The 116953-nt window shown below is 45.9% G+C and overlaps 4 protein-coding genes across 6 annotated transcripts; 1 reads left to right on the top strand and 3 right to left on the bottom strand.

The window, feature by feature from the left end:
* The first annotated feature begins 1785 nt into the window (after positions 1–1785).
* IL17RA (interleukin 17 receptor A) lies at positions 1786–37954 on the top strand. Of its 2 annotated transcripts, XM_075005759.1 has the most exons (13): positions 1786–1937; positions 16579–16603; positions 20753–20899; positions 23171–23295; positions 24656–24782; positions 27271–27318; positions 27430–27590; positions 28883–28960; positions 29370–29448; positions 29544–29558; positions 32938–33039; positions 34010–34042; positions 34624–37954. In XM_075005759.1, the coding sequence occupies exons 1-13, from the start codon at positions 1821–1823 to the stop codon at positions 36147–36149; spliced, it is 2583 nt and encodes an 860-aa protein (XP_074861860.1). In that variant the 5' UTR covers positions 1786–1820; the 3' UTR covers positions 36150–37954. The 2 variants fall into 2 exon arrangements, with proteins under 2 accessions (XP_074861860.1, XP_074861870.1); XM_075005769.1 differs by lacking the exons at positions 16579–16603; positions 20753–20899 and having other exon boundaries at positions 1827–1937.
* Positions 37955–43530: 5576 nt separating this feature from the next.
* On the bottom strand, positions 43531–44985 carry TMEM121B (transmembrane protein 121B). Its single transcript, XM_074983769.1, has one exon. The coding sequence runs from the start codon at positions 44983–44985 to the stop codon at positions 43531–43533; it is 1455 nt and encodes a 484-aa protein (XP_074839870.1).
* A 12549-nt stretch (positions 44986–57534) lies between these two features.
* On the bottom strand, positions 57535–72742 carry HDHD5 (haloacid dehalogenase like hydrolase domain containing 5). Its single transcript, XM_074983768.1, has 8 exons — positions 72625–72742; positions 69984–70187; positions 65010–65122; positions 63276–63369; positions 62684–62717; positions 62275–62449; positions 61133–61321; positions 57535–60590 (listed from the first exon to the last, which is right to left on the bottom strand). The coding sequence occupies exons 1-8, from the start codon at positions 72733–72735 to the stop codon at positions 60221–60223; spliced, it is 1290 nt and encodes a 429-aa protein (XP_074839869.1). The 5' UTR covers positions 72736–72742; the 3' UTR covers positions 57535–60220.
* A 6507-nt stretch (positions 72743–79249) lies between these two features.
* On the bottom strand, positions 79250–108613 carry ADA2 (adenosine deaminase 2). 2 transcript variants are annotated; one of them, XM_074983765.1, is made up of 11 exons: positions 108511–108613; positions 105158–105465; positions 101149–101374; positions 93247–93457; positions 87664–87791; positions 86711–86801; positions 84525–84633; positions 83541–83698; positions 81118–81320; positions 80560–80704; positions 79250–80188 (listed from the first exon to the last, which is right to left on the bottom strand). In XM_074983765.1, the coding sequence occupies exons 1-11, from the start codon at positions 108537–108539 to the stop codon at positions 80150–80152; spliced, it is 1647 nt and encodes a 548-aa protein (XP_074839866.1). In that variant the 5' UTR covers positions 108540–108613; the 3' UTR covers positions 79250–80149. The 2 variants fall into 2 exon arrangements, with proteins under 2 accessions (XP_074839866.1, XP_074839868.1); XM_074983767.1 differs by lacking the exon at positions 80560–80704.
* Positions 108614–116953: the final 8340 nt, after the last annotated feature.

Here is a 116953-nt window from a genome sequence, read left to right as displayed (position 1 = left end):
TTCTCTTCACGGAACACCATTTGGGAAGCACCAGCTGGCCTGCACAACAGATACCCTGTGTCTACATAGTAACATCACTGGACCTAACCAGCTTACTCACAGAATCACGGGCACTTTCTCATGCTCCTCTACTAACATCATATATGCCATCATGTGCCAACAATGCCCAGATGCTTTGAATATTGGACAGACTTCTAACTCCCTTAGACAAAGGGTCAATGGGCACAAAACAGACATCAAAACACTCCAGATCCACAAACCAGTTAGTCAACATTTTAATGGAATGGGGCATTCTGTCAATGACCTAAAGGTATGTGTGTTACTGAAGAAGAATTATCGCACCATTCTGGAAAGGGAAGCAGCCAAGCTGGCTTTTATATTCAAATTCAGCACATTAACATATGGTTTAAATCGTGATGGGAACTTTCTGAGTCACTATAGGGGCTTGTCTGCATACTTGGCTCAATCTAATTCTTGACCTTCCCCCCCACTCTCTGATTTGCTCACCTTGATTATCTTTTTCTGATTTGTCCTCCTTGCTTACTGTTTTTGGTTCTCTGTGCCTTAAATATTGAGTCTGTTCTGGTCTGGCTATGATCTGAAGAAGTGGGTCTGTCCCACAAAAGCTCACCTAATAAACCATTTTGCTAGTCTTTAAAGTGCTACTTGACTGCTTCCTGTGTCTACATGTGCCCCGTCCTTTCCAAAGGGACATGTTAATGAGTGGGTTTGAAAGATGCTAATGAGGCACTGCAGTGAATATGCTGTGCCTCATTAGCATAATGGCAGCTGTGGTGATTCAAAAGTGCGGCTTTCAAATCATATTAGAAAACTGGGGGTGGGGGGTCCTTTCAGAAGGTCCCATCTCCATGGTTGGCATGTGATTCGAAAAGCCGCACTTTCAAATTGCTGTGGCCGCCATTATGCTAATGAGCCACTGCATATTCATTGCAGCTCATTAACATCTTTCAAACCCGCTCATTAACATGCCCCTTACAAAAGGAAGGGACACGTGTAGACCCAGCCATAGACGAGAGACCCACAGCCCGGTGCAACCTTCCCACAGCTCGACTGGCACCTGGAAGCTTAGTGCTAGAGCCTCTACAGTTTAAGCTACAAGCCAACTGGCTCCCAGCTGCGGCTACAGAGGAGAGTCATTCTTTCTCTCTGGGAGTGGTCTAGGTGTAGGGTTGTATTAATGTACTATACTGTAATTAGAGAGAGAAGGAGAAAGAGGCCTCTTTTTTGAAAGTTCAAATATGGTAGCCCTGTCTAGGTGCCCCTGCAAGGGCCAGTGGATTATATCCGAGGCGGCCCTCGGAAGATGTGGAAGGGAACATCGTCATCCGGCAAGCGCCTCCGTAAGACCCACGCTCTGTGGCGCCGCTGTGGATCTAAGGCACACCACCTCGGTGAGAGGGTCACAGAGACACGCACCCCAGCACACAGGCAGAACAGGGCTGCACTCCCAGCGAGACTGCCGCAGACAGACCGAGAGCCGGACACAGAATCCTCGTCGCGGAGCCCCGCCCCCTCCCCCGGCGCTGCACGGTCCCGGAGACCCAAACGGGCCGACTTCTGCCCTGCCTCCACGAGCCCGGCCCGGCCCAACCCGAACGTCTGTCACCTGGCCCCGCCCCTGCCTTCGCTCCCCAGTTCTGGCCCCGCCCTTCGCCCCGAGGCCACGCCTCCCTCATTGCCCCACGCCTCCGCCCGCTTGTCTCCGGCTCGGGGCGGCGCCCGCGACCCGGCCCCCGCGCCCGCCCCTTGTCCGGAAGCCGGAGCTGCTCAGGTCGGCGGTTGTTGTGCAGGCTGGTGCCATGGGGCCGGCGGCCGCGGCGGCGCTTCCCCTGCTGCTGCTGCTGCTGCTGCCGCCCGGCGCCCCTGGGCTGCGGCTGCTGCTCAGCGCTCCGCCGCCCTTCGACTGCTCGCAGCCGGTAAGCGCCGCCGCGCGGGGGGAGCCCCGCACCCCTCACGTGCCCTGGGCGCGGCCGCCCGGGCTTCCCGCTCGGCCGGGGTGTGGCACCGGCCCCGGGGCTCGCCCCCGCCTGGTGAAGGCCCCTGTCAGCGGCCCCACCAGCCCGCCGGGCGGGGCCCCGGCCTTGCGCCCCGCGGCACCCGCCCGCTCCGGGCCCGACCTGTGGCGGGGTGTGGTTGTTGGCTCTCCCCTCCCGGGAGTCCGGGCGTTAAAATTGAGCGCTCAGAAGCGGCTACAGATGTTGGGGCGGCCTCTTGTGGGGCCGGGGTGAGCCCCCCTCGCTTGTGGGAGCTGATGTGTTCTGTGTGGGGCACCCAAAAATCCCGGGCTGCTCCGTAAAGTTTTGGTCTGAAACTCTGCCTCGAGTTTCCCTCTGCAAAACGGGAATCGCGCTTGACGTGTTTGTCGAGACGTGTGACCGCTACTGATTGAAAAGTCCTATTTAAGTGCAAGTGATAGAGTTAGCTGTGGATCTGGAAACCACAGGGGAATGTTTTGTATCATCTTCTAAAGAGCCAAGAAAAATCATTTGCTTGTGACAGTGTTTTGGATGATTTTCAAACGTCTGTACTGTAGACTGCTTCTTGAGGGCTTCTCAGACACACTTGCCATCCCAGATGTCTCATCTCCCATTCATTCCTTCTAGCAATTGTGTAAGGTTTCTTTACGTGAAGAAGTCACGAAAAGGCACTTACGTAATCAACATAAGCTTGTTTTAATTCAGTGAGTGAGGATTCTCGGTTTCCTCTTATCTGCTGTTTAACTTTGAAATGTTGTCAGCCTGTACAATTGTGAGGAGTATAATAAATATAAATGTGAGGCAGCTGCTGCTCATATCTTTCTCAAGCAACAGCAGAATGAAACTTGGAAGATTCTGGCTAGTTTCACTGATCCGGTACAGCATGGTTTCACAACCTGGGGGGATGTGTGAAGAAATTCTAGGGGGGGGGGAACATGAGGCATCCCAGCCCCCCCATCATTCCCCCTGCCCTTTTCTTCTGGCTCTCACCCCATGCTATTTTATGTGGCTGATCTGGTGCTGATGCTATAAAAAGCAGGCAGCCAGTAAAGACCCATGTGCAAAGGTGAGTGAGTGTGGGTTGGGGTGGAGAAGGATGGCGTTAGATGGAGGGGCTGGGAGTGCATGGGTCAGGAAAGGGGGATGGGTTAAGAGCGGGGTCTGGTGGTGCCTGGCTTTGTGGGAAGGGAGGGGCTCGGACGGATGGCTCACAGGGCTTAGGTGGCCGGCTGGCTTTCAGGACTCAAGTGGCTTGGGTGGCTGGCCCTGGCATCACAGGGCTCAGGTGGCTTGGGCAGGTGGGCAGCTGGCCCCAGCAACATGCAGCTTGGGCTGGCAGGCAGGCAGCTGGCCCCAGTGGTACAGGGCTTGGATTGATAGCTCTGACAGTGCAGGTCTGAGGCGGGCAGGTGGCTGGTGTAGGCAGCTCTGGTGGCTGGCATGTGGCTCAGGCAGCTGACCAACTGAGGCTGCACCAGGCACCTGCAAGGGGCCAAGAAAAACTATTTGTGCTTATTTATTTTTAATTTTAAATAAAATTTTTATATCACGCTTTTGTGTTTACTTTAAATTGCAAATTGAATTTTTTATTAAAAAGGGGACTGGATGGTAAAGAAGAGGTGAGGGGGCGTGAGGGTTTCTGAAAAATCAAAAGGTGGGGACGTGATGCTGAAAAGTTTGGGAACCACTGCAGTACAGAACTCTGCGGGTAGTAGTGGAAAATTAGCTGAGCAGGAAAGCTATGAGAAGCCCGAGCTATGTATGGTACCAAATCTTTCCCAAAAAATCACTTTAGTCTCTCCATGTTATTTTGTGGTCTTAAATCATATTTTTGTGTGTTGAAAAAGACGAACTTTTATTTGAAAATTGCCATGGTGATCCCCTGTCTAAGAAAAAAATGCTCCTAAGAGCCTCTAGTAAACAATAGCTATGGGGGGTGGGGAATCACTTAGCTCTGGTCTACACAAAGGCAGAAAGTTGATCCCAGAAATGCAATTCTAGCTATGCAATTTGTGTAGCTAGTATTGATGTATCAGATTCAACTTCCTGCCCTGGTGTAGATCAAGGCTTTTTGAGCTTGCACCAGTGTCCCTTATTCCATACAATATCGTGGAGTACCAGGGTCAATGGCTGAGTCTGGAGATCGATTTTTGCCGTGGGCTTCAGATAAGGCAATATTGAACTACAAAGATTAAATGTGGCATGTCCATCTCTCCCCCATAAGTATAGACAGTTGCTAATCTGCTAGGAAGGAAATAGGACGTCAGTGATTGTGAGATTAGTCTAGACGCAGCCCCATATAAACGAGTTAAAGTTAAAATCAATATTTATGAAATGTTTGTTTAAATGTGTTCATAATTTCTATTCAAGTGTCTACAAACGTTCTAGAAAATCAATCCACTGTGTCTCCATGTAGAGTTTCTGCGTCCTTATTTCCTTATCCAATTTTGATTTCATGAGCAATGCATTCTGGGTACCTATCCCACAGTGCTTTAGCCCCAGTTGCTTGTGGGTGTTTGTCTGAATCCTACAGCTTAGCTGCCACATGGTTTGGGAGTGGGGTGCCTCTCAGGGACGGAAGGGTGGGGAAGTGGGGGTGCAGGACAACATGAAAAGAGAGAGAAGTTTCTATTATTATTATGCAAGATCGACCTTTGCACTGTCTAGCTGCAATGTGGTGCAGGGGGGTGGGGAGAACTTAATGTCCTGATGAGTCCATGGAGCAATTTATTGTGAAACAACTAAAGCAAAAAACATAACAGTCTTAAGAGTATGCAGATAGATATTGATGCAATTGATATCCCTGGGGTGAAATGCAATAGACAAAGAAATGGTTATGTTTTGCATGTCCTCTATAGTTGCAGCACTGGTGAGTGCAGAAATCAAATTGTGACCCTCTTCCTCTGCACTGGGATGGAAGCAGACATACAAAGATGGTCACCGTGTAGCTTTGTGGGATTCATATGGGACACCTCTGGAGGCTGATGAATTAGAATTACAGACATGACACTTCCAGAATAGCCTGCATCTGAGATTCAAAAATCAAGATTGGTGCTATACCCATCCCTTTTTCAATATTTTGTTATCGATATTAGGGCAGATTAGATCAAGCTAATGACTGTGCCGTCTTACAGTCAAGATAAGATCGAATTTAAACACTTCAACTCATAGTCTAGTGCAGCCTGGATCAACAACACTAGGGTGACCAGACAGCAACTGTGAAAATTGGAGCACTTTTTGGAGGTAATATTGCATATGTAAGACCAATCCCATAATATCAAGATGGTCCCAGTAATATCGGGCAATCTTGCCTCTTTGCCCACCTTCCCTATTTTGTAAGTCTCCTGTCTCCAGGTTCGTGGACTTGTGGAGTGAACACAAATGCAAATGCGACTACTCAAAACTCAGAGTGAGGAAGCGTTATAAGAGCAGCAAGTGAAACCAGCTGGCACTGCATCCTAGGTATTCTGGTATTTGCATGCCATAGGCTGTGTCTACACAGGCACATATCTTCGAAATATGGCTATTTCGAAGGTTACTAATGAGGCGCTGAATTGAATATTCAGCGGCTCATTAGTGTTAGGATGCTTCCGGCCGCTGCGCTTCGAAAGCGCGCAGCTACACGGGGGTCCTTTTCGAAAGGATCAGTGATCTGGATAAGGGGATTTCGAAAGGTGCAGGGTCCTTTTGAAAAGGACCCCCGTGTAGCCGTGCCAAGCCGCGCACTTTTGAAGTGCCGTGACCGGAAGTGTCCTAATGCTAATGAGGCGCTGAATATTCAATTCAGCTCCTCCTTAGTAATCTTTGAAATGGCTATTTCAAAGATTTGTGCCCATGTAGACACACCCATAGTGTTTTTATTTAAAGTGTGGAACTGCATGGTGAATCATTTTGAAGAACCACATTTGCCGTGGCAAGCAACTGAATTTCTTGCGTTTACCTGGAAACCTTAAGGGATGCCTTGTTTGGGACTGAATTAGTGGGAAGTGATTCTGCTTAAAATTCTAATTAGTTCATTGAGACAAAAGCAGCTGCATCTATCAGTGGTGAGCACCACTCTTGGTGAATATTTCATAGGTATACTTTGAAACAAATTCAGTATTGTAAATTGTCTTCTGTACCATTGTCTGTTTCCATATGTAACATATATATGTTTCCGTGGTGGTTGAAGTCCTATTGCTGTCTCATTGCCCTGGATATAACAGGACACACCCCCTGGAAATGCGCTGCTTTTCACATAATATTGTTTGTATCTGTGTTTTTATTCAGTTTTGTAAACTGGGATTTAAGTGATTTAATACTTCACAAAGCTAGTCTCATCTTAATGCTAAGCTAAAATATAAATATAAATATTGCATAACTTGCCTGGTCAGGTGACAAGGGTTGGGAATTAGACTTGTCATTGGCATCTGTTTGCAACAAGTAAGGGGCGCTGGCATGGGGCTAGTATTTTCCAACTTGCCTGGAGTTCCTGGACAGGGTATGAAGTTGTGCTGACGTCTCTGGGTCGGTGACTTGTCTGAAAGTTGTCTCTTTTACCCTGTTGCTTTCACAGTACACTTGGATAGTTTTCAAGGCACACTGGTTGAAAACCACTGGTCTAGGGCAAAGCTCCCAAACTGAGGTGTCTGAGGTTGATGTTCACTAATCATAATTAAGCAGGCCAAAAAGAATTTGAAGACACAAACAAAAGACATAGAAATTAACAGCAAGTGTATTTTAAGCATTTTGCATCTCTAGTTGGGAAGACGTACAGTATGCAGTTTTAACTGGGAGAGAGGCCAGGGGCCCACAAAAGACTGCATCGGAAGAACACTTTTACAGGAACTGTTCCAGTTTATGAAAATGATGCTGATGAACAGACAAAGGAGCCTCAGAAGAGAGGAGTTAAAGAAAATATACGTGCTACTGTACATGTTCCCTTTTTTCCTTTCTCTCACTTTATTTGTGTAGACCATTGCTGTTAGCCAGTAGCACAACTAAAGTTAGTTGAAATGTTCTGAGGACATTTTTTTGGCAAAATTGTTTTTGATCAAAAAGGAACAAAATTTTACCTCTTCTGACAAACAACCAAACTAAACAGTGCAAATTTGGTAACATTTTTTGGTTTTCAAAAGTAGAACAGTTACTGAATAGCTTCAGAAATCAAAATTTTCAAATTTGTTCAGGAATTATTTGTATAGTGTACATAAGAACCTAACTAATCTCTTCTTTAAAGATAAGTGATCAGAAAAAGGAAGTGGCAGTAGATCATAAGTAAGTCAGGCTGCAGCAACCAGACGTGAGAGGTAGTTCACCAAAAACTTTACATCTGCCCTGCTCAGATGAGAGAAATCCTACAACCTTAGAACTCTTCCTATCCTTCTGCAGCCATTGTTTAGGGGACAGCAGGGTGCCCTTCCCAGTTTTTCAGGAATCTTTTGGTTCCCACAGAGTCCTCCTGGGAAGTGTTGGCCTGCTATTAATTGGACATCAGAAGTGCTCAATGCTGATGGACCAGTATCCACTTTTTCCGATGTGTAGTGTTTCCAACTGTATGTAGCACCGTTATATTTTTTTAAAAAAGGCATAATCTAGAATTTAAAAAAAAATAGAAAGGAAATATGATTATTTATTAATCATGTATAAACATTAATTTGTCATGCCACCAACTAGGGATGTTAATGTTTAACTGGTAAGACTAATCCTAAATGGGACAGCTAGACAGAGGTTGCTCTAGCTGGGCTGGCGTACCCTGGCCTGCTGTATGCTGGGGGGCTCTGGTTGCTCCACTAGGCTGGAGTATCTGGGTACACTGTGAATGGGGGCTGCTCTGGCACTGTTGGCCTCTCGTGGTTCAGAAAATTCTCTCATTCGTCAGCAGTCAGGTCCTGAGGGTGCTGAACTAGAGAGGTTCAACCTGTAGTGGAAGTTTGTGGGAGTAGAATGTGCAACGTGGTAAAAATATTTGCACAAATAAGGGGTGACATAATTCGAGTGACTCATCACTGTTTATCATGTATGTGGTTGTGACTTACTCAACATGGTTGCACTTTTGATATCTTTAGGTTTTTAGCTGGCTTTTTTATGCAAATTATGAGAGTGCCATTTAGAGGAGAAATTGTGTAACTTAACAGTAGTATTTTTGTATGTTCATTCAGTAATAGTTAAAGAAATGCTTGCTTTTTTAAAAGAAGATAGTATAACCTCCAAAACTTTATCTCTGCATATAAAATAAAGAATAGCAATTTGATTCCCCTTTGCTTAGGGCTTGTCTTCACTATACAATGGATTGATGGTTCAGCATCCGTCCACTGGTGGCTGATTTATCTTGTCCACTTAGAAGCAATAAAAGGACTCTTGAGCAGTCTCCCTTCAGCTCTGGTACTCCACAGAATGATACAAGTCGGTGGAATTGAAGGAAGAGTAGCCCCCATCAACCTTACTGAATGAAAGACACAGTTGTATGTCAACTTCATCTATGCTATTTGCATAGCTGAAATTACATATCTTAGATCAACAGGGGGCGTTACTGTAGACTGGGCCTTGGATGAGAAATTCTAGGAGATTTAAGTCTGGTGTAGCTGTCAATTTTGCTTTAATTATTGCCTTCCCCAGTCTGGTTTTAATCTTCTGATAGCATTGTATTTTCTGTTGTGGCTGAAGGGTGACATAGCTTAGCCTAGCTACACTGGAAATAAGGATCCAGAGAGTATATCAGAGCAAAAGGCAGGAGTCTTGCACAGTGAAATAGTGTATATTCCATGAACAGCCTCAAACTCCAGAGTGTAACAGTAGCCACTGGAGTGATGTGGGCTGACCATTGTCATGCAAGAGGGGCATTTAGCTTTGTAAACCTGTCCCATGTTTTGGTTCAGGGCAGGTCTACACTATAGCAGAAGGTAAAGTTAAGGTACTCAATTCTAGCAGAAAATTTCCGCAAGGATGGGGGTAAGGGTCCAAATACAGGACAGTTAATCCCTTTTAAAAAATAAGTCGGGAAGCCTTTTTGCTGTCCCAAATACAGGACCGTCCCACCCAATACAGGACAGATGGCCACCTTAAACATGGCTACCCCTCTGAAATAAATGCTACAATTGTCTGCATGCATACCACCGAGAGTTCTGTGAACCTAGGTTAACACCTGGTTCAGCAGATGTAATTTCTACTCTCTCTCTTTCACCTCAAAGTGGCAAGCAACCTCGGGTAAAAGCTCTGCCTATTTTACACATGACAGGGAGCTTTTAACATCCTCCCTCTATTTTCTAGATTCTAAAATGCAGTATTAGAGGAGTGGAGGTAGTTGCAACAATGTGTACAATGTATTTGTATTGGAGCTCTACTGCGAGGCCCTTGCTGGCAGCTAGCATTGTGTGCACACAGCAAAATGATTCTTTCCTTAGATTTCATTATTCAGAGAACTTGGAAGTTAAAATACAACACCTTTCGTTAGATTTCAAATCTGAGGTTGTACTTGGAATTGAAATTAGCTGCTCTGTCTCCTTTGGAGATCTGAGGCAGTGCCTTCTTTATATATCCTGGGGTGGGAGAGTGAAGGAAGTAAGTACTTGTATAACTACAGTATGTTAATGTAATGTTCTGTTCAAGGTTCTCCAAAATTAGTAATGAGCCATGCCATACAAAAAAGTCATCTTAGTTCTGTGATGTATACCTATTTAAATGACCGAGCAATGGCGCCAGAGTATTCCTGTTAGCTAAAATTTTAACCCATTTTTTGGCCAAGAATTATGCTTTCTTCTCTCCAGTGTTTGGAAGGGCTGTATGTAGTTGAGCAAGGCAGGGAGCCTATAGTAGCTAGTTGATACCAAGAGACTGATGCTGTCACCTTTTTTGTCATACAGGTCTGTGGCAATTTTTGGGGTCTCACAAGGGGTAATTTAAATGTTTAGATGTCAAAGATGGTCAAATCTAGTATACAGAGCAGTAAAGGAAGAAAATCATTGGTATTTTCATGGAGGTCTGGTAAACATATGCTTTTGTTTCCTTAGTATTATAGTGGGGAACCAGTGTTCCAGAACTCTTTCTTCTCTACTTATTTCCCTTCCTGGCTTTATGGTTTAGTTCTGTGTTATGGTTGTTCTCTCTTGTCTTGTAGTTAGCAAGTCATTCTCAAAAGCATGCCAGTTGCTCCTTTTGGGAGGCAGATGACCTAGCAGTATATGTATTTATACTGATTTAGGATGCTTTGGTGCTGAAAGCATCTCAGACTGTCTAGTAAATAATCTGGATTTTTGCCTAGACTAGACACAACTTTTAATTTTTAATTGAGCCCAGGTATACGTGAACAAAGACCTTTTGCCCAAGAGTTGAACTCAATGCAGGATAGGGAAAAGGGAACTCTGCACTGGGAAGCAAATCAGCTACCATTCTGGAGGAGGGTGGAATTGAGGACCTACATTAAATAGTCCATTGCATCCTCTTCTTATAGGGCTTCATTCTAGGCCATGATCTAGTGAGTTCATCTTGGCATTAGCAGTTATTGCAGGGATTATCCCCTTTAGGGACCACAGAGGCTTTTGAGTTCCTGTAGGTGATCATTTAACTTACAGGTGTGGTTGCTATAATAATAGTTCCAGAAGTCATGAAGTAGAAGTTAGTGATTGCAGTCAAAAAGCCTAGTAGAAATCTTTCTGACTCTTCAAGGCTGGAATTAATCTAAATATCTTAATTTCAGTGGGAATAGACTTTTTTTTTAAATCCCCAATAATCAGTTGGTGTTTCTAGATGAATCTGGCATAATGTTGCCAGTTCTTTGTGGATGTGAAAAATAATGGTGTATGGAGATTTCAGTGGATCATATCTGCAAATGGATTTGCCTAGGACAGTGGCTCTCAACCTTTCCAGACTACTGTACCTCTTTCAGAAATCTGATTTTTGTCTTCTGAACCACAAGTTTCACCTCACTTGAAAAATACTTGCTTATAAAATCAGCCACAAAAATAGAAGTATCATAGCACACTATTACTGAAAAATAACTTGCTTTCCATTTTTACCATATAATTAATAAAATAATGTGAATTTATATATTGAATGAAAATTTCAATATACAGTATGTAGAGCAGTAAGGCAAGTCAGAGTATGACATTTTAGTTTGTACTGCTTTTGCTAGCGTTTTTATGTCACCTTTTGTAACACTTGGCCAAATATCTCAGTGAGTTGCTGTACCCTCAGGTTACATGCACCATTGATTGAGAACCACTGGCCTAGAGCATTTGGTTTTGAGAGGAGAGACTCTGATTATGGTAAATATGCATTATGTTCAGTTTTTAGAGTGGGTAGTATTGACTGAGAAACCGAGTTGCAACACTTCCTCCTCCTGCATCAACTGGCAACTCATTGTCCTGGTGAGTCAGCTTTGAGTAGTATGCAGATCCACTCTAGGCGTGCTTGCACCCCTTGTGCCTTTGTTTGGAGAATTCTCATAGCAACGTCCATTCATCCCAAGCACGTGTGTCTCAGCCTCATGCCACTGCTATGTGGCACAGCACAAGTTAACCATCCTCAATTCCTTTTCAAATGCCCCAGGCTGAGACAGTGCCTGAGCTTTTATAATTGGTCTATTTTGGTAGTTAATATCTAATAATAATTATTAGGTTTTTTTTAAACAAAAAAAACCCACCATATATCTGAGTTTCCCTCCACTTTGGGGAAGTTTTTCTCTTTTCAAAGGTATGCCTGATTACCTGTTGTGCCAGGACACAATTTCAGTGAGCAACAGACACTCCCACTGCACTCTGATTTCCCAACAGTGCAACTTCTGCCATTAAAATCTAGAGCCAGAAAGAATAAGGAGGTAAAATTTCAACTCTGTGGCCGTGTCTACACTAGCCAAAAACTTTGAAATGGCCATGCAAATGGCCATTTCGAAGTTTACTAATGAAGCACTGAAGTACATATTGAGCGCTTCATTAGCATGCAGGCGGCCGCGGCACTTCGAAATTGACGTGGCTCGTCCAGACGGGGCTCCGTTTTGAAAGGACCCCGGCTACTTTGAAGTCCCCTTATTCCTATGAGCAGATGGGAATAAGGGGACTTCGAAGTAGGCGGGGTCCTTTCGAAAAGGAGCCCCGTCTGGACGAGCCGCGTCAATTTCGAAGTGCCGCAGCCGCCTGCATGCTAATGAAGCGCTCAATATGTACTTCAGCGCTTCATTAGTAAACTTCGAAATGGCCATTTGCATGGCCATTTCAAAGTTTTTTGGCTAGTGTAGACACAGCCTGTGTGATGGAGAGCTTGCTACATCCAGCCTCTGATCTAGCCCGAGACCAGTGTTCCCCATAAGTGAACACTTGGCTGGCTGCCCAGGAGAGATTCAGGTGTCATCAAGCTAATTAGCAAAACACCCCTACAACTGGCAGCATATGTGTCTACTGGTGGTGCACATAACAAAATTTGTTTAGCCCATGAATGGAAAAAATTAGAAGCCATGAGCCACTCTTCCTTCCCTACACCATATACCAGTATCCAAGGTGAGTTGGTTGACTCTCTTGTCTCTGAGCTATACTCCTTAAAAGCATAAGAGGAAGACCCACGATTCCTTTCATAAGTTTTCCAAAGACCGTATCCTGATTTCTCCAGGTAGAATATCTGTATTGAAGTTGTCACCTCTCCTAGCTTGTATTGGTCTCTGATGTGGTAACCTCAAGGCTGCTTGTTCGTCAGATACTGAAGCACTGCTGAGCAAAGAGCCCCTAAAATATAAGGCTCCAGGACACCACTGAAATCTACAGGAGGCCATGGTGGCTAGAAGAGCTGTACTGCAGTACCACGACAGACCCTTCAGGCTCTGTCTGTGCTGGGACCCTTGGGCACCTTATTGCCATCAGTTCTTTAGGGCCTCAGTCACAGCCCTTGGTAGAAATAGACAACGCACCTCGACTTCCTTTTCTAGGAGACTGGAGCTTCAGGAAGACTCCTCTGAGGAACAAGGATGCCAGTGCTGATGAGGATGAAGCTGCCATTCCATCAGTTCCGTCGCTGGCTGAGGATTTTAAGCAGTTTCAGAATCTCATCAAGGCGATAATGGCTTGTTTATATGTCCTCCTTGGATAATAGAGAAGGAACTGAGGGCAAGTAGCCTGTGCTGGGCAATATAACAATCTATGAGGCTGAGTAACATACATGCTGGGTCCTTTTCTCCTGTGCTATGAGAAATCTCCAATTGAAGTCATAGGAGGTACAAGCTCACATGGAGCGAATATGCATGGGTGCACGCATCTCAAATAACCGGGGTGAGTAACCATTGCTTCTCTGTGAAGGCAGAATGCCTGGCTGCTGCTTCCAAATTCTCCACCCAAGAACCTGTTTCTTGTGACTATGCTCCCTTTGGGACTCCAGGTGTAAAAGTTTCCTAGTGAGCAGCAAACCAAGAAATGTTGGAACAGCAGCTGTGCTTCCAGGCACCCATGACTTATCTGGTGATAAGAAAAAAATTAATACTTTAAAGAACACCAGATGGTTTTGCCTTTTATATAGGTAACTTATCACTGTTTATACAAGGACCTTATTATGAAGTACAGTTTACAATATTTACTGGTAATCTAAAATTGCCCGAGGACAGAATGGTTTCATTTAGGAGATTGGTGTTAAGTAAAGAAAACTAATTGTTTGTCAGACTTATCTTTTTGTATCTTGAATGTTTTTTGTGAATCGAATTTCCATGCTCAGAGGCCTATTACTTTCCTTACATTTATTGATTTAAAAGGACATTTTCTGACAAAATAACACACCCATATTTGTCCTGTAATTTTGTTACTAATACTTATATTTGTGATAATTTAATATGTTTCAACATTTATTATGATCTTTTAATTGTATTTCTTTCCATTTGAATAGTGAAAATAGATTTCCTGGCTTCTTGTGAGTTTACTCAACATCTAATCACTTTCTACCTCTCATTCACTGACAAAATACAACAGTTAGGGTTGCAGATGCTACACAGGAACATTTCAATCCAAGCAAACAGTTCTCAGTTGAAGATATAAAAGTGGTGAAAAAGTGTCCCTAGTTGTGCTTAAAACACTTAATTAACAGTGATAGAATGTAAAAATTCAATTTAGGAATTGTCTAAATGTAGAAGTAGCACCAATTTAACTTAATTGATGCAAGGGCGATCTTTAATTTGAATGCCATTGTTCAATTATTCAACTTTGGTTAACGGACTGTGATTTTAGTGTATTAAGAACTTTAAATGTAGGGGCCTACCAAATATTTTTCCCATTATTATACTTGAATCTAAATGTGATTATGGTAGTCCTTTACCTGCTGGAGGGCACAATTAATCAGACTCTCTAGTGGTGCTGGTATTTAAAGCTGAAGATGAACACTGATTTCAGTGGGACTTTGGCACATGCTTATGTGCTTGCACAATTGGGGGGCTTAGTGCTGTAATCTAATAAGGCTGGAAGTTAGATTTTCCACTCAGTAAGTTGGCTGGGGACTAGAAGTAAGGGGTCTAGGTTTGATGGGAACAATGGTTATTCCCACTGATGAGCTGGTAGGGCGGGTAGCGGAGGGATTTAGGAGAGTTATTTTGTTGTTTTTTTTTTCTCCCCCCCCCCCCCGCCCCAAACCTCTCCTCCTATAGAGTATTAGCTGGAAACTCTGAATCTTTCCAAATCTGAGATGGTGTTTCCTACCTAAACCCCATACTATGTCAGGAAGATGGTAGTTGAGGATAGGCACAGCCAATTTTAGTGACTTTGTTTTTTAGAAGCTAAATGTTGAACATAAACTGCTTCACAATGTCTCTTGTCAATGAAAACATTCTTCACCAAGTTTTAGTACCTCGTAAATTTAGAATGGCCAGATTAGTCAGATCCTGCTCATCCTTTGCTTGGTACAACTTGAACAGCCTGTTGCCTACCGTTGGAACAAATTTTTCAGATTTGTAATAACTCAGACATGATCTATGAGTTGACATGAATTTCGTAGTAACATGAATATTTTGTTCTTCAAGTACCTCTATGGTATTACAGGAACACAGGTATGTTTGTGTGCAAAGTACTATTGTTACAAGTACATTTTTACATATTGTGTATTTAACAAACAGGTGAAAGAAGCTTTGGTTTTTTTCTATTATCTGAACACCTGTAATATCAAATCTTTTTTTTTCCCATTTGCTGAAGGATATTTTTGAGGTTTGGGTATTTAAGTTTTATCATATTTAATTGACGAGAGAGTAGCTTTTGAAATTTCAGCAAAAATTAGAATTTCACAGCAAGTTTTTTCTGTGAAAATGCTTTTTTTTTTAAAGGTTTGAAAGCAGAGACTATGTGGGGAAACCCATAAGTCATATGGAAACTGCAAATTGCTTTGTCTTCACTGGGATTTTTATTTCATGTTAGCCAGCTCAAGTGAAGAATGCACCAGTTTCCTTGTGAAGACAAGAAAATAGTTTTCCAAGGTAGACCGGACACGGCAGGGGAATGGGGGAAGCAGAATCACTTATCCGCTGCTTGTTTACTTTTTTCAGGGAATTTTTGTTTTTAAAGTACAAAAAGGAAGTAACTCATGTTTTCCCCTTTCTAGTTCCGCTTTAGAAGTTATCCTCGGGGGGGGGGGGGGGGGGGGGGAAGGAAGGAGTGGGGGGTGGTATCTCCTTTTAAAAGACTGGTACTTATTGAAGATGCTAAAATATCTTCCTTACCTTGTTTCTGAATGGCATAATGGACATTACATTTGGAAAAGAACTAAAAGTTGAACCTCTCTACTCTGGTACTCTCATCTGGCCACATTCGTAATCCATCGTGATTTTAGTCAGCCAGATGACTATCATGGATGTGGTCCCATGAAGTTGGTTTACTGCCATCAGTCCTGAGTCTATGTTCTGTGCTGTTGTTTAGCTGTAATTTATCCCTAAACGTCTGTCTTCTAAGAGCCCAATAAGCAGTGGTAGTGTCGGTAATGTTGCTAGACAATATTGACCTCCCATCGTCCAGCAAATTCTCTCACCTGGCACCAGTCAGGTCCCAAAGGTGCCAGACGAGAGGAATTCAACCTGTTTTAGCTCATCTAATCCATCTCTCTTGAGGCAATGCTGGATTGTTCTCTACATTTTCTCTCCAGTGATTTGTCTAGTCTAGGTTTTAAAGTAACTGTATTTTCTAGTCTAATACTTATGGACCTCAAATACAGAAGTGGGCTTCTCTGTACTTCCACAGTACAAACAAATATCACTGTGACAAGCTGTGCCCTAGAGCTCAGAGTGCAGGTCAAAATGACCTCAGGAGTCACAGGAGGTTGCCACCATGACCAGCGCTAGACAGTAGTAATTTGTAGTCGTCATGGCAAAGGCAAACCTATTTGATTCAAGCTGTGCAGCTTTTTAATTTCTTTTTAATTTCATCTGCTAACTCCTAGCAATGCCATTGTAAATGCTCTGTTCAAGTGCTTGTAGGTAATTGTTTTACCTACCCTGGAGCTGTAATTTAGCCAACCTATATGCTGTTTCCTGGTAAGTTTCCCCCCCGCCCCCCCATACCCTTGCCAGGTGGTATATATTGCTCTTCTCTGTGCCTGTTACAAGATCAAAGTGAATAAATGAGAACTTCTCTCAGTAACTTTCTTGTTTTCTCCACAGGATCTAAAATGCCTTGTGAGAAATAGTAAGTCAGTTTTTCATCTTTCTGGTATATTCCCTCTTTTCGATGTTTTTAAACTAAAGTCAGATGGTACGTGCCTCTGTTTAAGCAACTGAGAGGTGCATTGTCCCAATAACCAGCACTGTGAGCTTCCTGACTAATCCAAAATCAGATCTTTCCAAAAGGGAAACAGGAGTTCAGGTCTCTTTTCAGGCAGAGTTCCTGAAAAGAGCAAACACACAATTTTTTTAGCTTCTTTTCAAAACCAAGTCAATTTTAAAAAAAATTGTGATGAGATTTTAGTGTAAGTTTGCTGTGTGTAATACAGTAAATGCTTTCATATCCAGCAGCCCCAGGACTGGGAGGTTGCCAGATATTCAAATATTCTGGTTAATAGAGAAGTGTGCCTGGCCATGCGTAACACTAAAGAAAAACAAGATTAGATATGAAGAAACAAACAAAAATGTATGCAGAGTACTTATTTATCAATAACAGTAGTATTGTACACTGTAAAATACAGCAAATACAGTGTAAATTATTTTTATTTACTTACATTTTCCTCAAGTACTGTATAGCAAAACTAAAATTTACTTATGGTTAAAATACCACTTGTTTTGGGAGTTCTGGATAATAGTGCTGGATATCAAAGTGCTTGGTGTGTATATTCATACCACATGGTGCTCACAATGTCTGCAGGTAAAACTGGATGTAAATTTAGTGCTGCTGAAGAAAAATAAAACAGTGAAAAAGTTGATAACAATTACTGTACATTAGTAGGTATGATTGTTAGCAAAGTGATACCAAAACAAATTAAAATAAAGCTAACCATTGTTATGGGCCCATTAGTAGATAGGTATGTTAAAATTATTTATAACAATGTAGAAAAGTCAGAAATATTCTGTAGCTATATTTTTTACTTGAGAAGAAATTGGGTGCTGTATTTATGTCCTGTAGTGGAAAATTAAATACTTGCTGATCCAACAGTAACTAGGAAGGGTATTGAAAAACAGTGTCCAAAGCGAAACATTTTTAATCTGCTGGACTGCATAATATGTACCAAGAATTTTAAAAGAATTGGCTAAGGAGCTTTCTCAGCAGTTATGTGAACTGAATATTTAATTGATTGGGTGTTTAAGGAATCTTGATGTATTAGGAGAGTACCAGAAGTAAAAGCTAATGTGCCTCTGTTTAAAAAAGAATGCTTTGGACAGACTAGCTTGTTTTACATCTGTCCTGGGCAAAGTCATGGCTGGTAGCACAACTAATTCCAGTTTGTGTGGTTTAATGGAAAATAAGTCCTGTCAAACTTGATACTGTCTTTAACATTACAAGTTTGGTTGACAAAGTTATGTGATGTAATAGACTTAACACTTACTGACATTTAAAAATTAGCATTCTATTAAATTGATATGATATATAGCTAGGTTTTTAAATCAATTTACTATTAGATATGAAAAAGTAATTGTAAATGGAGAACAATCATACCTAGAGTGTGCTACTGGTATGCTCTCATCAGGATCATTCATGACCCATTACTATTCAGAACTCTTGTTTATGATCTGGAAGATGTAAAATCATTGCCGGTAAAATTTGCAAATGACTTACTGATGGAAGTCACCAATTAGCGAGAGCGCCTGGTGCAATGTGGCAACTAAGAGAGCAAATGAAATCCTTGTATGTATAAGATAACCCTAAATCCTTTTTACTGTCTGTTTTCTGGAAGACAGTGCCCAATTCTGTCAGTGTTTTTTTTTAAATACTCTATTTGGATGTATGATCTTATATTTGACTGTATTAAAATGTATTTTGGTGCGTTGAGTCCAGTTTACAAAATTATTCAGGTTTCTCTATGAATATCCTGGTTGCTTCATTATTTATCTCTCTGTCAGTCTTTGGTCATCCCCAGGGTGGACAAAAATCCATGATTTTTTTAAAAAATGGATTTTTTAGTTATTTTATTGAAATTTAAAAACCTCAGTTTCTTGTTCCTAAATAGGATGCAATTAAATCTAATCCCAAACTTGCTACACATACATTTAGCCTCATAAAAATGAATTAATAGCTCTAGTCTGTCCAGCCTACCTACTAGCTTTTGCTTCTTGAAAGTTCTGGGCTTTCAGTTTCTGTTTCTCAGCAGACTAAAAAGTAATATGCAAAGAAAGACACAACAAGCTGCATAGGATTGTTTTTGTTCTGTGCTTACGTGGTAGTGGACTTTGGTCAAGCACAGCAGGAGAATTAGGTAAGACATTGTCTTAAAGGCAGGGACAATAGATAGGACAGGATGGAGGTAGCCTAGAAAGGAAGAGTGGGATGGACCAGAAGGGAAAAAAGGAAGACGTTATTCAGTGGACACACCGCTTCCAATATTCTCCCATACTTTTGCCACAGAAAAATTGTCATGGCTTCCAGTCATAAAAGAAACCCTATTTGGGAATATTTTGAAGAAATTTGTTCCCTGGGTAGAAATGAAAAATGTGTCAAGTGTAAGCAGTGCAAGATGATGATGATATAGGGTTTAACTGCATGGATGAAACATCCTAAGAAAAACTGCTTATTAAAAGTAAAGTATGTGGATGAAGTTGCAGATATGGCTGAGTGGGTCAACTGGTTAGTAACTTAATAATTCACTTTGGAATGCATCATTCTTCAAGACTCTCTGTGCCTTTTAGTATAAGTGTGATTTGACAAGTAAATTCCCAAGCTGTTTCCTGTGTTATATATTGCTAGGAAAAAAAATTTAGCTTAGCTAGTCCTTATGGCTTGTTTAACTGGTTAATTAGATTTAGAATCTATCACTCAAATATACAATACAGAAAGCTGCAATAAGAGAAATTGGGAATTGCCTGGTGCCACTGAATGTCATTTTCTTATTTTATATTGCATAATACATGCCCCTTACTTTGGAACATCATGGCCACATACCATAATGGTGATGCCATACGTTTATTCCCTATTTTACTTCTGCATAATTTAGCTTTTCCAGGGGAACCCCATTCTATAATTGTTTTCTCAAAAAGCTGAAGTACCAATGAGTTCAATGGCTACAGTTGGTCTTAGGGAGTTTTTTGGTAACTTGATTTAAATCGATGAATTTTTTGGTGATTTAAATCAATCCATCCCACACAGATTTTATCAGCAACATTTATATATTTATTTCCAGACCATTGATTAAAAACACCAAGCAGCATTAGGCCTAGAATGGACACCACTAGAAACACCTTGTTTCAAGGATGACTCCCCATTGACAGATCTCAAAAAGAAACACCAAAGTTGGCAGTTGGCCACTACTTAATTCACTCAGTGTATTGTTTATTAATACCAGAGCTATTTTTAATCACTATGTTGTATACTAATAAATTAGGTATTGGACAGCTATGCGGTTACCTTTATTAATCAAGCTTGTAATCTTAAAATTAGGTTTGTTTGACACAACTCTTTGAACATGAAGCCATGTTGATTTAATGAGCCCTCTGGATGGGAATATATTTAGCAAAACATAGGAACCAGTGGCTGAAAGCTAAAGCTGTCGTCGTCAAACTAGAAATAGTTGAAGTAAATTAACCATTGGAACAAATTACCATAGGTCTCTGGTTAAGTCTCCTTCACATTCTTAAATCAAGATTAGACTTTTAAAAAGATATGAGGTAATTCAATAGAATTTGTGGATTTGATGCAGGAATTACTGAGCAAAATAGTATGGTCTGTTTTGAGCAGATCAGACTTGATTGTAGTGTTCCCTTTCTTGCCTTTTAAAAAAAAAAAAAACAAAAAAAACTATGAAAATATTTTCCCCAGAAGACACACATGTTATGACACTCACAGTTCCCGTAGCATGGCTGGTTGCACCTTCTCTCAGAAAATGGTTTTCCACTACAAGAACTATGAAGAAAATAACAGTGAGCATGCCAGAAGGGCTTAATGGTTTTCAATCTGTGGGCCATGAATCGCTAGGATTCCACAAGCAGAGGTTTCCAAAGGGGTCTGTATCTCCACTTCCACTTTTTAGGGTCCACATATGAAGAACATTGAAAGCTATTGCACTAGGGGAAGGCATATTTGCATTCACTTGAGCAGGTCTTAGGTCATCCAGCAGTGGGGCACGGTTGACATAAACACCAGCGACAGTTGGGATGGAAATATGCTTAAGAGACAACTTTGACTGACTGACAGGTACCTGCATGGACCAGAGCTGGTTACAAGTTTCCACATGGACTCCGTCTGCTCCAAGTGTTCTTGATGTCCACCCAGGTGTTTTCCATGACAAGGAGGGAAGTATGCTCCCTGTGCTGCGAATAGAGTGGAAGGTAGCTACTGATGGTGAGTGATCACTTAGACGTGGAAGGGTAGGTGCTTAGAGAAATTATAGAATCTCTGAAAAACAGTGATAGGACTGCAGTGTTTGCTGTCATTCACTAGTCCAGCTGTGGAAGTAGAGCTTTGAGATGGGGTTTGGACAGCTTACCTTCTGGGTCAAAGGTCACGAAGTGAGTAAATGTTAGTGCAGTTCTCCCTCCCTCGTTTGAACACTACTGTTAAAATGGAAGGGCAGCTCTTAATGTGAGGAAAAATATCACAATAGTGGTTTTTAACTTTGCCAAGTTGAGGGAGGACTCCCAGTGCAGCTCGTGTCTGACAGGGACCTGCAGTTCACAGGCCTAAACTGGAACGTTTAAAATGATTAATCACAGTCCCATTGCCGGGGGTGGCAAAGGGGACAAATGCCCTGGGGCCTAGTGACTCAAAAGGGCCTGGGGTTTCTGGCCAGTACCACGAGCAGTGGCCAGAAACTCAGGCCCTTTAAATTTCTGTCAGAGCTCTGTGTGTTGTGCCCCAAGCAGTTGTGATGACTACCAGGGTGGCCCCACCCCTTCTACCCAAGGCTCTGCCCCTTTCACGAGTGCAGAACTGTGACCCCTGGCCGCGCCCCCCCCCCCCCCCCGCCTTACCCAGAGGCTTGGCAAGTCTGTCTGTCTTGCCTCTGTAATCAGATTCATATTTCATAGAAGGTACTTTGAAAAACTCAACTACAATATTGAGCGAGGCTTACTCCAAACTGATCTGAAAATGTGCAGATGGGTGTTGCATGAACCTAGGGTTACAAATGTGCATACACTGATGGCAAGAGGAACTAGTCAGAAAACATTCCATTTACTATAAGCCAAGGGTTGAAGGACTCATAATAGCAAAAAGATAGGTCTGAAACACCATAAGTTGGGGAAGGCCTAATGGAACAGACAAGTGAGGAATGAGTGGGTCGCCCTGTGAGAAGTGTGTGAGAAGGATATAAAGCTATGAACAGTTCAAGTAGGGACTCTGTCCAGGCAGAGTAAATAAAAGTCATTTGTTTACAGCTGCCTTGAATGCCAGGCTTGTTACTTCCATTTGGGATAATCAAATCTGCGTCAAGCAACCCAGACATCCTATGTGCATGCGTGTTTCGGTTCTTAACAGATGCTCTGTTGCGGGGAACCTAGTAAAATTCATACCAATGATGATAGGGGTTGGTGTGTAGGAACATTGCAGGTTTTGATCTTCAGCTTTTTCCCTTCTCTGTTCAGACATACTTGATTTTCACAAACTCAGGAAGTCCTTTTACCACATGCGTGGCAGCCCCAATCCTAGACCATTGCTGGAGTCAGAATGAACAATACCAAGTGTCTGAGTCAGGCGGTGCACTCCAGAGTTGTCTGAGAGCTGGTCTAAACACAGTTTTTGTACCAGTGTAACTACCTCAGTTTAGAAACATAGAAGCTGTGTCCACACGAGCCCCTTCCTTTTGGAAGGGGCATGTTAATGACCGAGTTCAAAAGATGCTAATGAGGTGCTGCCATGAATATGCAGCACCTCATTAACATAATGGCAGCCATGGCCATTCGAAAGTGCGGCTTTCGAATTGCATGCCGCCTGTGGAGATGGGGACTTTTTGAAAGGACCTTCCAGTCTTCAAAAGCCCCTTCTTCCTATCTGGTGTTAGTTAGTTTACAAGAACAAGCTATTTGAATACAAGCACCTTGGATAACCATTTCCCCCTGGAGGATGGTACTGATTTAACGATGCTTGTTTCTAAAATGAGAGCTATAATGGTACAGAACTGTATAGACCAGCCCTGAGATGCCAGCCTGGAGGACAGAAGGAGCAGCTTGTAGCACTGACACATTCTGGGAGTGAGTTTGGACAGTTGGATTTATCTACAATACACACTTTCTGCTGCCTGTTAACTCAGCACAAGTATGTTTTGCATTATGAATAAAATGGAACTTCTCAGCTTCTGATACTATGACCCCCCAAATTCACCTTCTCGCAGCCAGTCTTAAGATCCTTCGCCAGAATCTTTGTGCTAGTTCCCTTGTCAGTTTAAGTGCCCCATGAGCTGATGCAGCAGCTTATGGGCTACTCCAGTCACGTAAAGGTAGCTTGACAGTAAGGGACTTGGTAAATTTGCGTTGTCAGATGGGACAAAAAGAACAGGAGTGAACCTGTGACATATCCTAATTATGCTGGCAATTGCTGCAGATGGAGTGGCATAAAATCTTTAGGTTTGAAATTGCTATAAAAAATGTTAACCTCTCCCCTTCACTATCCTCCCAGCAAGCATCCAGTATCTTCGGGGAGCAGAGATAGCTGTACTACAAGTGAACAATAATCAACAAATGTGTGCCCAGTTTGACTTTCAGAACAACCTGCTGCTTCAGGTCCGTCCCGATGGAGGCCGGGTGAGTAAAGAGAGCTCTGAGAGATGGATTTCTAACCCTCAGCTTTGTTTCCTCTTCACTCAAATAGCAAAACTGTCAGTGAATAGCACAGACAGCCTTGTAATTCGGGCAGTGAACTTGGGCCTCAGGAAGCGTGGATTCAGTTTCCAGCTCTGCCTTCAACTTCTTCTGTGACCGTGGGCAAATCAGATACTCTGTGCCTCAGTTCCCTATCTGTAAAATGGGGACAATGTCATGATAAGGTTTCCCAACTCCTCTGTCCTGTGGATTGTAACTGCCTTCCTGGGCTACAGGGACTCCCTGTGTGTGTGCGTGTGTGCGCTGTGTCCAGCAGAGAGGATTTTCTGAATACTCTTAGGAATCATTTCGTCATTTATGGTAGTCGTGGCATTTACAGCATAATTTTAATCCACTCTTATGATGCAAATCTTTTTTAATTTTTTAACCACACCTTGCAAAAAAGCATTGGATAATAGTGCTCAAAGTCTTTCCACGCCCTTCATTGTTCATTTAGGACTTTATCTAGAGAGATGCTAAGTACCCACAGTTTCTACTGAGGACAATAGCGTGTGCACATGCACAGTACCTCTTAGGATCAAGACTAAAGATACTTTGGAGAGAAACTCTGGTGTACCGGAACATAGTGATCTTCACTGTAAAGTGCATTCTGGGTACTGATGCAGAATCGAGAAACATCAGTGTAAAAGAATTGGCTATCCATATGAATATGTACACTTACAGAGCACTGCAGAATTTATTCTGGCTTGCGCAATTTCATTCATGTAAATTGTAATGGATAAAATTGACTCCATTCCCCTCAACTTCCCCATTATTATTTAACTTCTCTTCAACTTGGAACATAACTGAAATCTGTCTAGACAATTAAATGATTTCTTGGTTGTGTCTTCCCATTTCAGCTCAGAGTTTCCATTTGTGACTAACAAGAAATAGTCCTGTGGCACCTTATAGACTAACACATATTTTGGAGCATGAGCTTTCGTGGCAAAGACCCACTTCATCAGATGCATGTTTTGCCCACGAAAGCTTATGCTCATGCTCTAAAATATCTGTTAGTCTATGAGGTGCCACAGGACTTCTTGTTGTTCTCGAAGATACAGACTACCTGTCTGATATTTGTGACTAAGAATGCCTCAAAAGTAACCTTAGCTTTCCCATTCTGAACAGGTGCACGGAGATAGGACCATGGGAATTCTAGGCAGGTTTAATGAGCTTGGAGTTCATTTCTCACTCTAGCTGCCAAAAAAGATGAAATGTGGGGGTCAGACCAGGATCAGCTATTAATTTCAGTGTCTTGACAGATCAGTTGTCTGAAATATCGTATCCTCATCCTCTGTTTCAGTGGAACTTCACTTTCAACCGCTTTGAGGTAGAGCCTGGGCAAATGTACCAAGTGACTGTCCATCACCTGCCCAAACTGGGCACCAGTGGAGACCACAACTGCAAATCCACATCTTACACAGTGCCTGGTAGGTGATCCTCTGACGCCTTTTATTAAGCCTTCAGATGGGAACATTGCTTTGCCGGTACTAAGAATAAGCTTTTTTCCCAGCTAGACCAGATCAAACAAACTGGAATATGATTTTGTTAGCAAACATGACTGGGGAGTCGTGTTGTTCATAGAATTGTAAGACCTGCTCTCCTCTCTTCAAAACATAAACATTCTGTCCAGGCTTTGATGGTGCTACTGTTGTTCCTCAACAGAGTTTGTGCTCCAGGTTCAGTGCTGCAGCATTCTTTACCCTTCCCATCCAAGCTTTCAGAGTGTGTGTATTTATTGTCCCATACCCCAAAATCATAAAGCTCTACTTGGAGAGAAGGTTGCGGAGAATAAACTTTCCTTCTAGGTAACAATGGCTTCTATGGAGGGAGGCAGTGTGCCCAAGTCATTTTGTGTTCCATGTGAAAATCTGGACTGAGATTCTGTGGCCTGGTTCCTGAGTTCTGAAGGACTCCAGTGTAGTAAACTGGAAAATCTAGAGCAGCTTCAAATCCTTTTTTTGGAAAATTGGGTTTTGGAATTAAATGAGAAACCATAGCTGGTTCAGTAGCCAGTCTGGGAGATTGGATCTGGAGTCAGGACATTTGTTGAGTGTTTCTGCTAAAATGCACAGCACTGAAATACATGGATGTGACCCCTGTTGAGGTGAATGAGGCAATTCACACTGAGCGCTAATCTTGCAGGCTCTTTACAGATTCAAACAGCATGGTGTGTTTCTTTCTGTCAGTTTTCTTCACAAACATGAAGGCTAGAAATAAGCCACATTTTTCAAACCAGAGTGCCTAAAATTAGACTCTTCAAGTCGTAGTTAAGGAAAGATTTTTAAAGGCAAAATTGGAGCTAGGCACTCAATTGCTGGTGACTTAGTAGGATTATTTAACAGCTTTTCGTGCCTTTGAAAATTTGCCCATAAAAAGATTTATACAGTAAACTCTTTATCTGGTATTAGTTAAATTGGAACTCTCAAATAACCAGTACCCGTCCTGTTGGCTCCTCCCCGGGTACTCCCAGCTGGAGCTGCTTGCGGGGCTGCATCCCCTGCCAGCTCCCAGGGTTCTCCCAGTCCCAGCTGCTGAGGTTAACCCTTCCAGTTCCAGGGCTGGAGCTGTCAGCTCTCAGCCCTGGGGCTGCTGGGGTTCTCTGGCTTAGGTGGTGCTCCACTCCCTGGCCCCATGCCCACCAGCATTCTCCCAGCCCCGGGGCTGCCTCCGTTGCCCAGGACTGGTGCCCTGTCAGGCCCCCGGGGCTAGAGCTGCCAATTGGACTCTGCTGGCAGGGTCCCCTGCCAGAGATCCCCAGCCACCTCTTCATTAAGCAGCACTTTTTTAAATATCTGGCAACCTCCTGGTCCCACGGTTGCCAGGTATGACAGCATCTATTGTAACAGGAAATCCAGCTGACTGCACTGGCCGCTGTTTTTTTAGGCTCCTAAAATTGACTTAGGAGCCTCTCTTAGGCATTTAGGCTTGAAAATTTTATTATAATAAGAGTTTAAAATCTGAACAAAGTTCTGTTGCCAAGGATGAATTTGGTAGCAAATCTGCAGTTGTGAAATTGCGAAACTCACAGGGTGCTGAGTGAGCAGTTGGGGAAAAAGGGTGGGCTGTTGGTTTTCAGAGTTACACTTGCCTCCTGCCTGTTGCAAATAGTGCCTCCTACTTCTGCTCCGTTCTCCATCAAAATAGATGGCTTATGGGAACACAAGAGTTCCCTGTTGATCAGGACTTGGTTTATGATTTGTATAACCCCAAACAGGAAAAGGAAGTCAGAGGTTCAGGTTATGAGGCATCTTTTCCCTCTAGAAGATGGAAAGGGCAGTGAATTGTTTCCCCCTTCTCCCGAAGATCACAGTGGATCGAGAGCTGTAGAGCCCAAGTAGTCAATTTGCTTACGGTTGTTTGAGGTTGAGCCAGCCTGCTGTTGATCTTCCACAGACTCAACAGTCCAATCTGCCAACGCAAGCTTGGAGAAACAAGGTAACGGCAGAAGAGTGTTACTCACCAAGGATTTTCCAGCTAATGGAAACCCAGGGTGAGCTCACTGAAAATGGTGGCAGGACACCTTCGGTGGAGGGGTCTGCAGCTGTGAACCTCTGTACTTCCAGAGATCAGCATGAAATCATAACTCACCTCTTTAGAGCTTAGACGCATCTTTGCACAAACCCACCCTCAGCCAAGGCTGCAGAATAGTCTTTCCAACTAGAAAGTTGTGTCCTGGAATGATCCATGAAAACATGACCTGAGTAGACAAGATGTTCCACGCTTGGACAGCAGTGATATACTGCTTTTAATTATTGTGTTGAGAGAGTAATTAGTTTGGTGATGGCTACCCTGAAACAAAGGGCTTCACCCTTCTAAAGTGAACTAAGCTATCTGAATTCTAATGAGAAAAGGGGTGTCCAACATTCTGTGCAACATGTCTGTGCAAAAAAACTAACAGACATTTTTTTGTTGCAGACTGTAGGGATCCTGTGATGAAAAGAACCATACCATGCATGCGGACAGGTGAAGTGGGTTTGTTGGTGTCTGTTAAAGGCAGTGGGAGTGAAGGGGGTGGTAGGTTTTAAGTGCTGCTGAAAGCTTTTGCAATTCTGGGGTATTTTATACTTCTTGCAGGCAGCCTGTGGGAGCCCAGTATTAATGGGAAAAGTCTAGATGACAGTTCAGTGTTGGTGAGTTTTAACCCAGGGGTGGAGTCAGCCCGATACCGGATCCATGTGACCAGTTTCCCAGATGATGAAAAGCAATGTAAGGAGACCACTCATGATATTTCTGAGGTAACATCTTCCCTCACAAATCTGTGCTAACTCAAACCGAAACGGAAATGCCAGTTATTTAAATCAAAGTTATATGTTTTGTTTTGTTTTGTTTTTCCTTAAAAGAAATGCTTCATTTCAAATAGGAATTAATTCAGAGAAGTTCTGTTGCCTGTTATGCAAGTCAGACTAAATGATCCATGTGCCCTTCTGGCCTTATAATCTGTGAAGTCTGACTCTCTAAAGAAGAACTTGAAATACCAGTGTTGAAGTCTGCCCATCCTAGGGAATTTGCAGGAAAAAATACCTCCTGAAAAGTGACACTGTTTCCCATCCCTGCAGCAAGGGTGTAGCTGGCCGCTGTGTATATGTAGAGAAGCTGGTCTATCCCATTTCTTCCATACTGAGCATCCTTCTTACTGATGCATATCAGGATCATTAATGTGGGACATATAGCTAAAGATACCTAGCAGATGTATACGGTTCAATTTAGAAGGAAAAAGGCACTCCCAGTTGGCATTGTCCCCAAGGATTTCATTGTAGTCCATAAAGATCAGTCACTTGCCTGTTCTAATGAGCCAAATAAGAATGCAAAAACATCTGTATGTTGTTTGAAACTAAACAAAATCTTGTACGTTAGATGTTTAAACATATTAAATAACCTAAGTAAACACATTAAGGTTGTTTAGTAACATTTTATCTTTGGGGTCTCTGATTTGGGTGCTTAATCATACAACTGTAATACTAGACCAGGGCAAAGCTTTGTGACTAAATGTTTTTGGTTGAAAAATGCAGACTTGGTATTACCAAAAATGTCTTGCAAATTCATGTCAGTTGTGAATGTTTTAAGGTTTAAAAGAAGAAAATCCAAAAAATGAAAGCATTGTTTTGACACTTTCTAAACAAAATGTTTTGGGGCTTTTTGTTCAAAATGAGTTTATTTTGAAACAACCTTTAATTTTAGAAATAAACATCAAAATAAAATGTTTAGTTTTACCTGAAAACATGTTTTTGTTTTCTTCAGAATTGCCGGTGAACCAGAAAGTCAGTTTGCCTAACTCTCTATTTAAGCCACGTATTCAATGAAGGGAGTATTCCACATGTATCTCCCACTGCTAGTTGCTGAAAGACCTATTTTATTCTTCTGTGGGACTTCTCTGTGGCAGTTGTCAGCTTCTACTGAAGTCTTTTATAAACCTTCTGTGCTTAGTACCGTAACATCTTGTTATCCAATCTTATCCTCCCTTCTTCAGATCTTCATGCCATTTTCGTCTGCCTTCCTTCATAATCCTTTTTTCTGTTTGTCTCTGCAGAATGGACTGCAGCACCGTGTGAATGTCACTGTCAAAATTGAGAAAAATTTAAAAGCCTGTTGCAGATACAAAATACAGGTAGGATCTCAATCTTTTTCATTCAAGGAAGGAGAGGTGGGTAATGAGCGTTCTCTGAATGTTACATTGTTTGCACAACGGAGTCCATGATCAATCCCCACTTGCCTGTCTATCAGGAAAAATTACGTATGCTACCAGGCATATAGATGAACACTCTACATATCGTGGCTCATCCTTGCATCATGTGTCCCATACTTTCCCTGAGAGAACTGGGACTGACAGAGCTATAGGCATCCCTAATAGCCACTTTCTTTCTGTGTTATCAGGAGGTAGTCACTGAATCCCTAATCCTTTATTTCTGAGGAAAACTGGGATTATAATCTTTGTCTCAAAATTTACAGCAGGGACATAAGCAAGGCACAAAGTTACTTCCAGAAATGTTTTCTGATTTTTTTAATCATATCTCCAGATTCAACCATTCTTTGCTAGTTGTGGTACTGACTGTCTGAGACATTCAGCTGTCATCCCATGTCCCTCAGCTGCTCCAAGTAAGGATTCCTTTTTTCTACATTAGATTTGCATTATTGTACTGCTGACGGCTGAGCCTTGATTTAACTTTCTGTTCTGTTTCATTCCTTTACAGTTATATCTCCTGTGGGTAAGACAACTCATTCCTAGTGCTACTGAAATCTTCCTTTTTGTGCTTCTTTTCCTCTGTGTAGTATAGATAATCAACTAATTTTGCTTGCACGAGACAATACACGCAAGGTGTGGGATTATTATTGCAAGTAGTCATCCTGCCACAGGCTTTAGATGTGTGCAGTCCAGAAAGCCAAATGTAATAGAGCTGCCATGTTTGGTGTTAAAAGAGGGACATATGCTAGTGTATGTACCCAGTGTTGCTTGGGTCTTTAACTGGGGTAATTGTTGTGCTTTTTTTTAAATAAATTAAAAACGTACATACATTATTTCAGTGATTAGTATTTTTCGAACATTAAGGCTGGAGTGAGGGTTTGGCAGAAAGAAGGAGCAGGGGCCTGAGGGCAAGGTGGACAAGGTAACTGTGGAGCAGCAACACAACACCAGGCTTCATGGTGTTTCAAAGAGGCCCAGAACTCCAACTACAGCAGCAGCTGGAGCTGCAGGCCCAGGGGATTGCCCAGGCTCACTGACAGGAGTGGGAGGCTCAAGGCAGGGTACAGGGGTGCAGAAGTCAAGACAGGTGGTGAGGTGCAGGACTCAGGGCAAGGGGCTCAGCACTGGGGGTCTGAGTTGGTGGTGGCAGCAAGGGTGGCTCTGCTCTTGCCAATAGCTCTTCCTAAGGGGGGCCAGAGCAGAGCTCCCTGGGAGGGAGGGATCTGAGGCTGCATTCTTGTCCTGTGGGAGCTAGGGCTCTGTGGGCTGGCCCAGCTTCCAGCTGCTCCCTGCAGCCTGTTGTGGAGGGCCAGGTTCTGGGGATTGCCCTCTCCTCCAGTGGTTTCCCCCCTCTGCAGCCTGCAGGCTCTCCACTGGGACAAGGGGAGGGCAGGCTCCAGATTTGGGGCAGAGGGGCTACTTATGCATTTTGGTGGCATGCAAGATGGCAGAGCCCCAACCCTGTTGGCTCTTCTTGGTGCTGCCGCTGCTGCCCCGAGTAGCCACTGAGAGTACCACATCCCTCCTGTGTGTGCCCCTCCCTTTCACATTCCTCCTCTCTGCTCCCTCCCTTTCCATCTTATGGAAAACAGTCCCTTCCTGGCACTTCCCATTTTCTGGGCACAACCAAACTTGCTTTAAGTCAAGGTAAGAGAAAACTGCATGTCAGATTTGGTGGCCCTCGCTCTTAACATGCAGGAGGACTTCCTGAACAAACAGATTCACAGATGCAGACACACATGCAGATAGGTGCACTCTTTTATATATAATGGGAGTGGAAGGGAGAAAAGATCCACATTTGTATCTTTCTTAAAGGAACTACTTGTTTAGTAGTATGCTGCTTAAAAGCAGTGGGTGGGCAGGGGGAACATGACTGACTGACTTTGTTTTGCCCAGTTGTTCAAATGTACACAGTAAAAAGGTGCTTGTGGCTTACAAAGATACACTCAAGATTAATTAAAAGCTGCCACCCTGTCCAGTGACATTGGGTGCCTTACAAGCTGTGATGTAGTAGCTCTCAAGCAGTCTTTCAGCACATAAGCCACAACCTGAATATCTGTATGTAACTGTAGTCTGCCAGCCACGCTAGGGTTACCCTCTGCCTCTCACGAGTCTTGGTTGTTCTGCAGGGTGACCCCACACGGCCCCAGTCTTAGTATTCCCCCCACAAAAGTTTGTTTTGTACAGCCCAGCCCTAACCTGGACAATATAAGCTATAGTAAGTCCATTATCTTTTTAAAAGAAACAGGTCCTCGACTTGCCACCCCAAACAGTTTCCCAGACACTTCAGTTGAAACACACTGGGTTAGGTAAAGCAAGTGTAACGACAGAGATTTTAAAGTACAGTAAACTCTCAATTTTATAGACCTCGATTTAGCCAACATCAGGAACAACAGACAACCCCGTTCTCGAAGTCCGTTGGGATCTGTAAAATCCTACCTCCTCCATCCCTCGAGGTTTTTAAGTCCTGGCTTGACAAGGTCCTGGCTGGGATGACTTATTTGGGGTTGATCCTGCTTGAAGCAGGGGTCTGAGCTAGATGACCTCCTGAGGTCCCTTCCAGCCATAGGATTCTATGATACACAGCCTCCTCCCGCCCCCCCGCCCCCCCCAAAAAAAAAAAAAATTTAGGGACTTAACGCTACCATGGCCTGGAGGAGCCACCATGTTCTCCTCTCAGCAGGGGTGGGGCACATACGCGGGCATATGACACTCGTGTACACATCCCACCACTGCTGAGAGGAACACGTGGCATCTCCAGCACCGGTGCCTCCAGCTGTGCGCAGCGGGTCATCCCCAGCCACAGTCCAGCAGATCCAGCTGTGCAGTGGGCTCCAGCAGTTGCTGCTCCAGTGGTGATGACTGGTGAATTGCTGGCCCTTTTTTGGAGTGGGACAGGAGGGCTGCTGGCTGGGGGAGTCTGGCGAGGGCGGGTTGGCAATAAACCCTCATTTAACAGACTTTCGGGAATAACTGGCATGTGGTGCCCAATTTAACTATGTTAGAGTCAAAGCAAAGTTGTCTCACCACATGCTTTCAGTGATCTTACTGACTGAATTTCTTAGATCAGAACCTCTTCCAGAATTTAGCAAATGCTTCAGTTATTGCCTCAGGTGCTGGGAACTGGCAGGAGGGCATGTTTGTCCATCCTTTTGATAGTTCAGACCCTCTCTTGTAAACATTTCCCATGGGATACCAAGAGACAAAAGATGCTTAGAGACGGATGTTCCCTGCTGTTCCCCCCCACCAACCAGTTGGAGATTCTTTTGTTTCTCATCCTGCTTGCTGTCTGTTTACTGCTTATGCGCAAAGTAAGCAAAATGCACGTTTCCAGTCCTAGTATTCTATGATTCTGCTGGGAGCATGTGGTATGAGATTCCACTATGTGGTATTAATAATATTCACTGTTACCACGCACATTTTATCAGAGCAGTACTGATCAGAAAATCAGGAATTTTCAAATGATACCTAATGAGATATGCCTTGAACAAAAATTTACAGTAATGTGTTGGATATGGCCACAGGTATGTTCTGTCACAATTTATCATATTTAAATATGTATGTGTACAGTTAAGGTTGTCTCTTCTGATGTTTAAAACTGTTATACTGTAATAGTGCAAGCAAATAAATGAACTTTCCCAAATTTCCAAAACAGTTTTAGGCTGAACACTACATTCCGAAGAAGGTCCTTTTTTTTTTTTAATTTAAAAAAGGGGCGGGGCACGCCAAGCACCCAAAAACAGGAGTCTAAGCGTTCTCAGCCATAACTGGCATTGCCAGTTGGGTGCTATATGAAGGAATTACTGCTGCTTCCTAGTACTTTTGGTGTTCTGCATAGCATTGTGTTGGTAGATGAAACTCCATGTACAGCTGTGTCTTACACTGCTCTTCTTGTGCTATAGATGATCCACTTATGTGGCTATACTGGTGTATCACCGGCATCTGCATTTTACTGGTGGGATCTGTCATTGCTGGTGCTATTTACATGACCCGAAAACAAGTAGGTAAGGACAATGTCCGCTGGGGAGTTAGACTGAAGGTCATGCTTGGGACATTTCCATCATTTCTCTTCATTTATTGGCCTGAATTTGCTGTATGATGCTCTTCTATCAGGAAACTTCTTCAGCCTGTGACGCAGGGGATGTGTAGTACCCCAATACAAAGCAATCCTTTTGTTTTTCCAAACACCCTTTGAGCTAAAAGTCTGTTATGCCGCCCCGGGTTCCACTTTGGGGAAATCTGACTCCCTAGAAGTGGGTCTTTGCTTCCATCCTGTGTGTTTTTGGTGTTCCCGTAAGACTGAAGCTAAGCTTCTGCAGATCTGCTTCTCCCATCCTACTACTGTGAAACATGAGGCCTGCAGAACTGAAACTTCCTATTTATCCAACCTACTGATATTCGCTCTTAAGATCTCTGTAGAAATGAGTTCTGCTGCAACATTTTGCATTTATGTAGCACTTTCCAAACAGAGTGAGGCACAAAGATTGTCATTTGTCCGAAGTGATACAGTGAGCAAGTGGCAGAACAGGGACTAGTAACCAGGAGACATTATGCCAACCTGTAGAGACTTGTGCTAATCCGTACAACACAGCTCTCTGTGGTAACCACTTTTGTATGAGAGAAGGGATGGCAAATATTCTGCAAATGAGATTTAACCCTCCCTCAAATGTACCCTGATGATGGAGGTGGGGGATTAGTTGGGCAACTACAGCCTTCTGTTTGAGGGACTAAGAGCCGGTTTGACAAGTGTGTTCTCTGTCTCCAGGGGAGAGGTGCAGTAATGCAAATTCGTAGCTGGCTATGGAAGAGACTTTGAGTGGACTACTTAATCATCACTCATTGCTTTTCCTTAGGTTTGATATTGGAAATCCCCACTATAAGATGTTTGCTCTGTGGTCTTTGAAGGACAAGATCATTTTTAAAAGCATAACTTACATTTCTTCAGATTTGACAGTGTATTTTTTTCTTTTTCAGGCTTCCAAAATGGGAGCAACAGCATTGGCCAAGGTAAGCGATTCTTTCTGTGCTGTTGGAGAGTCCATTCTAGGAACCTGCTTTAACTGCTGTACAGGGACTGTAGAGGGATTAATTTGCTATTGATGTTTCTTGATACCAAAATATTGCTGTAACTTTAAAGCTGTCCTCTTTAACTTGTGGGCCACCAGCAGCCTTAAACAGAGAACAACCTGGTGTGAAGCTTTTCTATTCCCATACAGGGCTGCTGCTTTGTCAGTTGAGATCCTTTAGAAGCTACAGGTCTGTATCTCAGATGAGGATGGACTTGTGACTGCATGTGCCCATCTGTGCATCCTAGAGCTAAGCTTGATTATCTGGGGACCTGTCAGGGCAATGAGCTTATCTTTTACTTGAGGAGTGCCTTTAGAATTGTGTCTGAAGGGGAGCTTTTTGTGCTTGTGGTATAACATCAGGAGTAGGAGCCATGTCACAAGGCTTTGTTGGGGTTGGAACATGCCATGTTATACTTACCTATCCAGTGGGTCCTTGGTCAGTTAATTGTTTCTGGGTACCCATGTATTATGCAATTAGAATGAATAGTTTTTGGGTTTTCTTTTTCCCATCTTTTTCAGAGTTGTTACCTCCACAGCTGTCTGCACCACCCCTGAGATCCCGGAAGGTTTGGATTGTTTACTCTGCTGATCACCCACTTTATGTAGATGTGGTGCTGAAGTTTGCTGAGTTTTTGATCACAGTTTGTGGTACAGAGGTAGTCCTGGACCTGCTGGAAAAGCATCAGATTTCAGAAATCGGAGTCTTACCCTGGCTTACTCGACAAAAAAAGGAAATGGAAGAACTCTCTTCAAAGATCATCCTTTTATGTTCTCGGGGCACCCGGGCCAAATGGCAGGCTATGTTGGGGAAGGAGGGAACAGCTGTGTCTCTCAAGCAAGATCGATGGCAGCCTATTGGAGATATGTTCACTCCAGCCTTAAATTTGATCCTGCCAGACTTCAAAAAGCCAGCTAGTTTTGGCATGTATATAGTCTGTTATTTTGAAGGTATATGTGAATATAAAGATATTCCTGACCCATTCAATGTCACATCCAAGTACCAGCTGATGGACAAATTTGAGGATATTTACTTTTTGATCCAGGATCTGGAGAAGTTTGAACCTGGGCGGATCCATCAAATCCAGGAGATCACCGCTGAGAACTACGCTGAAAACTCCAGTGGCTGGAAATTAAAGGAGGCAATACAGACATTCCAGGAATGGCAGACAAAGCACCCTGATTGGTTTGAGAAAGAAAACACGTACTCAGAAGATGAGGAAGATCTGCAGTCTCTGGACATGGAAATACCAGAGGAAATAATGCTGATTGATAGAGTAATTATGAAACAGCAGCTGCATGTTCAAGAGCCTGAGCCCAAAAGCTGTTGTGCAGTTATCCTCCACGTGAACGAAGATGAGGGTGGAAGTTTTACACTGCAGCCTCAGCTTAATCCACAGCAGGATCCAACTTTTCAGACCCTGATGATTCCTGTGGATGACGCACCTCCAGTTCAGATGGTGGAGCCAGTCTCTCTTACAGATGGTAAAAATGCAGCTAGTCATCAGGTACTGACCAACACAGATTGGATGGAAGGAATCCCTCTGCTAGCAACTAGTGTCCCAATGAAGAATAGCATCATCCTACATGATGAGTTTGATGTTCCATCATCAAATAACCAGAGATCTGCAAACCACTTCCCAAATGAAGTGAGGCAGCAACTGGAGGGATTAATGTACTCTCTTTACCAGCAAAGTGCCGTTCCTTCTGAGCCTTCTCTCTGTCAAGAAGATGCTCAAGAACAGCAGCAGCAGCAGCAGGTGGTGGTTTTCAATAACCCATGCAAAGATCAGAGACAGTCAGTGCAATCAGACCAGGGCTATATCTCCAGGTGTTCCCCTTTGCCTCCTGATGATCCGGTGGAGGAGGAAGAGGAGGAGGACCATGAACAGGAAAATGAGATGCCTCCTCAGTATCTCTGTCCAGAGGTCTTGGACAGTCTAAAGAGCTTGCAACAGAAGCTGCTTTTCCAGGAAATGCAGCAAAAATCTGTCTGGGAGCACATGGGTGGGATGATGGACACAGGTCATTCTACAGAGAACTCTTAAACTGTTTGTCCAGGACCATCCCATTTGACAAATAGGGTTGGAGGAAGGCAGCATGTATAAGTTCAGCACTCTTGTTCAAGCAGTCTCCTCTTCCTACCTTCATAAGTGCTCTGTTCTAATAAGCAGGAAATATCTCACTGATGCCTGTCACCCAAAGGCAGACTTGCCAAGTGGGTATGGTATGGTCCACCTTCATATATGTCTGAGAGCACAACTGTTACCTCCTAAGCAATCTCTGAATTGAAGAAGACGACAGGAATGTTAGTCTGCTGCATGTTCTGTGGAGGATTTGATACTAGACCTGCTACTCAGTAAGAATTCTACTGTGTATAGAATTCACTTGGAACTAATTACAGGCAAATTACGGTGATCCATCATGCTGCATCTCTCAGGATGCATGTCACACCATCTGTACAGCTTGGTGAAGAGGCCTAAAGTCAGAGGTATGGAAAAGACAGGGTAAAGACTCATTCTGATATCAGAGTTCATTAGCTAAGTTTTATTATAAATGCTGTAATAATGTATGCCTCGTATCACAACCAGAAATGACAGATCCCAGTAAACCCACTTGTGGTAGTGCCTGGGCACTGAGATTTTCTGATGCATTACTCACATTGGCATCACTGGACTTGTCTGGCCATAAAGTAGAGTAGCAGGCTGCTGAGCAATAATTGGGATGAACATTTTAAAGGGGTAGTTTTGTCCCCTGGTACATCCACCTCAAGTGTGGTGTGGAAGATACTTGAAAAGCAGCAATACCAAAAGAAACATAGGCTTGATGGACAGAAAATAGGCTTGAAGCCTGCAGTGCAGTTACATGAGAAAAATGAATGTGCTTTAACGCTGCATATAGTCTTCACATCATAGATTGGGAGGAAATATATTTTCTCTGTTGCACTGATTGGCCCATCCAGGATATTGTGTTCTAATATTGCTTAATGGTGCAATTAAAAGTGAAATTAATTGCAAATTTTAATTGCTTGACACACCACTCCCCAGACTAGTAAGCATAGCTTGAACAGATATTGTCTAAAGGTGCAGAATATACTCCACAAGTGAGGAATGCTGTAATGAAACCAGTGTAAGATGGGCCCTGGGGATGTAATTAGTATTAGCATAAAATTGAACAAAGGAGGTTCAGGCTAAACGTTGAAAAACATTTCCTCCTAGTGGACTGCAAAGTCGTCTTCCACAAGAAGTGATGGAAACTCATCAGTGGAGACATTTCAAAACTGTTTTTTACAATCAGAACATTATCTGTAATGAACAATCCAGCATTGCCCCTCCTGGAATGGGCTAGATTGAAAAGTAAACCTATTTAAGGTGCAAATTACCTCATGGACTGCAGCAGTCTATTCAACTCAGCTAACTAGAGAATGACTTTTTGTGGAGTAAAAGCCTCAACACCAGACTGCCTTTTTTTCCTCTTCCCTTTGGGGATCATACAAGATTCTGCCTTTCCAACTTGCCAGTTGCACGTGTGTTGGACAACAAGATGTATGTCTTGCCATTTACATGAAACACTTTTCCATTCCTGGGATAGCTAATTGATTTTCTTCACCTGGTGCTGATTACATCTGAACAACTTCAAGTATTTCTTTTTTTATATGATTTGTATATTGGCCTCTCAACTGAAAGATTTGAGTAGCTATTTGTCCATGTTGCCACTTTTGACTATGCACCTAATGCTGATATATTTTTATAAGTTTGTATCTAGTTCTTTTCTCATTTCTTTTTAATAAAAGAACAATATATTTCCAGAAGATGCACACACTTAAATAAAGGATCTAGAATGTCATTCTTCATTTGATTTTTACCAATGCTGGACGCGTCCCCTTAAGCACTGAAATATGCACTGAACCAAACACGCAATGCCAAGATGATCAGGAAAAGGGGTACTACTGGGGAAAAGTGAGAGAGGGAGGGGAAACCGCTCACTGAAAGTTGCCTTCCCCACAAAACTTACTTGCCTGCAGCTGTCAACATTTTATCTGTAGGACTGAGTTGTCCAAGTGTAGGACTACCTGTTCAGCTGTGGCTGAAAAGCCACAGAGCAGCACCCAGAGAACTTCCTGCAACTAGCTCCTGGTTCTGCGCATTATCATCTTCACTTTGTCAAACTCTACACAGGGGTGGGGGTTACATGTATAAATAGCACAGAGCTGGACATGCTCCATGAGCATTCATCTCTGACTACTGAAGATGGAGAAAGTGTTATTCCTCTTAGAGATGAGGAAAGGAAAATGCCAGAAGTACTTTCCTTAATGCTTTCATCTTGCTGTAAACCCATGAAGATTTCACAATTATCTGCATGTTTGTGTTTGTTTTTGGTAAATCCTTTTCAAGTAATATCTTCAAATGTACTGAGCTCAGCCTAGAAGTGCTGCCTGAGCTGTTCTTGACTCATTTTTACTCTTTTCAAGTAGCTGCCCTTTTGCATTAAAATTTCTCCTTTGGTTCTGCATGTGGAAGTAAATGTTGAAGAAGATCCATTGTTACTTTAAAGTAATCAAAGTGGGAGGGCAGCTGCATCTGAATGACCATTTTTATGTAAACTGTTGTCATTTGGTTTGTCAACATGCCCTGCAATAGTCAAACAATACACTGGTAAGAAACGCAAAGGGAAAGACACAAGTGATCATAAATGTTGAATTTTATTTTAAGAGCAGTCTCATTTATTAAAAATACAAACTCAGATTGATGCTAGTGGGGATGCCAAGGCTCCTTGGGCCACAGACTGACTCCTTTTTTCTCTAATTTCATTTTCCCCTTCCTGGCCTATCCACCTCTTTGGGTTTATTAGCCTTGTAAATGAGAGGCCTGGACCCACCAATTCCTCCCCTAACTAGTTGAATTCTGGTGCAGAAGTAATCTGAACACTGATGTGACATGGTGAATGCTGAGAGGTCTTTATCTTCATAGGGCAGATTATGGTTTAGCAAAAATATTGACTAGGAGAGAATGTGGCTTGATAGGGGTGGAGAAGGGGGACTGGATATAATACAGGCTGGGGTGGGGGTGTAATTTTTCATTTGTGAATGTATCTGTTCAATGGAACAAGGGAGGGGCTGCAGAAAAGCAAGGGCTAGTTTGTAAACTAAAGAGATTTAAGTTCTAGTGTTAGCCAAGCTGCTGCTAATGTGGTTGGTGGATGGCAGGGATACTGAAGAGACTACAACTAGAGGGAACAACTCGATATAAACAGAATCAGGTGTCTACAGGGCCATCTCTAGCAACATATATAAAATTTTCTGGGCTGCCTTTTGTATGCTCCATTGAGAGTCAGAGAACAATTGTAGCCTTTAAGGATAAAGCACGTATTATACAATCTTGTCACATTGATATTAGGTTTAAAAAACAACAACAAAAAAAAAACCCTGCCATCTAAGTAGATAAATGGCCAGTGTGTCTTTTTCTCATAGGTGTCTCTTAGATGGGAGAAGACACTTCCTGTTGCAACAGTTCCATTGCAATTGATACAATCTACTGTGATGTAGTATCAAAATAAAAGTTTATAGTTCTATTGTGGCTTCTATTCTCTGAACTACAGGTTGAACCTCTCCAGTCCAGTCCTGTCAGGACCTGACCAGTTCCAGATAAGAGAGTTTACCAAATGATGGGAGGTCAATATTTTACAGCACATTACCAACGCTTCCACTGCTTACTGGGCTCTTAGAAGACATTTAGGGATAAAGTTGCAGCTAAATAATAGCACAGAGCACTGAGAGCCAGGACGGGTGGCTGTAAACAAACTTTATGGGACCATGGGAAACTTGGCCACACCCAAGATAAATGGTTGTCCAACTAGCTAAAATCATGTTGGATTATGGGTGTTGCTAGATCATGTGTGCTTACTGGCCTGTTAGGTGATACTGAGGGATAAATTACAGCTAAATAAAAGCACAGAACAGGGAGAGCCAGCCCTGCTGGCTATAAACAAACTTTATGGGACCATGGGAAACTTGACCACACCGAGAAGTTGTCAAGCTAACTAAAATCATGCTGGATTGTGGATGTTGCTAGATGAGTGCTGAACTAGAGAACTTCAACCTGTGTATGAATGTCAGTATCTTGGATCACATTCTTCATGTTTTGTAAGTGAGCTTAGCAGAAGTAGAAGTGACAGCAAGGTTTATTTTGGGCTAAAGGAGCTTTTCCCTCCATCTCTTTTGAAGTAAGTTCTACTCTATAAATTGGCTGTTTGACAACAGGGTGTAGAGTACACCTAATTTAGGGTATGGCTTTGTTACTGTTTGAATATTTTGTTCTCTTGAGTATGTTTTCTGATCAATATTAGACTTTATGTTGGGGGAATCTGTACATGCAGCCAGGCCCACCTGCCCATTCTCCCTTTTGGCCAGGAAACTAGCATCCCCTTGGCATATCTCAGGTTACGCAGGAAAAGTCCACAGTACTTAGTTTTACAGTCACAGTCACTCACAGCACCAGGTTGTCCAGATAAATAAAAGTCACCAAAGAGAAGGCCACGGGCCAGAATTGACACAACTGCCCTTACCAAGCACTGTGTTCAGGGCTCAGATAAAAATAAAGCACTGGTGGGAAAGTTAAGTCTAGGTTTTTGCAGCTGCATCGCATATTTTTTTCCAAGCCAATCCCCTTCCTGTCAACTGCACCTCAGCCTCTGACTGATGGGCGCTTTACATATGCTGTTCCTGAGCCACAGCTGTAGGCTGCTGTAGTGCTCAGGTAGTGAAGAGTCTAATGGCAATTTAGACAGTTCCACCCCTGGGAAGGAGAGGGGGAAATCCTCAGCTTGTAAACATTGCATGACAGAGCTCAAGGAAAGTAGGACACCCACCTAGTGTGGGGGTGGGGGGGAGGCTGCACAGTAGCTTCAGTTCTAAAGCCATGACTTTCATTGCAGCCCAAGGGTTGAAGGAGGAATGTATGGGGAAAGTCCCATGTGGTGTACATGTCTGCCACTGACTTTAGCTAGTGGTTGATTGCACTTTGTTCCCTCTTTTAACTCAACAGGACACTGGAATATAGCTTTCCTCCATGAATGCAGTCCTATCAAAAAGCAGCTGTGAGGAGCAAAAGTTATTCCTCAAACCATGGCTGGCCCTACTTGAGTTCCACACGTTCCAGAGGGAGCTACAGCTGAGTAAAATGGTCACATCTTCTACTGGGCTAGACTGATACATGGTGCTTTTCTCCTGGTTCCTCTACACCTCAACTTCTCCCCCAGGCACGTGAAGGACAGAGTGTTTGGATAGGGTCATTCACACCACCATGTGTGAAGTACTGCTTGGGACCCTTTCACAGGGGAGAGTGGCTCATTATAGCACTTCATGTTCCACATCTGGACAAAAAATTGTTTGGCACCTTGCTCATGCCAAGCAGCACCAAGAATGCCCTGCTGGGGCAGAGAACAGTTCACAGGCTGCATCCTCAGCTTTAGGGGTGGAGTGTCCAAACACTTACTGCCAAATTTCCTAATCTATCTAATCCCAGTGGCGGGTGCCCTTACTGTCCACATAGAAAATAAACACTGAGCCGTAAAAACATGCATATCCACAGAAAAACAAGACCCCTAATACACAGATACTGCTTCTTAAACAAGCAGGTGACCCTGTTCTCACCGGAAATAAACGTCTCAATCCTTGCAGGGCATTAGCCCTTGAACCATGTCGGTTCAGTTTCAGAATCATTTGTTTCTTTAGCACTTAAAGTCAGCACAAGATGCAACAAGATTTGAGCACAGAGGTAGACATTTTTCAGCAAGGGGAAGGGTGGAACCAGCTCCCAGGTTGGCCCTTTGAAATTTGCTGGTTGCCCCTCCCCTCCATTCCCAGAAGCTCCCCTAACTGGGGGGTTCCCAGTCTTCTCATTTCACCTCCATGGGCAGAAAAACAGCTGGTACCTTTGCAGCAAACCTCTTTATGGTCAAATATGTGCACGAGACTAGACATGCAAGAAAGCCTCATCACCACTTCGTCTCTGTTAAAGTCTTGCCCATCGTAATCATCAGGAGCTGCCAGGACAGTTCATTCATCAGTGCTTAGGTGCTGAGGAATAATGAAGAAACAATGAAACCTGCCTTGCCACTGCAGGATGTGATCCAAATGTGGTATGCCACACAAAGGAGGAAACAGACACCATAAAAGGTGCAAAAGTTAGAGAAAACCTGTTGCAAGGACAGGCGTACTTTACTGGGAAGAGCTGCTCCGTTGTGTCCTACAGACAGTATGATCTCCAGGTAGGCTTCCTGTGGCTAGATTTGTTCATGGTAAAAAGAAATGAGTTTTAAACTTAAAAAAAAAAAATGTGCCCCTCCGTTACTCTTAGTTGCAATGTCTGATGCGGATCCCTGAGCAACAGGCAGAGCAGTTCTGCCAGGGAGGAAGGGCTGGCCAGCCCAGCACAGCTAGAGAATAACATTCCCCTTCCCCCTTAGTTCTGGGAGATGAAAAATTCCTCTAGGCATTGTGGCAGTATGCTCAGTGACTCAGCTGCATGGGGCGCAGCTTTGTCAGGCGCAAAGGACAGGTACAGAGAATCTGACTGGTAGGTAGACAGGGCAGCTGGGCAGGGTATGGCTGGAGAATCTCTGCCCTGTGAGCAAGGGTAAAGTGAACCTGACCAGCTCCCAATCCTGGGGAGGAGGCAAAGGCATGTGATGGCCCCTGTCTGTGCAAGGAGGTGGGCCTCAGGGGCAGGCTCAGCTGGGTGATTTCCCTCTTCCCTCAGTTCTGGAAAGTGGAGCTCACGTGCTTAGGAAAGGGGTCGAGTTTGTGGGGCAGGGGCAGGTATGGGGGTAACCTCCCTTCCCCTCAGTATTATGTGGCCAGAGCACAACCCTGCTTCAGAAGCAAGGTGTTGGTACCAGGTACAGAGGGACGTGCTGGTTATGCAGGGGGCAGGACTTTGAGTATGGGTATGAAGGGCAAGGGATGGAGTTACAGTCAGTAAGATTAAGTGTTGGGGATGGACAGGGGCCTTAAGGGAAGGTGTTCCTAGGTGGTAAAATGGGTTTGGGGAGGGACAAGGTTAATGACTAGGGATGGGAGGGGTGGAAGGGGGCAGGTTCCTGGGTGGAGATGCATAAGGGCAGGGGATGGCGGAGAGGTGGGAGGGGCAGGTCCCTGGTTGGCTGTGGGAGGGAACAGGGGCTGGCAGAGGGGGCAGGTACCTGGGGACCACAGAAGGGTGGGAACGTGTGGGGGAGGGGGAGGTGCCTGGCTACGCGGGGGAGGGGGAAGGGGGTGGTGGAGGGGTGGGCGGGGGCAGGCTCCCGGCCAGGGATAGGAGGGTGTCGGGGGTGGGCGGGGACAGGCTCCTAGCCAGGGATAGAAGGGGGCGTGGGGGGGTGGGAGAGAGGCGGAGGGGCGGGCGGCGGCGGCGGCCCGGCCCGCCCCGCTCAGTTCTGGGCGCTGACCGCCAGGGTGTTGACGTAGCCGTGGGGCCCCACGTCGTTGTCGGAGATGCAGTGGCTGAGCGGGGCGGTGCCGGGCCCCGGGCCGGGCGCCGCAGTGTACTTGGCGCCCCCGGCGGCGGGGCGGAGCAGGCAGCAGCTCTCCATGGCCTCGAGGCCGCGGCAGGCCAGGAAGAAGAGATTCTTGAGCATGAAGAGGGAGAGCGGCTGCTGGTAGCGCAGCAGCAGGAGGCAGCGCAGGGCGAGCAGCGGCGCATCCAGCAGCCCGGCGGGGAGCAGCAGGTGCAGCGCCAGGCGGGCGGCGCCGGGCGGCCGGGCGGCGCTGAGCTCGTACAGCCAGAGCACGGGCGAGGCCAGGCAGAGGAAGTAGACGGCGATGAGCAGGTAGCGCAGCGGGCCGGGCAGCGGGGCCGGGCTGCCGGGCTGCAGCACCAGCTCCAGCAGGGTGAAGCTGTCCAGCAGGTCGAGGCAGGTGGCCAGGAAGGCGGCGGCGGCGCGGTGCTGGGGCGGCGGCTGGGGCGGCAGCAGCAGCTGGCCGGCGCCGTCGGGCCCGATGGCCCGCAGCAGGCAGTAGAGCAGCGGGGCGGAGAGCGCCAGGGTGACGCGGAAGCCGGTGGTGCCCAGCGGCAGGCGCAGTTCGATCAGCTCCAGGATGGAGGTGCCCAGGATCAGCGCCGCCTTGGGGGTGAAGGCGATGGAGTAGATGAGCCAGGCCAGGTGCGCGTAGGCGAAGTCCCCTCCCCGCAGGGGGCCCCCGGCCCGGCCCGCGCCCCGGCCGCCGTGCGGGGGGTGCAGCAGCAGCGGGTGCAGCGGGGGCGGCGGAGGCGGAGGGTGGCCGGGCGGGGGACGCTCCCGGCGCCGGGCCCGGCTGTTGCGGCAGAAGAAGATGCCCCATCCGGCCGCCAGCACCAGGTCGGTGGCGATCCAGCTGCACCAGTAGAGGTCAGTGACGGCGATCAGGTAGAGATCCAGCAGCGCGCCCTGCCCCAGCAGCAGCACCAGGGACAGCGCCTTGTAGCCCCAGCGGGACCCGCCGCCGCCGCCGCCGCTGCCGCCCCCGCCCGCCCACAACAGCCCCCCGGCGGCCGCCGCCGCCGCCCCCCCGGCCGGGCCCGAGCCCCCGTACAGCTCCGCCGCCGTCATGCTGCCGCCCGCGCTGGTGCTGCTGGAGGCCGGGGAGGCGGCGGCGGGGGCCGGCGCGGCCGGGGCTGGCACCAGGGGTTTGCTGATGCTCTCCTCCTCCTCCTCCCCGCCGCTGCTGCTGCTGCTGCTGCGGGCCCGGGCCGAGCCCGAGCTGGAGCCCGACACGCGCCGGCTGCGGCCGCCCAGGAAGAGGGGCTGCAGGTCGGCGGCGGGGTGAGCGGGCGGCGGCGGCGGCTGCTGGAAGGAGCCGGAGGAGGAGGAGGAGCCCGGGCGCTGGCTGGAGACAGCTCGGTGCATTGTCCTCCCCGGCCCCAGAGCGAGGGGCCCGGGCCCCGGCTGCGCCCAGCCCCGGCCGGCGGCGGCACCGAGGGATGGGGACAGCGGCGGGGGCCGGCGAGAGCGGAGACTCGGCCTGGATTCGCCGCAATCCCGGAGCGGAGCCGCGGGCGAGCAGCGGGCTCCGGAGCGGGCGGCGGCGGCAGCTCCACGCGCGGGAGAGGCGGGCCCGGCAGCCCCCACCCCCGCGCGAGGGCGGCTGGCGGGGAGCGCGGAGAGGCTGTGGAGCCGGGGGGGCAGGGCGTGCGCGCCGGGCGGGGAGTGCGAGCGCTCCCCTTGGCGGCAGGCCTCGGTTAGCGAGTTCCAGCCCACGGGGGCCAGGAGCCCACGGCCACGCTACAGGTCGGAGGGCCCCAGCGGAGCCCCAAAGAGCTGCACACAGCTGGGGGGCGGGGCTCTGGTGCAGCCAAGGCGCCTACATGCCCACTGCCAGGCCATGGCCCGCCTGCCCCCACTGACCGCACTCCCCTCTCCAGAGCCCCACCTGGTTTCCAGGGCGGGCAGTTGGTCACACAGGGCCCGCTGGTGGTGGCTAAGCATGACTGCGGCCTGCCTGGGGCCAGGGCTCACGGCTACAGCCTTACTTGCTAGAGACAAACCAGCTTATAACCGGGCTCCTGCTTTGTAGAGCATTTCACCTTCTTTTGGTGCCTCACCCTCTGCAGGCCTCACCTGGCTGAGGCAGCTAAACCTACTCTCCTTCAGCTAGAGCTGTGCATCTGAAGCCGGCTTACTGCAGCTGGCTAAAGCGATCTCCTACGTCCACAGTTTGCCTGGGAGCCGCACAGATGTCGGCTATTACAATTTTTGTGCTGACACGCTGCATTTTTGTTTTTGCCCAAGACCCCCTCAGCCCAAAAACAGCTGACTCATGCTAGAAGCTTTCTAGCGCCTGGCATTCGTTTGTGACCTGCCCAAAACTGGTAACGCACCATCAGCCAAGTTAGTGAATGAGCTCAACCCAGTCAGTTGAGGTACTGGTATTTGCTTTAGGTGTAAGGCATGAGCTGAGTTGAATCAGCGCTTTGATCTGTCCCACTCCCCACCCTATTCTGCTGCACAGAGGATTGCGAACTTGAACGTATCGGTGCAAATAGTGGCCTGTTATGGTAATCACATGAAAAGCTTGGTTCAAATTGCTTGCTTGCTTCTTTTCCTGCCCCCCCACCCCCAGGGGGCTCACGTAGTCAGAAACCAGCCTGGAGCAATCACCCTCCCGACCTCCACCCCATCGGCATCTGTTGCAGTTTTTCTTGGGTGATGGGGAAGAAAGGGGACCTTAGAGCTGCCAGGCAGTGATGGAATGCTCACAGAATGGCCTGACTGAAGAACACACCATATGTCTGAAGTGAGAAGTGGCTTCAGCTCTGCTATGTCTGCTGCAACATTGCATTTGAAGCCCAGTATACAAGATGAAGGATGTCATCCAGCTCAAGCCTCTTTAATGGAAGGCCAACCTCACTTGTTTGGCCCAGAAAGTCAGCAGCGCATATACATTGCATTGTGCCCTCCCACCTTGCTTTGGTTCAAGAGGCTAAGAGATAAATGTGGTCTTTGAGTAGCCACAGTAGTCATACTTACAGGGCTTGGTGCCTCCTGCTGTTAAGCTGTGGTATCTTCTGACCACTTGTGAACATTGGGCCCCCCCCCTCACCTGCCACTTTGTGGATACCTAAGGTAGTAAACAGCGTGTGTCCCTAACCAGCCCTCGGTTGCTTTGTAACTAAAGATGCCATGAGCTAGCAACACACTTCTCTATCTTTTGTTTTCTTTTTCTTCTGCCCTTTCAGGGCTATGTTTGGGCTAGTCAGTGAGCTTGGTCTATACTGCAGCTGTCTTTGGCTAGCCAAACAAAAGAAGAAATGATACCCAGCCAGCATTAGTATCGTTGGGACCCATAGATGCAAGTGGCCCATGCCACACACCCCACTGGTTGAGGGCAACACAACAGGTCCATTCAACTAATTCTGGCACTGTGTAAGTCCAACAGGAGGGAATTTGCCAGCCCTGAGGTGGTTGCCTGCTGCCAGCCCCTTAGCAGTTCCAGCCTGACTGGCACCCTACCGCTGGGCCTTGCCAGGCTGCCCTCGTCTGCCTCCTAGGCCTGCCACAGCCCCCTATGGTAGCGCTAGCATCACTGTGCCCACCCCCCCCACACCGCAGCTCCCTGGGAACCAGGCTACCGCTCCCTGGCTGCCATGCATCATCTCAGCTTCCATCCACAGGCCACATGTCTCCCCATCATCCCAGCTGCATGGCACCCCCATCACCCCAGCCACACAAGGCCCTGCTGCTCCCTGCCCCTGTGGCAGCGTCCTGGCCAATGCCACGCACAACCCCCCCCGCCCCCGGCTGCCAGTCCATTGCTCGTGGCTATATCTCCCTGGGCCCCACTCTGGCTGCCGGGTTCTGTGGCCCAGCAACATTCGTGGGCTGGCCGGACCAGAGAGTAGTGGATTTCAGAGGTACAACCTGAAAGTTTAAATAATGGCTTTGTCTTGATGACGGCACATAAGGACTCTGGCTGCTCTTAGTACTACACCACGCTGTTCATTGGATACATTAATTTAGCTGCTCTGACTATATCAGCTGCAGGCCATGACCTTGTTTGCCTTTGGATGGAATCTTGTTTCACAAACCTTTTGGACTTGTGTGCTGCTATTGGTCAGAGCATCAGCTCAGCCCAGACACCTGGGGACTATGAAGAACTCATCAATTACCATATCTTTTGTGTGTGTGTGTGTGAGGGAGCGAGAGAGGGAGACACTGAAAAAGCTGATATGAATAAACGACAAAATGAAAAACTTTGTGCAGTGGGGTGAGGGAAGGGCTGTTGGCCCCTTACTGCAACTTAGAGAGCATGTTTTGATTAGTAACACCCCCACCCCCCAATACCAGCAGAAAAGGGTTGACAGAACAGGCAAGCCGGTGAGGTGGGATTGTGAGCTGGGATTGCCAAACCAGGGCAATGCAGACCTAGGGTGGGAGCAGCAACATGGAGCTAGGGAGTCTGCATCCACCCCAGTAGCTGGGGCCAGAGCAGCATTGGCATGATAGCAAGGGTGTGAATCCCCAGCATTTGCAGAGGGTTATGTGAACTGCTATAGGTGGAGAGAGAGCCGGCAATGGGCCCCTTTGACACCATCTCAGGAAGCAATACATGTGGCGCCAGAGTTGGGCATGGACTGATAGAAGACCAGAACTGAATGTGGGTAACAGGGTCTGTTACACAGGGTCCAAACTCATGCTGGGGCAGAGCTGCTCGCAGCAGCACATTCAGGTCCAGGAGAAGACCGTGGACACTGGTGTTGCAGTTTATAGCACTTTAGAGTCTGTTGCACTGCCCCTTACCCAGGCCATTTGTTCACACTGCTAATACCACAAATTGTTCTTTACACACATACCCCACCCCTACCTTGAATAATGTGTGCTGATGTGGTTGCCTCAGCTCGAAAAGATCTCTTGGCAGTGGAAAAGGTTTAGAAAAGGGCAATGGAAATAATTGGGGGTGGGGTACGGAAAGACTGCCTTCTGAGGGGTGCTTAAGAAGCTTAGGAATTTGCAGCTTAGGAAAGAGCAGAGTAAGGGAGTGGGGAAATGTAACAGAGGTCTATAAAATCACATGTTATTAAAAATGTGAATAAAGAGTCATTTACTCCTTTCCATTACACACGTACTAGGTGTCGCCAAATGAAATTAATAGCAAATTTAAAACCAATTAAAAAAGTATAAGTTGACTCTCTCTCATCCAACAGTCTCCAGAGCTGACCGGTCCCAAATGAGAGAATTTGCTAGATAATGGGCAGTCAATATTTTCTAGCACATTTCTAACACTTCCACTCCTAACTGGGCTCTTAGAAGACATTTAGGGGTAACTTTCAGCTAAGTGCCAGCACAGAACACTGAGTCAGGGCTGGTGACTGTAAACAAACTTTATGTGACTGGGGGGAACTTGGCCACATGTACGAGATGTTTGTCCAGTTAACTCAGGCCAGATTACAGAGTTTACTGGCTGAGAATGTTCTGTACTACAGAGGTTCAACGTGTATTTCATCACACAGTGCAAAGGCAACCTGTGGAACTCCTTGCCAGAGGATGCTGTGAAGGCCTGGGTTCAAAAAAGTGAGAAAAGTCATGGGAGTGTAGGGCCATCAGTGGCTTCCAGCCAGGATGGGCAGGAATGGTGGCTCCAGCCTCTGTTTGTCAGAAGCTGGGAATGGGCAACAGAGCATGGATCACTTGATGAATACTTGTTCTGTTCAGTCGCACAGAATTCTGAGGCACCTGGCACTGGCCACTGTCAGTAGCCAGAATATTAGGGCACCTAAATTTTTGGTCTGACCAGTATGATTGGTCTTATGTTAAAAGAAATTTTGGTGTAACAGTAAATCTACTGTATGTCTGTTTACATGAATTACGATTGCAGCTTAAAGCTAAATAAGGGAGCAGTAGTTCCTGTCAACTGAGCAGTTGGATGGCCACCCAGGAGAGAGTCAAATGCTGCCAGCAGCGTGCCCACAGCTAGCAGCATGTGTTTCTACTGGTGGTACCTAGCCACGTAGGACTCAGTATACATAACAAAATTTATTCTACACATAGATGGAAAAAAATAGCTGGAACATCTGCAAGGGAATTAGCAGTAGCCTAAATTAGGGGCATTCTCATCCTTGCCCATAGTTGCCCATGGAGGGACTGAGGTAAATGGCCAGGAATCCTTGGGCTCAGTGCTCTCTGTGTGGTCACAGTCCTGCTCACATGGGGCCAGGATGGAAAGCCAGGGTGGGCAGATGCCAAAGTGAAGTGAATTGGGTCAAGGACTCCAATCCTTTTTGTCACTGACTTCAGCCAGGTACTGGCTACATAGCAAAATTCCCCTAGTACAGTGGGACAAATCCCCTGCTTACACTTGGGAAACACAGAAGTGCCATTCTCATGTTGAAAAGGCAAAGTCTCTCTTATCAGGCCCCTGAGCACTGCAGAGTGAAAAGCAACGAGCTGTTTCCCTGGTGATCCGATATATTGCAAAATCCCTGGTGCAGCACAGAGGTGTTATAGGTCTTTAGCAGCAAGCACTGGTAGCAGTGAAGCATATAGATTAAATTTTAAATAACTTCCATGCCTATCTCTTCCATTTTCAGCAACTTCCAAATTATGACTAGGGTTTCCGACTAAAACCAATACCAAACCCAGCTGATGGCACCAGCTATACCTAGGTTTTAATAAAATATATATTGCAACTGCCTGAAAATTACCATGTTCAGTCTTCATAATTACCTGTGATGTAGACAGAAGAGGGCCCCAAACTCCCCCACAAATACTTTCTCTCCCTGGGGGAGGGCCAGGCCTTAGCAAGGGGAAACTGTTATTGGCAAAACTGAAGAGGAAACAATCCAGCTGTATTACTTCTGGGAACTGAGACAAAATATGCTCAAAATAAAGAGCAGGCAGTAAAATCCTAATTAAGTCTCTCAAGCACTGTCAGAAAGTGGGAGTGGGAAGAGGGACAAATGGAAGAGGTTACACTGAATTCAGTGCGTTTGAATTAGAGGAATCACATTAAGCCACATTTAAAATGCAGCAAGCGTGGGATGGGAAGACTTAGTGATTCTGTGCTGCACATTTAACACTGCATTATCTGATCAATTCAGATATGCTGGGTGGAAGCCTGTAGCCTTGAGTAGAACAGCTTCCCTAGCCAGAAATAAAATACAAAGACATTTCAATTTATCTGTTTCAAACACTGAAAATACTTGTCACTAACGTTTTGATTCTGTCCTGTAACTTCAAGGGTACAGTCACTGTGCCATAGAGTGTACATACATGTAGCAAGTTATTACACAATTAAACTGGCATAATTACAACCTGGTTAAAAGGAGTACCTCTAGAATCACACTGGTTTTAGTATTAAAGCTAAAATTCACATCTAAATAGGTAAAGGTGTATATCGACAGACTGTACTGCAGATTGAAAAAGCTGTCACTAGACTAGGGAAGGATAAACTCCAGTGTTTGGGTTTGAAAGAGGGTCTCCCTGACTCTCTGCTCACCACTGGTGGGCTCATGTCCCGCTCCAGAGATTTCACTCGTTCTCCCTCAGCCTCCCAGGTCAAGTGGATGAAAGTCAAGATCCTCCTCATGTACAAGGTCCTCAGTAGTTTTGGCCCTTTTCCTGTTCTACTTTGCTCTTTCAGACCTCTTGCCTTTTTTGCTCCCTTTGAGCCTCATCCAAAGTCCAATGGCCTCAATGGAAGATGCAGCAGCTCAGCAGCTGTCAGGATGAGCCCCTTCGACTACTAGCTGTTCAGGGCAGGAAGCACGTAGTGAGCACCATGCTTGGACGGCACTCTAAAAAGCACGACTGGGTCAGTTATTGAAGTTCTATTATCGATGGCTGATTAACCAATCCATAAAGAGGCAAATTCACTCCAAAACAGGAGGAGATGAAGTGTAACAAGACTGGGGGGGTTGAGTGTATGCACAGTTACACAGCTGGACGTCACCATATGCAGAGTACAATGAGTACTGGCAACGATACCGAGGCGAGCAGCCCATGGGCTACCAGCATTCCTTGTTACTCACTCCCAACCGTTGCATCATTAAGCTTATACCTCCACATTGCAGCAATTCCTACAGACCAGTATTTCTCAATTTTTTTGAGATCAGAGACCAGCTTGATGCCTTTCTAGCCTGTGTCAGGGAGACTGCAGGTATGGATACCATTGAGAAACAACGTTCTAAACAAAACTCAAGGGGACTTCACTTCATGACAACATTGAGGTACAGTCAATAAAGGATGTGTCTTCTGCTCCCCTCCCCAACCAACTACACACAAGCATGCTGCAAAACAGACCAGCCTACCCAAAAAGTTACGTCCTTAATATTCTTAGGCAATGTCTAGACGGTAAGCATCTGTCAAAAGAAGTTTTTATCAGAAGACATCTTCTCACAAAACTTCTGTTGACAGAGCATGTCCAAACATGAAAGAGAGATCTGCTCTCCTGACAGAGAGTGGCCGGACAGATGGGATGTGCTCTCAGCAAAATGGCTTTCCAGAAGCACGTCAGCCACGGTTGCAGGTCACCAGGTCCCTCCGAATGCTGGTGCAAGAGCCCGCAGAGATGGGTAATTAAAGGGATCCCCCTCTGGACAGCTGTTCCCTGTCCCTGCTGTGAGCTTGCTACTCCTGCAAGGGACAGCAAAGCTCTCGCTGTGTCCACTGTGCTTCCCCTGTGTTTGCAAGCAACACAGCTGGGCCCTGCGTGTCAGGTGGCCGGAGCTGCCCCTGGGCTTGTGATGACCCCACACAGACATGCTGTGGTTTGTGCTGCACTTTCTGGCAGCTGCCTTCCTGTTCCTGAGTGGGGTTGACCCCAAGATCATCTTTGGGACTATTGTCCTGGCTGCAGGATCTACACACAACTGCACCCCATGGTGGATGTGTGGCTGTGGAGGCAGGCACCATGCCCGTTCACACTGGTGGGACCTGCTGGTCAAAGACTTCTGTATGCGGAAGGCCACCCTCTTGGAGCTCTGTGCCAGGCTTGCCCCTGCCCTCCAGAGATGTAACACCCAGCTGCGGCCTGCCATACCCATGGAGAAGCAGGTTGCCATCACCATTTGGAAGCTCGCCACCATCGACAGCTACCAGTCAGTGGGCAACCAATATGGCAGGGGGAAGTCCATCATCAGGGCCCACCTCATGGAGGTAACACGTTCTCAGGCTGCCATATGTGCAACAGGGGGTGGGGCATCCTGCTGAAGAGGGACCCTGGGGAAGTGGGATTGGAGGAAATGAGGGATGGAGGGGGGAAGCCCTGTCCCCAGGGGATCATGCCACCTGCCCTCACACAGCCCTGCCTGCTGGGGGGGGGGGGTGGCCTCACAAGAGGGGCTGCTGGAGAGCTCAGGAGAGAGGAGATGGGAGAGGGATGGGCACACCTCAAGGGCCCAGGCACTGCCTCCTTCATGCCCTGTTGAGTGCATTTGTTCACCTCCTTCACCTTGTTCACCCCTCCAGAACCCCTGAATAATAAAGCCACTTGTTTGTGTGTCAAAGGAAAAACTGATTTATTGGACTGTTTCAATGTGTGTAGGGGAGGGTGTCTAGGAACGTGGAGTGGCGGGGGGGCTCAGAACTTGGTGATGGGGGGGGATTGGGACATGGGGTGGGGGGTCACAAACCCAGGGGGGAAGCAGGACCCCAAGCAGTGCTGGCCTCAGGATCCCCTCCCTCTGCACGTTTGGGGTCCCTGTCAGGGCTGGCTGGGTGCCAGGAACAAGGGGAGTTATGGACAAAGAAGGGCTGGGGGGAGGGGGCATACCCATTATCCAGATGAACAGGTGGGGGCCCAGAGTGCCTTGCAGAAGGGCAGGAGTGTGTAGGGCTCCAGGAGCAGCAGCAGGTGGTGTGGTGGGACATGCTGGCGCAACCGTGGTAACAGCATAGCAGAAGGACGTGAGCTGGTCCTGCTACTGCCTCTTCAAGGATGCAGTAAGCCAGCGTCTGCTGGATCTCTTTCAGCATGGCCACACACGGCCACATGATGTCCTCATGGACTCTGTCCTGCTTGCTTCTGCTCCAGGAGTGGTGTGGTGGTGACAGCAGGGCAGCCCAGGCCTCAGTCAGTTCTGGGCTGGCTGTGCAGAACACAAGGAGGGAGAGATTCATGCAGACACAGTCCCTGAGGCCGTGCCCTCCATCGTGAGTAGAGACCAAGGCCCCTCAGGGCAGGGGAGGGGGATATCCTGGGAGCAAAGCCATGTGTGGTCTGCACAGCAGACCCAGCTCTACAAAGACTCCAAGGTGCCTACAGGAGTGTGCTGCCCACTGCCTACCCCCTTCCCCCAGACAGGTTAGTGGCCAAGGGGAGTGTCCAGCCATAGCGGGATCCCCTCATGGGTGGTGGGGGAGCTGGGTGCTGCCTTGCCCTCCATGGGGCCTGTCAGGGGTCCATTCCCCCACTCCACACTTCCAATGCAGAAAGTGGGGCCCCACAGAGACTGGAGACACCTTGCCAATACATAGGCTTTGCTTAAAAACTCCCCAAGGTCACAGATTCCTTGGATACTGGAAAATAGGCTGCCACCACTCAGGTATGACCAAAAAAAAAAAAAAAAAGCTTTAAACACAAGAACATGAACCTGGGATTATCTTCCTAGAGGCACCCCAACCTCTTAACCCTCCCTCTGGCGAGAGCTCAGACACAAAAAACTGTAAGTCAGTAGCTGACCGTTTGGTCTAAAGCACAGAGTCTTCTTAGGACACAGGGATCAAATTAGTTGCTTAAAAACAGAGATATATTCACAAAACAAGATGGAAAAAATCATGGGTTGCATGCAGAGAAAATTATTTCCCTGGGATTTAGCTTTTACAGGGGAAAATATCAAGTCAAATGAAGCGGGTCTTTGCCCACGAACACTTATGCTCCAAAATATCTGTTAGTCTGTAAGGTGCCAGGGGACTTCTTGTTGGTCTCAACAGCACAAAAGCAAATACAGGGCAGATAAGTCCAACCAAATTTAAAATAAAACATAACCTGAACACATCTAACTAGACATTTCCCTTGTACTCACACCTCTCTGGCTGATTTTGTGATGGTCAGGATATTTCTGATCTTTCATTCCAATTGCCTGGGAGACATTTCCTCTGGGTCTTTCTCCCTGTTGCATGCAGAGAAAAAAGCCCCCGGGAACTGCAATTGTTCATTTAAACAGAATTACTTCACTCCCATTGGTTCACCTGGGATTCAGGTTACCTCAGCAGATTAACCCCTTCCCTGCACTCATTCATGATAGGGCCCATCTCACACCTGTGGTTTGCAGCACTGCCCGCAGGCGCGGGTGTTGCCATGCCTGGGCAGGCATGCCCATGTGCTGTGTGGCACTTCTCAAGGTGCTTGGGATCATGCTGGCTGTGTGTAGCTAGTCCACTTCCAGCCATGACACTCATCTGGCCTCCCATGACCCCGTCAGCGGAATGCCACCCATGGTCAGGGGCAGTCTGCTGGGTCCATATGGCGCACCCTGATGCTACATGTGCTTCCACATGCTGGAACCTCAGTGCAATGTTCCGCCCAGGTGACGCTCGTGCCCCACCTCATTTGTGCCCACTTCCCAAGCCCTGGCTGTGTGACAAACAGGGCACTCACCTGAGGAACCCTCCCTGGCATCTGGATGGCTGGGACTGGCTCCAGGATGATGGTTAGGCTGCTCCTCTCATCTAGGTCCCGCTGCTGCCCCTCCTCCAGCTTGCACTCCAACTCTGGCTCAGCCTCATTGTGGGTGATGACAGGTGCATGGAGCCCCGAGTCCAGGTTAAGGGGCGACGTGTTTTCCCCCTCCCCAGGATCCGGTGGACCTCATGGTAGTAGGGGCAGATGGCTGGTTCTGCCTAGAGCGGCCTGCGGTGTCCCAGGCCCAGACATAGCCCTGCGGCAGCTCTTTGACTACGGCCCTCACTTGCTTGAGGTCATGGTGGGGATGGCCCCAGTTGGCCAGGGCCTCAGCCATGCAGCCACAGATGCCTACATTTTGGCCCTGATACAGGGGTCTGGGAGGGACGACTCAGCCCAGAGATCCAGGAGGGCCTGGATACCCCCAGCATAGGAAGGCTTCCACTTCTTTGAGCCCCAGGAAGGGTCCTGGGACCTCTGGGGCTGCTCTTGCAAAGGCCCGGAGGTCTCAGGGGGCCTGTGGCTTGACCATGGTGCTCCCAAGGTGTGGCTGTGAGCATGCTGGAGCTAGCCCTGCAGCACACAGCTTCTCCCAAGCTCTGCTTCCTACCACAGGGTTCTTCAGCCTCCCTGCAGATGCTTTAAGATGGCCCGGAGGCAGGAATCAGAGTGCTGATTGCTATGGACAGGGTGTCCAGCAGGACACCTGTGTGCAACCTTGGGGGCCTCTTCTGTCAACAGAAGGCCTCTGTTACATCCACACCTGCCTTTTGTCAACGGCTCTCTCTCTCAACAGAGACCTTCTTCCTTGTGGTGAGCAGGGTACAGCCATTGACAAAACCTCTCCATTCTGTCAATTTACTGTTGACAGAATGTGCTTTGCAATGTGGCTGTGCCCCTAGTTTTGTTGACAAAACAGCCATTTTGTCAACAAAACCCTGCAGCCTAGACAGCCTGGGAGGACAATCATGCGTCCCCTAGGGTCACTCAGCATATGGCTAGCTGCTGCAAATGGTGCTCGTTCCAGAAGGGGAGGGGGGGAAAATAGGGTTTTGCACTGCCCTTTAATTTCTCACCACTTCTGGCTCGTGTGGCCAGACAGATTGCAGAAAGCACTGAGTGTGTCCTTACTTGGCTGGAATACTGTAAGCGTGAAGAAGTAGTGAAGATCTTCCCCCTACTCCTCTACTCCTTTCCAGATAGGAGTGGTTTCAGCAGCCTAATCAAAAGCCTTAGGGCGCACTTCAGGAATGACACAGCACACCACATTCTTGACGCCACTGAACACTAAAAAGTACCAGTCCATTCAGATCAACCAATGGCCTTTCACCTCTGCCTTGGCCTGAAACCTATCAGTTCATCCAGTCTATCTCCATACAAAATACAGGATTGTTCCATTCTAAATCTAGGGCCTAGATAGTATTTTTTTTTTGTCTTAAGGGTTCCATTATGACATGAACTGTACTAATTGTTCCTTGATTTATCCAACTCCATCCTATCACTGTTTTCCAGGAATGCATCAAGAAGAAAGCTCCAGCACCATAGTCAGTCGCCAGAGCTTCGGCTGCTGGCACATAAGTGCTGGTTCATTCCTTCTACCAGAGAAAGGAGCAACACTAGGACAGTGAGAATGATGCCCTTTGCAAAAACACTGTCAACATGAAAAGTTAAGGATCAAAATACAGCACTGTTGCAGCAGCACAGGCTTCAAGTTATGGAGTCACATGACTGACTCACTACCAATAACAGGAACTGTCAAAAGCTACCCTATACTCACAGCCACAAGCTAGAGGGTCACACCATTAACGCTACTGAGGAACCTAAAGATGCCAACAGGTATCTAGGCAATTTTGAAAATCCCACTAGGTACTGGCCTCTATCTTTAAATACCCAAACACCTTTGAAGATCTAGCCCAGAATGATGAGTGGAAGGAGGGACCAACTGTTATCACTCAACAATTCTTTTGCAATCAAAGTCTTTGTAAGGCTACTGCCCAATGGAGAGCATAATTAAACACTGGTTGGCTATGCTGACAGCTCACAGACTGAATTATCATAGAGGATGAGCTCCCCTTCCACTGTTAGAGGTCACTCATCCAGGCTGGGGTTGGGTACACAAGCACAGATACTGGGGCTGCTGTACAGCTAAGTGTGACTTGGCCTTTTTGATTGCAGGGGGGCACATTGGCATGCATACTAAAGTTGCTTACTACAGACTTGCCCATGGCTTTAGATACAATTCCTGTTGGTGAAAGCATTCAGTGACAGGTTAAATCTAAATTCCTCCTCAGCATGAGGCAGGTCTGTAAATAGTGTCACATTTGCTTTAGACCTACACAAGCCCAGAAACTCAGAACAGTCTTTGTTCTTACATCCATTACGGCTGTTTGTAGGGCAAGTGGCCTGGGCCCTGCATCCCATACAGATGACTCCGGCTGTCCAACTGCATATGTATGTTTTGTTTAGTTTTAGTATTTAAGAATGTGCCGTCAGGATCCTGTATGTACGATTAGCCCACACAAACAGAACCACCAGTTAGAGCTGGCTCGCAGCTTCAGGATATTGCAATTCTGGGTGCTTGAATGTGCATCTGTGCTAAAAGAATGTCATGCCCAGTAAGAAAAGGGGTGTTTTATTTCTTTAATGTGTGTTTTAGATCTGCTCTGTTTTCATGATAGTACTTTGGTCTCATTTTAGGGTAACAGATGAAAAGAGAGAGATGGCTAAGAAGATAAAAGAAACAGTCATTACATTTGGGGAGCAAACCTTAGACTTAGTAGCATACTGAAAGCATGCAGTAAGATTTAGCAAACTATAGTTGACTAAAGGTGAAATCTAGAAAGCATTTTATCTGTTTTTCTTATAACCATTGTTAACTTTAATGCCTTGTTACTTGTTCTCAATCTCATCAACCTTGTTTTATTCTTTATTTAAAACTAATCCAGTGTTGTGAATTGTTCTGGGTAACAATTTAAAATGCATACTGTATGTTAATCACCTTAAAGGGCAACAACACATTTTGGGGGGGAGGTGTGAGAATCAAGGACTGTGTGTGCCTTAGGACCCAGATTACCCTGCACACAGTACACCACACTGGTGAAAGCAAGTGTGGTTGGACCAGGGCTGTGGCTATACACAAGCACTCAAGATGTGACTTGCATTGTGCTTGCATGTTTGCAAGAAGCCTAGGAAAGCTACAGCAGCAAAGCACTGAGTCACCCCTAATTACTGGTCAACTGGTGATGTAGCCACACACTGGCCTGTATTATACCTCAGACTATCACAGCAAGCAGGGAGAAGAGATGTGTGCATACACTCTCCCTTGGCTGGTGTGTGCTGTCAGTGATCATACGGCTCACTTCAACAGCTACTAGCCCCCAGATTACTGTTTCAAGTGGAAGGAAGGCAACTTGTTCCCTGTGCAATCCTAGGAGAGGAACTACCAAAAATAAGACAGTGATAGAAAAGCAGCAGTCACGCTTTTCCAATTCTTGCTGTTAAGTGCATGTGGTGCGGGTGGAGTGGATGTAAGTCTTTTACATAATTAAAATGAGTTTCATTTCTGAGCTAGTATCTTCCATAGTGAATTTCAGCTTGGAAAGTTCTCGCAGCTAACCTCTTAAAGCATTTTTTGAATGGAAAGATAGCCCACACTGTTAGGGGAGAGTTTGAGGCTTAGGGAACTGGAAGCAACCAAGGCGCACAGAATGCAGAAAAGAAAAATTAAAGCACAGGCCAGCAATGCTGCAGCTGCCTGTAAAGCTGCAAGCCAAGCCAGACCAGAAGTAGCAGTGCTACTTTAGAGAACATGCCCCTACAGGCTAGGGAAAGGAAAAGAATCAGGTTTTACAGATAGCCCAGAGGAGCAAATTACATCTCTTAAAAAGACTTCTGCATTTAAAAAGCTGAGACCAAAGCTAGAGCTGTGCAGAAGGCCCAGGGCTGGCTGATGTGAAGGTTTTATAGCTCCTCCACCCAAAGGGCAATTTAAACAGCACTACATAACAAAAAAAGCCTGCAGGTGACATAACCCTGCACTGCTGGAAGCTACTGAGATACCACCCCTATTTCCCAGGGAATCCTCCACAGAAGCAGCACTCATGGGAGACAGGAAGGTTGCGTTGCTCTTATGGATAGTGCGAACATCTACTCAGTGCCCATTGGCCCCAGTAGGGCTTCAGAACCTAGTGCTACCATAAAATAGTTTCCTTGCTTCTAGTTGTTTATATTCCCAGGTATCTTCTGAACAAGGCTATTTGTGCTCCACCTGCATGAGGGGGGCTGTGGGTAAACAGAGGAAGCATTAAGGAAAAAAAAAAAAAAAAAAAAAGTACAGTGAGAAGATTTTAATTCCAGTGTAGGCTCTACACCAAGTTCCTATGACTGCCCAAATTATCACAGCTTGTCACCAGACATCCATGAAACAGAGGTGAGGATGCAAGAGGCAAAACTTCTGCTGTAGGACAAAGCCAGTGAGATCATGGGACCTATAACAAGGTGTTATGTGCCTGGTGAACCCCCAAACACACAAGGGTATTTAGCAGCCCCAAAGCACATCTGGAAGACACTGATAACAAAGGGTTAATTTCATGTAGACTGTTGGTCCATGCAGGGCCCAGGCTCCACCTTATGGAGTTACACAAACCTTTAACCAGGGTGTAACAGGTGGATTAGTCCATGGTAGTCCCTTTTCAGTGGGGTGAATTTTATTCCACTGTGCAACAGGGATGAGCCTCACCAGCACTGACGGGCTTTGAAAGTAAAGCTCTAGCCAGCCAGAGCTTCAGGAACCAGGTATTGGGGGGCAGACATTGCCACTATGCACATGTAGACCTGGCCCTATTAGAACTGATGCCCTACTAGTAACGAATAGGCTGCCATTAAGACAAGGGACTTTTGGCATCAGGCTTCACAGTATATTGGATATTTCCACACCCCCACCACACTTTTGGTTCAAGTTAGACTAGAAGATCCCAGATCTCTTCTCCCTCTTGAGCCCTGATTTTTGCCACCCCCTTTTGACTCCTAGCTCCAGTTCTCCTTCTCGAACACAAGCTCCACAGCTTCATTCACATCCCGCACCACAGAGGATGCCTCCAGCAGGCTAGGGTCAAAGCAAAAATCACGGTGCCCATGGAACACAGTCTCCACCACGCTGTCCTGGGGGTCCGCAGGCATATTTCCATGATGGTTGTACACCCCAGTGCAGACCAGAATTGACTTGCAGCTCTCCAGTGTGACATCCCAATCCTTCCTTGGCTGAGGAGACTCCGCAGAGTGAGGACCAGTCACCTCCTCGCTCCCATTCACCTTGGCCTGGGCACGGGCCTGCCATGCGGCCTTGAGGTAGTTGTTGTAGGAGTTTGCACCATAGATGTCAGACATCGGATTATCCCTGTACGTGACCAGATGAAGGAAATCTGTTACTTCAAAGTTTGGCTTGAGCACAGGCAAGCTGGGATTGGTCACACATAGAAAGGTGGATGGGGTGGGGGAGGGATGGAATGACCTAGCCAGGTACTTACACAGCACTGACCTGTAACACAGCACACTCTCTAGACTGGCCAATGCCAAATGCTCAAGAGGAACGTGGTAAAAGCTCCAAGCTCCCTTAGTGAGTCCAGCCCATTGTACAACGCTAGGTATGAGGAAGAAGAAATTCCTTCTTGTTCCCCCTTCCCCACAGAAATATGTTTGAGGGGCCTTGCCTGAGGTGGCTATAAAACAATGATTGGCTGGTTGATGCTGTTACACTGATTTGGAACTCCAGACCTACACTGTGGGTCACTCAAGCAGGCTGCTATTGCAGTCAGTTTCCAGATGCCCTGGTTTAGTGTCGTTCAGAGAAGCATGTAGATTAGGAAGCTCCAGAAATACCTGAGGAGTTTGAGGCTACATCTCTTGCGCGCATGCATGGACGCACACATGCAGTCTTACCCAACAGCATAGAGCCTGCAGATGGGAGATGACCATCCTTGTCTTTCCACCTGCTGTTTGATCAGATACTCAGCATACTGGTAAGTGACAATGCTAGGTTTGCCAATCAGGGCCTCATACTTCAGTTCCTTGCCAGTAATTTTTTTGTAGATGTTCTCCAAGCAGACAAGAAAGGTGCCATGGCCAAATCTGCTCCCCAGAAGAGAGGAAAAAAAAAAAAAGGATTGTCAGTGCTCCCTGGCTCTTTGGCACTTGCACAGAAACTATTCTCCATCTTACAGTTATTTGCATGTCCCAAAAGCAGAGATGAAGGTGGGGTAGGGTTCCATCTACCTGTGAACAACTTTGACAGAACAGAAAGCCATACTTTGCCATTTCCTTAACCACTAAAGGTAAGGTCTCTGATACACACTCTTGGCAGCAAACCCACCCATGCCAATATAGAAACACACTATTGAGGGGCACAATATGAAAGTCTACATGTTTTCCCCCATTGTCTAAAACTACTAGACTTTGGAATTAAAAAAGCCACCACATGACAGACATACCTTCAGGAATATGCCCAGCTTGAGAGAGACCAGCAGCTACAGATATGTATCCAAGTTGCAAACTTGGCCAAGGTTCTAGTGTTTATTTAAAAAAAAAAAATGCCTACTTTAAAAGATATCCCACTTTGGAGACATCTCATGCTTGGGCTTGATCCAAAAGTGGTCTTTTGGCAATGTGCAAACTGAATTCTAACAAATGACCATTTCATGGGGTGGCGGGGGAAGCCTTTCCTGTACTTGAAGAGCACATTTTTCTGGTGCCTCAACAATTCAAAAAGTTCAGCTTCAGAACTGTGAAGTCACTGTAATCATGGTCCTAGATACGGAAAGCCATCCTTGGTAAATACAAAGTTGGTTTTAGCAGTACCAGGAGTATCTACTCAGACTTAGGTACCCAAATAAAAGTGCAACATTGAAAATACCTCCACCCTGTTGATCCAATGTATCTCCATATAGTGGCACCTATAAATCCACACCCAGTAACCCCATTAAAAAGGGTCTCCCACCTCAGAGGAAGTAGGTTGGGGATCAAGCAAAGAGAAACAGGGTAGCTGAATAAACTATGCTAAGGAGACCTAAACAAGTGTCTTTCACCTTGGCCTCTTGGCTTCGGCCATCCATAGAAGATCCATGTTACAAGCAAGGACTGGTATATGGGGATATGGCACTGCTGCCAGCTCTGTCCCAGGGTTCCCATTGCTCAGGAGGATGTCAATAATCAGCTGAAGACTTGTCTCCCACCGGACTGGCTCCCCAAAAAGAATCACTCCTGAAACATTTAAGAGATACTGTAGTTGGAAGTTTAAGACAGCTTTTCAACAAGTTTGTAAAAAGCACACTGCCCATCCTCTACAACGTGCTTCTGGACGGTGACAGGTAGGAGTGTATACTTATGCCTCTGAAAGTGTCATTCTATCAAGTGTTCTGTCACAAAGCTACCATACAGCTGGCTTGGTTGAACAGCCAGCAGGAGAACAGTATACACTAACAAAGCATAACTTACCTTCTATGGTAGGGAAGTCTGTAGTCAGAGGAGGCTGCAGGAAGAAGAAAAAAAAAAAAAAAAAAAAGAAAGAAGCCAGTCTGGGTTAAGACAGAACTAAACACTTTGTATCACCAGTGAATTAAAGATAAGAGCCAGGAACTTCAGGAGTGACTAGTGATTTTGGAAGCCCAGCTTTAGAAATTTAAGGAGTCCAATTTTTCAGATGCGTGCTCAGTAATTGCTGAAAGTCAGACCCCTCTAAGTCCCTCTCATTTGGCAACACACCTCCTGGGAAAAAAGCTGCTCATTCTCGGAGGGGCGGGGGGAGGACCTCGACTGTAGACATTTAGGAATGGGGGCATGTCAAAGCTACTGCAGCTCTAACTTCTTTAAGCAAAGGCCATTTAAAAAAAAAAAGTCTAGCTTCTTTGAACAAAGGAAGCTGGGAGAGAGTGCTGACCTTCAGAGAGCTCCATAATAATCCCAGCCTCCCCCAGCAAGAGAGTCATTCTAGTGGAAAAGCATAATGAGGGCTGGTTATCTCAGTCTACCAAAGACCATAATGTGCAAGTGCTATAGTCCCCAGGCACACAAACAGGTAGATAGTTACCAGCTCCTTTGGTCTACGGCTTTGATCAACCATGTCCAGCAAGGGAAATGCCTTCCTCACATCCTGTATGGTAACCACATTCTGGAACCCCACACTATTTCAGATTGTCAAGGAAGCAAATAGAGCCTGCTCTTTATAGATAACTAAAATATCTACCCTTCAGGACGGGGCTGGGAGTGTGTAACAGTTGGGGCAGGGGCTGAGGAGGGGCTCAGGGCTGGCACCTCGCTACCCATCTGGCAGCTACTCCCTAGGGCAACACTGCCCCCCGTAGTCATTCTGGAGTTTATCAGAGCCTGCTCTTTTTGTCTGGGAAACAACTGGATCCCCATATCAAGTGGATATAGTTTAAGTCAGGGAACGCTCACTGTCCTGTCATGACTAAACCCCAACTTTACCTTATGTTATAAGAAGCCGAATACCAAATTTGGTGGTCCTAGCTCTTCCCATTTAGGGGGAGTTCTACAACAAAAAGATTCAGATACAAACTTTCTAAAATATATAGTGGAGAGATGGACTGATTTACAGAAGCACCAAAGGCATTTAGTGGCACAAGTCGCAGTGACTTTCACTCCTAAATTACAGATTATTTCAAACAGCTCACCCCACTACCATATAAAAAGGTGGGTCATCTCCTTCCCCTTCAAATATTTCCATCCAATACTGACTCAAGGCACTATTGAAAGACCATTCTGCAACACCAACGTCTTCTCAGAACCCTAAACAAACTAGCAGTCATGTAGCACTTCAAAGACTAACAATTTATTAAGGGACAAGCTTTTGAGGGGCAGACCCACTTCTTCAGATCTGGAGGTCTAGCATTTCCAGTACAGACTGACAGTTATATAAACAGAGGTCAAAAATATATATCTCTCTCGCTCTGAAAAAACTGACAAATCAGATGCATAGAACTGAAAGTGGGAGGATGAGGGATACGAGATGCTCAGAGCCCAGTAAGCAGTGGAAGCGTTGGTAACGTTGTTAGACAATATTCACTTCCCATGGTTCAGCACTAGTCAAATCCCCAGGGTGCAGGACAAGAGATTCAACCTGTACACATTTCTCAGTGTTTTATAGGTCAGGCTAGATGAGCACTATGATATATTCTGACTTTGGGCTCTTTGAAAGAAGCTTACTGATCATTAGTCTCTGACAGTGAGGCAGGTGCAACAGAAAGGGCATCAATTCATAAATTTTAAGACCAGGGACCATCCTGCATAACAGGTAAATTCTATGATCTCTAAAACAAGACTGGTAGCTGTAGGTAAAGCTAGAACAGATATCCTTTGGCAAATCTTTTGTGATGGGGTTCAAGATTTGGAATAACATAGGGAGTTAGAGATCAGACACACCAGCAGAGTTGCAGGAGCCCAGACCTGACAAGCAGAGAAGCAGAGTACTCTAGCATTATAAAAGAATCATACAAGACTGTCTCCTGTAGTCACAATAAAACAGAGGCATGAAACATAGGCCATAAGTTAACCCAGACAATGCAAGAAGCAAAACAAGTGGGCCACAAACAATCTTGAGTTTCAAGTCATCTGAAGAGTCCCTCCACAAGATGCTCAGAATAAAAAAAAAGACTTTTTACTATACCCCCATCTCCCACATGCTGGCCCCACATGTGTCCCAATATGTATCCACATCACTGTTCCCCTGACACAGTCAGCACAGCATAGTTGTGAAGTTCTGATGGGACACCCAGGTCCACAGCCTAAGAACAGGTAAGGATACTTCCTGGCATTCTCCTCTACTGGCCCCTGCCCAGACACCAGCACGCACTTCTCATGAAACTGACGGAAGAGACGCAGGGGGCTGTGGGAGAGGATCACTTGTTCTGGAGACACCTGCAGGGAGAAGAGGCCACATGGTCATCAGGATGGACATTCCCCCACACAGTACTCAGCTGCTACCCTTCCCACCCTCATTTCATTGGAGGAGGGGGAGGAAGAGGAGGAAAAAAAAAAAAACAACCAGCTCACTGAAGTGGATGACCAGAGCAATCCACACCTACAGGGCAAGTTCCAGCTGATTAAGAACTCTGCATCCACAATCACCACCCAAACCAACATGCATCCAGATACTACTATGCCACGTTCAATTCAGAACATAAGAACAGCCATACTGGGTCAGACCAAAGGTCCATCCAGCCCAGTAGCCTGCCTGCTGACTGTGGCCAGTGCCAGGTGCCCCAGAGGGCGTAGACTGAAGACAATGATCAAGTGATTTGTCTCCTGCCATCCCTCTCCAGCCTCTGACAATCAAGCCAGGAGCACCATTCTTACCCTTGACTAAACAGCCTTTTATGGACCTAACCTCCAGGAATGTATCTAGCTCTTTCTTAAATTCTGCTATAGTCCTAGCCTTCATAGCCTCCTCTGGCAAGGAGTTCCACAGGTTAACTACGTGCTGAGTGAAGATGAACTTTCTTTTATTAGTTTAAAACCTGCTACCCATTAATTTTGTTTGGTGTCCTCTAATTATTGTATTATGGGCACGAGTAAATAACTTCTCCTTATTCACTCTCTCCACACCTGTCATAATTTTATACACACCTCTGTCATGCATCCCCCCCTCAGTCTCCTCTTTTCTAAGCTGAGAAGTCCCAATCTTTTTAGCCTCTCCTCATACAGGACCTGTTCCAAGCCGCTAATCATTTTAGTTGTCCTTTTCCAGTGCCAGGCTCTCTTTATTTAGGTAAGGAGACCACATCTGTACATAGTATTCAAGATTGTGTGTACCACAGATTTATATAGGGGCAGTAAGGTACTCCTTGTCTTATTTTCTATCCCTTTTTGAATATTACTTAACATCCTATTTGCCTTTTCGACAGCCTCTGCACAGTGCATGGATGTTTTCAGGGAACTATCCGTGATAACTCCAAGATCTTTCCTGATTAGTTATAGCTAAATTAGCTCCCCCATCATATTCTAAGTATAGTTGGGGTTTCCCCCCCTGTGCATTATCTTACACTTATCCACACGAAATTTGCCATTTTGTCGCCCAATCACTCAGTTTGATGAGATCTTTCTGAAGTTCTTCAGTCTGCCTTTGTCTTGACTATCTTGAACAGTTTAGTGTCATCTGCAAACTTTGACACCTCATTGATCACCCCCTTCTCTAGATCATTTATGAATAAATTGAACAGGACTGGTCCTAGGACTGACCCTTGGGGGGACACCACTAGTTACCCCTCTCCATTCAGAAAATTTACTATTTATGCCTACCCTTTGTTTCCTGCCTTGAATCAGTTCTCAATCTATGAAAGGACCTTCCCTCTTATCCCATGACAATTTAGTTTACCTAAGAGCCTTTGATGATGTACTTGTCAAAGGCTTTCTGGAAATTTAAGTATACTATATCTTCCATCTGCATGTTTGTTAACCCCTTCAAAGAACTAACAGACTAGTAAGACATAAGTTCCCTCTGCAGAAGCCATGTTGACTTTTGCCCATCAAATTATGTTCTTCTACGTGCCTGACAGTTTTATTCTTTGCCATTGTTTCAACTAATTTGCCTGGAACAGACATTAAATTACCAGTCTGTAATTGCCACAGTCACCTCTAGAGCCTTTTTTAAATAAGGATGTCACATTAGGTACAGAAGCTGACCCAAAGGACAGGTTATAAAACTAGTGTTAATAGTTCTGCAATTTCCCATTTGAGTTCTTTCAGAGCCCTTGGATCAATGCCATCTGGTCCCAGTAATTTGTTAACGTTAAGTTCGTCTATTTGTTCCAAAACCAACTCTAACACTTCAATCCAGGACAGTTCCTCAGTTTCATTGCCCACAAAAAGTGGCGCTGGTTTGCGAATTTCCAACATCCTCAGTCGTGAAGACTGAAGCAAAGAAAATCATTTAGTCTCTCAAAGGCTTTATCATCCTTGATTGCTCCTTTTGTATTTGTATCACCTACAGACCCACTGGGTTGTTTTTTTTTTTTCTTTTTGTTTGGTTAAAAGAAAGTCAGGCTTCCTGCTTCTAATGTATTTAAAAAACATTAATACTTTGCGCTTTTGGCTAGCTGTTCCTCAAAGTCTTTTTTTGGCTTTCATTACAGGTTCACACTTAATTTGGTAGTGTTTATGTTCCTTTCTATTTACCTTCCATTTTTTGGAAGTGGCCTTTTTATCCCTCACTGCTTTTATTACATGGGTATTAACCCATGGTGGCTCCTTTTTCAGTCTTAGGTTTTTTTTTTTGGTTTTTTTTTTTAAATTTGGGGTATACATTTAAGTTGGGCCTCTATTATAGTGTCTTTGAGAAGCTTCCATACAGCTTGCAGGGTTTTTGTTCTAGTCACTCTGGCTTTTAATTTCTGTTTAACCAACCTCATTTTTGCTTAATTTCCCCTTTTGAAATTAAATGCCAGAGTTTTGGACTGCTGAGGTGTTCTTCCCACCACAGGAATATTAAATGTTATTATATTATGATCACTAATCCCAAGCGGTCCTGTAACAGTGAGCTCATGGACAAGATCCTGCACTCCACTCAGTAATAAAGCGAGAATTGCCCCTCCCCTTGTGGGTTCCTGTACCAGCTGCTCCAAGAAGCAGTTGTTAATGGCACTGAGAAATCTTAGTTCTGCATCTTGTCCTGATGCGACATGTACCCAATCACTACGGGGATAACCGAATCCCCCATTACTATTGAATGTTTTATTTTGGTAGCCTCTCTAATCTCCCTTAGTATTTCAACATCACTGTCACTGTCCTGATCAGGCAGTCGATAACATATCCCTACTGCTATATTCTTAGTAGGGCTTGGAATTACTATCCATAGTGATTCTAGGGAACATTGTGATTCATTTAAAATTCTTATTTGATTCTATGTTATTTTTCACATACAATGCCACTCCACCACCCACACAGCCCATTCTGTCCTTCCGATATATTTTATATCCTGGTAGGATTGTGTCCCATACACTGTCTTCATTCCACCAGGTTTCTGTGATACCTATTATGTCAATTTCCTCCTTTAATACAAGGTACCCTAGTTCACCCATCTTATCAGTCAGACTTCTAGCATTTGTGTAGAAGCTTTTCAAAGGTTTGCCTCTGCTTATTTGGTCCCATCCCAGATGTATTAGATGCTTTTACACATGATTGTTTGTCTGATCTAGCCCATTGTTTGATATCTCCCATCCTCTTTTTACTAAAGCTTAGAGTATCTCTATTGACGGAGACTCCTGTAAGAGGAGTTTCTGTCCGAGCCACATGCTCCTCTGCAATCAGCTTTCCCTCATCTCTAAGTTTAAAAACTGCTCTACGACCTTTTTAATGTTTAGTGCCAGTCATCATGGCAGTAGGAGCAGATTTCAAAGTGGAACTGGACCTCTGGAAGCACGGCCACCACACATCATCCCACTGAATATCTTGGGCTAGAAATATCCAGCACAATCTTTAGATGGCATTCTTCACTGGCCCTGAAAGTCTAAAGGTAGGGATCATCACCCAGATAATCTTGGAGTGCCTGGTATTGTAAGGACTGAATACAGTCCTATCCTTCTGAGCCTACCTAATTAAAACATAGCTTTGAGAACTCATCTGGACTGCACAGCTTCAATTCTTTGGACTCAATTGGTGGGCTGACTGCCCCAGAATTCTAAGTTGGAGAGCACGCCTGGCTACTTTGCTCCACTAGGGCCATGTCTACACGGGCCCCAAACTTCGAAATGGGCACGCAAATGGCCATTTCAAAGTTTACTAATGAAGCGCTGAAATGCATATTCAGCGCTTCGTTAGCATGCAGGCGGCAGCGGTGCTTCGAAATTGACGCTCCTTGCCGCCGCGTGTTTCGTCCAGACGGGGCTCCTTTTCGAAAGGACCCCGCCTACTTCGAAGTCTCCTTATTCCCATCAGCTCATGGGAATAAGGGGACTTCGAAGTAGGCAGGGTCCTTCCGAAAAGGAGCCCCGTCTGGACGCGCCGCGCGGCGGCGAGGAGCGTCAATTTCGAAGCGCCGCTGCCGCCCGCATGCTAATGAAGCACTGAATATGCATTTCAGCGCTTCATTAGTAAACTTGGAAATGGCCATTTGCGTGGCCATTTTGACGTTTGGGGCACATGTAGACATGGCCTAGGAGTTACTTGGTGCTCCTGAACAAGAGACAGGAAGAGGAATTAGCACAGTGGTAAGGACGGAGCTGACAGCAGGGCAGAGCTGATATCAGCCCTGCAAATACATAACCATTTGGACTTTGTTTTATAGCAGTCTAACATCCCCTTTCTTCAGCTCATACATGATGTCTGAGACAATAGGATAGGCAGTTGGCCAGCTCAGGAAGATGGGTTGGGACACAAAGCCTTTTGACAGCCAGTGAGTGTACTTTCCCCAACTCATGGCTATTTGGCAGCATATATGAAATGTGACCTGAGACTAGTTTCAAGCGACCAGCAGCACAAGAACTCATCTCCCCAGGGCCTCGGATTATCTTGCTATTTAAATGCTTAGTTTCTAATTTTGACTAGACTTGGCTTCTTCTTTGGTTTTACAAACCTACAGTGGTGAAGAAAGTTACATAAAGTGAATGACTGATGGCAATGGATTCCCACTGAGTGCCTGCTATGGGACATGGGATTTCTCCTGTCCAAATGAAGAGTCTCTGGCACTCGTAAATCATATACATACTTAAAGAGTCAGTGCAGCTTCACTTTAATACCCAAGGCCTCCACCCAAAGACCCGGAATAGGGACAGATTCTTGTTACCTCCAAACCCAGAGCATCGGACAATTCCTGGGCCTTGACATGCTGTAAGCAGTTCCCAGCGTTTGTCACAAAGACTACTGGCACTCTGAGCTGTCCATCAGAGTCTACTAGTTTCCGAAAAGCCTCTTGGGCTGCAGGAATCACATAGCGCCCCCGAACAAGCACTCCGTCAATGTCAAACAGGAACCCAAAGGTTGGAGGAGCCTGCAACATAAATCAGATTTATAGCCAATTACTGCAGCACAGGGAAAAACTAAGAGGGGAAGAACAAAAGGTTCTTTTTAAGAGGAAAAAAAAGCTCAGAGTGGGGGAGAAGCTGAGAAGAAACAGCAGCTAAGTAGTATTATTTTCAACTTGTCCCATAGAATGTCACTCATCCAGTCTCCCAATGTTCCAGAATAGTCTTACCACTCCCTCCTTTAAAAGGAAAATGCCACTCTGTATAAAGGATAACAGTGGTGTCCAGTTTCTGGAAGTCAGCAATCAGAGTCAGGAATGAAGCGACCAGAGATCAATTGTGTAAGTCCAGCCATCATCTGACTTCTGTGACTCAGCTTCTGTACTGGATATTTACTTTTTGAGCACTTTGAGATCTGTTGATGAGAAGCCTATATAAAAGAGTGGCTTGTCTTAACAGAAGGCATCTGAACACCATTAGTTCTGTCCCCCAAGCAGGGGCTCAGTGTACCTCTAATCTGGTACCCTCCTGTGGTACAGGAGCCCTGGTAGGGCTAGGAGCCAGAGCCCCCCCACCAGTCCTGCAACAGCACAGGGACTGGAGCTCCCACTGGTTGTACAGCAGCACAGGGACCAAGGAGCTCCTGCCTACCCTGCAGCAGCAGAGACCAGGAGGCTGCCATGGGGCTGGAACCCCCTTCTGCTCCATGACAGCCAGGGAGCAGGGCCTGGCTAGAGCCCCATGGCAGCCTGGTCTGGGGAAGAGTCTACAGGCTGGGGCTGCAGCAGCACCTGATCGCCAGATGAGGGGAGGTAGAGGGTTTCTGCAATAAGGAAGTCCTGCAAAATTCTTTTGTCCTGGACCAGAGTATGCCAAATAAGGGAAGCACAACCTGCAGCTCCAAGCCATCTCTGGCTTTAGCTTATTACAGAAGAGTGATATAAACTGATAGACTATACCATGCTCTGTTTTTACAGAAGCCAAGGAGAAAGTACTTCTGGGAAGGAGATGAAATGGTCCAGGAGCACAACTACATTCTACTTGACCATCCCACATCAAAAGAGTTCCTTCAGGAAACAAGCTGCCATATATACTAAACATCCAACTGACAACACAGGAGTCTGCCAGCTCTTCTCTTAAAGCATCATACCCAGAGAGTCAGCCTTTGCAACATGCAGAATGGCAATCTGGGGCCTCCTGTAGCCCAGTAGAAGTTCCATCCCAGAGGCATCGATTCACTCAGAAAGGTGAGACTATAAAAGCAGCGTAAGCTACAGTTACCTTCAGCCCAGTTCTACGGGCAATTCACCGCTGTTAGATGTGTGAGAATGTAGACAGGGACAGTGGCATCAGCACCCACCCACTGTTTAAACAAACAATTCATGCAGCACTAGGGGCTGCATAAATGTAGCCACCAGATCACTACGGCTGCTGGGCTGTTCCAATGCAGAGAGGCAATTTAAAGAGTATCAGAGAGGTGGCCGTGTTAGTCTGTATCTAACAGATACTTTGGAACATAAGCTTTCATGAGCAAAGACCAGCTTTGTCAGCTGCACAAGATGCATTTGATGAAGCAGTTCTTTGCCCATGAAAGCTAATGTTCCAAAATATCTATTAGTCTATAAAGGTGCCATAGGACTTCTTGCCGAGTTTAAAGAGTGCCCTTCATTATGTCTGTGCACTCCTTAAGGAGCAAACAGCAGGTAAGCACACTCCAGTCTCCCTGTTATATGTCCCTCTTCTAGCAGATGTAGTCAGGGGGCTGACGTTTAGGGTCACCATATTAAAAAAAGAACACTCATGAGAGTGAATGTGTCTGTACAGGCTCCCTCTCGGGGCATCCTCGTTTTTGAAAGCCCAAATATTACCACCCTACGATTTATAGTCAACAAGGAAAAAATCCAGGAGAGAGAAAAAACCCTGCCCGACTGCTTCTGCTGCAGAGAAGGAGAGCTGCTGGGAACGTAACCGGGGCTTTGCAAGAAATGATGTGCCGCTAAAAAGAGGCAGGACCACGAAGTGGAGCGGGAACACGGGCAGGGGCCCACGGTGCAGCCCTGGGGCCAAAGTCCCCGTGGGGCGGCGCCTCTCGGTCAGGGGCCAAAAACAAGGAGGGGGTCCTCGGGAGCAAGTCACGCCCCCAAAGTGCTTCCCAGACCCGCAGGGGGCGGGGCGGGGCGCAGCGCCGCGCCCGGCCAAGCAGCGTGGAGGCGGCTCGGTGGGGTGGGGAGGGAAGGGCAGGGCCAGCTCTGCTCAGCAGTCCCGCTCCCTGCAGCCTGCAGCCAGCCGCCTGTTCCCCACCCCCGGAACCCTGGAATCTGACCCCCGGGCCGCCGCTGGCCTCTCAAACAACGAGGCCAGCCGAGCTCCAGCCTGAGCTCAGGCCTCCCGGGGGCGGGGGCGCAGCTCACCTCCACACCGAGACAGCCCGGCCCCACGCTACCCAGCCCAGCGGCCTCTCACCTCAGCCACCCCGGGGGCGACCCCGCCGAGGCCCATGGGGCCGCTCAGGCCCGCCGGCCGCCATCGCCTCAGGGCGCCCCTGCCCGCGCTACGCAGGCAGCGCACTGCCATCCCTGACCTCCGCCTCCACCCCGAGCCGCCCGCCCCGCCCCGCCTCGCCGCCAATCAGCGAACCCCATGGGCAAGTCGGACCCTCTTCGTCGAGGACGGGGCGGGAAGAACTACAATTCCCAGCACGCACCACGGAATGCTGCGTCGAAAGGCATCCGAGTGGCCTCCGGTCGAACGGAGACTGTCATGAACTCCATCTCCCAGAATGCAAAGCTACAGCTTCGCGCTGGTCGGAAATAGGGTAATGCGTCCCGGGGCATGACGGATACTGAAGTTTTAGTGTCAACAGCGTCTCGCCTGGAGGGCGTTGCCTGGCTATGCGCGCAGCGCTCCCGCAGCTCTGCCTCAGCAAGCTGTAGCGCCTGCGTCACGCTTGCTGAGAGGCTCGCGTGCGAAAAGCCTGTCGCGTCACGCTGTGGCGAGAAGACGTCTCCCCAGAGCTTCATGACGTCACAATGAAGCGATAGAAATACGAAATAAACGTGAGGGGCAAAAGGGTTTTAGGGGTGCGCCCGAGAGTGCACACAACCAGAGGTGGTGGGGAGAAGGGAACAGCAGCCCTGGCTAGTGGCAGAAAGGGGAGGCCCAGAGCGCCTCGGGCATGGGGAAATAGTAAGGCGGTCATCTTTTGTGACTGGATGCCATTTGCAGCAAGAAGCAGGGTTTCCCAGGAGTCCCTAAAATCCAAAGGGATGAGAGGGTGCGTGGTACAGAGGAAGCTTAGGGGCAAGAATGCAAGTAACTGCAGGCACCTCTGATAAAGCTACAGAGGCAGCGTGTTAGTCTCAGCTGGGCTGTGGCCACACTTACCCAAAACTTTGAAATGGTGTGCTAATGCTAAGGATGTACTGAACATTCAATTCAGCACCTCATTAGTATTCTGCCATTTAGCATTTTGAAGTTTTGGCCAAATACCAGCTGAGGGAAATAAGAGGATTTCAGAATGTGCAGGGTCCTTTCAGAAAGGACCCCCCGTAGCCACGCACGTTCAAAAGTGGTGTTTTCAAAGCACTGTGGCTGGAAGTGTGCTAATGAGGTGCTGAATATTCAATTCAGCACCTCATTAGTATTCTTCAATTTGGCTATTAGCATGGCCATTTCAAAGTTTTGGCCAAGTGTGGCCACAGCCCTAGCGAATGGCTTTCCTCCTCATCACCGTGGCAATACCGAAGAGCAGTAAAGTCAATTATTTTCCAAGCTAGTATTTTTACATGACCATTTTTAGTATGTTATAGAGACTGATTTACAGATCCTGGCACATCCAGGGTTAAAAGGAGGATGAGAACATTGCTTGTTTTGGGACCCATTGTATAATATATATAAAGGGTAGGCCCGTTGTTTGCTAGGATACCCCACATGCCAGATGTCTCCTACCACCTGCAGAGATCACCCTGTGTTTCATTCGTGCCAAGAATTCAAACAGCGTTATTCTAACTGGCCAGCAGGTGTCACTTTGTACCAGAAGAATACAACCACTGATGCATTAATAAGGTATAAGAAGTTGGCGATCATGGAGAAATTAGCATACTGTTGGTACTCAATATATACCACTGAAACAGAAAATGCCAACCTGTCAACTATGTCTATCCCCGCTGCAAGTCCCCAGCACATATTGAACATTAAATTGATCATAGCAAAAGAGTCTCCAAAAGGGGTAGGAGAAATAAGCCTAAAGTGCTTATATTTAGAATGGGGATATAGTTCCTAGAGTACAACACAATTTGAAAGCGTTCTTGGTATTTTTAAGGTCAGCCAAGAGGACAGTTTAAAAGTCTTTGATTTCTTATTGGAGGTACATGGTTCCCATTAAAATAACAGGTTCAGTATCCCCAGATTGGGAAGACAACCATTTCAAGTTTATTAATATTTTCTGCTTTTGTGAAGGAGACATTTGATTGGGTACAACTTCTAAAGTATTTTCTGCCCAGGTATATCAGTGAAAGTGATTGGTATTGGGTAACTCTTGAATTTTCTGAATACTGAAACGAATTAGGGTGTTATGGAAAGCACAAAAGTGTGCAACTGTTCTTGAGACAGATGCTTTTATACCCATTACTCCATATGGCTAATGCAGAGGCTTAGCCTTTTCTGCAGTGTGGCTTGGGGCTGCAATGACAGGAAACATTGTTCACTGCAAAGCTATTTCATTTGGACAGGCTCTTACAAATTAGGTTTGTCCTCCAGTCACATACAGCAAGTTTTCCTGCAAAAAGCAGGAAGACAACTGTACCTATTTTGATGAATAAAGATTATCCAACAGACCGAGGTTTACTTTAACAACAATCTAATGGTAGCATTCCAGCAGTCAGAGGCCTGCTATTCACAATCATCTACTACTACACGGCTGCTAAACAGCCCACACCAGCAACGTCTGTCCCTCAAAAGTCATCCATTTGCTGCTGCTTCCAGATAGTTCTCTGGGACTAAAACTGCCATACCTTGATTTTTCTCATCTCTGCACTAAACCCCTTCCAGATCAGTTTCCTTTTAGAGGATAGGGTAACTCCCATTAACTTGAAGTGGGTTACACACACCACAGATCATGATCTAATCAATTTGTTAGTCTCTAGAGGTGTCACAGGACTGCTTGTTTCCACTGAAAGGGTTCCTCTCTCCTGAAGGTGACAGTAGGCCTTAATCATCATGCCCCACACAACGTAGCTGCCAAACTCCACCTCCTACTCCATAACATCCCCATCGCCACTACTGGCGAGTCCTCAATTCTGCCACATAATAAAGCACCTGGGACCTCTCTTTCTGCTCTACCCATCACCATATTGCTGCCAGTTTATTGGTCCCATTTTCTTTTCTCCATTCTCAGCACTGCTGCTTAAACTCAGATTTCTCTCTCCAGAGCTGGCTTTAACAACAGCTGCTTGGGCTATGTATGGTCTGCAACCTAAGTGAATATCCTATAGCAGAAGCAGTAGGCATAGTAATAGCCACCTGTACAGATCCTTTCTTCTATTCCTACCATGCCCTGTTAACCTTCTGGAGCCAGCCCCAAAGCAGGCAACACTTACAGCCTGATTGCCTCCTCCCACATGCTGGATCTAAAGTCCCTAACCAGCAGGGACACCTTCTCATCTCAGCTGCACAGGATAACTACAACAGGTTTATCTAGGGAGAAGCAAGTCAAAGGGAAATAAAGATAGTTACTAAAATGCATTTCACATTCCATAATGACCAGAGGAGGGGGAGGGCACTGCCTAAAACTAGTGACCAGGCAGAAGGTGATGCAAGCTCAGACCCATCCTCTCATTAACAGAAGGTGTCTGAGCCACTTGCCAATATTACACCTGTAACCCTTGAAAAATAAAGTAAAATAAATTACCTGATTAGGCATCATAGAGCTTGTTTGTTGCTTATTCACATTACTACAAGATTCTGTTCAAAAACTGGCCTTTTCTTAGCTATGACAGATACAGACAGCAACTCAGCCAAGGAGGGGTTGTTCATGTACCAAGGGAGCCTGAGAGGTGGCTGCTGATTGGGCCACGTCTCAATAGCATTGTGAGTTCAGGTGTGATGGTTAAAGGTGGGGCTGTGCTGGCAGGCCAGCCCCAAACACCTGGAGCTGGAATTTATTCAGGGCCATTGTTAAGATTGTGGCTGGTGGTAGTTTATATCCAAGGGCTCAACTCTAATTTCAACCATTTAAAAAGAAGCTTCTGTCTCTTGATGTTTATATTTGGATGATTTGTGACATCAATGGCAGGGTGACTATGGATACCTTATTTTAAGGGACTATCTCTTATTTCATTGATTGGTTCCTTACAGTGATCACCTGTCCCTTATCTTAAGATATAGTAAAATTCATTAAAACTAGTAAGGTTCAGTTTGATGTTGAGAATGGTTCTTCATTGTATTGTACACTTGAGAACAATAGAAATGTACACTTCAGAGAAAATACACAATATGCTAAGGGAAATGGTGTTTTACTAAAATGTCCCTTAAGGTATTGTCTCTTATTTGCACATGGTCTTCCCTTATTTCCATCCAGCAAAGATGGTCATCCTATGATACATGCTCAGAATAGAGGACATAGACCCTCATTTGTCCCTGTCCCCGCCTGCATGACCCTACTACCATCAGCATGACCTCTAGTTACACACACTTTCTGGCAGAGAGGGACCAGCACACTGTGCAAAACAGCCCCCTCCATGCATGCTAAAGGAGAAAACCAGGCCTGGTTTTCCATCAGTAGTGGACAGGGTGCAAACCAAACAAAAATGGGAGCGTCTAGCTTGTTGAAACCAGGTGCCACAGGACTGCTTGTTATTTCTGATGTGTATATAGTAAAATATGACGATGAAACATTTTTATTCCATTGTAAAGAGCTTTGAGATCTACTGACAAAAAGCTCTGTATAAACTAAGTATTATTGTTATGGAATAATTCCTTTTGCTTCCCCCTGTAGCCAATTGCTAGAGCTGCCACAGCAGCATTATATGATCACACATGCGAGCAGAAGCAGGCCTAGCAGGTGTAAATGGGACAAGAGGTGTCCATGAGACAAGCTCTGTACTGAGATCTGGCACACACACAAAGTTGCGAAACCCTGATTTAGGGGCATGATTTTGGAAAAGCATCATGTGCCTTCAGCTCCTGTTGGACTTTTCAGGATTAAGCCTTAAATTTTTTCTGTTTTGTTTAGTTTTTGAAGAGCAAGAGACAGAAACAGACCTGTAGAAACAGATTTAAAAACTCATTAAGCTTATTAAATTTTGAAAGCAATAAAGTAGAAATTACTACTTACTACGTATCTCTACAGCCCTGCCTAAAATTTTGTGTGTGTGCGTATGTTGATCCTGCTTTGGGCAGACGGGAATAGACTTGATGACCTCCTGAGATCTCTTCCAGCCCTAGAATTCTATGATTCGATGTGGTAAATATATTTGTGCTCTATGGAAATATTGTGACTGAGATTAGTGAAGATAAATGCTATGGCCAGGGAGCTCAGGACAACTAGTTTAAAATTTAATCACATAATTAACCTGAGGTGGGCAGACCTGGAAATGACCGGCCTACCAGGTCTTGTGCGTCGGAGAGAAAGTCTCCTTTAACTGGGAACAAATTTAAGAGCATTTTGAAGTCTCTAGAGCAAATCTTAATATGGTGTGAATTGGTGCAGCTCCACTGAAATCAACAGAGCTATGGCTGTTTACACCAGCTGAGGATCAGGTCCCTCACAACTTTTATACCAGAGGAGTTTGCTGAATTCATTTAAATGAGACACCAAACATCTGAACTAGATTTTCTTTAAGTGTTCCCTATTCAAAATGGTCAAATGTGAAATTACCTTGGCAGAATCACTTCTACTTCTGAAGTTTTTGTCCCATTATTTCAAAGGACTCTACCTATCTAGTTAGTATTTAAGCAGTGCTGTTGTGACTTTGTCTTTACTTGGAATGACACTGGGGGTCTATTTGTTCTATATCAAGTGCAAGTTCTCTGATACACTGACGATCTGATTGCTGTGGACTCAGGCTCACTGAAAGCACACCTGGACCTTCATCCTCTAGTGCAGGGGTCTGCAGCTTGCAGCTCCAGAGCCACATTTGGCTCCTTAAGGACTTCTTTGTGGCTCCCAATGCTATAATTACAAAGCTAAAAAGAAAAATACCCTCCTGATTATTTTTGATAAACGCTGAATGTCTAAAAGCCCAAAAATGAACAACTCATATTTAAGTAGCAAATTATGTGATCGTGAAATGTTGGATAACTCCCCCTAGTGTCTTCCGGAGAAAGTGAGCGAGGTTCCGGAGTGGAAGTGAGGAAGACAGTGGCACAAACACACACATAAAGTGTAACGAAATAGAATATGTATAAAGTTTGTGAATGAGCTGCAGTAAACGTGTCACATCACAACTTGTGTGTGGGCTGTTCTTAAAATAGGAGTTCCAGAAAGTATGGTTTGACATTATTTATTAAGGACTGTCTTGTAGTCACATGCATTGTGGTTCTTGAATTATTGATTTTTTATCAAATTGGGGAAAAATGGCTCTTCTTGCTGTTTTGGTTGCTGAATACTGTTCTTGTGAATCTGCCAGTAAAGGCACATGTTGAATCCCATTGAAATCAAGAGTACTTCACATGGGTACAGAGAACAGAACTAGTGGATACCAGAGCAGCATCAGGGCTTTATTTAATAGGGAGCTGAGAGGTTTCTGTTAGGCCATGTCTACATGGCGTGCTGCTGTTGGCAGGGTCATGCAAATGAGAGCACTTGACAATGCAAATAGATGCTCATTTGCATAGTCACATATCTCATTTGCATGGTTGCATGAGATCACTGTCCCGGCAGAGGCTTCCATCATCACAAAACAAGCCGTGTAGATGGGTTCTGTCAACCAAAACCCCACTTGTTGGCAGCCCCTTATTCCCGAAAAAATGAGGAATAAGGGGCTGTCAACAAGGGGTGTTTTGGTCAACGGAACCCCATCTACAAGGACTGTTTTGTGATGACAGAAGCCTCTGCCAGGACAGTGATCGCATGTGACTGTGCAAATGAGGTGTGCGACTCTGCAAATAAGCGGCCATTTGCATTGTCGAGTGCCCTCATTTGAATGATGCTGCCGGCTTTTAAGTCTGGGGTTCTTTTTCAGTTGAAACGTATATTAGAATCCCTACAAAACTCAGTCCCAGAGTGAACTGCATTGCCCTTCAGCAATCAGTGCTTGCACTCTTTGCTGATCATTGCTCAGCAAGGTATACTCATCTTGAAAGCATTCGTACAGGTCCATCAGCTAGTTTCTGGCCCTGCTACCCCTTGAAATGTTAGACCTGAGACCTGGTTCCTCAGTCTAGCAGTAGTATTTTGGCACTGAGCCCAGGCTTAAACTAATGGTCACAGATTTCTGACACAAATCACTTTCAGTCTTTGCGCTCCTGAAAGTCAAGAGGCTCACCTTGTGGGGGCATTTGTATTAGCTGTTTTCTGAATGGATAGCTATTTTATAATGATACAAGGCCAAATCAGAAAGGCTTTGCTCACAAGAAAACTCTCACTCATAATCATTAAAAAGTGAGTAAGGGTGTCAGGCTTATAATAGCATTTGGAAGTTAGTCACTTTGATGCTTAGCAGCCCATTCTGCTTCTCTTTTAAAGGCTGACCGTCCTGCTTCACCTGCACCCAAACACTGATTTCTAGAGGTGTGGGCATGGTGGTTTGGTTTCAGTGATTACTACTAATTATAACTGGCCAAAATTCACCTTGCTCCAGCCAGTGCTTGGGGGCTGTTTGCTCCAGTGACACTGAAAAAGAATTCTCTCCATATTAGCAGCAGCTGCAGTTCCCTGCACCTCGCAGACATGTTCTCAGAGAGGGGCCTTCTCCCACACTACAGCACCCTTGGAAATGCACTGGAGAGGTCAGCTATAAATTGGTCCCATTTTTTCTGCCAGACTTTTTTAGCCTTGGCTTTCTCCTCTGGCAGCAAGGAGCTGTACCTGTGGGATGAGAAGAGTGAGGATCAGACGTGGGACTGGGGTGGCTGTGAAGAAGCTGTTTCAGGATCAATGTCAAAAATGTAAAGGTAGGAAGCTGGGAAAAATGAACTCTTTGTGTTGCCTCAGATAAAAACTATCTATTCCTACAGGCAGAAAGTGACAGATTTGTCTTGTCCCTCAAACCCGGTAGGATGCCTGTTATTGATACAGTCTTGGGCATCAGCTTTGAGAAAACAGACAGAGGTTCAGGAGCAGACCTCACTGCATTGGAGATGTTGGGCAAGCCATGAGAGAATACATAATGGGCCTTTGTAAACCACACAGCTAAGTACAATTATAATAAATGAAAAGGGATGTAGAAAAATAATCACCTTCTCTCTCCTGCCCAAGGCCAGGCTCCATAGGAAAATTGGCACATGATGGAGGAAGGGAGGGAGACAGAGAAACAGCAAGAAGTGTCGTATTGATAATGGACAGTGTAGACTCTGGGATAGCACAAGCCCCTCAGATCCTATCCTGTGAGAGACACAGGGAAGACTTACACAGGGGTAGCATGTGGTGGGCAAACGGGGGATCGCATGCACCCCCAGAATCCTCCTCCACACTCACCATCAGTGCCACTCTGCTTCTGGAGGGAGAGGAGGGAGAGGTGGGACAAGGGCAGAGGGGAGAGGATGTGACATGGGCAGAGCATGAGCAGGCAGAGAAGCATTGTCAGAGCAGGGGTGGGGTGGGCAGCAGCATGTGGCTGGTTTCTGCCCCACACTCCCACAAACATCCGCAACAGTTGCCGCTGGACTTGGAGTCAGCTGAACTTCAGCCCAAGTGACAGAGAAAACACTGGGGCTAAAAACAGAATAAGGTGGACATGTGCAGAACAGGCAGATATAAATCCAAATGTCAGCCCTGGTGTGAGACTGCACACTTACTTCAGAGAGTTTAGTGCCAGTTGTTTTAAAGTTCTCAGGTCAGCACTCATCCCGCCGATGCCCATGAACACCTCATAGAAGTCATATGACACACCCTTTGATCCAAAGACCGACGGATCATCTGAACTGACCACTATGGGGTGTCCCTCTGTCATCAGCTCAGCAGCAGGATGGTTCCTCAAATCTGATACTAACAGCAGGACCTTGGGATGAGGGGAGGAAGAGAAAGAAGCAAGGATGCTGTTACTCTACAATATCTGCAGTATATATTTATACTTTGGAAGCTCTTTGGGGCAGACACCGTCTTCCTGTTATGTGTTTATTCAGCTCGTAATACAATGGGAATGGAGACTGGAACAGGGGTTCTTTCCCAAACCCTCCTATTTTAGTGTACAGCTACCTTAGTTTTCCCCACTTGTGTGTCTCTGGGGTACTTGTACACCACACCGTGGATGTGTTACCTGGTTAAACATCTGAGAGAGGTAGTCTTGTTAGCCTGTAGCTTCACAAATAACAAGCAGTCCTGTAGCGTCTTAGAGACTAACACATTTATTAGGTCATGAGCTTTCATGGTTATGACCTACGTCTTCAGGTGAAAGTGGAGTGGGTTTTAACCACAAAAGCCCATGACCTAATAAATGTATTAGTCTCTAAGGCAGGGATGTCCAATACATTTGTCACTCGCCACATGTGGTGAGTAGGAGACCCCATTGTGGCAAATAGGCTCTCAAGCCACACACAGCTCTTGGAACCTTTAAATGAGGCTCCTTCTGAGAGCTGCACACGGGGCGTGCCGTCCGCCTGCTCTATGCACGTCCCACTGCTTGGTGGGAGAAGTGCATGGTGGCCCAGATAGTGGCCTCACTGGTGGCTCTGGCAACTCTGGTGAGTTGCTAGCACCGAATTAGGATGTGGGGGTTGGGGGGGTGCCTGGTTCTGAGGGAATCCATTCAGTTGAGTGGGGCTGGGGTGCTTAGCTCTGAGGGAAGGGGAGGGCATCTATTTCTGGGGGCACTGGTAATGCCTGGCTCTGGGGGATCCTGGCTCTGGGGGAGGGGGAGGGCATTAATTTAGAGCTGGGGGGGTTGGGGCAAATATGCAAAGAAAACAACCACAAGTGTGGCGATTTTTGAATTCTTACCGGACACTGCTGCTCTAAGGTGCCATTGATCTGTTTAAGTAATGCTAGGAAACAGAAAATATCTCCCCTTCACAAAACATACTAACTCCACACCCTTATTACACACACTTTCTGGCCCTTCCTCCCAAGGTGTCACAGTCACTTGTTTCAGGCACCTTCAGAATAAGCTTCTCCTTGTCTGTTATCTCAGGCCTTCAGTCCCACAGAGAAAAGCTGTATTCCTGTAGCCCTTCCCTGCCCCATCTCCCTAACTTTCTCTAGAGGAGAATTTGTAGGGTATTAGTTAGCACATGTTAACAGCTGGCTGCAAGCAAAGCAGTGTGCCTTTAACATGTGCTAAACTGGCCAAGGCTTTCACTCTGTTTAACACAAATTAAATGTGCACTGTTTTGTCTACACTGGACTGTTAGCATGTTTTTGCCAACACCTTACAAATCTTGATTTAGATATAGCCTCACAAACTTAACCAAGAGTTTGCTTTATATATTCCCATAGACACATGATCCCAAGTTACCCGGCCTCTTAGTCTGTTCCCCATCTAAAAACTAAAAGTCTCAAAACTCTTGTCTTAAAGGAGCCTCCCTGGAAAAGGCATGTTGGACTACACAAAACATACCCAAAGAGCCAGCATTCTCTTACTGGCTTCTGGACTACCACAATATAAGTAAATAATAATATGAGTTCATGTATGTGTCCCTAATGTTGTGCTCTGAAGGGGGTGACACCAGAGGGGAATAGATGAAAGAGAGCATGTGTAATTTCCAACAAGTTCGGCAATTAAGTTGAGCAGAGAATGTCTCCATAATGGTTGAGTTAGATGAGAGGGACTCAGATCTCCAGAGTAGTTCTCTGCCCCACTCCCCACAATATATTCTTTAGACCTTCTGCTTAGAAAAAAATGCATGTCTTTCTCACCCACCTTCCAAAAATGCAACACTAACACATCCTCCGCACAATGTATCTCAATCTCAGAATGACATAGAGCAGACAGTCATGGGGCAAGACAAAATCATATGGAGATGCTTCTCCTTTTAACCCTGATAACCACAAAGACCAATAAGAAGTCCTGTGGCACCTGACAGACTAACAGATATATCTGTTAATCTATAAGGTGCCACAGGGCTTTGTGTTGTTTTTGAAGATACAGACTAACTCAGCTACCCCTCTGATATACAAAGACCAATATTTGTTAAGTATCACACTGCTTCAGGTCATTGATCAAATTCTAAATTTCAGGTCTCAGTCCTGACTTGAGACCTAAGGTCACTCAGGTGGGTCCTACCTGGTTGGAGATTGGGCAGAGTTCTATTGGAACATCCAACTTAAGGGACAAGTTCTTGGCTATTGGATGTTTAGTAAGAGAGAATCCATGGCCCATCCGACTGGTATTGAAAAGCAAAGCATCCAGCACATTGTTGTCTACAGAGGTGCCCTCCCAGTCTGAGAAAAGAAAGATGGAGCCAAATCACTTCCATGTTATGTGAAAAAGACCTTCTTAAAGAGCTAATTCATTTATTTTATTGTTTAAATAAATGCCTCGGATACAAACAAACAGGCTTCCTCATGGGTTGAGTTCTAACTTTGCCTCTTTTGTCTACCAGGGATTATACCCAGTTTGGCACTCTCCATGGCACCACGTGTCATCTGGTGGCTGAATTATATATTGTGTGTAAATGCCCTGTTCCAGTAATAAAGGACAATGGGTATACTTAAGTATTTGAATGGACATATTTAAGATACGTAGCTGAATCAGCGACTTTGAGTAGCAAATGGGCTTCAAAACATGACTCTGTCTGGCAGTGGCCTAAAAATGCCATCTACAGTGCTGGTGAATGTGGAAGAAAACACACACTGATCACTCTGCTCTGTGAAGGAGATGGTGATGTCACACCGCCAGCACCTCCAGCTACCTGATTCCAAATGAACTAGCCTAGGAACATCCCAAGATGAGGAAATGAGAGTGTTCAGTGCAGAGAAGACAGGTGAAGGGGACAATAAGTATCAGACACGGTGTAAAGATGTTGGTAATAGGACATAAAGACAATGGGGGAGAGTAGAGAGCAGGGAGGGGATATGGAAACTGGAAGAAACCACCCAGTACATTAGCCGGTAAGCTGATCTTCTGCTGACACAGAAGAGTGATAGGAAACAGACTACACCTCACCTCCTGTCATGATACAGCCTCCACCTCTTCTCCCCCGTACCCAAGCGTTCACTCCCTCTAACTGTGAGCAATGTGACGTATGGTCTCTGTGCTCATCCTTACCAGTCTCACCAGCATGGAAAAAGTAAGGCAATTTGAATCCAAGGGAGTATGGAATGGCCAGGACATCCTTCAAGTCCCATAGAGAGTGTCCTTCATCCTCATACCCAACCTGGGGAGAAGAATAAAGATGGTTCTGAATATGTTCGGGATGATCATTAGTCTTTGGCTTCCATCTACCATATAGTGCCATCTGAAATACCGATGCTATATTCCATGTTTCATTTAACACATCCTCCATGGGTGAAAAGTAGCATAGTTCCATAGCCATCCATAGAGCAACCCTGCTTTTGACCAGCCAGGAGGCTCCCTCTGTAAAGGATAGGTCAAATATGTTTTTAAAAAAGGCACGGTGCAGCCGGTAAGGATGCTAGTGCACATCGTTGTCATTGCACCTCCACCAATAACCAAATTCCCTGCGTTTCCGTGTTCACTCTCACACAAGCATTCCCAATCACCACCACAGCTCTGATTCCCAGATGATAACTAACAGAGAAGCACCCTGAGAATGAGTTTGCAAAAAGTCTGGGGTGCTGGTTGCTGCTCCCTTGCTTTTCACCTTGGCAGATAATGAGGTTTTAGATGCTGGCTTTGGTATCAAGAAAAAAAGATAATGTATATCTCATTTTTCTGAGGTAGTTTCATTGGGCACTCTTCCCCTGCCTCAGTCCTGAATTGTAATGGCCAGCACAGTCCTGCACTGTGACCAAGAAGGTGGCAGCCTTTCCTCTGATTAAAAACTTAGACTGTGTCTACACTAGGCAAAGTAGGTTGACCAAAGATAAGCAATTCTAGCTATAGCAATTGCATAACTAGAATTGACCTATCTGTGCTCAGCTTATTTGGCTGTCAGTACTGAGCAGGGTTGATGGCAGTGTTTCTCCTGACCTCCCTTACACCTTGCACCTCAGGAGGAGTTCAGGTGTCGACTGCGACCCCTGAGAGGTAGATTTCGTGCATCCCCACTAGGGGTGTGTCTACACTAGCCGCCTACTTCAAAGTAGCCAGCACAATGTCAAAATAGCACCCATCGCGTCTACACACGCCGTGTGCTATTTCAACATTGAAATCAACGTTAGGTGGTGAGACATCGAAATCACTATTCCCATCCAAAGATGGGAACAGTGCCCTACTTCGACGTTCGACATCGAAGTAGGGCGTGTGTAGACAATACGCGTCCCAATACTTCGAAATAGCGGGGTCCTCCATGGCGGCCATCAGCTGAGGGGTTGAGAGATGCTCTGTCCAGCCCCTGCAGGGCTCTATGGTCGCCGCATGCAGCAGCCCTTAGCCCAGGGCTTCTGGCTGCTGCTGCTGCTGCTGCTGCAGCTGGGGGTCCATGCTGTGTGCATGGGGTCTGCAACCGGTTGTCGGCTCTGTGGACCTCGTGCTGTACAGGCCAAGTATGTCTGGGAGGGGCCCTTTAAGAGAGCGGCTTGGGGCTTTGCTGTCCCCTTATTTCGATGGGGAGTGCTTGTGTGTGTGGACGCTCCTCATTTCCTTCCAGGGCGGCTCCTTTCGACGTTCTCCATCGCTACTTCGACGTTGAACGTCGATGGCATGAGCCCTGGAGGATGTGTAGACGATATGTGTCGAAGTAGCCTACTTCGATGTTCTTACGTCAAAATAGGCTACTTCGACATGGTGTGCTAGAGTAGACGTAGCCTAGACGTGTGAAATCGAACAGGGGACCATTGACCCTGAGCATGTCAATGTTCCAGGCTTGTGTGGACATAGCTGTATTAAGATACCTGCAGAGTCTCAGAAGACCCTGTGCCAAAGTCCTCATTAGACCAGGGCCACCTGTGGATGCTGAAGATCCCACTGCATTTTTTACAAGATCTGGCAATTTTCTGGCCACATTCTAACTTCACCAACCACATCCTGACCACCTCAATTTCATCTGCAGTTTAAATGAAAGAAATTATTTTTCAGTTCACTTCCTAAATGCAGTTATGAAGTCTGGTTGTGTGGCACTCTATGAGTACTTCACTCTAGAGGTGGCAGCACTGCAGAGGCTGATGCCTATGCAAAAAAAGTTATTTAGGATCTTGCAGGAGGAAAGACAATGGTGCAGCATTTCAGCAGCTTACTTTACTGCTTTTTCCCTCTGAAAACCCTTCATACCAATAATCAGAACTCAGCCCTTATAATATTAAATCATAACCAAGTAAGAAATACAAAGATACCAGGTCAAATCCCGCCAGAGTGTCTGGGTAAGTGGTTCGGAGTTCCATGGCCTTGTAGACGGCTTTTTTAATCTCAGTAACATTCTGCTTTCTGAAAACCAAGAGACAGAGAAAGGTGCTGATGCTCATTTCCATGGAACCAATTTCTCAGGTTCTGTGTGTTTACGACCAGGAATCTTAAGGGAATATCCAATAAAGAAAAAAAAATACACATAAACGTCTAACAGAAACCCAGATGACTGGAGTTAACCAACATAATGCACACTGTTTGGGCCTAACTGGCCAATCTACCCTTTCCTGTATCAATAGGCAAGCAAGGGGACACAACAGCTTGTATCGGTAATGTTTAAACATGCTCTTTGTAACATTTTCCTGGCATTTTCACTTTTTAATTGCATTTTAAAATTAACCCACTACAGATCATAGTAGTCTGTTGGATTTGAATGTGTGCAAAGACTTCTTGGAAGGCAGCATTTGCAGGGTCCCTGAACGAGCTTTGAAATAGTCAGTGCTTCCACAGAAATAGATGATGCATCACGACTCGGAAAGGAAACATCAGACTTTGAGAAAACACACTCACTTCTCATGTGCACACCCATAGAATGGCAGCCCCTAGCTCATTCATTTCCACACCTGTCAGGCAAAGAATAATCACTTTTCTATACACTCTGCATCACCTTTGATAACAAATCCCAATCATCTTACCTGTACACATACTCCCTTCTACAAACAACCACACATATTCATTCTCACTCACTTCCATATGCAGGCATCTGTATGCTGGAGAGCACTTCAGGAGCTAATGCTCTACACCTCACTGCACCTGGAAGAAATGCTATAAGAGTTCACTCCCAGGGTCTCTCTGATGTAACCACTTGTGCCACTCGTGCACAACAATATGACCAGTTACACACAGAATACTGCTACACTTGTCCCACGCAAGTAACCTTTACCTGTGTGCTGTAAATATAATTTTTGCTCCAATAAAATCAGGGTGAGCCTCAACAAACTGCCTCACCACCTCCTGATATGTTGCTACAGACCAAGATCTGTTGTGTTCAGTTCCATCCAGTTCATAGACCTGAGGGAAGATTAAGCACACATTAAAAAAAAAAAAAGTTAGAGCCATGGATGGTCTGTGATTAGTGAGAAGTAAGAAGAGACACTGCTAAAATGGAACAATTAGGAAATAGTCTGTAGCTCATATTAAAAATGGCGGGTGTGTAAAGCTGGAAATCCAAAATGTGTCCAGTGCCAAGAAGAAGAAAAAAGAATCAGTAGTTAAATTATTTGTGACACTTGCTTGGTCCTTTATTAACCAGCAAGCCCTGGAAAACATTTTGCTCTCCTAACACACTGTACAATAACTTGACTTCTTAACACAGGTAGTTGGCAACCAAATGCTTTGGAATTCCAGGAATCTTGGGGAGAACATGAGAGCTTGCTACAGAGCAGTTCAAGTGCTTATGCACTGCTGCAGCTATAGGTTTGGTTGCCTACAAATGCCATATCTGTCAATGATAGCAGGAGCATGGCAAGAATAAAGAAAAAGATGGTTTTACAGTTAAGGAACTAGACTAGCATGCAGAATTTTGGGGTTCAGTTCCCATCCCTGCCAAAGATTTCCTCGGTGACACTGGGCAAATTAGTTAATCTCTATGCCTCCAGCTTCCTAGCCTTAAAATGGGGAGAATAGCACTTTGTTTGTCTCATCTAGTTTGTGAGCTCTTCAGAACAGGGACCAGATACAGAGCCTGGCATAATGGGGCCCTACTTTCAGGTGGGGCTTCCACACAGCATCATAAAAATAAATAAATCACAAACAATAAAAAAAGCATCAGAGGCACTGTCCAGATGTTGTCACAGGCAGACATTGAAATCTAGCTCAATCCCCCACTTTCATCTTCTCTTCTCCTTCCCTTTCAATCCATCTCTTCATCTCCCTGCCCACCTTTCCCACTACCTCCTTCATCTGGCTCACTGCACCTTTCTCTTTGTTCTCCTGCCCCCTCTCCCTTATATTCACCTCACTCTCCCCAGCTCTGCTCCAACTATTCTGGGCCTCTCGGCATTGTAACCACCACCTTTACAGGCACAAGAAGCTAAGTGAGATGTTGCACATTATCAAAAGGAATTTTCCATGACCCCTGGGAATCCGAGACTTTACACAGCCAGCTTTGCAAACACAGCTGTATTGGCAGGGGATGGGGATGGGGAGGGGCTTTCTACAAGATCACAGCTGTTTTCCAATCCCGCCTAGTGTCAGTTTCTGGCTTGTTTCATTGCACAGATGGCATTTACAATTAACAGATACTGTTTGTTGCCCAAATTGTACAGAGGAGTCTCTAGCAGCAGAGGTGTCAACCTGCCCCGTTGGATCCATCTATATTTACTATAAAGTTTAGTTGGGAGTGATAGGTGAAGGTAGGCCAGAAAGCTATACTATAAGTGCTGGTCTCTTTCCAGTAAAGAGCTTTCTTGCTTTCTCCTCCCAAGTCTGACTTTTCCATCTGGGCTCATTGGCTGTCTGGTCTATGAAGGGTGTTGCTGCTTTTAGCATCCCAGACATATTTGGCTACTCTACCTCTGCTCACCAGGCCCATTTCTCATTGACAGGGCTAGACAATGAAAGCATTTCGACATTGTAACTCTTTTCTCTTCCCAGCTGCCACAATCACAGACATTTGGGCCAAGTAAGTCAAGTGAAATTAGCCAGTTGCCATCCCCGACAAAGCAAGGCACACAAATCGGTGCCTCCCCTCTCCCCTCATTCAAATATTAGTGCTAATAGAAGGTGCCAAGATGCCTGCTCTGGTGACACCATGGCTAAGGTGGGAATACTTCTTTAAGTGAAAAGGTGGCTCTGTCTCTGTATTTACACCCACACCTGCCCTACTCCTAAAGATGATGCCAATGAGGGCATTACTTAAAACCAATTGCAGTGATGGTGTGTGTGATACAGACATCTTGCTGTGTGAGCTCAACTGGGAGCACCATCCACTGCAGGAAGTCCATTAGATAGAATGAGACTAAATACATAAATGCTCAAGTGGGTTATCTCAGTCACAACAAGCTCTAGCTATTCAGGGGCAAGTTGTGCCCACATTCTGTTGTAAGGCCCCTGGGCTCTGTGTGCTTCTGGAGTGACCAGCTGGAAACTATGCAGCAGCTTCATGAACTTTTTTTGATAAGTGGAGGTTTTTACTGTATTAACTGTGACAATGAAGGGTGGCCTCAGCTATTTATTTTGACACTAAATTGTATTTGTTTCACCATGGCCCCGTGTTTCCAGTGTGTTACAGATTATAGTATTGACAGGATTGTAAAGTTGTCAAGGTGAAGCTGAAGATTTTATCAGCTGAGCTGGTACAGTCAGGGCTTTTGGCAGCCAGGAAGGAAGGCATCCAAGGCAGCTTGGGTTTGTAGGATAAGTATACTGGTTACAGGCAATAATCAGTGAAAAAACCTAGCAGTTTAAATATCAACATTATTATTCTTAGGTCGCACTGTTAATTGAACAGAAAAGAGACGTTCACAACTTTCAAGGCTATTGTTTCAGGCTGTCTGTCTACACATTGTGAAGACAACACTGCACTAGTTTGTAGACCTGAGCTTATTCCCATAGCTATGAAGACAAGAAACAAACCAAACAGGTCTGATTCTGAAGCACAGTTCTGCAGCAAGGGACAGATGCCACAGCAAATCCCACAGCCGTCCAACTGCAGGACACACAGAGCAATTGCCCATTTTATTCCCCTAACAACCAAGTGTGACAATCTGGCTTGTGAATCTGATGAAGTGGGTCTTACCATGAAAGCTCATTACCTAAAATAAAATAGCTAGTCCCTAAGGGGCTACAGGACTGTTTGTTTGTTTGTTGTCAGTCAGGCTCCAGACACCCCAGGAGATGAACAGGGGATCGGAAGCCCAAAGAATATACAACTGAATCAACTGTCAGTATATATTGCTCGAAGATTATCCAGCAAGGTCAGGAGACTGCAGTAGACAGGGCAGGGGCTTGGAGATGTGTGGGGAGTTCAGGGGAGAGAGTGGAAGGTGGAGTCAGGATCATGTGGGTGGGGAGTGCAGGAATCAGGGCAGGGGCTGTGGGGCTCAGGAGTCAGGGCAGTGGTCATTCTGGGGCATAAGCATCCCTGCTAGCAGACCCCTCGCTTTCCATTTTATGAGAAACATTTGCATTCCAGGCACGTCCCATTCTCCTGGCACAACCAAACCTGACCTTGCTTTAAAATATAAGAGGAAACTGCCTAGCAAATTTGAAGGTCCTGGCTGTGACCATTTTGGATGGGGTGGGGAACCTTTTTTGGGTTGGGGCCAGTGCCCCATGGAAAAAATCAGTCAAGGGCCACTTCAGTGAGAAGTGAAAAAAATATCCCACACCCCTCACTGATGTGCTGCCCACATGACAAACAAAAAAAGACACTCCCCTGATCCCTCGCACACCAGCCCTAGATATGAGGGGAGCCAGAGCTAGTGGAATCTGTGGTCCTACATAGGCTCTGGGAGGGGGCCAAAAATGAAGGGTTCAGTGTGGAAGGGGGCTGCCAGGAAGCAGGCTTGGGAAGTGGGGTCTCGGCAGGAGGGAAGGTGTAGGAGCGGGCTTTGGCTGGGCAATCTGGGCAGGAGTAGAGGGTGGGGGGTCTGGGCAAGAGGGGGTGCAGGAGCAGGCTGGGGTGGGGGTTCAGGGTGTAAGGAGGGTAGCAGCAGATGGAGGGTGGTGGTCTGAGCAGGAGGCGGTTGGTGCAGGAGCCGTTTGAGGGTGGGGGTTTGTCTTGGAGATTGGACGCAGGAGCAGGCTGCGAGTGCAGGGGTCTGAACAGGAGAGTGTGCAGGAGTGGGCTGGAGGTGGTGGGCTCTGGGTGATGGGGACCAATACCGGCCAATCAGAGTGGCAGAGGAAAAGCTGATCCAGGCACCACTGCGCTGCTGTCCCTCCCAGCCAGAGGAAGGGGAGCAGCAGCAGCAGTGGAAAGGCAGAGCCTGTGGGCTGCATCCAGCCCTGGCTTGCCTGGCTCCGGCCCACAAGGCTCGTGGCTCCATGTCTCCCACCCAGCAGCAAGCCAGGGAGGAAGCCCTGAACCTTGGGGGGCCAGATCCAGGAAAGCCTCAGGCCAGATCCAAACTGCAGGCCTGGGGTTCCTACCCCTGGTGTAGGAAGAGTTCTTGAAAAAAAAATGGACCCACAGACAGATGGACACACACACAGAGACACACAAACTCTCTCAAAGATATAGTAGATTATTGTACTATAAAACTGCATTAAGTGAGGTTCTGTATGAAAACTGGTAATACACGACTAGTAAGACCGGGGTGTGATGTTTGCAGGAGTGGGGTTTAAAGAGCTACTTATACATGCTGGAAAGAACGTTCCTAAAATATATTTTGAGGATAGCCTTGATAAACAAACCCACCTTAGACAAAGGTATGTGGATTTACCTGTCTGGGTCAAGTTTTGTAAGCATAGACATTAAAGCACATTTACATATAAGATAAACAAAGCAATCAAACTAACAAGCAGTGGAGAATACAGCTTAATAAACACACCAGGGGACAAGTATCACAGAGGTAGCCGTGTTCATCTGTAGCTTCGAGAACAACAAGAAGTCTTGTGGCACCTTATAGACTAACAGATACTTTGGAGCATAAGCTTTCATGGGCAAAGACCCACTTCATCAGATGCCACCAGGGGACAGACTCTGCACTCCCAGGAAATCTTCCTGTTCTTAAAGCCAAGACAATAAACTTTGGGTGCTACAATGGGAGCAAAAAGGGACATTCTAGTGATCCATCACTTAGGAGAGATAGGGAACAGCAACGTGAACAGTGGATCCTGTGGCTCAGGAGGGTGTAAGCTGCCCTTGGCTAGCCGTACACAAGGAACTGGTTTAGACAAAGATAGATTTGTTAGAATTAAGTTTTAGACACCAGAACGTATGTTATTTTTGTTCGGTTTGTAACCCTTTTCCATCTCTTTTCTTTCGCAGGGTGTCACTTTAATCTCTGATCTTTGTTAATTAACTTATTCTTGGCTTTACTACACATTGTGTTAGTCCTGTTATATTGAAGTAAAATGTGAGTCTTCTGTTAAGCTCTTTGAAAGCAATAAATGTAACACTAAGGAGAAGAACTGAACACTGCAGAGAGATCTTGCTGGAGAATTTAAGAACTAGGGTTTATTGGTTGTTACCTACAGGCAAGATTTTGACTGGCAAGTCTCAAGGAGTTTGCTGGCAAGGCAAATAGCCTGGGGCTTCAGGGATAGCTGATCGTGCACTTTAGCCGCAGCCAAGTTCTCACTTGCTGAGCCAAAGGATGACACAGTGGTTTACAGTTCTGGGTTCCCCAAGGAGACTCTCATACCAAGTTTCCAGCAAAGAGCTTTCAAACAAAGCAGATTTTTCCACCCCATACAGTATCTGTGCAAGCATCTGAATCTAAATACAAGACAGGGCTGGAAAAAAAAGTTAGAGAAAACAGGTTTTTACATAGTATTAGAGAAGCCAAAAAGTGTGTACCGGAGGCAAGAGTGCTCTGATCTCGACATACTGTATGTTGTCCTCATAGAGTTCCAACAGCCCCTGATAGAAATAGGCCTTGAACACAGGTGCATAGCAGATAAGGCCAGAGGCAGTTGAAAAAATATTCTCAAATCTTCTCCAAATGCTGGCCTGCGTTGGATATGTCACCTCAGGGTTGTCCGTCACCAGGGTTAGGTTCCTCAGCAAACTAGAGAAAGAGAAAGAGGACAGCTGGCTTTAAGAGGGTACATAATATGAGCTGCTAACTCTGTACCCAGGGGACACAAAACAATATATACCTTCTGTTTAGATATGGACCTTGCCACCGAAGGCCAAGTTGTCTGTACATGGGGCTCCACCATCCACAGCTGCCTCAGAGGTGGAGTGTAAGAGTCCTTCTTCTGCAGCCACAGCACCACTGCCAGTGTTTTAGGCCACATACCAGAGGGAAAGGAACAGGAAGAGATGCCAAGAACAGTATCTCACCCAATGGATGCCCACTTCCTGACTGGAGCCTCTAAGCATTACACAATGCAAATAGTTCCCAACTTAAACTACCCAGGTAATTACTCTGATATAATTGCCTTCTGCCTGTGGCTGACACAGGTTAACAATATATTCTTGCAAATACAACTTTCATTTCAGTCAATTTATTTATGGTTATTGGGATCTCAGTTCTACTTGTGACCACCTCCAACAAGGTAATACCCCTACAGACAGAGGTGACATTGTTTCAATATCACACGCTCATTAAACAAATGACTTTCTTTAACATCAGAAAGGAACTAAAATGTGATTTTTGAATCAACAGAATGAAATGGTTATCTATAAGAAAGGCCTTTATTACTACTGAACCAACTTGGCTACTCCATTATACCAGTCCAAAACTTGTAATTTGCCAATGTAAGCAAAGGATTTGATTTTTCAGATTTACCACCTGGGAAACAAGTGGCATGACTCAGTTCCTGCATGATCCTCTATTTATTTTGCAGATCTTGTCTGAGTACACACTTCCTCACCAAAAGCATAGAGGCACCAAGTAGTAGTAAAAGGGGAGTTTGGTGGAAGCAGAGAGAACTTGATTATCTTACAATTACCATGAGCAGCTGCAGGCAATTCTGTTTGAATTTATATTACAGTAATATTTATCCTCTGAACAGCTCCAATTATGGACCCAGGGTGATCACTTTCCCTGGGGCAGAAACTCTCACAGTTATCATTAGTTTATCAAACGTTCAAGCTGGAGGTGTCAAATCAAAATAGCAATACAACTGGTGAATAAGCTAATTTGGGGCTGGAAAAATTGCTGGAGTTACAATAAGTTGCATTCAAGTGGGAGGTAGCTGGATGCTTAAAAGCTGACAGTCTTATCAGCCTGAGTAGGTCTGATTTTTATCTAATATTAGAAGCTAAGTACGTTTGAGCATGGCTAGTAGTTGGATGGAAGATCACTGGAGAATACCTTCATGTCTTGTTGTTTTCCTTTGATAACTGTAACTGTTCCTTAAATACTATTTTATGTGTGATGTCTTCCCTAGTGGTTTATCATTTGTGCTCCACTATGTTACAGAGAAGAGTTGAATATGATTCTCTCTCTTATTATCTTGTCACTGTCCTACTGCTAGTAGATGAGCTCCTGTCTACCCTAATAAATAAGCAATGCTGAACCTGGGAGGGTGGACCAGGAGACCTCAAAAGGATGACCATAAAATGGAGTCTGTTCACCAGGCATCCTGTGCTTTGGGCTGCTTTTTCAGTCATTTAAGGAGCACCTTCCTGTGATTCTGGCTGAACTTTTTCCTTACTTTTATTCGTTTGGGGGGTTGTTTTCATTTTTAAAAGCAAAATTATACTCAAGTAGCACCTTAAGGATGAGATTTTAAATGCACAAGAAGCAGGAAATTCAGAGTGAAAGTTTCCACAATAACTTTAGCTCTCTCCTCTTGAGCATGACAACAGGGCCTTTTGTTCCATTATTACAACCCCAGGCAACACCAGGAAACAAGCCAATGAAAAGGAAGGGACCTGAACCTTCACTAGGGAAGCATATAGGCAGTATTCCTATGACTGCATGTAATGGCGTTCTGCATTTCAGACATGCCGGCGAGCACCGAGTGGTGACATGGGAGCATCACCCTAGAAACCAGGAATGTGAGCACCAGCAGCATCTTTTTACTAGCTTATCTCACTGAGTTCAGCAGGAGATTGGCCTCAAGTAGAGAGGGCATGCTCCTGCTCAGCGGGGGAGGGTGGAAAGACTTTGTGTGTGAGGAACCTGGATTGCATAGGAAGCCTCCAAGAAAACAAGATGCAGAGTTCCAGATTAAATGAACTCCCCCAGATACCGGGCAAAGGGAAATTATTCCCAAAATGCAGAAGGTCCTCTGAGAACACCTCCCTGGAGGGTGAGCCTGGGGGGTTGTCTCTATCAGGTGTAGAAATACTGAAGGAAAATCTCAGGGTGGGTCAAAAGACCATGTGAGTCTATTTATGTGACCATGCACAGTTCACTTCTAGATAAGGACTAATACGTAGCTATTAATCTAAGTACTTTTTCCATAGATTTTTCTGGACACAAAGATGTGTGATGCTCTTTTTCCTGAGTATCTGGGCCCTTACACAGATTCTCTTATATTGAACCTGTTGTGTCTATGTAGCCTGTGCTGTGGTGTTAGGACTTGTAATAAACCCACTAATGCCTCTCCTAAGAAATTAATTGTAATCTGTTTTACAAATTCCCCTTCCCTTGGGACTAATTATTCATGTGGATAACTGTTAGGATATAGTGATCCATCCTTGATAACATGCTACTCCTTTAAGGGATCTTTCCATGAACGACCTATGAAGACAAATCTGGGGTTTGCTGAACACAAAGCACATTTTTAGATGATTCTGTGGGGGAAAAAACCCAAATCAGTGGTTGGATTCTGCTGGAAAGACACTGCCTGGAAAGCATGTGATAACATACTGAACAATAGTAACAGAGAAGTAGCTGTGTTAGTCTGTACTCCAACAAAACAAAGCAGCAGAAATGTAGCACTTTAAAGACTAACAAAATGATTAATTCAGTGATGAGCTATTGGGTCTGTCCTACGAAAGCTCATCACAGAATAACTCATTTTGTTAGTCTTTAAAGTGCTACATTTCTGCTGCTTTATACTGAACAATGCTATTGCTGCGCATAAGCACAAGGGGGCAAAGTGACAGAAGTCCTGCAAAAGTCTCTTCTGCTTCTTTATGATATAGAACAAAGGCTCGAAAAGTTTGGTTGCTTGTTTAGAAAAGTTTTTTTTTCCCTCCTTGTTTTCTATTCTGAGTCCCCTGCATTGCATTCATCATGGAAGTATCTGAGTTCATTCCAGGGACAAAGCAAGCAACTTGATTAGCATCTGTCACCTGTGGTTCATTTTCTTTCTCATCCTCTTTCTTAGGAGAGAATTGCAAGAGCAATGAAATGTTGGTTTGGTAACATACACTCTATTTGGAGTTTCTGTTAAAGAAAGTAGGCTGCAGAAATCCATCCTGCACTTGAGAGCAGAAGGTGGTGAGGTCTGTGATAGTTATTAATTCCCATGGAAATCTGTGCCAGTGCTTGAGACCAGCCCCCAAGAAAGCTCCATCACCTACACTGAGGAGCTTTACCCTTATGGAAGAAAGTGCCCTTCTGCACAAAGAAAGTCATCCACTTCCTGAAGCTTTATCTGATCTTTTAGATATACTGGGCCAGGGCCACCTTAACTCTTTCACCTTGCTAATATCAGCCATGTCAACTTTGCTTTCTTCAGTGTCTCTGAACATGTTTATTGGGAGCACTCAACTGTAGCATCAGAGGTGTTGAATATTTAACCAAAAAAAAGTGCTTCCAAATGTTATCCCTTGGAATTAAACAGGGGGAGGATTTTTAAAAATATTTTTAAACTCCTTGACTATGAACCTCTTCCCCTCTCTATTGCACAGCCTTCAGTCTCTCGCAACATTACCACTTCACTAGCTCTCCAACCTTACAGAGAATTCTAAGGTCAGGCCAGACAAGACCTGAATTTCTAATACAGGATAAACCTCTTAAATCCGGTACTCTCTTGTCCAGTGACATCCATGGTCCAACAGGAGCATGGATGTTGCAGGACCAGGGGCTAGGGCCAGACCGGTGTCCACCAGACTAGCCAGGGCTAGAGCCAAAGACCCCCATTGGCCCCACTGCAGCACAGGCAGGGGGAGAGAGGTGTTGAGCCCCTGCCAAAGCACAGGGCTAGGACTGGAGCCCCCCACCAGAACCCTGTGGCAGCCCTGAGAGCATGGGGCCAGGGGGCCAGAGCCCCATGGCAGCCCGGGGCACCTGGAGTCCCCAGAGAACAGGAGGCTGGGGCCGCCTGAGGGAGAAGCCAAGGGCCTTTCCTGGTCCAGCAAATTCTGTTGTTCAGGATCTGTCAGGTCCTGACCATGCTGGACCAGGAAGGTGCGACCTATATGAAAAACAAGCAGGAGAAAGAACTAGTGGAGGGGGCTACAGGGCCTTTCTACATTACAAAGCAGCAAAAGATATAAAGACATGTGCCTTTAATTTTGCAGATCCACTCTTAAGCAGAGGACTCTTTTCAGAAATAGTCTTGAGGGGGGGGCAAAGTTGTGGCAGCAGATAAAACATGATATCTGGTTACCCCACATCGTGCTGGAGAGAGAGGTATGCAGGATGTAGACCTACGAAAAGTTGGCAGGGTGTAACTACCTTTCTTGACCCATAGCAAATGACACCCCTGCTTTAGGAAGCGGTCTTATCTTCATAACCACACTAATTTCTGGAAGGCAGACTGTATGGTCACCTGTCTTCCCCACGCCTCTTCTAAACTTGAAAATAGATAGTTTGATTGAGGGGTTGTTTGGTTTGTTTCAAGTCCTTCACTCCGTTTCCACACTGAAAACGAGCCAATGTGGGACCAAAACCTGAAAAAACTCTCACTTGCACCCTTGCGCTCACACTTGCTGATCCCCCCCGTTTTGTACATAAGAGAGCCTGGATGCTCCCCAGAGGCCACATGCCCTTGACACATATTTGCAGCCACCCAGCTAACCATTGGTTCCCACCCATTCATCCACCCGACATCTCCTCTCCCTCAGCCTGTCGATGCTCAGGGGCAATTAGGAAGAAGGGAAGTCACTTGCAGAGCACGTGTCCCAGGGACTGGGAACTTTCCCAGAAACTGAGCGGCACGGCAGATTGGGTTTCGTTCCTGGCAAGAGACCCACTCCTCCCTTGCCAGAACCTCTCCCCAAACCCAGATTAGCACCCAGGGAAGAGATAGAATAGGAGGGTGCGCTCCAAAGTAAGGTGGCTGAGATCATGTGCCTGAGCTTTACCTGGGGGCATTACATTACATCATCTTGTGGAGACGGACACCTTAAGGACAGTGAGAGGCAACACAACCTGTTGGATAAGCCTTGGCACTGGGTTTCAGGATACCTGTGTTCTGTTCTTGCCTCACCTGCTCGGTGAGCTGGGCAAGTCACTTTACCTCCCTGTGCCTGTCTCCATCCCTCTCCCACCTACCCCGCTTCCCTTGTGTATTTAGATTGCTTCTTCAGGGCAGGGGCTTGCTGCTTATGAGGGGCTTGTCTACACTTAACACGTTGCAGAAGCACCACTGCAGTGCTTCAGTGTGGACATGACCTATGTCAACCAGCAGCAGAAGTAATCCACCTCCCTGACAGATGGTTGCTAGGGCGATGGAAGAATTCTCCTGTTTACCTAGCCCTGTCTACACCAGGGTTCGGTCAATAAGGCTACATCTCAAAGGTGTGGATTTTACCTACACTACATTGTACCCTATCCTATGTACATTGGTGCAGTCACAACTACAGCAGTGTAAGTTCCTGGCATAAACCAGGCCTATGAGTCTCTCCAGCACCTAACACAATAGGGCCCTGAGCTCTGTAGGGGCTTCATGATGATACCCTAAAATAAAAGGCAAGGGGAAACTGGAGGGAAATATGAAACTGAAAGGAGTTCATGCCCCCAGTAAGCCAGTAGCTGGCAGAGCCAAGCATGCCGTGTGGGGTCTTCTGCACAGGCAGTTTCCTCACGCCTCCACCCTTATTGCTGTAAATGAGGTTCTCTTGACTAGACCCAGAGGGAGACTGTGCTCTGGGCAATAAAACAGAATGGGGGGCTTGAGGGAGGTGCCTTACAGCATCCTGAAACAGCCAGGGCAATGGCCTCTGTTCAAACAACAAGAAGTCCTGTGGCCCCTCACAGACTAATGAATATTTTGGAGCATAAGCTTTCATGGGCAAAGACCTTCTGCATCAGGTGCATTGCCTCTGTTCAAGTATTTCAAAGGGAGATTCCATGCAAATCTCTTCTATTATTTGTCACCTTTTCAGGAAGGGTAGAGGGGATGTGGTGTTACTGTCTCCTTTTTCCTCACTCCCACTGCTGGAATGAAGGGAAAAGCCAGGCTTTCCTCTAAAACCAGAGCACCGACAGCTTCTGTGGGCCTCCATGCACGATGCTGGGGAGCCCGGCTCTGCACCCTCAAAAAGGCCAGAAGCAGCCAGCCCTCAGTGCCACCCAGACCACCCTCCCCACCGAGTCCTTACAGCCCCACAGAGCAGTGCTCTGGCAGTAATTTAAAGGGCCCAAGCCTCCAGCCACCACTGTCACAGTAGCATCGATGGTGACTGGGAGCCCTGGGAGCCTTTGAATTGCCAGCTTCTGAGGCAATTGCCTCCTTTGTTCCCCCACCACACCGGTGGGTCGGTCAAGAACAGAGGTGGCCAATCTGTGGCTTTGGAGTGGCATGCAGCTCTTCAGAAGTTAATATGCAGCTCCTTGCTGGAGCTACAGGTGCCAACTCTCCAATGTGCTGGGGTGCTCTCTGGCATTGTCCCCACACTGCCCCTTTCCCACAGCCCCCACCCCTTCCTGCACCCACCCCCACCAGCCTCCTGCGCACCACAAGACAGCCAGGTGCAGTGGGCAGGAGGCACCAGGATGGAGAGGAAAGCACTGATCCGTGGGGCTGCTGGTGGGCAGGCAGTGCTGGAGGGGGAGCTGATGTATTACCGTGGCTCTTTGGCAATGTGCATCGGTATTGGTAAATTCTGCTTCCTTCTCAGACTCAGGCTGGCCACCCCTGCCAACCCGATAGTTGATAGCGAGGGTGCATGCTGCTGGAAAACATCCGCATCTCCCAGGAGACGTTCAGGCTGCTGCTTCTGAGCTTCCTGACAGGCCAGTCTGGGAGCCCTAAAAACTGCTCAGCCAGGCACCATCTTCTCTTTCTTCCTTTCATTCTCCCCTGTCTGATTTCCTCAGTCTGCTGCCTTCTCAGCCATCCGGCTGAGGAGGAGGGGATGCTCTGGGGAACTTCAGCACTCTCTAGCCCAACAGATGGCAGAAGTCTCCCTCTTCCTTAAGCAAAAGTAGGGGGAGCTGCACTAACTGGAACTTTAATGCTTGACAGCACCTCAACCCGAACTGCCTCCCAAATCTTTAGTGCTCCATTCCAAGGCAGACCATTAAGACTGGAAAGGCATGCGTGCCGAAATTAGGAAAAGCCAGGCTGAATGTGCATCTGCATTATGAGAAAGGTCTTTCATTACAGGATCACATGCTAGCTTTTTTTCCACAGGAAACCTGCCTTGTTCAGTACACAGGATAGAGCATGCATTTCCTAACGCACGCACGTTCAAGTTTTCAACCATCACAGGCCAGTGACAGCATGTGTGTGTGTGTGTGTAAACTGCAATTTTAAATCGAGGGTCCCACTTCCAGAGCAGCCACACCCCAAGTGGACAGTGGGCCAGATTGACCTTGCAAGAGAAGCAACGTGTGAGAAAATAATCAGCAAAGAATAACAGTGCCACAAAGCTCCAGGGTGCCTCAGACCATTGCTCACACACCTGTTATCGAACTCACTGATGTTGCGCAGCTGCTTCCGGTAAGTCTCTAGCAACACCCACTCTGAGCAGTTTGGCGGCACCAGGCTGGGAGGGTGAGGCTTGGAAAATCTGAACTGCACGGTCCCCACATGCGTGAAGCAGATGTAGCAATCGGGTAGGTAGGTAGCATTGTGCACCAGCCAGTCCACACTCAACACAGCGTAGTCATGCAGGTGTAAAGCAGCACCTGCGGGCGGAAAGGGGAAACATAACAAGGATGGGCAGCTGGAGCAAAGGGGAGGTTGGTTAGCAGGGTGACAATTAAATCCACCCATGCGGGGATGCCTGGAGGATCTCAGAGTAACAGGCAGGAGCAGCCCTGCAGCAGCAAGCCTGCAAACCTGCCCTGCCTCCCCTGTGTGAGAGACAGATGGCACATTCCACATCAAACACAGGACAGGCAGAGCGTGATGGCTCAGTTTGAGGAGGGGGGAGGGAAATCAATAGGGAGCTCTACGCTCTACTTCTCCAATGGGATGGAAAATGCACTGAGTTATTAAAGGTCTTTCAGACACAATTCACTGTGAGGGAGCTGGCTCACACCCCACTGATTTAAAGAGGAACGTTCACACATAGCAGCACTTTACAACACGAGAGTTAACAGACAGACCTGCACCAGTTCCCTGCATCCAGATGTGAATCTTTTTGTCTAGTCGCTGTTTTTACTGTGGGCCAGACAGAAACCTCAGATACTGCCCTGCTGGGGAATTCTAGGGGCAGAACAGAAAGCTCCGTCCACCTAACTTAAAACTACACATGCATTCCTGTTCTGTATTCATAGACGCAAAGGCCAGAGAGCATGGTTGTGAGTCCAGGGGTCAGCAACCTTTCCAAGGCAGAGGGACAAAATTTGACCTTTGACCTCTACATGCCATCTGAGTGCTGGTGATACTTTTAAAAGTCACTAATAGTCCTACTTACAACAGCTTCACTCATAAATAAATGAAGAGGCAGAGCTTTACCATTGAGGTGGTGGTTGGTAGCATTAGCTGCTCATTTATTAATCCACAGCTTTGAGCAAGCTCTCAGCTGCCTGCGGGAGGAGGGGCGGGGCTGAGTTCCCACCTCGTGTGCCAATGAAAATCAGCTCGTGCCACTCTTGGCACCCATGCCAGGGGTTGCTGACCCCTGAACTAATCTGACATCCTATACAACACAGGCCGTAGAACTTCCCCCAAAACAATTCCTGACCTAGAGCATATCTTCTTGAAAAAGAGCCAATCCTAATTCAAAAATTGTCGTTGATGGAGAATCCACCTCCATCCTTCGTAAATTGATCTAGTAGGTAATTCCTCTATATAAAATTTACATCTTATGTGCTGCTGGCCACCACCACCTGCCTTTTGAGATGCACCTGACAGAGCTATAACTGCAACAGCCCACAGAGTGAGAAACTCAGGTTTTGTCTACACTTTAAAAGTTTAAAACGCAGCCGCAGCAGCACTTTAAAATGAAAGTGTGGCCATGGCACACGTGCCGGGAGAGAACCTATGTAAACCGTCTCCGCAAGGGGTGCTCCCAGTGCTGTACTCTGGTTCACACTAGCACTTTACAATGCTGTAACTTACTAGGCTTAGGGGTGTGGGGGGTTTTTCACACCAACTGAGCCAGGAAGTTACAGTACTGTAAGATACCTGTGTAAACAGCCTCATTCTCACACACACAATTCTGGCCACCCCTCTGCACTGTCAAATATCACCACAGAATTCTCCTTTTCCACAGATTTCCTTAAAATGTTATTAGTTCTTGTGTAAACCTCCCCCCCACCCCTGCCCCACTCCCTACCATTTCTAAAAGATGCTGCACCTCTGAAATTTTTTTATATATGTTAATTTACACATCACAGCAGTTTGCCCATGGATTACCCTGAACTCCTTGAGTGTTGGGAGGCACTTTTTAAAAACAACAGTTACATTATTACAGTATTTGACTTAAAGAAGACATGACTTTGTTATTAAAGGAAAGACTGCAGGTCAGGAGATCTGGGTTCTATTCTACGCTCTACTACACATTTGTGTGGGTGACTCTGGACAAGTCACATGAGGCCAAAGTTTCACAAGCACTCTGATTTTGCGTGCCCTATTTTAGATGGCCTGGCTTTCAAGGTGCTGGGTAACCCCCGGTCCTGACTTAAAACAGAACTATGGTGGTTTAGCACCTTTGGAAAAGGAGACCACATGGGACCTCAACATTTAGACAGCATGCTCTGTATCAGTTTTCTATGTGCACTTTGGAGTTAATACTGCAGTTTAATATTTGTTTTACCGTAATGGTTAGATGCCACACTTTTGATTGGGCCCCAATGGGCTGTACAAATACAGAGGCCTGATCCCTTTCACAAGGGGTTTGCTATAAATGCTGTAAAGAAGCTACAGGAGATTCACTAATGCTGGGGAAGCCATTCAAGATCCCCTGGAGGCAAGGGATATAGAAGCAAAGAGAGTTAAACATTTTTCTTGCCATTTTTTTCAAGAAGCTACTTACATTTTTAAATCTCTAAACTCCCCATTATTTGATTCAGCAGTGAAGGGATAATGGTGAGATTGACATCTCAGTTATTTCTGTGGTAACCAATCATGATGCCATAAACCCTGCAGCCTGTCATCACTGCAGGGACAAACTAGCAGATCAGGGCAGAGGGAGCTGGCTTTTATTCAAATAGAAGCAACAGAACAATTCAGAATGGTGGGAGCAAAGCAGTTTTCTTTCCAACAAATGTTCCCCTGAGGAAAACTCTGCCTTTCACCCCAATAGCCAGATTGCGAAGGTTCGAATCTTGGACCTTATACCTAGAACAGATCAGTCTGAAAAAAGAATTCATTGCACAAGAGGGAAGTGTGTTCTCAGGTTTCACAGTGAAAGCCTTCTGTCCTCACCTAGAAAAGGAAGCGTAATTAAAATACTTATCACTGCATTAAGGAGAGAAGTGGAAGGGTAGAGAAAAGTCAGTCAGCTAAGAGTCAAGGCCTTCAGATTACAAACGTATTAACTCTTTGCTTCCCGTACAGAGATGTCAAAAAGTCTCAGCAATAGCTAACCCCTTCCGATTAGACTGCCTGGCTTAAATTTCATAAGGTCAAAAATATCCTCCCCACCACTTGGTATGTTATGGTGATTAAGGAATAATCCTTAGAATGTATACATTTTCCAAACTATTAGCAAAACAAATGCTTCAGATGACGCTGTGCTTGTATTTTACATTCATATAGGGCCTTTCATCTTAAATCCTCCCAAAGCACTTTATACGTTATGTATGCATCGTATGGTACAATGCAGCCATCTCTGGGGTGGAAGGTGGTAGCCAACTTGTCCACAGTATACTGCACAAGAGTGGAGACAGGGGAAATTTTGGCAAGGAACATACGGCAAACTCCTGCTCTTACAGAGTGAGATCTTTGTCATCTGTACAGACGAGGACCCAGGTTTTAAAGTCCCAACTAAAAGGCCTTAACCGAAAATTCTGTTTTCACATAGACGCTCTATAGGTCTTACAAACATGCTGTCTCCAAGGCATTAATAGATCTACACTGTACACATCTACTTGAATAAGGATGCATGTGACCAACACCATATGGCAGCATGCTTGGTTATACCAGGTCAGCCACAGGCAAGGGATGCATTGCAAGAATGAGCACGCCCAGCGCAGGAGCACACTGTATCAAAGTCAGCATCATTATCACATTATTATCCTTTTCCTCCTCCCAATGAGGTACCTGGGGATGGAAAGGTCTATGCTGTAGAATTATACTGGATATGTACATGTTTGGAAACCCTCCCTGCCCAGTGTAATTCCCCCTTTCACTCATCCAAAAAGAGACAGCCCAGACAGAGACCCTTCCAGGATCTGAAGTTGTTTTACTGAGCCCCTTTCATAAGGTCCTTTTAGTTTGGGTACAGAAGGGTTGCCCCCCGCCCGCCCCTCCCTGTTTTATCACAGGACAACCAAGGACTCTCCGGCCAGAATCCCTACCTTTTGGCATCTGCTTCAAAATGCTGAACACTGTACTTTGCTCAATGAGGCCTTTGGCCCTGAAGAAGTGCATGCTGGGTGGGAAATATCCAGACTTCCTGGCCTTGGCCACCTCCTTCTCTTTGAGGCTTATGAGCTTCACATTGACCTGCTCTTCCCACTCGTCCAGCACTAGGTTGCCACCAATCCGATGGGCAACCTCCTGCTCCATCAGGGAGTCTCGCAAAGGGATGGGAAGGCAAAGAGAAACCAAATTTAGGACAAAAAATACTTGCCAACGAGCCTGAAGCTTCATGTCATGGACACACCTAGAAAAAAAATCAGAGCTGTAAAAATGCAGGTCACAAAGTGACATCTCAAAGGTGGGGCATTCAATCTTTAACAGACAAATGGTCAGATTATATGTGCTAGCCCACAGGTTGGCAAGCAAAATAGCAAGAGACATTTTTTCCAATTTGATAAAAACTCCGTAATTCAAGAGCTGCAATGCATATGAACATAAGACATTCCTTACTAAACAACGTCAAACCATATCTAACCATGCACCCACAATGATTTGTAATGCAATGCATGTTTACTGTTCACAAAATTTTTACATGTTCTACTTCCTCACACTTTATATGTGTATTGTAGCACTATCTTCCCGACTTTCACTTCTGAACCTTCTCTCTCTGGAGGACGCTAGGGAGAGTTACCCAACGTTTCAAGATCACATAGCATTTGCTATTTAGATAAGAGTTGCGCAATTTGGGGCTTTTAGGCATTCACTGTTTATCGAAAATCAGGAGATTTTGGGGGTGTTTTCGTTTTTACTTTGCAATTATAATGTTGGCTGCCCAAAAGAAGTCTTTAAAGAGCCGCATGTGGCTCCAGAGCCACAGGTTGCAGACCCCTGTGCTAGACCATCCTAGTGAATTAGAGGTGTATCGGGAGAATACCTGACACTCCCAAGGAACACAAGAATCAGCCTATTCTAAAATGCATTCAACTCATAGCCATTCAAGTAGGCAGTAACACCCTATCCTCACAGGAGCTAACACTGTTGGGTTAGGCTGACTACCTCACACTGTCCAGCTTGCTCAGTGCTTTGGGAAGGGGTCTGTCCCAAAGGACTGTCCCAAGAAACAGAGATTTGTGAGGTCAGGACATTACACTGCTGGAGCCAGGCCTAGGGTTAACAGTGTTTCCTAAACTGGTGTTCTGTGAACAACTCACAGGTGTGCTGTGAGTGTCTGACACTGTTCTGATATCATACGCTGATGGTAGGGATATTTTCTGTTATTAAAACCAGATACAATGTTACTTCTTCATTCCTATGATACCTGATTGTGTTTTCACTGTATATGTTGCTGTTTGTTTTGGGTTGGTTTTTTTTTTTTGAAGAACATTTTCCTAGGTGTTCTGCATAAACAATATTGTTGTTTGGTGTTCCGTGCTCTCAAGACTTTAAGAAACACCGCACTAAGGGAAACCCAAAGACAAGGCATCATGCGCCTGGTAAGTAAGAGTATGTGCATGTGAATTTGTGGGGGGAGAGGGGTGAAGTGGGATAAGGAGACAGGTCTGTTGTCAAAGACAGTACACTCAACTTCAGAACCATTCAGGTTCTGTTACTTGACAGTCCAAGAGAAGCTATACTGATGCCACAGCAAATGCACGCTAGCTGTTAAAAGGAATATTTCTGGGGACTTCACATCAAGCTCTCAGTGCACTAAACCCACTTCACATCAGGAGTCAGGCATCTCCTGTCCCTCTGTACACTGTAGGCCCCAGCCTGTGCCACAAGTACTAGTGGGGGGGGGGAGGGAATCATGTGGTGAGTGACAGGGACACATAGGTCAGAGAAGACCAGCCCATGTAAGATGACTCTCCCTCCCAAAAGAGCATGGTTGGACTACAATCTTCCAGCAACAGGCACAAGTCTGCAGAGGGTCCCTAATAACACCAGGCCAACCCAGGCTAGGGAAGGATTCAGGGCGGCAAGATAATCCCCTATGGCTCATATCTTACATCCTCATACACATTTCCTGCTTTGACCCTCTCCCAACCCATTTCTGCTTCCTGTCAAGGGTTGCCAGCCCTCCAGGACTCGCCTGGCATCTCCCAGAATCAGCATCAGCCTCCTGTTGACTACTGAAAGCACTTGGGAAATTTAAATAGAATATTTTAAGAAACTGGCATTATCTCAGGCGGGGGTGGGGGAAGGAGGATCTCCCGGAGTAGCCTCAGTCGAAGTTGGCAACCCTAGTCTTCCTCGCCATTCTCTTCTCTTTCACTGTACCTGGCAGCGGACTGCAATCTCTCATGCAATTTAACTCAGGAAAAGAGAGGTTAGCCCAGGGCAGGCAAAAGATGGCTTGTGGGCCAGATGCAGCCTATCAGGCTTCCACATCTGGCCCACGGCCGAGTGCTCGCCCAACCCCCCCCCACACCCCATGTGCTTCTCTGAATGCTGCAAGCCTGGAGCAGGGGAGCTTCGTGTGCTCCCCTACGCCCAGCACAATCTCGCAGCTCCCACTGCCCGAAACTAGCCAATGGGAGCTGCCTGTTTGCAAGACAGGCAGCATGCGAAGTACCCCTCCCCCACAAGCCTCAGAGCATTCAGAGCCACACATGAGCCCTGCAGCTGGCTGCTCTGAGTGGCATGCAGGGGCGTGGAAGGGAGGGAGCCTGGGTAAGGAACATGCTGGGCTGCTGGCTGGGAGACACCCAGGTAACTGCCTTTCAGCCAGAGCCTGCCTCTGGCACCTCAGCACCTCCCTCCCTCCAACCCTCTGCCCCCCACCCCCACTCCCACACCCCTACCCCATGTAACCCAAACCCACCCTCCCCAAACCAAGCACTTCCATGCCTGCACTCATTTTCCCTCCCAGACGGTGCACCCAAATCCCCTTCCCCAGTCACATCCCAAATCTCTGCAACTCCTCCTGCACCCCTGCCCGGGTCACAAGCCCTTCTCAGACCCTACACCCCTTCCTAGGCCCCTTGCCAAGTCAACATGCTCTCTTGCATCTATTTCCCCTGGTCGGACCTGCACCCTGCCCCAGGTCACAACCCCCTCCTTCACCCAAACTCCCTCCCAGATCCCACCCCTCCTCCTGCACCCCAGTACCTCCCCGGAGCTCCCTTGTGCACTTAAACTCTACTGCAGACCCCACACTTCCTCCATGAATGTCATGGAAGCGTGAAGCCCGTGACCACTTAAATTCTTGGAGTGATCCCCTCCCCCACCACCCAAATTATTGCCCAGCCCAGGGCTAGATACAGCTCTAGCACCAGCCCTGTTCTAACCCCAGCCTACAAAAAGCATCTGAAGAAAGACACAACAGCCTCTGTGAGACAGACCCACTTACAGTCTGCCCATTTTTTGTCTTCCTGGCATCCAGAGATTGTCCAACTGCAACGGAGACAGCACATCCTAGTCGCCGCTTCTTCAGACTGGTAGGTATAAAGCAGCTATTAAAACAAGGAACAAAACCCAACACAGACAAGTTCCAATTCCTTGTTTCAGTTTCACTTCTACTCTTATGGCTTGTCTAGAGAGGCCATGAATGTACAGCTAAAACGAGGCATGGGGGCAGGAAAGGTTATGAGAAAGAGAGAGGAATGTAAGGAGCAGAAGGACTTGACGGGCCAGGTGAAGAGGGCTGAGGTAACAATAGGCTGAGCTGGCAGGAGGACATTCCAGAGCTGCCTGGAGAGTAGGGAATGGAGACCCAGAGCAGCAGAAACATTCCCACACACCCTCCACACAGGATATGGTCAGGGGAAAGGAGTGTTCTATCATTTTAACCTCTGGTGGTTCTCAGATAGCCAGCTGGTCACACAGCATTTGCTCATTCTTCTATCCCAGCTGCTAAAGTTTAACCTCTTCACTGCCCTCCCAGGCAGAAAAAAATCAGTTTTGTAGCACTTTAAAGACTAACAAAACGGTTAATTAGGTGATGAGCTTTCGTGGGACAGACCTTTAAAGCGCTACACCACTGGTTTTTTTGTTTTGTGACGATACAGTTTAACACATCTACCTCTGTGCTTATTCTCCTGTTGGGGGTCATTGTCATCTCTGTGTAACTGCCACCCACTCATCATCAGACAGTTTTATGCAGATGACAAATGTACTCTCAAGAGAGACCCAGACTCAGGCTATTTTACAAACTGCATTACTTCCTATTCTGAAGCTCCACCCAAACTGCCACAGACTTACACAGCTGCTGACCTATTTTAACACAGTTCCGGGTAAGCCAGTTTAAACACAGTTTTGCCAAGCTATTGACAACCACGAACAACTACAGTTAAATGCAAACACCATTTTAAAAAGCCTTTTTAGCCAAGACCAGCAGCTAGTTATATTTAAACACGCTTTTAATGGTGTAGTCCAATCAACACTGACTAAGCAAGTTAGGCCAAAATCATCTCAGATACGCTTTCACTTTTAGTAGGGCACACTGGGCCAATTCTGCTCTCACACTAGACGTAAATCAGAGATGGCCATATTAACAAGAAACCATGACAGTTATTGCAATTTTGAGGGTGTCTCCACTTTGCCTGGCTCTGAATGAACCACTTTTGTTTTTTTAGAACGTTTTAAATAAAAAATGTTAAAAATAGTGTTTCTCAAAAACTGTTTTCAACTAGATGATTTAAATTAAATATGTCAACAAAAATAAAAAAAATCAACAGATCTTAAAACCAAAAAACAATCTTCAAACATGATTTTTTTTTCTTTTTTTTAAATAAGAAACCCTTTAGAATGGAAGATTTCAGCTGGCACTAATTTGTATGAAGCATGATCAGGCTCAGGACCCTGGGCCTTAAACACATCAAATGTGGCCAGGACCTCTGAAAATTCCGACAGTATTCAAAAGCAAGAGCCAGCTTGGGCTCTTCCCTTCCCTCCTCCACTCAGCCAAAGGTAACAATGGTTTTCTTAGGTGTGCACAGGTGGAATGGAGTTCAACACCTATGGTCTGAAGGGGTGGCCTGCCTGTAGTTCTGTCAGGCATCTACCATACCTGCCTTGCAACAACTTTTAACCTTGACTCACCCTTGTTTTCAACTCCAATTAAGGGAGCATGTATGGAGAACATCTGTAACTCAAACACCTAGGTGTAGTCCACTGTTCCATGTAGTGGCACCTAGATCACTTAAACAGACAAAAGAATGAGGTGCGTCTACAGTGTGAACTGAGAGCCCACTGGCTTTCAGCTCAGGCTGTAGCGATACCTGCACTAAGCTCCAGAGGTCTCAGGTGCAAGTCTGCCTGTGGGTGGTTACACATGCTTGATATGGCAGAAGGCTTTTAGTGTGGATACAGCCTAAGGGCATGTCTTCGTTATGGGCTGGACCAACAGGGAGCAATCAATCCAGAGGAGGTCGATTTATCACATCAGGTAGAGATGTGTGTGATAAATCAAGTGCCGAGTGCTCTTCTGTCAACTCTACTACTCCACACCAAAATGAGAAAAGTAATCTCACCCAGAAGAGATTCAGGTGCCCCCCAGCTGATTGGCAGAGTACCTACAGCCAACAGCCCCTGTTTCTATTGGTGGTGAACATCCACACACGCCTGGGTACACGTATCAGAATTTATTCCGCCCATGCAAGGAAAAAATTAGAGGGAACGCTAGTGTCAGCAGAGAGCAACTGCCTAGAGCTTAGAACAGAAAAACCAAACTCAGGTTAGGCATTAAGAAAAACATTCTCACAAAGAAAGAGGGCACTAGAGATAGACTCCAAGAGACGAGTGTTGAGGCATCATCAGTGCAGATAGCATAGAGATTAGACAAGACACAGGCAGGAGAAACAGTAGTCCACAGAACACTAGCCGGTGGTTCTCAAATAGCCAGCTGGTCACACAACATTTGCTCCCCCTTACATCCCATTCACTACATTTCATTTACACTAAACAAGTTTTGGGGGCTTCCAGGGAAAGATGAAAATCAAGACAAAGCATACACAAATTCTGGGAAATGCGCTCCTACTAATCCATTGTTAAAGCAGTTCTAACCCACAATGGAGGTGGAAAGGTGCTCTCTGGATGGTGGTTTGAAAGTTAGAAGACTCTTGTTCTAGTACTGGCTCTGCAACTGGCATGCCTCGGGAAAGTAACAACCTCTCTGCTTCAGTGTCCTTCTCAGTAAAATGGAGATGATCCTTCCAAAGCTATTCCATGGGGCACAGTGAAAATTATGATTATTTACTTGTATAACCACAGTACTGATCAGCTGCATTCATTGACCGGGACCCCATTATTGTAGGCTCTGTAGAGACACAGAACCGCAAAGACTGTCTTTGCCGCAGACAACTGATGGTCCTAAGCTTAGTCACAGAGAGGCAGCTGTGTTAGTCTGTCTCACAAAACAGAAGAGCAGTCCTGTAGCACCTTAAAAACTAACAAAATCATTTATTAGGTGATGAGCTTTCATGGGACAGACCCACTTCTGCAGATCTGCAAATTCAGATCTAAGCTTAGTGTGTAAAGCACAGCAAACATGCAAGGGGTATAAGTGAGTACTAAGAATTATCCATTATTAAGGAGGATTGACAGGCTCACAACTCTTGGGATGACAACAGCCTCAACAGCCTGCTAAACAAGCCATGCTTTTGTCTGGCTGGGCACATAGGTGGTCAGTGGGAGATCTGCAGGAGGACGAGGCCCATCTGCTGTGGATTGCATTTACAGCTTAGCATCTGAGCCTGTGACCCACTAGCTCACCTCCAAGTTGCTACATCTATGCACATAAACTCACCCTCAGGGTGCCTTTTTATCTCTCCTCTGCTGCACCTAAACCCACCTGATGACATTTAAAAAAAGAGAGTCACAAGAACTGGAATCTGGTAATGGAGACACAAGGAAAGAGCTACACTCCCAGGTTAACAATTAATCACAGGGAATGAAACCACTGATTTGTAATCATTGCCTGGCTCCCAAATATAATAGCCATGAATTCCTGTGACCACCATCTGAGACGAGGCGCTCTGGGCTATTCCCAGTGCACTTGCTCAAATTCAAATCAGGCACAGAGCAAGTCTCTGAGCTCCGTGAGCTCCCTGGCTTATCAGCAAGACAGTCCGTGGTGCTAGCCAGCAGCAGTCTGAATAAACCCCCCTCTGTCACTGGGCTGCTACTGAGCTAACATTTCATTTTCAAGTAACTAAGACCTGCGTGGTGCCTGCCACCCATCCCCCACTGGCAGGACTGTTCTTTGCTTCCATTACCCCAGGCTTGCAGCTACAGAAACTGAAAAGACACAGCAAAGAAAACCTTTGTATGTGAACACCAAGTGCCAATGCTGCAAGGTGCTGAGCTCCCTGCAGAATAGAGGCTCCATGCTTCACAGGACCAGGTCCCCAGGCTGTTTCCAAGGTTTCTCTGCAAGGCACCTAGAAAACATTAGCTGGGCCCCAAGTCAGTTATTTGTTTTCCTCCCTTTTTCTCTGCTGTCTCCAATCTTGGACAGTAAAAAAGAAAGCAAACTGGGTAACAGGCTGCATGTTGTACCTCCCGCTTGCCGGTAAATCCAGGGTTACTTACCAAGAATCCCCCTCCTGATTACACTCTCACTTTAAGAATGGAGAAAACCCAGCGATCTCCTGTCAATGTGGAAATGTTTTCTATTAGTCATGTCACATTATGCCTGTCCCGCCATCTAATCTTCACACACACACACGCACCCAGAAAAACCCACATATCCACTCTAGAACTTATGCTAGACATCCTGGGGAGATATTAGGGGAGCCACAGTCAGGGGAGTTCTCTTCCTTAATTCCACCTACTACATGCTGTAGCCTCCTTCAGTGCACAAGTTAGGAAATAGGAAGAGTCTTGGGTCCAAAGGATACTCTCAAATTCACTATCTTGGAGCGCATTTCATACTGTAGTGTAGACAGGCCCTAACCCAACTCAGATCTGCCCCCATTTCCCACTAAAACCTTGGAACTGGTTAATCCTGCTCAAAACAGGAGTAGATGAAGATAGCTGGGACCCTGGGTCCACACTACTCTCCCACCACTAACACGGGTAATAAAAACTCCCAGTACTGATAAGAAAAATAGTCCAAGCAAACAAAGGCCAACTATGTCATGGCTGTTTGGTTTCAGCTGCATGGGTATGATGAAGCTATTGTATAACACAGTGTTTCCTAAACTTTTTGAGAGCACAGAACACCAAATAATCATATTTTTTATGTGGAACACTTACGAAAATGTTCTTCCAAAAATTGTCAAATGAAAAAAAAAAAAAAGCCAAAACCCAACAGCAACAAATACAGCAAAACCAAAACAAAGTAAGTTAATCAGATACCATAGCAATAAAGACGTAGCATTGTATCTGCTTTTAATAAAAGGCAGTAGTAGTACTTTCACTCACTTCTGGCTCTTCTACAAAGAACTGTAACTCACTCTTAGCACAATAAAGACTAGCAAAATAGTTTATTAGGTGAGCTTTCATGGGACAGACCCACTTCTTCAGACCATAGCCAGACCAGAACAGACTCAATATTTAAGACACAGAGAACCAAAAACAGTAATCAAGGAGGACAAATCAGAAAAAGACAATCAAGGTGAGCAAATCAGAGAGTGGAGGGGTGGGGGGGGAGGTCAAGAATTAGACTGAGCCAAGTATGCAGACGAGCCCCTATAGTGACTCAGAGAGTTCCCATCATGATTTAAACCATGTTAATGTGCCGAATTTGAATATAAAAGTCAGCTCGTCCACTTCTCTCTCTAAAATGGTACGATAATGTCTCTTCAGTAACACACATACCTTGAGGTCATTGACAGAATGCCCCATTCCATTAAAATGTTGACTAACTGGTTTGTGGATCTGGAGTGTTTTGATGTCTGTTTTGCTCCCGTTGACCCTTTGTCTAAGGGAGTTAGAAGTCTGTCCAATATACAAAGCATCTGGGCATTGTTGACACATGATGGCATATATGATGTTAGTAGAGGAGCATGAGAAAGTGCCCGTGATTCTGTGAGTAACCTGGTTAGGTCCAGTGATGGTATTTCCAGAGAAGATATGTGGACACATTCTGTCAATGACCTCAAGGTATGTGTGTTACTGAAGAGACATTATCGCACCGTTATAGAGAGAGAAGTGGACACTGGCAGCTTGTTACTTCTGGCAGTAGGCAGTGTTCCACCCCTGCTCAGAACCCTCCCACCGTGGCACTAGGAAACCGTTATGCTGTAGTTGATACAAGAGACAAAGAATCACCCCATACAGCAGAGGAGAAGCCTTGTACCGCCAAGGCTGGGAAGTCTGTTGCCACCACTGCGACGAGGAAATGTAGAGTAGTGGTGGTCGGGGAGGTGCCCATCTGTCGCCCTGACATTTCATCTCGGGAGGTATGCTGCCTGCCTGGGGCCTGTATCCAAGATGTTACGGAGGCATTGTCGAGGATTATCAGGCCCTCTCACTACTATCCCATGTTTCTCATCCATGTGGGCTCTAATGATACTGCGAGGTGTGACGCTGAGTAGGTCAAGAGTGACTTCAGGGCTCTGGGGGCACGGGCAAGGGAGTTTGGGGCACAGGTGGTATTCTCCTCAATCCTGGCAGAGACAGGTGCATCCTAGAGGTGAATGCCTGGCTTCGAAGATGGTGTTGCCAGGAAGGCTTTGGCTTCCTCGACCACGGGATGCTATTCCAGGAAGGACTGCTGGGCAGAGATGGTGTTCACCTTTCGAGGAGGGGAAAGACCGTATTTGGACACAAACTGGCTAACCTAGTGAGGAGGGCTTTAAACTAGGTTCAACGGGGGCAGGGGAGCAAAGCCCACAGGTAAGTGGAGAACATGGAAACCTGGGAGATGGGTCAGAAATGGGAGGCAGCATGGGCAACAATGCCAGAGTAAAAAGGGGGTCAGGCAAGTAAAAACAGAAAGGCAAGATCAAATCAACATCTAAGATGCCTATATACAAATGCAAGAAGTATGGGTAGTGAGCAGGAAGAACTGGAAGTGCTAATAAATAAATACAACTATGACATTGTTGGCATCACAGAAACTTGGTGGGATAATACACATGATTGGAATGTTGGTATTGAAGGATACAGCCTGCTTAGGAAGGATAGACAGGGAAGAAAGGGGGGAGGTATTGCCTTATATTTTAAAAATGTACACACTTGGACTGAGGTGGAGATGGACAGAGGAGATGGACGTATTGAGAGTCTCTGAGTTAGACTAAGAGGGGTAAAATACAAGGGTGATGTCCTGCTAGGAGTCTACTACAGGCCACCTACCCAGGTGGAAGAGGTGGATGGGGCTTTTTTTAAACAGCTAACAAAGTCATGCAGGGCCCCGGATTTGGTGGTGATGGGGGACTTCAACTACCCAGATATATGCTGGGAAATTAATACAGCAGGGCACAGACTATCCAGTAAGTTCTTGGATTGTATTGGAGACAATTTTTTATTTGAAAAGGTTGAAAAAGCTACCGGGGGGGAGCTGTTCTAGACTTGAGTTTAACAAATAGGAAGAAATTGGTAGAGAACTTGAAAGTGGAAGGCAGCTTGGGTGAAAGTGACAATGAAATCATAGAGTTCACAATTCTAAGGCAGGGTAGAAGGGAAAACAGCAAAATAGAGATAATAGATTTCAGGAGGGCAGATTTTGGTAAACTCAGAGAGCTGGTAGGGAAGGTCCCATGGGAAGCAAAACTGAAGAGAAAAACAACGGAGGAGAGTTGGCAGCTTTTCAAAGGGATATTATTAAGGGCCCAAAAGCAAGCTATCCCGCTGGGTAGAAAAGATAGAAAATATGGCAAAAGACCACCTTGGCTTAACCAGGAGATCTTGCATGATCTCAAAATAAAAAAGGAATCGTATAAAAAATGGAAACAAGGACAAATTACAAAGGATGAATATAGGCAAACAACACAATAATGCAGGAGCAAGATTAGAAGGGCTAAGGCACAAAATGAGCTCAAAGTAGCTATAGGCATAAAGAGAAACAAGGAGGCTTTTTATAAGTATACTAGAAACAAGAGGAAGACCAGGGACAGGGTAGGGCCATTGCTCAGTGAGGGGGGAAAAACAGTAACAGGGAACTTGGAAATGGCAGAGATGCTTAATGACTTCTTTGTTTCGGTATTCACTGAGAAGTCTGAAGAAGGAATGCCCAACATAGTGAATGCTAGCGGGAAATGGGTAGGGTTAGAAGTTGAAATAAAAAAAGAACAAGTTAAAAATCACTTAGGAAAATTAGATGTCTGCAAGTCACCAAGGCCTGATGAAATGCATCCTAGAATACTCAAGGAGCTGATAGAGGAGGTATCTGAGCCTTTATCTATCATCTTTGGAAAATCATGGGAGACAGGAGAGATTCCAGAAGACTGGAAAAGGGCAAATATAGTGCCCATCTATAAAAAGGGGAAAAAGAATAACCCAGGAAACTACAGGCCCGTCAGCTTAACTTCAGTGCCAGGAAAGATAACGGAGCAGCTAATTAAAGAAATCATCTGCAAGCACTTGGAAGGTGGTAAGGTGATAGGGAACAGCCAGCATGGATTTGTAAAGAACAAATCATGTCAAACTAATCTGATAGCTTTCTTTGATAGGATAACGAGCCTTGTGGATAGGGGAGAAGCAGTAGATGTGGTATACCTAGACTTTAGTAAAGCATTTGATACAGTCTCGGACGATATTCTCATAAAATACTAGGCAAATACAATTTAGATGAGGCTACTATAAGGTGGGTGCATAACTGGCTGGATAACCGTACCCAGAGAGTAGTTCTTAAAGGTTCTCAATCCTGCTGGAAAAGTATAACAAGTGAGGTCCCGCAGGGGTCAGTG

The sequence above is a fragment of the Carettochelys insculpta genome, chromosome 1, assembly GCF_033958435.1.
Source record: "Carettochelys insculpta isolate YL-2023 chromosome 1, ASM3395843v1, whole genome shotgun sequence".
Taxonomy (NCBI): Eukaryota; Metazoa; Chordata; order Testudines; family Carettochelyidae; genus Carettochelys; species Carettochelys insculpta.
The sequence above is the reverse complement of the archived record's forward strand: the minus strand, read 5'-3'. Positions and strand labels throughout refer to the sequence as shown.

Excerpts from the sequence above, each read along its gene's own strand:
- IL17RA (XM_075005759.1), top strand. The coding sequence starts at position 1,821 with ATGGGGCCGGCGGCCGCGGCGGCGCTTCCCCTGCTGCTGCTGCTGCTG. Across the intron at positions 24,783-27,270 it reads CACATCTTACACAGTGCCTG|ACTGTAGGGATCCTGTGATG; the intron begins GTAGGTGATCCT and ends TTTTTGTTGCAG. Across the intron at positions 27,591-28,882 it reads CCACTCATGATATTTCTGAG|AATGGACTGCAGCACCGTGT; the intron begins GTAACATCTTCC and ends TTGTCTCTGCAG.
- TMEM121B (XM_074983769.1), bottom strand. The coding sequence starts at position 44,985 with ATGCACCGAGCTGTCTCCAGCCAGCGCCCGGGCTCCTCCTCCTCCTCC.
- HDHD5 (XM_074983768.1), bottom strand. The coding sequence starts at position 72,735 with ATGGCAGTGCGCTGCCTGCGTAGCGCGGGCAGGGGCGCCCTGAGGCGA. Across the intron at positions 70,188-72,624 it reads TCGCCCCCGGGGTGGCTGAG|GCTCCTCCAACCTTTGGGTT; the intron begins GTGAGAGGCCGC and ends TTTATGTTGCAG. Across the intron at positions 63,370-65,009 it reads GTAGAGGAGAATGCCAGGAA|TGTGGGGTTCCAGAATGTGG; the intron begins GTATCCTTACCT and ends AATCTGAAATAG.
- ADA2 (XM_074983765.1), bottom strand. The coding sequence starts at position 108,539 with ATGCCAGGAAGACAAAAAATGGGCAGACT. Across the intron at positions 105,466-108,510 it reads AGACAAAAAATGGGCAGACT|GTGTGTCCATGACATGAAGC; the intron begins GTAAGTGGGTCT and ends TTTTTTTTCTAG. Across the intron at positions 86,802-87,663 it reads ATTATATTTACAGCACACAG|AAAGCAGAATGTTACTGAGA; the intron begins GTAAAGGTTACT and ends CTTGGTTTTCAG.